Below are 144,179 nucleotides of genomic sequence, written 5' to 3' on the forward strand. Positions count from 1 at the left end.
CCATGTTTGACAGTGGGGATGGTGTGTTCAGGGTGATGAGCTGTGTTGCTTTTACGCCAAACATAACGTTTTGCATTGTTGCCAAAAGGTTCAATTTTGGTTTCATCTGACCAGAGCACCTTCTTCCACATGTTTGGTGTGTCTCACAGGTGGCTTGTGGCAAACTTTAAACGACACTTTTTATGGATATCTTTAAGAAATGGCTTTCTTCTTGCCACTCTTCCATAAAGGCCAGATTTGTGCAATATATGACTGATTGTTGTCCTGTGGACAGAGTCTCCCACCTCAGCTGTAGATCTCTGCAGTTCATCCAGAGTGATCATGGGCCTCTTGGCTGCATCTCTGATCAGTCTTCTCCTTGTATGAGCTGAAAGTTTAGAGGGACGGCCAGGTCTTGGTAGATTTGCAGTGGTCTGATACTCCTTCCATTTCAATATTATCGCTTGCACAGTGCTCCTTGGGATGTTTAAAGCTTGGGAAATCTTTTTGTATCCAAATCCGTCTTTAAACGTCTTCACAACAGTATCTCGGACCTGCCTGGTGTGTTCCTTGTTCTTCATGATGCTCTCTGCACTTTTAACGGACCTCTGAGACTATCACAGTGCAGGTGCATTTATACGGAGACTTGATTACACACAGGTGGATTGTATTTATCATCATTAGTCATTTAGGTCAACATTGGATCATTCAGAGATCCTCACTGAACTTCTGGAGAGAGTTTGCTGCACTGAAAGTAAAGGGGCTGAATAATTTTGCACGCCCAATTTTTCAGTTTTTGATTTGTTAAAAAAGTTTGAAATATCCAAGAAATGTCGTTCCACTTCATGATTGTGTCCCACTTGTTGTTGATTCTTCACAAAAAAATACAGTTTTATATCTTTATGTTTGAAGCCTGAAATGTGGCAAAAGGTCGCAAAGTTCAAGGGGGCCGAATACTTTCGCAAGGCACTGTATCTCACAATATCTGCTAAACTCTAATCAAATCGTGTATCTCATAAACAGAGAATCAAAGACGTTTTGCTAAGCATGTAAATGTCAACCCGCTCTCATCCAAAAGAGTGCCTTCAGTTATGCAATTAAGCGTGGCTACTGTGAGTTCCAATCGTCACAATACGTCCCGTTTTTAAGGTGAATTTCAGTGGGCAAACTGTCATTTCCTTTTTGTCCGTCGTGTTCCTGCGGAACCAGAATTAACCAGAATAAGCACTGTAGATGTTTTCTCTACAAAGAGGCAAGCGTGATTTGTTTTTGTTTGCCTCTGAATTGACATGTTTCTCTCTATCTCACACTGAATTTCTAAATCTTAACCTCCACTAGAGTTGTAGCTCCAGGACAAACCAATCTAAAATCAATCTCTTCTATTTCTCTGTTGTTCCTCAAGGACAGAATATCCTTAGAGAGTCATAAAAAGTCACCTCCCGAGCATGGCTTTGTTATACATGCTCTGAAAAGCCCCCAATGCCCCCACACATTCCAACGGTGCTTGATACATTTGCCTTATGCACCTCTCCAATGTACATGTGTTGAATAAAGCATTTTGTCATATATCTTGTGTATATATGCTGAACTAAGCTACTTGTGGAATTTGAGGTAGTTATCTTACTATATGAAATGTGAAGATTTCTGCCGTTAAAAGAAAAGTTGCATTGCTGTACTGTAGGTGCACTTGTTCTCCCTCTACATTCACACACAACACATAAGTGGGTGGAGCACTGGGCCAGTAACCAAAAGATTGCTTGTTAGAATCCCAGAGCGGACTAGATGAACATTCTGCTGATGTGGGTTGAGCAAGGCACTTAATAATTGCGCCTGTAATATGCTCTGGATAAGAGCATCTACTAAAATGTAAGCTTATGGTAGATACTGGATATGGTATGAGACTATGAGTGAAGTGTAATTATATAAATCTCATAATGCTCTTTTGTAATCTCTCTGTGGAGTGTCACAATAACTGAGTAGGCAGCAGAGTTTCACAAACATGCCGTGGCTCTTAAGTGACTGTAAAAAGTGTTCTCTCTCTCGTCTGCTGACAAAGTGGTTATGAACAATTACTGGACGATGTGTCCACTGACAATGAGTAATGGCTAAAGGCTCAGCGCTGACCTCCTTGTGAATTTGGCTGTAAATTGAATCTTTATGGGGTCCCTAAAAAGCAACTCTGAAAATAACTTGGCATTGCGTTGCTGTCGCCAGTAGTATTTCTCTTTAAGCTGCTCACAGTGAACTATGCTGATTTGGGCTTTGCATCACTGATGAACAGCTAAAAGGCCCTCCACCAATTTTGGATACATGCATTGTATATCTATATTTTCACTGTTGTGGAACTAAGTTGTAGTGTATGGTAAACTACAAGTTTTACTGAAAAACAATCGCTAATGTACCTCTAAAGGTGTGCATTGCCCGGGAGGAGCTACCCTGGCCTAAACACAGAGCTGGGAATGGGATGGAGAGTACATTGTGTAGGAATACCATGGAAGGGATGGATACAAACATAAGAAAGTCAGACAACTGACATTAATCTCCTTCTAGCCTAAATTAAATAGAGAATTGGCAACTTTGGTCATAACATTTTTATAAAAAATTCACATTTCCATGACGATTTTTAAGTAATTAAAGTTTATTGGGAAACAATAATGTGGTTATGAAGGTAGATCCTCTCTTGTGTATTAAGAACATGATGCCTTTTCCTTCCTTAGGCCTAGGCATGTGCGTGCGTTTCTGCCGCCCTGTCTGTGTGTGCATGCATGTGTACTGAACAAGTCAGTGTGTGTGCATGGTTGTGTGTCTTGGATGTGTGTATATCTCAGTGGTATTTTATTAGTTTCTTATTGATTTCCGCTTTGTCTGAAGTTCGCATGAAGGCGTCTCATCTCCCCTGATACTGCCCCTGCTGAGAGCTGCTACAGGTATTTATTCCAAACAGGTCAATATCTGGAGACCAAGGCTTCCATTGTGGCTTCCATTGTGGTTTTCACTGTCTTGCAGAGTCTATTTTATCTTAGGACTCTCATTGACAACCTTGATAAATTATTAACTCCAGAAATGAATTGTTTTTGGAAATACTCCTCCATATGAACTTAGTTAGAGGAAAAAACAGGCAAGTTCCATCTGTGACCTCTGCAAGTTTCGGTTGAAACCCCTAACTGGGTTGAAATTAGTAATCAAGTGTGTATTTTACTTATATTAATTGTGCCAATTATCCCTGACTAAACTGTGCTGACACTGTAGATTAATCAGAATGCTAACCATTTTCTCACACTGAATAGACTGATATTCATGCAGGAAGTAACATGCCACAAATCAATTAATAGCCATGAAAAGCAGTTTTCTACAAAAGGCCCAAAAGTGTGTGGCTAATGAATAACGCTACACCAGGAGAAAGTAAATTGTTAGACCTTAATAAGCTCTCAAAGTTAAGTCATTTGAAATGAAGCATGCTATTTACCAAATGTATCAGTTTCCGTTTAAATGGATCTTCCCATCATATTTGCAGCAAAAAGTGGTAGACAGAAATTTATTGGGGGCAAATTATGCATGGGAAATCAAGTACAATTTTATGGTTTCAAATAATAATTAGTGTGACATTAAGACTGCATAATTGGTAAAGATTTCAACTCTTTTCTCTAGTCGCACTAATGTTGAACCTTTACAGATAATTGTAACTGCCACCATGACTGTAAGCGTGAAAATTGCTGTCAAACCTATGTTTGTAAAACTTAGATAGAGCACAGATGAATCCTTTACTAACACTTTAGCTCGGCACTGCTGCAAATTCTTGCATCACAGGGTGAAAAACAACAGTTATCTTCTGTGTATCTGTGTGTCATACACAAATTATTTTTTCATGTTCTCACTCCACTTACTATGAGGCACAACTGGTGGGGGCTATGGTGGTCAGAGAAGAGTGCTCTGTAACATGCTTCTCTCCAGGACAGAGATGGTTTGATGAGAGATGCTTTGCCTTGGCACATCAGCCCTCTCAGCTCTCCCATCAGTCTGCCTGGCCGTGACAGTGGCACCATCCTCTCTCCCCCCACCCTCCTCTCCCATCTCTTCTGTCTTACAGTTTTTCTCAATTGCTAAAACACTAAAACCCATTGGCTGAACAAAGTTCTCAGTTGCCTGGACTCATTTAGCAGTCTGTTGTCAATACCTTAAACCATTTCACATGATAAAACACAATTTGCAGATCTCACTTAGACTTTTCAGCAAAACTCTAAACACATTCTGCACTCTAATGCACATGTCATCCATACTGGTAAACACAAGTGGCAACAATCAAAGACAAATAGAGAACATATGTCATTGATTGAACACAACCACTCAAAATTGATTTAACTTGTTTCAAATGATGCGACACAACCAATATAAGCCAGTTCAGAGAACAAACAGGTTGTTGAAGGTGGGAAGGAGAAAGTCTGAGAATGGATACTGTAGTACAGTGCATTGTAGGCTGTATACTGCACAATGGATGAATTGTATGGCCCTGAACATTGTGCTTTCCATTTATTACAGTTTTTCTCAGTCGCTTTGGTGCATTTCTTAGATCAAAAGTGCAATTCTTGATACTACTTGTACAAATTCCAAATCATCTAGTCACTTGTGCACATAATTAAAGCAATTTCTTATTCCTTTGAACAAATTGCAATTGATAATGTACAAGTGTCAGCTTTTTTCCACATTATCAATTGCTCATGTCATGTTGATCAAAATATAGTAGATGGTTCTCTGTTGAAAAGTCTTACCCCTCAAAACATCTAGGCATTAGTTCCTTGCATAAGCCATTACATGCAAAATTGTTGAACTATTTGTCATAAACTGTCAAGCGTAGTTTTACACATTTCTATTAGACCTTTTGTACAAAAACGTGAATTGATGAATCGTGCAGGTGAAATTGACCCTCACTCATGAAGGAATGTAAAGTGTTAGTTCAACCAACAATCAACCAGTTGTCTAAATTGCTCAAAGGTGCATCTCATGAAGAATCAACTGGCAAGCATATATAGACAGACCACAACACAGAGTTGCAATTTTCCAATAATGGATGGACCAGGAAACGAACAGGGTCAACAGCCAAGAAGAGGAAGAAGAGGAGCAAGGATACGTGGTGGAAGGCAAAATAGAGGAAGAGGCAGAAGAGGACATAGGCGCATATCTGATGACACTATTGTAGACCATGTTGTCAATCATGGCCTTACAATGGCTGAGGCGGGTCGAAGGGTGCAGCCGAGTATTGGGAGATCAACCGTGTTCTCAATAGTTCAAACGTTTTGAAGAGAGAACAGGTATGTCCACCAATGTAAAGTGCACTGTTACTGTATATACGCAGTATGCTGTATACTTCCTACAATGCTTCATATTACAGTAGTCCACTTGTATTTCACAGCATACAAAAATATACTCTATACAGATACATACTGCACCCACCTGTATGTTTTACAGTAAAATGTCACTATGTTTTGGTTGGTCAGGGTGTGATCTGAGTGGGCATTCCATGTTTCATGTCTAGTTTGTCTATTTCTATGTCTGGCCTGATATGGTTCTCAATCAGAGGCAGGTGTTAGTCATTGTCTCTGATTGGGAACCATATTTAGGTAGCCTGGGTTTCACTGTGTGAAAGGATGGATAAGGCATTCCAAAAGATTCTTTCCACCTTGCATTGGAAGGGAAAATATCCGGTGTGATGTGGATGAGAATAAGTGGGCCGACAGACAGGAACGTCTGGATGTGTAGAGACAGCACAACAGTGCTGCGGGCAAAGTTGTGCCTTAGGGGTGGTTTCCTGTGTTTCTTTCTAATTTCGTTTTTTTTCCTTTGTGCCCCTTGGGTTGTCCAGTCTCTTTCAATCAATAACCCGCATACAGTAATATGTAAATAGTACTGTTGAAATCGATATATGCCATAGAAGTGCAGCCTTGTGCATTTTCAATACAGTAACTGTCATCCAAACTGTAGCCTAAGTTTACATCAGGTAATACTATCAAAGTACACAGTTACATTGACAACATGCCTAAACATTTTGACGAACAATGACTCAGTGACTTATCATTCTGATGACACGGACATGATCATTGGCATGAATATTTACTTTTGAGAGATGTACTAAGGATTTTTAGCGACTGACTAGCTTTAGAAACATATCTATTGTATATTGCAGTTTGTACAAATTGTTCTGAGAAATGCACTTATTATTTTCCACGTTAGGGATGATGTAAAAAATGCACCAACGTGACTGAGAAAAACTGTAACAGTACTGACTGCTCAATAGATTTTGACTGGTTGCAGGTTCATATCAACAAAGAACAAGAATTACAGTATCACAGAGACAAAGGACAAGTTTGTGAGATGCAGGGTACAGTACTGTAAAAATAGGGGTACAAGGAGGAGGAAGAACAAAAAACGAAATTGCAAAGAGCAAAGCAGAGTAGTAATTTCTGATCAATTTTGAGCTACTATGATTGAACATATTTTCGTTCATCAAAGGACAATGAGTGAAAAATGTGAATATTTTTTTAAATAAAAAATGTACTTCTCCCTGAGAATTGTCTGTTTTGAACAATGTGTTTTCTATTTTTCGGTGTATTGTTTACTGACTGCTTGAGAGTGTATATCATTTTGATCACTTTGTTTATGATTTGAGAGCAGTGTTTGATTTTGAACACAGGTAGAATTGTTTTGAGGCGAATGTTTCATTTTGCAAGAGGAGTCAGAGGTTATGTAAATAGTGCTTGAAGATGAGGTTTTGTGTTTAATGTTTTCAGGAAATGGAGCAAGGTTTCAGAAATTGTGTTTTAGCATTTATACCCTGTGAAATGGATTCACTCAGTTGGTCCATCTCAGGATCCAGTGTGCTATCTGTTCATTTTGGTGGGATTTGCTTTACAGAGAAAGTGCTGAAGTGGTGTGTGTGTTTGTGTGCGTTTTTTGTTGTTTGGTCTGAATCTTCTCCCATGCCTTGGATGAACAGCTGCAGCTGCGTGGTTCAAGTGCCAAATAGTTTACCTGTTGAGTGCTTCTATGCATTATTGAGAGCAAGAGAGAGAGAGAGAGAGAGAGAGAGAGAGCTGTGTTATATGGATACACTCAAACAAAGAGCAGTGACTGAGAGAACACTCTTTGTTTTGTAATGTGTGCTTTCATAGTTAATTTCTTCCCACACATCCTGAATTTCTGACAATGTCACATTGTGACCAGGCTAATCACAGCTCTTGCCTGATATTTCCTCTATCACACAGTCCACTGAGGCTTTTTAGTGGAGATGGGAAGGCACTTAAACCTATTTCCCTCTGAAGCTCAAAGAGACCTGGGCACCTAATGGAATCCTCTTCTCCCTAACCCAGGGCATTATTCACAGGTGCTTATAGGCAAAATATGGACAAAATATGGACAATTGTTATCCCAATTTAAGTGCCAGCTTTCTGTAAGCCCGTGAGGTTCATCTCTAAATATGCTTCACATTCCAATGCCCTCTGTGAAGTAGTCTTTTTTTCTAGCGGTAAAAATTATTTAAGACAGTTTACTGCATATTGGTCTATTTAACATCCTCTAATTATTTTGATAGAATGGAATCAGCTTTGTTTTGCTTTCTTTGATTTTATCAATTCAATGGAATATATGGAGCGATTTCCTAGGTCTTGTACGTAGCCTAACATGCCGTAGTTGCTGTGTCTTCAGATTCTGTGACTCTCTGAGGCCAAGGTAGAAGTCCTATGAACAGCATTTGTGCATCTTAGTACTGACACCAGTACACACCATTCCACTCTTTGGCCTTACCAGTGTCCTAATGCATCAAAGATAAACACCAGCCAGGGCCAAGTGGACTCTAATGCTCTCTTTATACACCGAAGATTCAGGGCCGAAGCAAAAAAGAGAATCATTCCTTATCAAAGAAAGCCTGTGTCTTTGTCAGGCTGTAACGATAATGTCCTCCTCATCACCTGATAGGAAATGAATATTTAAGTGAAAGATGTGTTGTCCTCTTCTTCCTGGTTGTTTATTATGGGATATATGGGATTTTTACTGCGACTTAGACATTCAACATGTCTTCGGCCTCTTTTCCATTTTAACAGTCCTCAATGAATATTTATGAATACATTCATTTAGATTCAGGACCGTCTGTTCCTCCACTGTAGCAGTTCTTCACAATTGTGCATTTCTATTTCATTCCATTATCCATCGCATTATAAATATAATCATGACATGAAAATGTTTTGATTTGTGCAAGCAATCATGTAATCAGTAATGTTCTTGTTCCTTACAGACATGTCTAACCTGGCCACTGTGGTATTTATCACATTCTCCTTCCTACCATTGTCACATCCACCAGCAAAAAATGTCCTTTACAGTGAAAATGTCACATGAAATGAGAATCTATGTGGTCTGAGTTCTATCTGGGATGCTATTGTTTTGTGACTTGTGCTTCTTGAAACTCTGCTCATCATTTGTCTCCCCAAGGTGGCTGTGACATTTACTGTGGGGTCAAAGTTTAACAGGAGACCACAAATGACTTCCCAAATTGGGAAACCTTTCCTAATGGGCACAGTTGTACTGGCTAAGAACTAACACACACTACTGCTCCACCTCCAACTTCATCACATAGAGGAAAAACACATAGTGAGGGAAAACAGAACACAGATGTCCGTCCCCACTTAGACATGTAAAGAATGTCAAGTAGAGAGACGAACATCCCTTTATGTTTCCATAGGTGTGTGGAGAGGAGAGAGTGCTCTACTGGCTGGAGGTTGGAGAGGCTCCCTTTCGGTGCTAATTGGAAGGAGAATTGTATGTTTTCTGGACAGTTAATGGAGGTGCTTGGATAACCGTCGCTATGTCTGTCTGTAGCTCTCTCTCTCTTTGGCTTGTCCCCCCCCCCCACCCCATCCCCCACTCCCCCCCCGAGTACATTAAGAGTGGCAAGGTCCTGGGGCATGTGATCCCTGAGCTGCTTGGGACTGGTGTATGAAGAGCAAACAAGCTCTGTGAGTGGGAGTGGATGGAGTCTCATTTACAGCCAGCTCTCCTCTCTGAGGCTATCCTCCAACACCTTCCTCAACAAAGCTGTTAGCTTACCATGGCTTTGTCAGTGTCCCAGGAGCCTTTGTTGTATGTCTACACTCCTAATGGGCTGTTGCTTTTAAAGAGTCAGAGGGCAGCCTTTTGCTTAGAGTGAGAGTATTCCACTACTCACAGCTACATTCACAAACCTGATTTAGCAAGTGAAACAGAGAACACAGAACATACACAGTGAATATAGTAATGGTGTACTATACAATATGTACAGTCAGCACCAAAATAATTGACACCCTTAATAAAAATTAGCAATAATGACACTAACGATTCATCATTTTTCATGATTCACTTATGATTATCCGCAATCATGGTAGCATCCACATGAGTGTTTAGAACCTATGCTATTCTTATTTCCAATAAAAATGAATCCAAAAGGACACTCCATTATTTACCATTCATTTCTAAAATAATCACATAATAATATACTTTTGGACTACTTTATTTATAAGAATCTTTAGGGGCATCAATCATTTCAACCCCTACCTTTCTGAGAGAGAAAACATTTCTTAACATGAGCAAAAGTAAGAAACCTGCACACTTGCTATTATCACTGCTCTTTGTTCAACTTTACATATCGAGTTCCTTATTTTTTTCTCATCTTATTCAACTGTTACCATGAACCTGCAATAAAGAAAGCTCAGATGTGCTAGTGCCTTTTGAATTTTAAAAACTTGATTAAGAGAATCTCTTTCCCTTACTAGTTGTATTAGTATAAAATAATATCATGTCCCAATTTTTTTGGAGCATACAATATTTTTTTAATTGTTTATTTTTATAAAGTCATTACTGTATATCTTTATCAAGGCTGTCAATCATTTCAGACCACACTGTATGTGTTTTTTATTAAACAAAAGTTTGGATAGTTCTATATTTCCATGGATAGGGGAGGTTGTGCAGTCCCTGTCGGGTTCTTGTGTTTATCTGTCTAAAACTAATGATAGGCCCGAGGGGAAAACAGTGCAAATTACAGGGCTCTTTCTCATTCTGCCATCTGCCGCAATATAGTGCTTTAATCTCCTGCCTCTATTTCACATTTTCTAATGATATTTTTCTACTTCGTAAAGTAAAAACAGACCCTAGTCTACTGTGTCAGCACAATTAAAATTATAAACAGTATAACTACAATAAGCGCTTATATTGTTACTTACTGTAATATGAGTGAATTATCACACAACTAAACTTTTAGCAATGTACAAATCCCTTCAATGAATAAACATTCAACATTCAACAGCACAGAAAGAGAAAATCTATTGTGTTGAAAGGAAGTATGGTGTTGCTTACTGTCATTTGATTTCTTTGCAGGTAAGATTGTCAATGTGATGCTTCTCCTGTTCTCAGAAATATCCCACAACTACACACAGGTATTAAGGATGTGCATTCTTTTAGTGTGTGTGCACAGACACGCACATGCACACACATTTGATTTACAGTACTTTCTAGGTGAAATTCCACCTGACATAACTGTAGAGTTTAAACAATGAGATAATTGTGAACCTTGGCATAAATTGCACACCGATTGTGCAGCCATCAAAAATTAGAACAAGGACCAGGATGCCACTGCTGTGTAGGGCTGAAATGTCACTCTTCCATTGAGCTCATTGTGTTGTGATAGGGAGCCAGCAGTCTCCATTAGAGCTGTTTCCCCCTGCACAGCAGGTATCCCAGCTCAGAGACCCACAGAATAATACCCAGCTAGCAAATTTGGTTCCTTGGAAGATGCGGGAACGTACGTTTTTGGTTTCATATTGGTTCCTAAGTTTCCTTAACGTTCTGAGAACAGAAGTGAACATTTTTGCTGTTCTGGGAACATACATTTTTAAGTTGCAGTGAGGTTCTGAAAACATTTTACTATGGTTCCCTGAAGGTTTTCCTGGGAGGTTGTATTAACGTTCTGGCCCGGCCAACACACCTGAACACAATTAACAAGATAGAGGATAGAGAGAGCTTTGTTGTTGCTGAGAAAGGAATGTGTATGTTTTTAAATAACATTCTTAGAACGTTCTTAGAACGTTACTAAAGATTTCATGTGGTTTTGATGGAACATTTTCTTAACGTTTTCTTAACAATATGAGAACATGACTTTAACTTCTAGAAACATGTGGAAACCTGTAAGAAATGCTATGCTAAAGGACTGAAATTCTCACAAAAGAGAGTTGTTTCTTAATGTTCTCTGAACTATTTGATAACATTCCCAATGTCAATCCAGTTGGAGAACGTTCTTAGAACATACTTTTTTTTAAATGAACTGTAACCATGTATAAACTTTTAGGAAACATTCTGTTAAAGCAGGGGCACAACTTTCACTGGGGATCGGGGGGGACATGTTCCTCCCCACATTCTGAAATAGCATTTTTGTCCCCCCCAGTTTTATCATTGGAATGTGATACAAAACGAGGCAACGGTGTGCTTTAGGATCATGCGGACGCCTCTGAGGGGTTGGGTAGGCGGTTTGGAGTATTTATCCGACTGGATAAAAAATTTAAATAACAATAATAATTGTGTGTCCCCCACTTCTAACACCAAAGTTGCGCCATTGTGTTAAAGTAATGAAATACCAAGAAAATAATGTTTTTTTTTTTCAAGTTCCATAAATATGCTGAGAATTATCCTGCACCATTCCCAGAAAGTTGTTGGAAGGTTGTATACAAAATGACGTTATGTGCTAGCTGGATAGCCTATTATACTGGAGCTGGAGCAGGCAGCACTCTATCCACAGTGAGAGAAATCAAGTTGATTGCTTTGACTATCATGTGCTGACTGGCTCTTTCATTCATCTTTATTTATAGATCATGCAGTTCGGAAGAATCATTCTGGGAGGACTTGCCACATGCACAGTTCTGAAAATATTATGGTAAGTGTTTTTTCCCCATACAGTCTAATAGCTTGATCAGTGTACTGGTCAATTACCTCCAATATAGGTGTGTATGACATTTACATTGACATTTTAATCATTTCGCAGACACTCTAATTCATAAATGCATTTTTCATTCTGGTCCCCCATGGGAATCAAACCCACAACACTGGCATTGCAAGTGCCATGCTCTACCAACTGAGCAACTTGGGGCCTATGAGGCACCTGGTCCTAAACATTCACAGTGCCAATGTAGCACAATGTATTCAGGTGGATGATCGCATAACACCTCATGTCTTTGGTTGCCAAGGTGACATGGGATAGACTCTCACAACAAGTCAGTTGTCCCAGCCAGTGGTTGTTGTACTGTGTAAATCATATGGGCCTAGTACCAGCCCACCTCATGTCCCTGCTGGGTTGATGTCTGCTCTCCATGACAGATTGTACGAGTACAACCCAGTAGGTCCCAAAATGATTTTCTCCAGTAAGACTGGCACCACATCGGACCACAGAGAGGCCAAGGAAACTGAGTCACTCTCCTGGTTTATCCACAATGTAAATGTCTCCAACAGCAATATCAGAACAGACTAAGCAGGAAGGAGTGGGCTTTCAGACGGGCACTGGAGTGTGCCACTGAGGGCTCCCTGCCTGTTGTTTGTCTTTGATGTCTCTCTCACTAAAGTACTGCCAAAGTTTTTCAAAAGGTCCTCCGTTGTATCTAATCATCTGTAAAGAACCTATTGAGTTTGCAATCAGTGTGTTGTTACTCGAGAGAGTGAAAGCAATTATGGTGAAGCAGATGAAATGAAAGGAGTTTGATCCAGGATTTCATCTCCCATCAGCCACTGGAGCTGGAGCTGGAGCTGGGCTGCTTATTCCCTCATCATCCACCACCACAGCTCCTCTGTCTTCACCTCAGAAGACCACAGCTCATCCCAAACCACATTTAACATTCAACAACAAAACTAGTTTCTGACAACTTACAGTACCTCATAGATTTTTTATTTCTTCTGATATACACAGAGCAGAGAGAAAAAGAAGGATAAAGACAGAAAGTCTAGAAACCATAATGAGCATAAGTAACAAGGGTGGCATCCATCCTTTTAATAAAATAGGAAATAATAAAATAGCAAATAATAAGTACTATACTTTGTTCCAATTACTATCATTTGAAAGCCTCCTAAATGTATTTTATTGTTAGTAACTCATTTTACGGAACTGTATTTGTATTTGTTCTATTTTATAGTACACTGAAAAAGGAACTTCCGTTTCAGTGGTTGATTGCATTGGTTTTAATGAAGTTAGTTTTTTGTCCTGGCCCTCTTTTTGTTTTATGCCTGCACAGGCTATATATTTCACTTTGTATATTACTGTTTGGTTCAGCAATCTTATGCTCGGCAAGCAGTAGTTCTTGCCTACACAGAACTTTATTTGATTTGCTACATTTGTTCCATCCGTATTTGTTTATTTGGTGTTAGTGATGACCGTTTTATTTCAACTGCGCTCTGCTTGGCCCATTCATTCTCCGGCGGCGTCAGTCTCACACGGCACTCTGAGCAATCATTTCAGCCATGCCGTTTCCAATGGCTCCTTGTAACACAGCGCTGTTGCCACGGTGAAGTTAATCTCTCCTGTCGGCACCCATCACTTCTTTCAGCACGGTAACATGTTCTCTGTCTATTTAATTTGTATCCCACGAATTGGCAGCATCTGGTCGTTTGGTGACAAAGGAAACGTAATCAGAATAGCTCGAGCCACACTCTGTTGAATCTCCTCCCCCACACAACAACAACACCACCAACAACAACCACAACATCAACCAACAACAACATATCTCATCAGCAGACCCATTAGTTACTCATTATGTGGAGGGAAATGGTCTTTCCAAAGCTGTGACTGTGGTATTGTGATGTGTCATATGGCAGGACTATCTTAAATTACTATTCTAGGTTGCCCTTTACCCCACCCTCACTATTTACCACAGCCACAGAGACTCACATATATATTAATTGTTGTTGTCCTGATGTTTTTTGGTAATCCATCGATAAGTGCAATAGGTGGTTAATGGCTTTGAGCGATGTCTTATGTCTACACTGTTTAACTTCCATGTTAGGATGGGAGCTGAGTTGTTTGTGTCGCTAGGGGTTAATTTGTCTGTTTTTGGCAGAGGAGGATGATGTCTGTGATGTGAGTTTGTTGACTCTCTCCCAGCTAGTGTTGTAGTCTGGGCCTGGGATGTGCCATGCAGGCTGCAGGCCCTGTGTTGTGCTGGTTGTTTATGTCATCGCCCGGTTTGTATGTCTGTCTGCAGTGGGAACCCATGTCCTCTGGCTTCCCAAAACAGGCCAAGCTACCACAGGCTGGGCCCACTGCCAACCTTGCCCTGCACTGTGTTGTGTTCCTCACTGCCACTGCTGCCCCTGCCCCTGTCCCTGCACACCGTTTAATTACTGCACTTACTGCATGTGGGAAACACCAGCCACACTGCCACCACTTCCCTGACCATCACTTTCCTGTTTCGTTTTCTATTTTACAAACACCATCCTACTAGCCAAACCCATTAGTCCATATCTAACTGTGAAAATATCAAAGTAAATTAAACATTTGATGGTAATAGAGCAATTTGTTTTAAAGGGATTGATCAGCTACACCACAACAATCAACTGTTTTAAATTATACTTTATCTCATGTACCAATCTGTACCTTCCAGCTTACCCATCTTCGATTTACCTAGATCAGGTACTCCCAAATTGGGGTAGGCGTACCCCCAGGGGTACGCGCAATGCCATCGGGGGTATTCCAAAGAAAAATGTGATTCACTTTTTAAAATGTAGCCAAACGTAGCTGCTGCTCATTCCGTTCGCTTGGAAATGGATAAATGGTTAAAAGAAGTAAGGCCTGCGTCCAAAGAGACACATACCAGCTCGACTGGTAGTACTGCTACTACTAGCAAGTTAAGCAATTGTACAAATTCAACCACTACTGCTAGCAGTGCTACACCTGCACCTATCGACGACACAATTTGTTCTGCTTCCACAAGCACATCCAATGCTAGCATCAGTAATTCTACATGTTTTGTTAGCCCAGCTAGCATGGACACTGACAGTTGTGAATCTGATGCAGCCGAAGAGCTCCTGCCCTGCCCCTTACCCAGGAAAACACCGAACAACAGACAGGGACGTTGGACCATCGAAGAGGTGCAAATATGATGAGAACTACATTTGGGGTTGACTTATATTGGGAGTAGTGCCTGTCCTCATCCACAGTGTGTTATATGTGCAAAAGTACTATCTCACAACTCAATGAAACCTTCACTCTTGCGCAGATATTTAGAAACAAAACATGCCAATTTGAAAAATAAGCCACAGGAGTTTTTTGAGAGAGAATTAAGATGACTGTCGAGTAGTAAGACGTATAAAAGCAACAACATTAATAAGAAGGGGCTAGAAGCGTCTTAAATGGTGAGCTACTGAGTGGGTATGACAGGCAAGCCCCATAATATTGTGGAGAACTTAATTCTTCCTCCTACCACAGATATGGCTGGGACAACGCTGGGTGGAAAAGGCCAAAAAAAACTATACAGGCAATGCCCTCATCAAACAACACTGTTTCACAACTCATCAGTGACATGGCAGGAGATGTTTTGAAACAATTACTGCTTCGCATACAAGCTAGGGAATTCTATGCGTTACAGCTGGATGAGTCAACAGACGTGGCGGGTCTGGCACATGTCCATTATGTTTATGGGGGGTTAATTAAGGAAGGCTCTAATTAAGGCTCTTCTGGAAACCAGGACAGGAGAGGATAGTTTTTAAGTACTGGGCAGCTTTGTGGCATCAAATGGACTTTGGTGGTCAAGATGTCTTGGTATCTATGCTGATGGCGCAAAAGCCATGACAGGGAAACATAGTGAAGTGGTAACGTGTGTGCAAGCTGTTGCTCCCAACACCACTTGGGTACACTTCAGCATCCACCGAGAGGCTCTTTTTGCCAAGGGAATGCCTGACAGCTTGAAAGACGTTTTGAACACTACAGTGAAAATGGTTAACTTTGTTAAGTAAAGCAAGGCCCCTGAACTCTCATGTATTTTCTACACTATGCAATGATATGGGCAGTGACCATGTAAAACCTTTACAGCATACAGAAGTGCACAGGTTATCAAAAAATGTACATGCTTTTTTAAATTGAGAGACAAGCTTTAAGTTTACTTTACTGACCATAATTTTCACTTGTCTGCCGATAAGTTTCTCACACAACTGGCCTTTCTGGGTGAAGTTTTTTCTCACCTGAATGATCTGAATCTAGGATTACAGGGACTCTCCACAACAATATTCAATGAGTGGGACAAAATTGAGGCTATGATTAAGAAGTTAGAAGAAGCTCCTTCTCTGTCTACATTAACAAGGACAACACACAGGTCTTTCCATCGTTGTGTGATTTTTTTGTGTGCAAATGAACTCAAGCTTTCGGACAATGTCAAATGGGATATAGCGAAGCACCTGAGTGAGTTGGGTGTGCAATTACGTAGGTTCTTTAATTGCCTCCAGTCCACTTACTGATATCTGAACAAGAGAACCTCATCAAAATTGCAACAAACGGTTCTGTGAAAATTGAATTTAATCAGAAGCCACTGCCAGATTTCTGGATTGGGCTGCGCTCAGAGTATCCTGCCTTTGCAAATCGCGCTGTTAAGACACTGATGCCCTTTGCAACCAGGTACCTATGTGAGAGTGGATTATTGGCCCTCACTAGCATGAAAACTAAATACAGTCACACAGTGTGTGGAAAATGACTTAAGACTGAGACTCTCTCCAAAAGAACCCAACATTGCAGAGTTATGTGCATCCTTTCAAGCACGCCCTTCTCATTAACCTGTGGTGAGTTAATCACAATTTTCAATGACAAATAAGGTTTTATATGTAAGATGGTTAAATAAAGAGCAACATTATTGATTATTATTCTATTATTATTTGTGCCCTGGTCCTATAAGAGCTCTTTGTCACTTCCCACGAGCCGGGTTGTGACAAAAAGTCACACTCATTCTTATGTTTAACTTCTTATGGCTGGGGCAGTATTGAGTAGCTTGGATGAATAAGGTGCCCAGAGTAAACTGCCTGCTACTCAGGCCCAGTTGCTAATATATGCATATTATTGGTAGATTTGGAAAACTGTTTGAATGATGTCTGTGAGTCTAACAGAGCTCATATGGCAGGCAAAAACATGAGAAAAAAATCCAACCAGGAAGTGGGAAATTTGAGGTTTGTAGTTTTTCAAGTCATTGCCTATCAAATATACAGTGTCTATGGGGTCAAATTGCACTTCCTACGGCTTCCACTAGATGTCAACAGTCTTTAGAAACTTGTTTGAGTATTCTACTGTGAAGGAGGGGGGAATGAGAGCTGATTGAGTCAGGGGTCTGCCAGAGTGGCGCACTCACGTGAGAGCGACCTGCATTCCATTGCAATTCTAAAGACAAAGGAATTCTCCAGTTGGAACATTATTGAAGATTTATGTTAAAAACATCCTAAAGATTGATTCTATACATCGTTTGACATGTTTCTACGAACTGTAATATAACTTTTTGAACTTTCCGTCTGAACTTTCGCCTGGACTTGCCCGCACCTCGTGAGTTTGGATTTTTTAGTAAACACGCTAACAAAAGGAGGTATTTGGACATAAATGATAGACATTATCGAACAAAACAAACATTTATTGTGGAACTGGGATTCCTGGGAGTGCATTCTGATGAAGATCATCAAAGGTAAGTGAATATTTATAATGCTATTTCTGACTTCTGTTGACTCCACGACATGGCGGGTATCTTTTTGGTTTGTTTTGTTGTCTGAGCACTGTACTCAGATTATTGCATGGTGTGCTTTTTCCGTAAAGTTTTTTTGAAATCTGACACAACGGTTGCATTAACTTCTTATGGCTGTAGGGGCAGTATTGAGTAGCTTGGATGAAAGGTGCCCAGAGGTGCCCAAAGTAAACAGCCTGCTCCTCAGTCCCAGTTCTAATATATGCATATTATTAATAGTATTAATATGTGCATAGTATTAGTATTGGATAGAAACCACTCCGAAGTTTCTAAAACTGTTTGAATGATGTCTGTGAGTATAACAGAACTCATATGGCAGGCCAAAACCGGAGAAGAAATCCAAACAGGAAGTGAGAAATCTGAGGTTGGTCGATTTTCAACCCAGCCCCTATTGAATTCACAGTATGATATGTATGAAGTTGCACTTCCTAGGGATTCCACTAGATGTCAACCATCTTTAGAAACGTGAATGAGGCTTTTACTGTGTTCTGGGGCTGAATGGGAGCTGAATGAGCCAGGTGTCTGGCAGAGAGACAAGGGCTAGTCACGCGCAATTCACATGATAGCGATGGCTTCTCTACAGACAAAGGAATTCTCTGGTTGGAACTTTATTGAAGATTTATGATAACAACAACCTAAACATTGATTCTATACTTAGTTTGAGAAGTTTATTTGACCTGTAATATAACTTTTTGAAGTTTTTGTCCAACATTCGGACGGACCTGCACGAGCATTTGGATTTGTGTACTAAACGCGCTAACAAAAGTAGCTACTTGGACATAAATAATGGACATTATCGAACAAATCAAGTATTTATTGTGGAACTAGGATTCCTGGGAGTGCATTCAGATGAAGATCATCAAAGGTAAGGGAATATTTATAATGTGATTTCTGATTTCTGTTGACTCCAACATGGCGTATAATTTTATTTATTTTCTGAGCGCCGTCTCAGAATATTGCATGGTTGGCTTTTTCCGTAAAGTTTTTTTGAAATCTGACACAGCGGTTGCATTAAGGAGAGGTATATCTATAAATCCATGTGTATAACTTGTATTTTCATTTACATTTATGATGAGTATTTCTGTTGAATTGATGTGGCTATGCAAAATCACTGGATGTTTTTGGAACGAGTGAATGTAACATGCCAATGTAAACTCCGATTTTTTGATATAATTTTTTTATTTTTGATATTTTTTTTATTTCACCTTTATTTAACCAGGTAGGCTAGTTGAGAACATGTTCTCATTTGCAACTGCGACCTGGCCAAGATAAAGCATAGCAGTGTGAGCAGACAACAAAGAGTTACACATGGAGTAAACAATTAACAAGTCAATAACACAGTAGAAAACTGTGTTTGAACTTGATCAAACAAAACATACATGTATTGTGTAACATGAAGTCCTATGAGTGTCATCTGATGAAGATCATCAAAGGTTAGTGATTTATTTTATCTCTATTTCTGCTTTTTGTGACATCTCTCTTTGGCTGGAAAAATGGCCCGGTTTTTCTGTGAGTTGGTGGTCACCTAACATAATCGTTTGTGGTGCTTTCGCTGTAAAGCCTTTTCGAAATTGGACACTGGTGGGATTAACAACAAGATTACCTTTAAGACGGTATAAGATACATGTATGTTTGAGGAATTTTAATTATGAGATTTCTGTTGTTTCTATTTGGCGCCCTACACTTTCACTGGCTGTTGTTATATCATCCCTTTAACGGGATTGCAGCCCTAAGAAGTTTTAAGGAGAAGTGGATCTAAAATTCCATGCATAACAGTTGTATCTTTTATCAATGTTTATTATGAGTATTTCTGTAAATTAATGTGGCTCTCTGCAAAATCACCGGATGTTTTGTAACTACTGAACATAACGCGCCAATGTAAACTGAGATTTTTGGATATAAATATGAACTTTATCGAACAAAACATACATGTATTGTGTAACATGAAGTCCTATGCGTGTCATCTGATGAAGATCATCAAAGATTAGTGATTAATTGTATCTCTATTTCTGCTTTTTGTGACTCCTCTCTTTGGCTGTAAAAATGGCTGTGTTTTTCTGTGACTAGGCGGTGACCTAACATAATCGTTTGGTGTACTTTCGCTGTAAAGCCTTTTTGAAATCTGACACTGTGGTGGGATTAACAACAAGTGTATCTTTAAAATGGGGTGAAATACTTGTATGTTTGAGGATTTTTAATTATGAGATTTATGTTGTTTAAATTTGGTGCCCTGCACTTTCACTGGCTGTTGTCATATCGATCCCGTTAGCGGGATTTCAGCCATAAGAAGTTTTAATAAATGTATCGTATAGTGTGTGTGTGTGGCAGGCTTACTAAGATGGCAACAAAAAAAACATTTCAGAGTGCGCTGACCCTGGTGCAAAGAGGGGGTACGCAGCTGGAGGTTGAATGTTTGAAGGGGTACGGAACTATAAAAAGTTTGGGAACCACTGACCTAGATCAATAAGCAGTAAGATCTGTGTCCTGAGTCACCTTGTAGAACACACTATCATCGACTAACATTGTGCTCATTTGTCATGTCATAGGCAAAAATGTTTTATTTCAGACAAATGACGCAGTTAATGCGCCCTGATTTTGATTCAGTTTGCTTAAAGTAGACGTAGTACGTGGCAAATAATTGATTAATCAGCGCGCCAGCCGCAGTGTGAGCCAATGCTGGCGGCACTTCATTAATGAACACGGAAGCGAGTTTGGACTAAGCATTGATCAACCGGAGAACTCCTACTGCGACGACTGCCGCTGATAAGCTATTGAAGTCCACTCGCGTGATCTTTGAAATGTGTCACCTAAATGAGACCCCCAGTCCCCTTTGTCACCTACAGTACATATAGAGAGCATGGATCCCACAGCCAAGCAGTGATCCTCTGATAAACAGTCCCTAAGCATCAAAGAACCACAAATATCTATTGAACAAGTCTATAAATCTGGGGATGTTTGAAAAGTGGCACACTGATACATGTAAGAGGTCGTTTCAATGTCTATTCCACGTTTGTTCAACATAATTTCATTGAAATGATGTGGAAACAACGTTGGTTCAACCAGTGTGTGCCCAGTGGGACGGTACCACGACAATGCACTCCACAGTTAATAACACACCTGTGCGTCAATCGAATTAACATAATAAAAACATCTCCATCAAAATCCGTTAGTTTAAGCTAGAGATATGTTTTTTTTTGCATGGGCTGCGTCTCAATCCACTGCCTTCCGCATCTGTAGTGGAAGGTGGCCAAGCTACAGGGGTGATTGTCAGACCATGAGACATCCCGAAAATGTGTCTTCTCACAAAAATGTCTGTAGCCCCCACAAGTCCCACGAGACTTGCCTGACGTCAGTACCAGTTCTGTCTGTACCGTCCGAACCAGCTGGGCTACAAATTAATATGAACACTCTATGGAAAGATGGTGTTCTCCATTTTGCTCTACGACCTCCAAGTGTCACGCGACTCGTCTGAATGTAACCCTCCACCAGTAAAAAAATAAATGTGGAAGTATGGAGGTAGTTTTGTGGCCTCCAAAATCATAGATATAGGACACACACATCAACCTTATTCCTTGTGATTTATTTTTTGACTGTCTGTTTTTTTCATTTTTAAATGCGTTTCTATGGGCTCTAGTAAGCCATATTCAATATTTTATCTCAATTTTTTTTTAGACCTACAGGGGTCCTAAAATTCAAAATCAAATTGCTAATTGATCCATGGTATGACCATCTTAAAACAATTCCATATGTTAGCATTGTAGAACCCCCCCACCCCCACCCCACCCCCAGGGCTTAGATTTTTAGAGGTTTTTAAAGGGCCTATTAGGAGGGATGACTTGAGTCATTAGAATGAATTGGACATGTAATAATTTCTGACCATGGAAAGTTTAGCACTACGATCTTTCCCTTGTAGTTCAGATGGCATTGATCTGCAGTGTGTGTCAGGGAGCTCGCCTGACAGGGTTTAAAGTCTCAAACAGATACCTAAAGGCTACTTACACCATTTTGAAAGAGGAAGTGAAGCGGGGTTGTATGCATGTTTAGGGGAGCTGTGCTGTCACAAACCCAGATTTTAAACATGATTTCTTGTATTTAAAATGGTGTTTCCCCCTTCCCTTACTGACATGATTGAATTCAGTAAAATGTCTGTAATTTCTTTCCAGAGTTATGGCTACTCCAATCTCCTGTATAACGATTACCATCCATCCCCATAATAAGGTTTATCGTTTCTGTCAATGTTCAATCTATTGCCTTATTGATCTGGAGATCATTCTTTGTGCAGTATATAGGCATATTGTAAAGTATGTACTGTTATTTGCATACCTTGCTTAGATTTTTGTCTCCAGAGTAGTCCTCTCCAGTTGTGCTCCAATTCAAATCAAGGAATATACTTTATACAGTACTTCTGTGTCACTGTATTGATTCCTGTGCTGACCCTGTCCTTGAAACCTCCTCACTCACCCCTAGTTCAATAAACATGTTGGGATAATGGCTCCACAAAAGCATGTTGGCCTCCTCAACAGATACTATACGGGCTTGTCAACAGGGCTTGATATGCCCTCAATTTGGACTGACAATGCTACAACATTTGTCACTGAAGCTTTAGAGAGAGAGAGAGAGAGAGACTACTTTCGTACTTCGACTGTTTGCACGTTGTTACAACACATAGCCGATAATACCACTTTTGAAAAGTATCTATTCTTTTGAATTTTTTGTAAGTAATGTTTACTGTTTATTTCTGATATAGTTTATTTCAATTTTGTTTAATATCTATTCCACTTGCTTTGGCAATGTAAAAATATGTTTGATGCCAATAAACCCCTTTGAATTAGAGAGAGAGCGAGAGAGCGAAAGACACACTCAAGGTATAGATGCTGTGTTTATAGGAAATGTCGATTAGCTGTTCAGTTGCTTCTTGTCACTAGTGGAAGCAACGTTCTGTGAAAACTGTGGCGATAGATTAATACTGCATACTCTTGATGCTCATTCTCCTCTGGTTATTTGTGTGGTCTGGCCTGCTGTGGACCTGCCACCACTTCCAATAGAAGGAGCAGATGAAGCACCAGAACAGGGTTTGTGGCAGTCCACACCCAGACATGAATTAGGCAATGAATACAACTTAGGCAAAGATAGTGTGCAACATTTTCTTCCTCTTCCTCTCTTCATGGTTGAAGGCATAAGATGTGATGTGCCCAGTAGACATCTTCTAGTTCCTCAGGCTCGATGATTCAGGCAGCTCTCTGACACTCAAGCCTTTTTACAATTCATACAGGGTTGTATTTATTTATATTCATATGTCCTGGTTTCATCTATAAATGAGAGCATGTAGGCGGTTGGTTCGATGTATTATAAATCAGGTGAGATTTTAAGCTTAATTATTTAGTGTTGTTTGTGTAAAGCCGGGGAATAGCAGACCCCTGGGGTTGGTTGGGGACCAAGTGTCAGGGTCTGTCTTGGAGATAAAAGACAATGAGGAAATGTATTCCCCTCCAGTCCACTGACTTTGACTGCTTGCTCTTTGTCAATGCTCTGGTGCAAAGTCCCCTAACAACATGCCATTCAAAGTGGGGGAATTCTCCAGTCCATTGGTAATGAGAAGGGATTGAAATGTAGAACACTGCTCATTTTGTCAAGTTAATGTAAAGCAAAGTGTCTCAAGTGTATTGTTTGACGTCAAACATGTCATGGTATCGCTACTGTCAGTTTATGCATAGGTCTAACAACAAGAACATAGGGCCATTTATACCTAAACACTCACAAATATGTGGATAATATCAAATCAATTGTATTACTTAAATTCTACGTTTAAACAGGAACCCCCATCTGTATGATATTCTGCCATTTGGATCATGTTGACTTGCAAAGCAGTTCTTTTCAATATGATAACTTCACATTAATTTAATTGATTCATCTCTCAAATGTGTTGCTTATCATTCATCCATATAAAAAGTTCAGTTAAAATTTGTATTCAAAATGGCTCAAAATGCCAGTGACAGGTGTCTTATGCACTGTTGCTATGCTTCCAAAGACCAACAGTGCCCCCTGAAGGCCAGTGTTTAAACCAGGAGAGTTATTGAGCTCCATGATTACAGTAGGTTCAGCTGTTCTTACACCATGCAAAAAGTCTGCCAGCACATGGAGAATATATTATTACACCACTGGAGTCATTTCTGTATATATTCACCAAACAGTTACCCTTTCCTTGTCTGTCTATGTGTGGGTGGAGGCAGCCGTGATCCTCATTTTGCTTTGATTGTCCTTGAAATTTCAGTGACAGTGTTAAAGATCCAGCTGCTCGTCACAAATTAACAACAAATCACTTTATGGTGGGGGATGGATGTGTGTTTATGAGTGGCTGTAAAAGCACAAGTACGGTAGTAGTTAAAAGCCAGATCTGTTTGTTGTATTCGTGTTCTGTGTTTGCCCCTGACAGCTTGGCCAGTGTTTTGACAAGATTCCAACCCTTAGCCCTAAATCTGTCGTCCTCTCTCCTTACATTTCACCCCCTTCCTTTAGCCTCACAGCATCTTGCCTTTGGGATGGTAATAGAGGGAAAGTCATCCCCGATAGGGAAAGAATGTTTAGCAGGATTTACTTACCTTTGCAGAGGGATTTGAAAGGATTACATCCCCACATCTACACCCAAATTGTTTTTTTACTCCAAGGTCATGGAGTGATTATTGTACTCAGCCCCCTAAGTGCAGGACTGCAGTAGCTCATGAGGTTCGGGCTCAGCAGACACACATGGCTTTATGATAGTGTAGGCAGAACTAAAGATTCACTGTTTTCATACCCAGCCTGCTTATTCACAGGCCCGAACACTGATTGTTTCTGTCAGCAGAAGTATGCCTACATTTGGTTTAGCTTATACCACAAAAACCTTTACAAAGACTTGGGGGACAAAACCACGAGGGTATCGGGGCCCGGTTGAAAATGTGGGGCATTCAATTTCTCAGCAAAGCTGTGGAACATTTTAGAAATTGGAGGTCAGACACAGAACGTTTCACACAATCCGGGATGAGCGAGACAGAGACTCTAGAGACGTCATGAGAAAGAAATTATTAAAGCCGGAGAAATTCATTTGCAACGGAGTCGGGGGAAGTCATAGAGGATTTCATATTCTAAATATTACCTGTCTCGCTCACAATATCCCTAGTTGCATATTTTAAACATCTCACTGAGAACAATTTAGAATGTTCTCTTCAATTCAATCTAAAAGAGATACATGCTTTAGCTGACAGTGCTACTAAATGGGTGAAGGGATTATTTGTTTGACCGAGGCCTATTCAGAATGTATCTTTCAATAGACATTTCTAGTCCTCAACAACTAACGCTGGCCACATTAATTTCCTTTGGCACAGCAGCTAAGAAATGAGCTCAGGAGCAAAGGAAGACAAATGGACTAAAATTACAATGAAATAAAAGCACAGTAATTCCTTGTTTTACAACATATTGGGTTTCATTTTATATTTAGACCAATGTTATTTTTTTCCTCTACACAATCTCCACAATGATTTAAATGGCCTGCAACCAACTGTTAGAACTCTTCCTGCATACTGCAACTGCTCCAAATAAAGATTCATCCTTGAGAAATGTCTTACTGGCTACCAAGAACATCTATTTGAATTTTAAAGACACAATGGGGATAGCCAGAAGCGAAGCCTTCATGAAACTTAACATTGTATGAAAACACACAATCTCTATGGGCAGCTTGACACTTCCTGTGTCTGTGTGCAAAACTAGAAGTGAGATGTTGACCAGTTGTAACTACTACTCCATAAAAGGAGACACATTAGCCTGTATTCAATTGATGTTAAATTGTTGTACAAATCTGGCCTGCTACAAGTCATACAAACACTTTAATTAGATACTTCTAATGATGTTGGAGGGAATTAGTTCCCAGTTATTATCCTAATAAATGTAGTCCAGCCTGAAGTGTCTGTTTTTGTTTGTAACTAATTGAAATCCACAAAAATCACCAAAGCAATATGACGAAAGTATATCTAGGACATAACCTTCAGATGAGCTTTTGATGTTTTTAATCAACCAACTCGTTAGAAAGATGAATGCTTTGTGCCCATTTCTCCCAAAGGTGAACAACTAATCATTAGCTCTGCCACCTCAGATGCCTGGGAGTTTGTTTCAAGGGATGCAAATGTGTGCAGCAAACTGGGAGGAGGTATCAGCCTCCTCATCCTGGGAGCACAATTATGCAGGCACAATACTGGTTTCTGGTTACAATGCACAAATGACTTGTTTGCAGAGGAAGAGGGAGTAGAGCAGCACTGGTTACTGCTGTTTTACACCACACTCTTTAATGTCTTATTCTACCGTGCCAGCAATATATGAAGGCTGTAATACATCAACACCAACGCCGTGCTTTCCTGCAATTCTATTTATTGGGGATTTCTAAGAATTCTATTTCCTATCACTGCAGTCAATACACAGAAGGAAAAATAGGGATTAGTGAACTACTGTACCAATGGCACTTCCTCAGGGGTTTATATCATTGGAGTGGAGATACTGTGTTATTCATTACAGATGTCCCTTGTTTTTTATTTTTCTTACAGGTCATAGAAAGCAGGAGAGATTGCAACTGACAAAGGCAGGAGAGTTTACTCTCTCAGATTTACTGCATCTTCCCTGACAGAGCTGAGTGTAAGGTCATGGACTGAAACATTCAGCCTGCCATACATCATTATATGGTCTCCATAGATAGAGGTACAATATCTGAAGAACATACAAACATCCAGGTACTTCCCGCAGGTGCTGGAGTTGTAGGCAAACTCATGGAAAACAGAAAGAAAAACTCTGCACGCTGCTGCTCATGCTCCCATGTTATATTTATTTCCAACAACGTTCCGACCCTTAGGTCTTCATCCGGCATCCATATCCCAGATAGGGGTGGAAGGTTCTATATATATGGGCAGTACTCAGTGACATCACTTCCTGAAACAGGATGTAAAAAAATGTATAACATAGTTTCACAATATTAACATTCAATGTATCAAAATATATGATCATACACAAGGAATGTGGTCAATATTTACAGTAATATACTGTATGTGCACATACAATATTAAATTAGGATTGATAGAGGCACATTTTAAAGACTATGGTCTCTATCACATGTGTCAAACTAGTACAATTTCACAAACTGGTCATTGGTCGAATAATAATACAGGTACAGTGCATTCGGAAGGTATCCGGACCCATTCACTTTTTCCACATCATTATCCTGAAATTGATTAAATTGTTTTTTTCCTTCATCAATATACACACAATAACCCATAATGACAAAGCAAAAACAGAGTTTAGTTTTTTTGTGCAAGTTTATAAGAACAGAAATATTACATTTACATAAGTATTCAGACATTTTACTCAGTACTTTATTGAAGCACCTTTGGCAGTGATTACAGCTCCAAGTCTTCTTGGGTATGGCGTTACAAGTATTTGGAGAGTTTCTCCCATTCTTCTCTGCAGATCCTCTCAAGCTCTGTCAGGTTGGATGGGGAGTGTTGTTGTGCAGCTATTTTCAGGTCTCTCCAGAGATGTTAGATCGGTTTCAAGTCCGGGCTCTGGCTGGGCCACTCAAGGACATTCAGAGACTTGTCTCAAAGCCACTCCTGCGTTGTCTTGGCTGTGTGCTTAGGGTCTTTGTCCTGTTGGAAGGTGAACCTCATCCCCAGTGTGAGATCCTGAGCGCTCTGGAGTAGGTTTTCATCAAGGATGCACTTTGCTCTGTTCATCTTTCCCTCGATCCTGACAAGTCTCCCAGTGTGTAGACTGATGAGGAAAAAAATACATTTAATCCATTTTAGAATAAGGCTGTAACATAACAAAATGTGGAAAAAGGGAAGGGGTCTGAATACTTTCCAAATGCTCTGTATATGCAGTTGTTTCGATACTGTATATGAATGTGCAATCATGAAGGACTGCTGTGCTCTATAGCTTGAAGTGGACCCCCCTCAAGTTGTGTTTTTATGGCTGCCATTATCTCAAAGCAAAGAAAATATATATTTGTTCATAGCACCTCAGGTAACCACTCTGTTTTTCTCCCAAAACATCATTATCTATAATGAGGATACCCCGATGGTATAAGTGTGCCAAATCACATTGTAAACTGTGTGGGGGTAAAGAAGACGAATTGAAGGTACACTCATCAATCTTTTTAGGGGTCTATAGAAAGTGAAAAAGAAAAGTCTAATTATGGCAAGAGGCAAGCGGAGCAAAGCACCTGTATTTATCCCCCCTTACACTGGGTCTCTTGACAAAAAAACTACAACTTTTCCCCCTGTTTTGTACCTAGAAGAAATACAATCTGTTTGACTGGATATATAGATAAGCAGGCAGTAGAAACTGTAGTAAACTGTTAGTACATAGTGCTCCTGTTACAAACGTGTGTCAGTGAACAAATAGAATGGCAACCATGCAAAAAGGCTTTTGGAGAAATACACAATAGTATTGTAGCCCCAATTGTAATATATAAATGGCTTCATAGGTGTACTATCACAGTGCACCTGCAACATTTCAAGGGCAATATATTGTTAAAAAGGAGGAAGGAGGAGGGAGGGAGAGAAACAGAATGATTGTCTGTTAGCGCTTGGAATGAGATGAGTACACAAATAGCTTGGTAGTCTTCCACAGAGAACACATACACATGAGAGAGAGGTATAAACATTTTTTTAGTCTTTGCTGTGGCAGTTCAAGCGTGAAAAACATTTATTTTTCTATATCATCCCCGTGGCCTGTTTTTCGAAACATCCTCATAGAGGGAGGAGAGATGTGAATCACACATGAATAATGTATGCATCTTTCCAAATGTTGTCAAGCATACTGGAACCCTTTAATTTGCTTGAGCTTTAAGCACCACTGAAATGGACCCTACTATCTCCTATACAGCCAGTGAAAAGCTCAATGGGCTGGAGCATGTATTCCCTATAGGCCCTATTTGATGTAGCATTTATATCATTTATTCAGCTTGTGACTCAGGAGATATGGTAAGTAAAGCCGGTTACTTTGACTTTGAAGGTTATCATTGAAAAGCTCCGATCTCGCATACAAACATCGCCGTGATCAATTGTCTCTTTGTGTGTCATTTTGTGTTTTATGATCATATCAAATGTAAACCCGGCCATCATCCACATTATCTCCCCATGTCTGCAAACAACAGCAACACAAGAAGGAAAGTCAGAGAGACAACTTGTCTCCCAGATCTGGGCTTTGGGATAAAATATGATTTATTCATCATAGTTGTGCAGTCAAAGATTCTGTCGCATAACACTTAACATTCCTTTCCTGTCTGTTGAGAGAAACTTCCCTGCGCTGGTAAACAGAGGTTTTGATACAGTCACGTTGGGTTCATCAGTGTGAGGACCCTTTCCACTAGTTGTGTTGCTCTGTCATCTGACTCCACCTCTCATGGCCAGACTGCAGCCTGCAGCCAAATGATGATGTATTACACTGTGCCCCAGAGATGGGAGTCTCCTTTCACTCTCATAGATTAACCAGTGAAGCACTCCACTGCCTAATTTCATAACCTTCAACAATACAGAAGTTTAAATACCATCTGACTGGAGACTAATAGAATAGATTCTACTCAGGTTACCAATTGACACTGTAATGTCAGGAGACTTGTCTGAACCCTAAACATGGTAGTGGTGGTGGGGCAATACTGTATGATGACTTCATCATTAGCCTTCTTCTATCTCTTCCCAGTGGTCCTTTAAGTCCAAACTCTCTTGAAGGGATACTTCGGGATTTTGGCAATGAGGTCCCTTTATCTACTTCCCCAGAGTCCGATGAACTCGTGGATACCATTTTTATGTCTCTGCGTGCAGTTTGAAGGAAGTTGCTAACTAGCACTAGCGCATTTGCTAACCAGCATTAGCATAATGGCTGGATATCTATGGTATCTGCAAGCATGCTAGCAGATACACTTCCAGTCATTGCGCTAATGCTAGTTAGCATTGGATCGCAAAAAAATCTCTAACTTATTTCATACTAGACACAGAGACAAAAAAATTGTCTCTGGGGAAGGGCCTCATTGCCACAATCCCTAAGTATCCTTTTAAGGTACGGACAGACCAGAAAGAAGCGTCTGTCGGCCGAGAGTACTTAGCACCTCTGAACAGAGTGCCGGCCGCAATTAGCAACCGATTATACATGTAGAAACGGGTGAAAATGACGTCTGTCAGTCGCCCACCGGCAGTGGTCCATATAACACAACGCACAGTCAGCAAACAAACGAACAGCCCCCTACTGTACAGACCGACAATCAGTCTGAGTTTTCTCCTTTAGATTCTCCCTGTACAATTCTGGATAATACAACAGATCCATTGATATGTGTGAGTGTGTGTGTTGCTTGGACGTCACGTTGCTTGCTTAGTAAGTACCTCTTCCCCCTGATTCAGCTCATACCTGACTCGAACTCGGGATCTCTGCTTTGCTTGCTAACACACGTTTCCGCCATCTTTGGCAACGTTCCAACGGTTTTAGCCATCCAAAAGGTACAAATTGGATGGCTCCATCCGCAACATTTCAAGCTAGCAGTGGAGTGAGCTTATGGTACAGTCTTAACTCTGTTACACATGTGTGCGTACTGGTGTGTTTGTGCAATACATGTCCATGTTTGTATGTGAAACAGGGTTGGGGTCAATTCAGAATTCAACCCATTAATTGAAATTTGAATTTGAATTGGCCACAGCCCACAGGAAACAGACTGAATTGAATTTGAATTAAAGGAATTAGAATTGAATTCAAACCAATTCAATGAAATTCAACTGAGACTTGAAAGTCTCTAGCGGTTAAGAGTCCCCAAGCCGGCAAGGAGGAAGAATCTGCCCGGTATGCCCTTGAGGAAGACAGTTAACACCTGCTCCCCAGGCGCTGATGGACGTCGATTAAGGCAGCCCCCCCACCTCTCTATTTCAGAGGGTTAAATGTGAAAGGCACATTTCAGTTGAATGCATTCAGTTGTGCAACTGACTAGGTATCCCCTTTCCCTATTTTTTCTAAAGCATCTGCAACCTCTTACTGAAGAATACAGATACCATTTGAAATTAGATTGATTATTAGTTTGATGCTAAACATTATTTTGTTTGTATTTTTGCCATGATATGTTAGTTGTTCCCTTCCATTCTGAAATGTTTGATATAATGCATTCTAGGAAATGTATTTTCCCCTAATATTTAATAACATGTAAGTGAATTATGAATGGTTACAAACAGCGTACAAAATTATCTTACAGTTTTTCCAGACCACTGTAAATATTTAACACTTTAAAAAAAGGGAAATCCCGTTAACGGGATGATATGACAACAGCCAGTGAAAGTGCAGGGCGCCAAATTCAAAACATAAAAAATCTCATAATTAAAAGTCCTTAAACAGACATGTATCTTATACCGTTTTAAAGGTAGTCTTTTGTTAATCCCACCACAGTGTCCGATTTCAAATAGGCTTTACGGCGAAAGGACCATAAACGATTATGCTAGGTGACCACCAAACCACAATAAAAACAGCCATTTTCCCAGCCAAAGAGGAGTCACAAAAAGCACAAATAGAGATCAAATTAATCACTAACCTTTGATGATCTTCATCAGATGACACTCATAGGACTTAATGTTACACAATACATGTATGTTTTGTTTGATAATGTTCATATTTATCAAAATATGAGTTTACATTGGTGCGTTACATTCACTAGTTCCAAAAACATCCAGTGATTTTGCATAGCCACATCATTCAACAGAAATACTCATCATAAATGTAGATGATAATACAAGTTATACACATGGAATTATAGATATACCTCTCCTTAATGCAACCGCTGTGTCTGATTTCAAAAAAACTTTACGGGAATAAGCAAACCATGCAATCTGAGACGGCGCTCAAAAGAAATAGTCACAATTTCCGCCATGTTGGCGTCAACATAAACAAGAAATTACATGGTAAATATTCCCTTACCTTTGATGATCTTCATCAGAAAGCACTACAGGAATCCCAGGTCCACAATAAATGTTTGTTTTGTTCGATAATGTCCATTATTTATGTCCAAAAACCTCAGTTTGTTAGCGCGTTTGGTATATATATCCAAACGCTCATTCTGGTCAGCGTTACATCGGACAAAAACTTTTAAAAGTTATATTACAGGTCGAAGAAACATTTCAAACTAAGTACAGAATCGATCATTAGGATGTTTTTAACATATAGCTTCAATAAAGTTCCAACCGGAGTATTCCTTTGTGTCTCGATGAGCAATGGAATGCAAGTTGATACCATGAGGAATGAGCGTGATCAGAAAATGGCAGACTGCCAGTCACCTGATAGATTCTGCTCTCATTCAGTCCCACAACACAGTAGAAGTCTCGTTCAAATATCTATAGATGGTTGACATCTAGTGGAACCCCTAGGAAGTGCAACATGAAGTGTAACATGTGTAACATGAAGTCCTATGAGTGTCATCTGATGAAGATCATCAAAGGTTAGTGATTAATTCTATCTCTATTTCAGATTTTTGTGACTCCTCTCTTTTGCTGGAAAAAATGGCTGTGTTTTTCTGTGACTTGGCTCTGACCTAACATAATCCTTTGTGCTGTTTTCGCCGTAAAGCCTATTTGAAATCAGACACTGTGGTGGGATTAACAAGAAGTGTATCTTTAAAATGGTGTGAAATACTTGTATGTCTGAGGAATTATGAGATTTCTGTTGTTTTGAATTTAGCGCCCTGCATTTTCACTGGCTGTTGTCATATTGATCCCATTAGCGGGATCTCAGCCATAAGAAGTTTTAATTCCAATTCATTTCAAATTCTGCTTAGTATGGGCTGTGGCCAATTCAAATTCAAGAATTGAGTTGGAATTAAAGACCAACTCGCAACTCAATTCAGAATTGACCCCAACCCTGGTATGAACAGTGTCTGTGTGTGTTTCTTTGTGAGTGCATGTGTGGGTTACATTGCCAGCATATTCAACCCGCCACTGTACCCATGGGGATTATTAAATGGCAACTCACAATAGCAGAGAGCTGCATGAGTGACAGCTGTATCTCAGCCTCTCTGGAGAGACAGCAATACCGGGATCCAGCTCCTCAGAGCCCTGGTCCTTGCATCACAGTCTCGTTCCCTCGGCAGCACACAGGGCTTAGTGTTGCCTCACATTATTCACTGATACAGTAATCCTCATGCATTCCTCAAGTGGATATCAGGCTTTATTGAAATGATGGATAGTTTGTTTCAAACTGTTGCCACTGTGCGTATAGCTGTGTAAGTGAGAGTAGATCCACTGTACTGCGTGTTTTCATACAGCCACCTCTTGTTGACCCTGTCATCACAGAGTGGGGTAGGGCACATTTGTACAATATGACATGCTATTATCCACTTTAACAAATAGGCTGGGCTTGCTCCATCTGCAAAACAATTAGGGCAATTTAACTTCAGCAGTGTGTATGAGAATGGGACCTCATTAAGAGATTGTCTCTGGACCAGTGCAGTCCCTGTGCATGTTGTTTCCACTGATTCCCTTTCCACTCCCCCGTCAATGTCTCTGTAAGTGCAGTGAATCAGAACAGGGTGCGATAATAGGTTATGATGGCGATGTGCTGGTTTGATGTGATCAGGATAAGTTTTGAATCAATTACAGTGGAACTGCTCAGATATCCAGTAATGACTTCCTGGGGCTCTAATGGAAACATGCTGCAATTACTTCACCTAGGGTTTGGCTAATGTGCTAATTGGTACAATTGATGGATACTAAGTGTATAGCACAATTGCACTGACCTGGCTCACATAAACGGAGACAGTTAGCAGTCACTTCCACTGTGACTGTTTTGTAGATGATTTGTCAACAGCTTGTGATTGCTAACCCATATGCACCAGTCACTCTTGTCTAATTATCGAGGATGGGCTTGCTCCATCTTCATGTGATGGATCATGATGAAGCAAGTTCAGTGTTAGTTTGATTCATCTCTGACATGTTATGAATATTGATTGGTGTGAAAAAATGTATATGATGCCAAAGAAAATGTGAAACACCAGCGACTCGAGCAGACAGCTAACCCTATAAGGTCTCTTTAGAGGTTACTTGTAAGGCTTTCACAGTGGGATTCTGTCAATGAACAAGTGTCTGGCTTTTTGCTTAGATTATACATTTTGTGGAGGATTGTAGCAGACTCCCAGAAAGATGTTCTTTCCCCAAAGTTGTCTGTCCACTTCCTTGATCCTTGTAGAGCATGTTCCAGTTTTGTCATAGTAATTTGTTTCATTCTTTGAATTAAAACTGAACCATATTTGTATCAACTTGAGAGTTCCAGTTGTCAGTCAACTGTGCTGTACATAGCTTGTCCTAAGAACATGAGCAGTTTAGTAGTGGAACTAGGGCCCTGTCTGTCTTCATCAAGGCATTTTCCCCAAGCAGTCTATCAGAAAACATTTCCAATGAAGTCCTCACATTATCGAATCCATGACCGTTTCAGTGTTTTCTATCCCTCATCAGGACTGATTCTAAAGCAGAACATCTGCATTGGTAATCAAATCACGCTCTCTTCGCTTTCAAACTTGAAAGGGGGTGGGGGAGAACTTTGAAGTGCTCTCATGGGCCTGGATAAGTTGCCTGAACTTTGGTTCTCCCCCACTCACATAGATCAGCCATACATCAACTCCCCACCAGCCCCCCACAGTGCCTCTGCTGTTATCCACTGATCAGGCCAGGGTGACGCCAGCTCAGAGATCATCTATTCAGATCCAGCACCTGGACCCTCTCTGTTTGGGGGACAACACGCCACCCCACCTGCCAAATAAATCAAAGCCTAGTTCAACAAAGCTTTTGATTTAGGGGACAGTGAGGTAAGTTGAACCAAAGGGGTAAGTTGAGCCAACCTTGTTTCTGGGAAACCATAAACAACATTCATCATTTGACCAAATATTTAGGAAGAGGTCATTATTTCATGGAGTCTGTAAAGGAAGAAACAATATGGAAAAAGCTTTAAGCAAATTAGGTCAATTTTTTTTATTTATTGTATTAGATGTTTGATGATGCTTATATATAAACCAAAGTAGATCATTTTAAGATTGTTCTATAAATCAGTTGGGGTCTATATAAGCTTCAATATGAAGTCCTAAACCTAGCATGAAAGTGCATCCTTGTAGCTGTGTGGGTTAATATAGTCATAATGTTTGCCTTGGGGTAAGTTCAGCCAATGGCAAGTTGAGCAAATTGAATGCAAGGCATTATCGCTGGGATATGAGGTAACGACAGGGCCTTGCCTCTGTTTAAAGTGTTTGTTAGGTGTTAAACCTGTGTTGATGCTTAAAATGATGAAAATGATTAAAAGGCAAAAATGCGATTGTGATTGCGTTGAATTGTGTTTGGGAAGTAAAGATAGACGTTGTTTTAAAAGATAGTATTTAATTCAGTATAGAAGTTTGTAGGTGGTTTAACTGAACCTGTCCCGTGGCTCAACTTACCCCATACCCGGGCGTAACCTGTGCCAAGAGACCACTTTTTTGGGACAAGCTATGTTTTCAAAATGGTAGTGTTTACATGAATTCTGATTATGTTCAGGGATATAAAACCTCCATAAATATATGTAAATATCTGTGTTAGAAGGAATACTACATTTCCATTGATGGAGTTAGGCAGAATGTAAAAAAATGGCTCAACTTACCTTACTCTTCTCCACTGAAAGCACACAGTGGTGTTCAGCAACAATTCAAACGGGTGTAAAGAGCGGTGAAATATCCTACTCAAGTAGAAAAGCTGTTACTTTAATGAAAATCTACTCAAGTAGAAATACAATTACTGCTTTAAGAAAAGTAAAAAGTGACTTACTTTAAAAAAAATTACATTGATCTTGATAACTAGCTAATTTCGCTACGGTTACCTGACGTTTGCAATGCATTACATTTAAAAAGGAAGAGAGGAAATGAATGTACAGTAGGAACTAAGTTCATTTATTTTATGAGTTGCAACAAGGCACATCTGTATATAATAAACTAAGGATCTATCAAAAATATACTATCAACATTTAAAAATAAATTAAACATTCAACGTTCTGCCACTGAACAAGGCAGTTAACCCACTGTTCCTAGGCCATCATTGAAAATAAGAATTTGTTCATAACTAACTTGCCTAGTTAAATAAAAAAATATCAATAAAGATGTTTTTTTTTTAATAAAAGAAAAGTAAAAGCAATTAAAGGTATTGATAGATAAAAAAGCATGGGCATAAACAATAGTTACCACACTTCAATATACCAGACTCCAGAAATAAACATTTTAAATTCTTTCAAACATTCAATTTGTCATTCTCGTCCCTATGTCCGTGGAACCGGCTGACATTCACCCACTCACCCATTCACTCTTTCCCTCATCACTCACTCCCTCTTTCCCTCACTCACTCTTTTCCCTCACTCACAAACTCCCTCTTTTACTCACTCACCAGGGGAGGAAAGAGTACTGAAATATCCTACTCAAGTGGAAGTACTGTTACTTTAATTACATTTTCCTCAAGTAGAAGTCAAATGACTGACTTTGAAAAATACAAAAAAAGTAGTACTCAGAAAAGCTCCTCAATTGCAGTAACGAGAGAAGTTGTAATTAGTTACTTTAAATCTCTGAAAACAAGCCGTTGATTCAAGTCGCTGTGGTGTCAACCTTGATGTTTATGTAATTACGGATGATTGAGTGTCTGAAGACGCAAAATATGGGAAGGGATTATGCAAATGAGTGCATTGAATGTGTGTAAGAGAAGCCTAGTGAGATTTGCCAAAGTTGAAGGCAACAGCAGGAGGTATGATGGGATGACAGTTTTAGAGCGCTGGGACATCGGAAAGTCTGAGATGCAGATCTGTCATCATCTGTTATGACGTGGCCACAGGAAATGTTCCTGCTCAGGTTCAAGCAGGATGTTACCACCATCATCTGGGAGTGTAAACCACTCCACACATTTCTTGTTAACAAACTTTAGTTTTGGCAAGTCGGTTAGGACATCTACCTTGTGCATGACAAATAATTTTTCCAACAATTGTTTACAGACAGATTATTTCACTTATAATTCACTGTATCATAATTCCAGTGGGTCAGAAGTTTACATACACTAAGTTGACTGTGCCTTTAAACAGCTAGGAAAATTCCAGAAAATTGTCATGGCTTTAGAAGCTTCTGATAGGCTAATTGCAATAATTAGAGTCAATTGGAGGTGTACCTGTGGATGTATTTCAAGGCCTACCTTTAAACTCAGTGCCTCTTTGCTTGACAACATGGCAAAATCAAAAGAAATCAGCCAAGACCTCAGAAAAAAATTGTAGACCTCCACAGGTCTGGTTCATCCTTGTGAGCAATTTCCAAGTGCCTGAAGGTACCACGTTCATCTGTCCAAACAATAGCACGCAAGTATAAACACCATGGGACCACGCAGCCGTCAAACTGCTCAGGAAGGAGACACATTCTGTCTCCTAGAGATGGTACTTTAGTGCAAATCAATCCCAGAACAACAGCAAAGGATCTTGTGAAGATGCTGCAGGAAACAGGTTCAAATGTATCTATATCTACAGTAAAACGAGTCCTATATCAACATAACCTGAAAGGCCGCTCAGCAAGGAAGAAGCCACTGCTCCAAAACTGCCCAAAAAAACAGACTACGGTTTGCAACTGCACATGGGGACAAAGATCATACTTTTTGGAGAAATGTCAACTGGTCTGATGGAACAAAAAAATAACTGTTTAGCCATAATGACCATAGATATGTTTGGAGGAAAAAGGGGGAGGCTTGCAAGCCGAAGAACACCTTCCCAACCGTGAAGCACGTCCCACCTGGCCAACATCCAATGAGATTGCAGAGCGCCAAATTCAAATACAGAAATACTCATTATAATAATTCAGAAAAGATATAACTATTTTACATAGGTTTAAAGATGAATTTCTTGTGAATCCAACCACGGTGTCAGATTTAGAGATTTAGAGATAAAATGAATAATTTACCTTTGATGATCTTCATATGGTTGCACTCAGAATACATTAATTTATTCAATAAATGTTCCTTTTGTTCGATAAAGTCTCTTTATATCCAAAAACCTCCATTTTGTTTGCGCGTTTTCTTCAGTAATCCACAGGCTCAAACGTAGTCACAACAGGCAGACAAAAAATCTAAATAGTATCCGTAAAGTTCGTAGAATTTCAAACGATGTTCATAATCAATCGTCAGGTAGTTTTTATCCTAAATAATTGATAATATTTCAACCGGACAATAACGTTGTCAATATAAAAGGTAAACAAGAAAGGCACTCTCTCGGTCGCGTGTATGAAAAAGCTCTGTGACGTGGCACGGTCCACTCATTCAGACTGTTCTTACTTCCTAATTTTTCAGAATACAAGCCTGAAACAATTTCTAAAGACTGTTGACATCTAGTGGAAGACATAAGAACTGTAATTTGAGTCCTAAGTCAATGGATACTGTAATGGCATTGAATAGAAAACTACAACAACAACAACAAATCTCAGGTTTTTGCCTGCCAAATCAGTTCTGTTATACTCACAGACACTATACTAAACTTTAGAGTGTTTTCTATCCAAATCTACCAATTATATGCATATCCTATGTTCTAGGCCTTGGTTAAAACTTCTCTAGTGTCCGTAAGTTATTTACTCTGAAAAATAAGAACCTAACTAAATGTATTTGGCTAAGATGTATGTAAACATCCGACTTCAACTGTATATATTTTTTAATCCAGTCGAATAAACACTCCACACTGCTTACCCGACTGCTCGGAGGTGTCCTCATGGTCCTAAAGCACACCAATAGCCTGTTTTGGATCACATTCCAATGATAAAACTGGGGAGGACAAAAATGCCATTTCTGAATCTGGGGGGGGGACATGTCCCCTCTGTCCCCAGTGAAATTTGCGCCACTGGGTTAGGATATGATATACAACTGTAGGATTTTAGCTATTCAACTGCAATATTGTAGATATACAAATTGACAGCTGTCACTAGCCCCTTTCTCCGAAATGCTTCCGTTCATGATATATTTAAGCCCTAAACTGTAGCTTATTCATCAATACAGTATGTAAAAGAATGAGAAAAAAAACATACTTGACAGCTAGGAAAGTAAATTTGTCAATTGACAAGAGAACCAAAGTAAATCCCAATGAATGTTCACTGTGTATAAAGATTTTTTTTGTGGTTTTGACATTCCCTGAGCATCTATTATTTACAGCACCATGGTCCCTGGCTCTCGTCTATCTATGTGTTGATACATCATAGTTTCCCCGTAGCTTTTACCTTTCTTATTTATCTCACCTTAAAAGTGATCCGGTGTGCTGCTGATTGAAAACAGCTAGAGAGCCCAGCAAGTTGGTCCTTTGAGGCCTTTTTTCTATCTCATGCTGATCTTTTTTCGGTTCCCATGGAAACTATGCCGTATTAAATACTGTAGCACAATGTGCTTGATTTCTTGAAGCCCTGAGTCAGAAAATGTAAATGATTTTGATTGATGTCTTTATGAAATTACTTGTCATGAGTGTATATTGTGTATTTGGATTTAGGTTAGAACTGTTCAGCCCTTATTTGAAATATACAGGTAACTGCCAAAATAAAGGAAACACCAACGTAAAGTGTTTTAATAGGGTGTTGAGCCACCATGAACAGCTTTAATGCACCTTGGCATAGACTCTAAGTGTCTGGAACTCTTTTGGAGGGATGCGACACCATTCTTCCATGAGAAATTCCATAATTTGGTGTTTTGTTGATGGTGGTGGAAAACACTGTTTCAGGAGATGCTCCAGAATCTCCTACAAGTGTTCAATTGGGTTGACATCTGGTGACTGAAACGGCCATGGCATATGGTTTACATCATTTCATGCTCATCAAATCCTTCAGGGACCACTCATGCCCTGGGGCATTGTCATCCTGGAAGAGACCACTCCCATTGCTATAGAAATGATGATCACTTGGCTGTGTATTTATTGATGTTTGTCCTGCCCTCTAAGGGGTTTAGTGGACCTAAACCATGCCAGAAAAATGCACCCCACACCATAACAGAGCCGCAAAAACACTAATTTACTCAAGTGTTTCCTTTATTTTGGTAGTTACTTGTAAAATTACCTGAGTAATGGAGCAAAGTCCTCACAAAGTATTGCAGACGGAATTGAGCTCTTGACAAATTCTGGTACAACACATCTTTTCTGAAGTGTACTGAGACTTATGTTTTGTTTTACATTGTCCCTGTTCAAAGTAGGTGATATATGAAAGTAGCTTTTGATGTCGACAGCTAAATTGAAAGAAGATTCTCATCTGCAAGGCACCCAGTGTGTTATTTCTCATAAGGTCATTTAGTCTTGGTTTGGGAAATATATCTGATCTACACAGTCTTCAGGGCTTGTCTGAGGCAGGGAGAAGCAGACCCACTGTCTTTCCAAGCCAACTGGCTGGCATTTACACAGAGTTATGAAGAGGCCTGAGTGGAGGTACAACTTTGTCTTTATCTCTGACACTGGAGGCACTGCAGAAGTGGGTTATGTGGTATTTATGGTTTCAAGACCCTGAATTTCTTCTACATTGTCACCTCTGCCATATTCTGGCAACACCTCATGGGCTTTCAATCTTAAGAATTTGTCCTCAAGCAAATATCCCACTGATTAATCCTTGGGGGGACCATTCAACTTTTCGCCTCCCCGAGATCTATGTTATTTCGGGCCATTTTACTCTAGAACTATAGCCTACACATAGCAGAGCTATTCCTTATCTCCCTCTGAGCCGGGGTGCTCAACACTTTGACTTATATCACAGAGGAGTTATAGTAATGTAGACCACAAAGGCTGTCTGAGGCATTTAGATGTTTAGTCCATGAACAAATTTATGATTTGAGCTGGAACCCATCCAGACACTGAGACACATAGTCACCGGGAGAAATGGAAAAGTCCTTGCCCAGAGTAGCCTACCCCAAATTCATGGTCACGCGAGGAACTAAAGGGCATGGTTTACTCACTTCTAATCAAGTGAAGACATCATTTTATGTTCAGTCTTTGGCTACAGTCACATTTTGTAAATGTCACTTCATCACAAATAATCTTTAGGAAAGAAAAGTCAAGTGTTCTATTTTCCCACTCATTAAAGTTTTTTTTTAATGCTCTGGTGCCTATGTACAGTATACTATGTATACTTTCGTGGACGCTTTACACGCTTAGTCTGAGACAATGCGTGTTAAAATGACATTTCCAAATGTGATGCTTCTCAGATATAAATATAATTTACTCCTCTCGAGAGATCAGCAGTTATAAAGTGCCTGCGTAATAATTTTTTGGAAACATCCCAAGCGTTCACTTTTATAAAGTTATAACGTAATTTTATGTAGTTCAGAACTCTCAGTACGTTGACATAAATGATACATCCACAGTAAATCTGGTGTAATGGGCGATCCTGTTGGTCTTTTCATTGCCAGCGTGGCCTCTACACTAAAAGTTAAAAGTCACACTTCCCAGTTTAAAGTCGCCACCCCGACATTTACAGTCCTTGGTTGTCCTCAAACTTCTGGAAAGTCTGCTTATGCCCTTATTTTAACAATACCCTACATCATTGTGATTTATTTGACCATATGAATGTTACTGCAATGCATGCTCAATTAAATTGAGCACTAAAATTATCTGACATACCTGGTTAGGGTCTGTTTTTGACATAAAGTGTTTCGCCCCGATTATTTAGCTTCTTTGCTTATTTTAGAATTCCTGGGTGTAAGGAAGGGTTTGCCGTCTGGGCAAAAGAAAGCCTGGCCATTGAACAATAATCTGGCCAGCAGTGTACCTCGGGGGCATGCAGTGAGACACTGCCATGAGCAAGAAAATGTGTGTTCTAATTTAGGCCCAGTGAGGCGTTCAGTCTTCTCTCTGTGGACTGTTGGCACTCCACTCCATTCAGTTCACCTTTGTTTTGGAGAAAGCTGCTTTCACTGCTGTTCAAAATGCATTCTGTCCATGCCACCAGGGTCAAACCCAGCAGGAGATGCCATGCAACAGTTTATTCTGCTTCTCTCAAAGTCCCTGTCCCTGATGGTTTAATCCATGTTTGTAAGGCTGAGATTTTGTGAACTCATGCATCACTACATCAAAGAAAAGGCTAAGAGCAGGCCATGTTGTTCATGGTCTTCTTTGAACTTCTTGAGATGATGCGGTGTACTTTATTGTTCAGATGTCCTTGTATGGTTTTACGATGGGACATAAACCTACTACCTTGAGACATTTTGTATTCAACCCTCCGCAATGTCAGGAAGTTACCTCAAATATGGACAAGGCTTTATACCATGTCTTTATCACTCTTTCTGGGAGGATACTTTTTGATTGAATGGCAGGAATAAGTAGTGAATGTATGGGCACTGATGCTCTAAACGATTGAGGCCATATTGCCTTGCAGATCAACTAATCAAACATACTGACACTTTTACTGTACGCCTCAAAGCATACATCCTGTATACAAATGTACAGTGTGCACCATGGTGGGAGAGAGGAAGGAGGAAAACCTGCAGTACTATTAGTGGTTTAGATTTTTTTTGAAAAACCCAGAACCCTCCCACTGGGCACAAACTGGTTGAATTTGTTTCAACATAAATTGTCAAAGTACTGTGACGTGGTATGTATGTGGAAAATACATTGGATTTGCAAAAAAGTAATCAACGTAAACTCTTGTTTTGAGGGTGAAATTTCAACCACAGAATTATGTCATCATAGTTACCAATTTTCAACATAGATAAATCTTGTATAAAATATGTTGAATTTGTACCTTTGAAACAACGTCAGATCGTCAACGTTATTTCCACTATCAGAAAAAAAAACAATAGGCTGGGCAGCACCTCCTATTGGAGAGTTGATCTATCTACAACTATCCATTTGGTCTCTCATCCAGGGTTTTAACCAAGTCCAGCTTTGATATTTGTCACTGACTACTACCAATGTGCTATTGTGAGAATGATTATTAAGAGATCTCTAAATAACTAAATAGATTCACTGTTGCTACCAAAGTCATTCCAACGGTACGCTTAACAGAGCAAATGAAATGTAAGTCATATATCATCATTGATACTATTTTGACCTATTTAGAATTTGTGAAGTCATCAACAGCTATTGTTTCAATTCAACCCAGGGCTCAAATAAAATTACACAGTACATATACAGTAGGCCTAGAGTTTAAAGCTGTGGTTGATGTCAAATTGAATCTTCAAGTTAATAATTAATATGTTGGATTCACCTCTCCATTTCAACCAAAAATCTAAGTTAAAGAATAGGACTAAATCAAATCCAGCTTTATTTAAAGTGCATTTGAATGGAGAGGTGAATCCAACATATTCATTATACATTTGTAGACAAACTGGAATTAACGTCTGACTAAGGTGTTAACCAGTGATAGCAGACACTCTCATAGTGTCTCATGTTTTGGCGGTGTCTGAGGTGGAACTGTGTTGGAGGCCTCAAATCGGGGAGCAGCTGCTCTTGCAATCATTGTCACAAAGCCACATCCATCCCACTCACCTTAGCATTTCAAAGTGAAATAATTACGCTCAAATTAAATTAAATAATGACGATTTCTATCAGCCTAATCAAGGTGTAGATGACATATCACCTTCCAGTGTTCCAACTTGTAAACAAGGCTGCATGGGATTTCTGTTTTTATTGTGACTCCTTGCAGTCAACGGCAATGTCCCCTTTAGGTATAATGCCGGGAGCCTCTTGTAGTTTTGATAGCTCTAATGCAGTTCCACCTCTGACACTGTCAAAACAACCGCTATGCGGATTCCGGCTAAAGCGGATCTGATTGAATAGAGCCTTAAGTCAGTGGCATTTCAAATGTTCTCCTTCAAATGTTGATATTTGGTTGAGTTGAAAGCCAAACACAATTCTATATAGCGTTTGCTATACAATAAATAGCCTATTAACTTGTTAACAAATCATAAACCAAAATAAAAGTTAAAGAGTAGGATTAAGCCAGAGGCTCAGATGAAACTAGGGGTGGCAGGTAGCCTAGTATTTAAAGCGTTGGACTAGTAAACTAAAGGTTGTAAGATCAAATCCCCAAGCTGAATAGAACACACAAATGAGTTATATGAAAAGCACAAACATTCAAATTCCCATTACACTAATGTAACAGTTTTAATTCAACCTTAAAACCACATTTTGAGGATACTGTAACTATACAAGTCGTATTACGTAATCATAAAAAGAGTGCATGTGCAAGATAGCTTGCTAAGGTTGCAGGACTGTGGATATCTTCACAATACAAATATCTGTGCAGAATCTCAAACAGCACTGTTCACCTGCACCATGTACTTTTAATGTAATCTCAACTGTGATCAAGGTAATTTAGTTGTGCTATTAGATGAAGCACAGTGATAACACATTAAATACAAAATATCTGACATTGTATTCCCATTTGAACTTTGTTGTGCTTTTAACTGTGCGTTTAAATGGTTAAAAGTGCAGTGATAACTAAACCAAATGGTTAAAAGTGCAGTGATAACTAAACCAAAAATAAGACATTGTTTTTCTATTGGAATTTGGTTGTTCTTTTAAAGATGGTTGAAAGCATAGTGATAACACTTTGGGAATTCAACAAACTTCTGGCTGTCTTTTTGAGTGAGTGAATAAATGTTGAAATCTCATTGATCAACTTCTCAACCAAAAATTACCCACATTTCCACATTGAAATGACGTGGTATGCCCAGTGGGCTGTCTTTGAACTCAGTCTGCTCAGTGTCTGGAGGGCTGCTTCTAAAGATCAGTGCTGTTCCTCATTGCCCAAATACGCTTTGTGTTTAAGCATGTAATGGCATAACACAGTGTATCCCTGGAGCGAAGAGTGGCCTTTCAAATGCCACCTTCAAGTAGATATGACCCATGAGGAAGAGTAGCTCATCGTGGCCTGCAGCCCTCTGCTCTGGCCAGGAAGCATACTACCCTGCATCCCACTGCTGGCTTGCCTCTGAAGCTATGCAGGGTCAGTCCCTAGGAGACCAGATGCTGCTGGAAGTGGTGTTGGAGGGCCAATAGGGGGAACACTTCCTTCTGGTCTTAAGATTGAATCCCAGTGCCCCAGGGCAGTGAAGGGGACATTTCCCTGCGTATGGTGCCATCTTTTGAATAGGACGTTAAATGGGTGTCCTGACTCTCTGTGGTCAATCAAGATCCCATGGCACTTGTCGCAAGATTCCCAACCTGGCCCCTATTCCATCGTGGCCACCTAATCACCCCCCTCATTGCTAATTGGCTTATATCTCTACCCTGATAGCTGATGATCTAAAGCTGTGATGTGATGTAAAGCGGGGGTTTTACATTACAGGACTAGTGTGTCGCCAGTGATTATGTTAATGTGAGCTCTTGTGTTATTTTAGAGAACTGTGTTTCCATAAAAGCTAGACCTGACACTGTGAAGAGCACAATCAACAACCTCTGCATCATCAAGACAGGTTTTTGTGAGGTGTTAACCGTAGAAGGTGTTAACTCATGTTCACAGTTAGTTCACAGTTAGTCATCTAATTTCCAGCTGAAAAGTACAAGTGGCCAGGGCCTTGGCTCCAAGTCAGAGCAGTTCAATTGAGGCCATGGCCCAAAAAGACACTGGGGCCAGACCGTGGAGGTGAAAACACAAAAGTCTGACGCTTTTGAGTAAGAAACTGGGATAAGTCCTTAGTGGAAAGGCACTATATAAATCCAATTAATTATTTGTATTATTGGCTCTGCATTACCCAGGGCAGGGTGAAGGAAGAGCAGACTGGCTTCAAATATTAACCTGATTCTTACTCAAGTCCATGTACCTATTGCCATGTTAAAGATAGCAGTAAGAGCTGGGAGATGTGGAGACCATCAAGCCAGATCAGAGTATAGGACAGGTAGAGGTTGAGGCCTGCACTGTCAGGTTCTTATCATAGCTCCACTTTTCAGGGTTTTGGATTAGGGGAGTATTGTCTGTGGAATCAACCTGTGATTTTGGCAATAGTGTATTATATAGTAATAGTGTATAGTATTATTTTCAGATGTCATTTACATATCTACTCATACAGTGTGTACAGTATAACAGATTTCTTCATGAAGATCTGTAGTGTCATCTAGTGGCATTTGGTCCAAATTGCATGTTGTTTCTTTCAAGTATCTTCCACGTCACAAGACAATATGCATGAGAACAAATTATACTGGTATTATATAAAGTTTAATAAACAAGGTTGAGTAAACAGAATCCTTGCCTCATCCATCTCCCCCTATTAACTGTGCATAATGTATAGCTTGACTTATGCAATATGGAAATCAAATGGATTTGCAAGGGTTGGATTTCAGGAAGTAGAATTATACTCCAGAACCCTCTTGGTGTTAACAACATTTTGTGGATCATTGATCAATAAATCATTGAACAACAAATGTGTTCATCACCTGTCAGGTCTAAAAATTGACATTTATTATGTATTATTATGTATTTCTAGTCTTCCAAGTACATAATTCAAAGTCTGAACTAGACGACAAACTCCTATGATGTTGATACATTGTGTAATAATGACAGATCATAGTTTAATTTCCTTTTTATTCTCTTTGTGTCAATATCCATCATCCAGTAAATCTGTCTTTTAGAATGGGTGATTTACTGTAGATAGATGCCTATAGGTAACAGAACACTAACCACATGTCATGTTGTCACTCTACAGACAATCAGTTTGAAGCACCATCCCTTCTTGTGGGTTGCAAAGCTGATCCAAATGATTGCTGCCAGTATAACAGTGTCCTTTCTGGTGATGGGACCTGCTATGAAGCACACAAGTACAGTATGTTCCCTCTCAATAACTCCTGTTCTCTATGCATGGCAACATTCTCGGAAGAGGGGGAAATGTATTTTTGAAAGTATGGGTTAGAGACGTTGATGCAAACCTCTGGCCTAAGTTAATGGCTAACCTCACAAGATGTACAAACTCTGTTAGTCGGTTTTATTTGTTTAAAGAGGGTCATGCGTCCTGGTTATAAAACTATATTTATGCATATTCATGTTAATATATATGTATCTGTTTAGATGTTTGGAGGCCTGAAAATAAGCTGACAATTTCATCTTCAGAGAGGGGGGAGTAGATAGAAGAGATAAAATATAATTTTCCTAAATGTTAAGTTGCCTCAGGCTGAGAAACTAATTGAAATGCTTCAGCTTAGCATTTTATATATATATATATATGCAATAAATCATGTTTCACAGTAGCACAATGTTGCCTTTCATTGATGTGGCATCATTATCTCTCCTTTCTACAGTTAAGAGTTATCAAAATACCAGAATGATAAGAATCAAGAAAAATACCAATGGCATGTATTTACATTTACAAAAAACCCAGGGCTTTCCAAAACTGTAGATTTGTTAAATTGTAGATACTATATATTGACTGTGTTTGTTGTTTTGTTTCAGTTGATAGCCTTGTGAACTCACACTGGAACACCAAGTTGGAATGGATGTCTAAGGTCTGGGAGAGGACATTGCCACAGAGCTTCCACAGATGCAATTCAAGAAGGGTATAAAGGCCTACTTGTCCATCTGGTTTTGAATTCCTCCCATCACAAGATGATTTCACAGGCCATTTGCTTTCTCACTCTCTGACCATTACCACAACCATAAAAATAGAATTTTTCTCTGCCCCAGTAATAGAAAAGGTTCTGATGCGTTCAGGATGCTTACATTGACTAATTAAGTTGATTTCATGGTATTAACCAAACAATCCATTTTGTCTTTCCTCTTTGACAGCTTTGCCAATGGGCTCATGTCTCTGCTTGCATTTGGAATCATTTGTATTGTCTCGTCCTGTGATCCAAGGGTAAGTGCCTCATTATTCATCCTGCTACAGCAAAAATAAAATGAGTCACCCGGTCCGATCACTTCATTTCTAACTGTATATTGGCTATGAATTTGAGCTTGATTGCAGTTTCAAATTATTCGCATGAGCTATGTTAATCAAGGGCTCTATTCAATCCGTATCGCGGATGTTCAGCGTTACAGTGGGATTGAAATTTAAAGGCATAGTTCTCGCATTAAAGGAGACTGCTTTCAGGATAAACACTGCAAATCCCTTTACCTAGGGATTTGTGGTGATGTTGGACAAAGTGGTATCTTTCTCCTTGAACACTGAAGTTGGGTTGTAGTTCATCTTTGTGATGCTGCGAGCTTCCGGATCAGAGGGATTTCAGTAGCCTAATGTTTTATCAGTGATACAGATAACTAGTTCCTACAGGTTCTCATCTCTTCCTCTCCTCCCAGACACCTCACTGTGCCTCTGCCCGTGTGCCAGCGGGTTTTCCAACTCCACTGGATCCTGCCTATTTACTTCCTGTTTGCTGTGGCCTACGATGTCATTCAGAGCATCGTGGAGATAGCTGAGAACAATTTACAACACCCCTCCCAACCTCATGATAATACCTCATGATAAGCTGTAGACCATACTATTTACCAAGAGTTTACATCTATATTTTGCTGGCATTAAGAGCGCCCTCAACAAGCAGTATAGGGCCATAACAAACAAGAAAATGCTTATCCAGAGGCAGCGCTCCTAGTGACCAGTGATTTTAATGCAGGGAAACTGAAATCGTTCTTACCTAATTTATACCTGCATGTCACCAGTGCAACTAATTTATTTGTACCTTTATTTAACTAGGCAAGTCAGTTAAGAACAAATTCTTATTTTCATTGACAGCCTATGAACAGTTAACTGCCTTGTTCAGGAGCAGAATGAGAGATTTTACAATCTTTTGGTTACAAGTCCAACACTAACCACTAGGCCACCTGCCGCCCGTAACTACTAAAGGCGAAAGAACTCTAGTTCACCTTTACTCCACACACAGAAACACATACAAAACTCTCCCTCACCCTCTATTTGGCAAATCTGACCATAACTCTCTCTATCCTCCTGATTCCTGCTTACAAGCAAAAACTCAAACAGGAAGTACCAGTGATGTGCCCAATACGGAAGTGGTCCGATGAAGCAGATACTAACCTACAGGACTGTTTTGCTAGCACAGAATGGAATATGTTCTGGGATTCATCCGCAGTGTGGTGCCAAGACAACCTATCCCTAAATGTCAACAAGACAAAGGAGCTGATTGTGGATTATAGGAAACGGAGGAACGAGTGGGGGAACAATGATTCACATCGACGGGGGTATAGTGGAGCGGGTGGAGAGCTTCAAGTTCGTCAAGTTCCTCGGTGTCCATATCACTAAGGATCTATCATTGTTCACGCACACCAATACAGTCGTAAAGAGGGCACGACAACACCTCATCCCGGCCAGGGGGCAAAAACAATATTTGAGCGGGCGGCAGGTATCTTAGTGCTTAAGAGCGTTAGGCCAGAAACTGAAAGGTTGCTGGTTTGAATCCACGAGCAGACTAGGTGAAAAATCTGTCAATGTGGCCTTGAGCAAGACACTTAACCCTAATTGCTCCATTGAGAACACCTTGACTGGTTGCATCACTGCTTGGTATGGTATCTGACTACAAGGCGCTACAGAGGTTAGTGTGTACAACCCAGTACATCACTGTGGCCAAGCTCCCTGTCATCCAGGACCTCTATACCAGGCGGTGTCAAAGGAAGGTCCTACAAATTGTCAAGACCCACCCAAGTCATAGACTGTTCTCTCTGCTATTGCATGGCAATTGGCACCGATGCAAGTCTGGAACCAACAGGAACCTGAACAGCTTCTACCCCCAAGCCATAAGACTGCTAAATAGTTAGTTAAAGATTTAACCAAACAGCTAGCCAGTCTTTATGCATTGATTAACTTTTTTGGGACTCATCACATACATACTGCTGCTACTGTTAATCTATCCTTTTGCCTAGTCACTTTAATCCTAGTTATATGTACACATCTACCTCAATTACCCCCTAACCCTACACATTACCTCTGTACTGGTACCCTGTGTATACTGAAAAAAATATAAATGCAAGATTTTACTGAGTTGCAGTTCACACAAGGAAATTAGTCAATTGATATGAATTCATTAGTCCCTAATCTATGGATTTCACATGACTGGGCAGCGGCGCAGCCATGGGTGGTCCTGGGAGGGCATAGGCCCACCCACTTGGGAGCCAGGCCCAGCCAATCATAATGAGTTGTACCCCCCAAAAAGGCTTTATTGCAGACAGAAATACTCCTCAGTTTCATCAGCTCTCCAGGTGGCTGGTCTCAGATGATCCCACAGGTGAAGAAGCCGGATGTGGAGGTCCTGGGCTCTGCGGTTGTGAGGCCCGGTTGGACATACTGTCAAATTCTCTAAAACAACGTTGCAGGGGGCTTATGTTACAGAAATTAACATTCAATTCTCTGGCAACAGCTCTAATGGACATTCCTGCAGTCAGAATGCCAATTGCACGCTCCCTCAAAACTTGAAACAACTGTGGCATTGTGTTGTGTGATAAAACTGCACATTTTAGTGGCCTTTCATTGTCCCCAGCACCAGGTTCACCGGTGTAATGATCATGCTGTTTAATCAACTTCTGAATATGCCACATCTGTCAGGTGGATGGATTATCGTGGCAAAGGAGAAATGCTCACTGACAGGGATGTAACCAAATATGTGCACAAAATTGGAAAAATAAGCATATATATCTTCTTTTTGGGGGGTCTTTTATTTCAGCTCATGAAACATGGGACCAACCCTTTACATGTTGCATTTTTATTTTTGTTCAGTATATATAGCAAAGTTACCAATGGTCATTTTGTATTTATTACTACTTTGATTATAAAGTGTTATTACTTTTCCATTATTTCTCTAGTTCCTTTCTCTCTGCATTGTTGGGAAGGACCCGTAAGTAATAATTTCACTGTTAGTCTAAACCTGTCGTTTACAAAGCATGTGACAAATAAAATTGGCATCAGGGTTATTTCCTACGGTCAACCATTTCATGTACTGTTTGGTTTTCCTTTCATTGTTTTCCAAGGGCTTTATTGAATTAACAGTAGTCCTGCTGTTAGGGAGTCTTCACAACTATATATTTAAAGCTCAATATATGCATTGTTTAACAGCATAACCAGAGCAGATACAAATATTTTAGTCTATACATCAAATGTACAGACTGGTGCATCACCAAAATTGAAAATAACTGGTATGATGCCACAGCATGTCTGGGATCTCACTATGGAAAAGTTGCCTACGCCTTCTTTCCCTACTAAGAATGATTTCATATTTATGCATCTCACTAGCTTACACATTTGACTTTGGATTTATATAGAACTTTTAGAATAAACAGATAAACAACCACGGGAAAATTCAATAAAAAATAATATATATTAATATCAAAATATATTTTATTCTGGACTTTTTTCAGATCTGGTTAAAATTACAACAGATCAATGCAATGTAAGGAGAATCTGCAAAAACAAAACTTGAGAAACCAAGGGTGGGGTGTGGGCACTCATGATGCAATGTGGAACCCAAAAAATAATTAAACTGGAACACACAGTACTTGAGTATCCCCAATAATCATACATTTGACTCCTTTAGGCTACAAAGAAATATGAATTACAAAAGTTTTAAAAGAGTACAAAATGTCCAGGGGACATACACATCATAAAAATATGATTAGAATTCAGGTCGTGAAAATGAAGGGCAAAGCAGACACGAAGACAGCAGATTTATCATAAAATAAAACCTCAAATACCTTTCCACTGTCATGGACTGTATAATAAATAGTGTCCAGATGGTGCAATCTACTTAGAGTAGACGGTTTATACAGATTTAAAAGGTCTACACTTTGTATAAAATGCAACTTTATGGGACAATTGCAGACCCTGATTAAACCTACTCAAAGACTAAAACATCCTCAATGTTTCCATTGAAAGTGCTTTATAAGACCAGGAGTAGGCTTCATATGGGCCTATGCATCCGGCCCTATGTCTAGCGATATCCTTAAAAAATAAACTTAAGATATAAGGCTTAAACAAGGGGGACAAGGAATCCTGGCCATCGCAGTTGCTTCTGGATCCTCACAGTTCTATCAAGGCGAAACCTCACTCTGCAATCGTTAAAATTAGAATGGCTTGCTTTGTTTTAAAAACACTACATTTAACTGGATATCTAGAAAGTAATTGGTGAATATTCAGATTTGTCCCATTTCAAATGAAATTGTTAAAAAGTCCATCCAAAATGACTTACAGTGCCTTGCAAAAGTATTCATTCCCCTTGGCATTTTTCTTATTTGTTGCATTACAACCTGTCATTTAAATATATATTTATTTGGATTTCATGTAATGGACATACACAAATAGTCCAAATTGGTGAAGTGAAATGGAAAAAATATATATAAAAAAAACATAAAAGTGGTGCGTGCATATGCTTTCACCCCCTTTGCTATGAAGCCTATAAATAAGATCTGGTGCAACCAATTACCTTCAGAATTCTTTAAAGTCCACCTGTGTGCAATCTAAGTGTCACATGATCTGTCACATCATCTCAGTATATATACACCTGTTCTGAAAGGCCAAAGAGTCTGCAACACCACTAAGCAAGCGGCACTGTGAAGACCAAGGAGCTCTCCAAACAGGTCAGAGACAAAGTTGTGGAGAAGTACAGATCAGGGTTGGGTTATAAAAACATATCAGAAACTTTGAACATCCCACAGAGCACCATTAAATCCAATACTAAAAACTAGAAAGAATATGGCACCACAACAAACCTGCCAAGAGAGGGCCGCCCACCAAAACTCAAAGACCAGGCAAAGAGGGCATTAATCAGAGGCAACAAAGAGACCAAAGGAAACCCTGAAGGAGCTGCAAAGCTCCACAGCGGCAATTGAAGTATCTGTCCATAGGACCACTTTAAGCCGTACACTCCACAGAGCTAGGCTTTACAGAAGGGTGGCCAGAAAAAGAAGAGTGGCCATTGCTTAAAGAAAAAAAATAAGTGTTCGCCAAAAGGCATGTGCGAGACTCCCCAAACAAATGTAAGATGGTACTCTAGTCAGATGAGACTAAAATTGAGCTTTTTGGCCAAACCCAACACCTCTCATCACCCCGAGAACAATATCCCCACAGTGAAGCATAGTATCATGCTGTGTTTTTCCATCGGCAGAGACTTGGAAACTGGTCAGAATTGAATGATGGCGGTTATACAAATACAGGGAAATTCTTGAGGGAAACCCGTTTCAGTCTTAAAGATTTGAGACTGGGACAGAGGTTCCCCTTCCAGCAGGACAATGACCCTAAGCATACTGCTAAAGCAACACTCAAGTGGTTTAAGGGGAAACATTTAAATGTCTTGGAATGGCCTAGTCAAAGCCCAGGCCTCAATCCAATTGAGAATCTGCGGTATGACTTAAAGATTGCTGTACACCAGCGGAACCCATCCAAACTTGAAGGAGCTGGAGCAGTTTTGCCTTGAAGAAAAGGCAAAAATCCCCATGGCTAAATGTGCCAAGCTTATAGAGACATACCCCAAAATACTTGCAGCTGTAATTGCTCAAGTTAAGTTTTTTTTTTCTTGTTTGTTTCACAATAAAAAATATTTTGCATCTTCAAAGTGGTAGTAGGCATGTTGTGTAAATCAAATGATACAACCCCCCCCCCCCCCAAAAAAAATATATTTTAATTCCAAGTTGTAAGGTAACAAAATAGGGAAAATGCCAAGGGGGGGGGGGGGGTGAATACTTTCACAAGCCACTGTAACTGTCGATTGCTTACTGACCAGTTGGGGACTTCTCTGCTCACAATGATTTGAAAAGATACATTTACATGAATGTACAATTATACCACACAGTGTTGCATGACTGCTTCAAATTCAGTTAACATTTTAACTACTTAATGTAGTAATGTATATGGTGTATGTTACTCCATGTGATGTCTGATTCCTAGCCCAACACCCAGACTTGCTTTAAGATGAAATTTTTCTACTGAAAACAGCATTGCTTGTTTGTGATCCAAATAACCACTGTCAATATCTATTGTGGGAAATTATCTACAGGAATAAAAAAACCTTTGCCTTATAAAAATGTAAAGCATTTTGAGTAAAACCCTAATGGGCACAAATATGATAAATCAGCAATATGAAATGTACTTGAAAATAATCAGTAAGAGAAACACATTATCAGCTAAGTAGTCATTAGAAGAATACAAAACTTAAAGCAAGTCTTTATTTTTGCTATATGTTGTAAAGGGGGCCTCCGTTTCCCCAGTGGTAACACTGTTGTGAAAGGTCCAGTGGACATCACAGTTCCAATCCTTCACACTAGAGGGGGGGGGGGGGGGGGGTCATTAGGTACTGATTTGTCTGCTTCTCTTCTTTAACCGATCCAATACCTGATGTGTTTCCACATGATAGCTACAGCAGTACAGCTTTGTCCAGGAGGGAATCATGGAATGTTTCTCTAGCGCCATCGATTGTGCACAAACCAACCATAAACATGGCTTTAAAGCATCTAGATGTATAATGCCTCTTCTTTCATGTGCGCCCATGTTAATTTGTACTCATATTATGGTCAGGAGAAACAATGTATTCTTTAGAAAAAATAAATAAAAAAACTACTGCATTTAGATGTCAACAGTAAAAACTACAATTGAAAAAATGACATTTCTTCAAGTCCCGATATTGTTTTGAACCACAAAGCGTACACTACCAAATATGATTTTCTTCAAAGAACAGTTTTGTGAGTGTGTATAAAAAGATGACTCCTCCACTTGTGACCCCAAAAAATATAAACTTAAATATTGAAATAATATAAATGATTTTGTTAAAAACCTAACTGCCGGCCACTGGATTGGAAAGCCGATATATGTCAGCACACAGAGACTGAACTACCAATAAAGTTAAAACATATTTTTTTGTCTTGATGAGCATGGTTTAAAGATCAAAAAGCAAAATAGCTTCCAAATGTTGGTACATATACAGATCTGCTTTTTTTTTCTTCATTTACATTTTTTTGTCTGTGTCCCTTTAATGTCTCTGGTCCTAACGACTTGCTGCACAGAGCGTGTCCTTGCTCCTGAATCTGCTGTGTCGGGGGGCTTGTTTCTGGTCTGTAGTGGCCAGCCATGGTTTAAGCGGGACTAGCAGTACATGGCGCAGGGACAGTCATTTTGGCTATGTACACATTCATTGTCGGTCCATGGCTTCCAACAAGCAGTGTTATTTCCGCAGATCTAATACACAAACCTGAAAACAAGAAATTGTAGTTTTAGTATATTATGTTGAGATATATATCTCAGAGTGCTAAACTTTTATTTTGGCGATAACACAATAGAAAACATTTTAAAAAACAAAGTATATGAAAATGTTCAAAACATTAGTACGCACAGATCCATCTGATGCACTTGCTCCCACTTTGTCACCTGCTGCATTCCAGCAAACTTCAAAGATCCCCCCTGTCCCCCTGTAACTATGGACTAAAGCGCCAGTCTGTGGAAAGTGAAGAGAAGACATTAGATCAACAACCACAACGACAGGCACAACAGTTTTCAGCTGTGCTAACATAATTGCAAAAGTGTTTTCTAATGATCAATTAGCATTTTAAATGACAAACTTCGATTAGCTAACACAACGTGCCATTGGAACACAGGAATGATGGTTGCTCATAATGGGCCTCTGTACGCCTATGTAGATATTCCATTAAAAATCAGCCATAGCTTGCTTAGATTAAAATCCATTACCACCGACCTAAGTAACAAAATAGATAAATAGGTAATATCACTAACAGTTCCCCGCTCCATGCAAGCTGGACAGTGGGACAGTGTCAGGGGACGGATAGCCAGGGGATTGATGGTGTCAGACTGTACCTGCGTGTTCCAGATGTGAACACACTTGTCGAAGGAGCCGCTGGCCAGATGCCTGCCGTCTGGGCTGAAGGCCACACTGTAGACAGGCTCCTGGTGTTTGGTTAACGTGTGGATGCAGATGCCTCGGTCCACATCCCACAGCCGCACCGTCGAATCAAAGGACGCGCTGCAAGGAACACAGGAAAAACTGTCATCTATCTGCCTCCCCAGAAGCAAGTACTTGGCTCATAGTCATAGCTCACTTCAAACAAAGCCCCCAATACAGCAAGACACAAACTCCTGCAATTCAGAGTTTCAGTTCAGGGCACAAAGACTGTGACTGGCCCAAAAATAGTGTGGTGATCAGTCCATTTCCCTCGAACAGGGTCACACCGCTGTTATGTCAGTAATGCTGCTCGCAAATCAAAATAATGAATGCTGACACAGAGGGCGCAGCAGTGCTTCTGTTTCAGTACCTGGCAAGCATCAGATTGGCATTGGGGTTGTTGGTTCCAGGACCGGTGGGGCTCCATTTGATAGTGTAGATCTCTTTGCTGTGAGCTTGCAGATCATGAACGCATGTGTCCTGTTTCATACTCCAGATCTAGCATGGTAAAATGACAAAATGTTTTACGTGTGATGATCATGCAAAAAAGCTGAATGTTCAGAAAGATAAGAATGTTTGGTTGGTTTTATACTTGGTTTATTTTTCAGGTCGACAATTTGTCGAGTGGTATTCATCACAATTGAAACTAAGAAAAATGATAGAGTGATATAAACAACACATAAATTATTTGAATTTCTGGTACATAATCCAGAGCACAACATTACAAAGTGCACGTGTATTTATTTATATAATTTATTTAACAGGGACAGTAATCAAAAACTCTGACAATACTGGATGTAGCTATAGACATCTGGTTTTCATTCCTATCTTACCTTCAGCGTCATGTCATCTGAGCAAGAGGCTAGCAGGTTACCGGTTGGATCCCATTTGATTGCATTCACTTCATTCTGGAACGGAGGGGAACAGAGTTATCAGCGCAGACATAGAAAGGGCAAAGTCTCTGACACATAGAAAATGGTGCTTCTATAATGTCTGCAGGAGCAGTGCTACACTGTGGGGTGATGGGGGCGGACTCACTGTGTGTCCTTGGAATGTCTTGATAGGCCTGTCTTGGCCAAGCTTACACACGTGGATGCACATGTCTGTACTGCAGGAGGCAAACGTGTTGTTGCTCTGCCAGTCCACATCCAGAGCAGGTGCTGTTAAGTCACAACAAGAGGAAGAGCGGAAGAAAACGCAATGAATAAACAACATAGAACTCTACGTCTTTTGTCTGTGCTTGACAGAAACTAGGAATGATTCGGCACAAAAATACCCTTGCTGTTTATAGTCACGTAAGTATGTACGGATACATGTCTAATAAGGGTTAATTAAGAGGAAAGAAGCCAATGGATAATTCAGCGCACCTGAATGGAACGGGAACTGCTGCTTTGCTTCTCCTGTGTGAGCATCCCATATGATTGTAGTCTGCAGGGAGAAACACACACACACACACACAAAGAAAAACATTAAATTAGAACACGCCTAAGAATAACAAGGTTATTTTAGTCCTGACTACCAGAAGAGGTTAATGAGTCATGAAAGCATTTCAAGTCTTGAGCTCATAACAAAAATAAAAGCCTGTTTGGGTTCTTACCTTATCTACTCCGGCACTAAGAATAAAGTTTCCTTTTTTGTTCCATTTTAATGCAAAAATGGGACCTTTGTGTTGACCCAGGGTACTTGCAAGATCACCTAGGGTTCGAATCATTTATATTAGAGAGGCGAGTGTTTCGGAAACTGACAATATGGTGAGTTGAAAAAGCAGTAAAAAGTGGCACCTCACCATCCTTTGTCCATATCCTGGCAAATCCATCATATGAGCCGGTTGCTAGTAACGTACCCTCACTCTGTCAGGTGGAAAGAGATAAATTGTGTAAATAAAATAAAAAGGTTTTAAAGCAAATACATATTGTTAAGCACATCAGCATAGGAACATAATTCTGCTCATTGAAACTTTCCCTTGCAAGGATAAATAACATACAGAGAAAAACAGTAGCAAAGTCAAAGCTTTGAAACATTAAAACAGTTTCAAGTGACTCCTAACATTCAGAAAAGGAGAAGTGGAAATAAAGTTATGGAATTTGAGGGGTTGTGTTAAGTTATGATTGAGTGTGGATCCTTGACTCACGTTCCAGTCTAATGATGTGACGTCTTTGTTGCTGGGGACGTCCTGACCTCCCTCCCGTATGCAGTGTCTCAGTACAAGCTGTGTGGAGCTGCTGTCACTCAGGTTCCAGATCCGTGCCGTCGAGTCCCCAGACCTGCAGCGTGGAGGGACAGTCAGCACAGTACAATGAAACACAGCAACACAGAAAGCCCTAGGTCCTCGGTAAATCAGTCTTACAATCAATATATTGACGTAGGATTGCAAAATTCTGTTAACTTTCCCAAAATGCCCTGTTTTTTCCCCCAAATCCAGGTTGGAAGATTCTTGGAATAAGGAAGGAATACGCCAGAAATCCAGAATCCTACTGGGCCGTTTTCAAGAAAGAAAGAGAGAGAGAAAAGAGAGAAAGAGAGAGAGAGAAAGAGAGAGAGAAAGAGAGAGAAAGAGAGAGACAGCGAGAGAGAGATGAACCTGGAGATGAACCTAAACAAGCTGGTCCTGGGGTTCTGTTAACAAACACAAACAGACCCCTAGGACAGCAACACAATTAGACCAAACTAAATAATGAGAAAACAAAATGACAATTACTTGACACATTGGGGAAAAAATTGTTTTGTTTTTTAAACAGAGCAAACTAGAATGCTATTTGGCCCTAAACAGAGAGTACACAGTGGCAGAATACCTGACCAATGTGACTGACCCAAAATTAAGGAAATATTTGACTATGTACAGACTCAGTGAACATAGCCTTGCTATTGAGAAAGGCCACCAAAAGCAGACCTGGCTTTCAAGAAAAGACACTATTTGGAAATCATTACAAGAATATATATTTAACATGTATACAGTGGGGCAAAAAAGTATTTAGTCAGCCACCAATTGTGCAAGTTCTCCCACTTAAAAATATGAGAGAGGCCTGTAATTTTCGTCATAGGTACACTTCAAAATTCCAGAAAATCACATTGTAGGATTTTTAATGAATTTATTTGCAAATTATGGTGGAAAATAAGTATTTGGTCACCTACAAACAAGCAAGATTTCTGGCTCTCACAGACCTGTAACTTCTTCTTTAAGAGGCTCCTCTGTCCTCCACTCGTTACCTGTATTAATGGCACCTGTTTGAACTTGTTATCAGTATAAAAGACACCTGTTCACAACCTCAAACAGTCACACTCCAAACTCCACTATGGCCAAGACCAAAGAGCTGTCAAAGGACACCAGAAACTAAATTGTAGACCTGCACCAGGCTGAGAAGACTGAATCTGCAATAGGTAAGCAGCTTGGTTTAAAGAAATCAACTGTGGGAGCAATTATTAGGAAATGGAAGACATACAAGACGACTGTTAATCTTCCTCGATCTGGGGCTCCACACAAGATCTCACCCCGTGGGGTCAAAATGATCACAAGAACGGTGAGCAAAAATCCCAAAACTACACGGGGGCACCTAGTGAATGACCTGCAGAGAGCTGGGACCAAAGTAACAAAGCCTACCATCAGTAACACACTACGCCGCCAGGGACTCAAATTCTGCAGTGCCAGACGTGTCCCCTGCTTAAGCCAGTACATGTCCAGGCCCGTCTGAAGTTTGCTAGAGAGCATTTGGATGATCCAGAAGAAGATTGGGAGAATGTCATATGGTCAGATGAAACCAAAATAGAACATTTAGTAAAAACTCAACTCGTCGTGTTTGGAGGACAAAGAATGCTGAGTTGCATCCAAAGAACACCATACCTACTGTGAAGCATGGGGGTGGAAACATCATGCTTTGGGGCTGTTTTTCTGCAAAGGGACCAGGACGACTGATCCGTGTAAAGGAAAGAATGAATGGGGCCCTGTATCGTGAGATTTTGAGTGAAAACCTCCTTCCATCAGCAAGGGCATTGAAGATGAAACGTGGCTGGGTCTTTCAGCATGACAATGATCCCAAACACACCGCCCGGGCAACGAAGGAGTGGCTTCGTAAGAAGCATTTCAAGGTCCTGGAGTGGTCTAGCCAGTCTCCAGATCTCAACCCCATAGAAAATCTTTGGAGGGAGTTGAAAGTCTGTGTTGCCCAGCAACAGCCCCAAAACATCACTGCTCTAGAGGAGATCTGCATGGAGGAATGGGCCAAAAAACCAGCACCAGTGTGTGAAAACCTTGTGAAGACTTACAGAAAATGTTTGACCTCTGTCATTGCCAACAAAGGGTATATAACAAATTATTGAGATAAACTTTTGTTATTGACCAAATACTTATTTTCCACCATAATTTGCTAATAAATCCATTAAAAATCCTACAATGTGATTTTCTGGATTTTTTTTCTCATTTTGTCTGTCATGAAAATTACAGGCCTCTCATCTTTTTAAGTGGGAGAACTTGCACAATTGGTGGCTGACTAAATACTTTTTTGCCCCACTGTATATGCTTTGGCAATGGAACATCTGTTTCCCATGCCAATAAAGCCCCTTAAAGTGAAATTGAGAGAGTGAGAGACAGACACTGACCCGGAGGCAAGCAGGTCGGAGACAGGGTTCCAGGCGCAGATGAACACCTCTGACTCGTGACCTCGGAGCACCAAGGCTTTGTTCTGGGGAATCGCCACATTCCCATCCACCTCCATCATGTCGACGTGGTTGTCTGTATGGCACACAGAGAGCACCTCATCAGCATGTGCAAGATCTGAATAACAAAACATCCAGCATTGGGCATTGACTCAACAATGTTACAAATATTTGTATCCCTCCTTTCTCTTTGTGTTATAGGTAATAAACGCTAAAGCCAGGGCCGAGGACTCAGACTCACTAGCTAAGGTGTGAGCTCCGTTCTCCTCGCCGTTGGCCGTGTTCTCTCCGTTCTTGGCATTGGCCGTCAAGTTTGTGGTGGTGGCCGGGGGGGCCTGGGCTGCCTGCTGCTGGGCCAGCTTGTCTCGGTAGGCCTGCTGCCGTGTCTGCACCACATCCGGCATTACCGCATCGATGAGCGACAGGGACTCGATCGGCCGTCCGTCGAACAGCGTACCGTCCTGGGGACACCAGACAAGCTGGTTATACTCAAATGCAAACAGCTAAATAACTACTGTAGCTATAAGCAATGGTAGGCTAAAATCATCAGTTATAACTCAAATTAAAGAATAATAAATACATTCTCAAAAATAATCACTAGAGAACCATCTATTAAAAAATAATAATGCAATGCATTATAAAGCTACATTGGTTAATAACTGCATAATAACTGAAGAGCAGAAACCTAGCACCGCATACATATTCTTTCTGATTTGTGATCAAACCATTGCCAATTTCTGCATTTGATCACACTATACCAGGCTTGCGGTAATAAAGTCCACAGATTCCCTGATAGTCGGCTGAGATGAGATGCTGTGATAATGGGTTGTGTGAATGAGGAGGAGATGAGATCACCTCATTAATGCTGACTTCGGCCTCCACGTACTGCAGGCCCTTCTGTATGATGGAGATGAGGGCAGCAGGGGGCACCAGGGCTCCATTGATGTTGGACTGGCTGATGTGGCTCTCTATGCCAAACGTGAAGGCTGAGTGGGAAAATCCTGTCGGGGGCAAGCATGAGCAGCATGTCAGTAGGCAGAACATTATACTGAGCAGATCCTTCCCTTTGGTGACTCTGGAAATAGCACATTTCAAATAGCTCTGTGGTTGTTATCGTAGTGCACATTTTCTAGGCACCCTTTAATAGCACTAGAACATTACATGAGTAGGAGAATATACAGAACATTGTTTCAACAGCTGTCTGTTACCAGTGTTTACAGAATGTGAATGGACATGTGGTTTGAGTGTTGGAGCCTACCTGACTCCTGTAGGTATCTGTACACAAGAAAGTTGACCTCATCACTGCTTATGCTCATCTTTACACCTGGTTACACCATGAGGTCAGCAAACAGGACATAGGCCTGCAAGGAAAGAGAGGAGGTGCGACAGTTGTTTTTATCAGAACCCAACGCAGAACATTTTCACATTAGACAAATCACACAACAATGGGCAGCTAAGTAAAAACTGAAGCCAGGGCTAGAGTGGAGACTTCCTCCCAGGAGATGCACTAACACATTTTGTCTGTGTGCAAAAACCACTCCACCCTGCTGCACACACAAGTTCGCACCAGGGCAGGGCAGCAGGCGGGGTTCTCAGTCAGGGGTCAGGTTGTGCACAGAAACCTGCTGCTGGGGGCTAACTGTGGACAGGAGCAGCAGCACTGCTAGTGTGTCTCTCCAGTATGGCTAATAACAAGGTGCAGTGCCCATTCTCACCATCCCACTGCAGTGGTGCTGTTGCGTTAAACAGAATCTCAGCCGTTCTACTACTGACTGAATGTGTGTAATTGGGGATGGGAAGGGGATTCTCTTTCCAGCGCAGAGCTGAGCTGTTGCTCTGGGCTGTGCTGTGCTCCATCAATTACAGCAGCAGTGTTTTCCATAAGTGCATGGAGTATCCAGCCAGATAGAAATAATTGCCAGCCAGGGAGTTCTGGGCTGGGGGGCACCGGGGGGGCATGCCCCCGAGAAAATAAATTGCAGAACGAGCTCTATTTTGGTGGCTACTGGTACATTCTAACAGCCCTAGAATTCAGCCAAATCGCCCTCTATTGGCAAAAGTGGAAAATTATTATAATATTTTTTTTAGGCATACAAAGACAAAAGAAATGTGACAGTGTTTTGTGCTGAGCAATCCCAATTAAGGAGCCATCTCTGCCAGCCAGACATGAAGAACTGTACATTCACCCAAAGATACATCTGATCTGAAGAGGCATATTGCCATTAGATTACTGGAGCACATTCTCATTTCCATGTCAAAACATTGCATAACCATAACAGAACTCTACAGGGGAGGTGCAATCTTAGTAGTCCCAGCTACTGAAGATAATATTATTGAAGTTGTACTGCCTTGTCGACCATCATTAATTCTCTTCAGAGAAGTGTAGGCCTATTGGATAGATGCACATAATAATTGACAAAACTGTCATAGGATGTGGTTTGTTTGCAATTTGTCAGCTACTATTATACTTGAACACACCACTAGAGACGTAGTTCATTCCCTTTTCATCGCCGTATCTAAGTGATGAGGTTTTGGTCTATTTTGAGAGAGTGAGAGCGCACCGCTGTAGAGATGGAGCACTTCACATCTTTGCTCTCAGGAGTCACATTGTTTACAACTCACACACACAACCCAAAGTGATTGTAATAGGCATTTCATATGGTAGGTGTCCGTGGTCTTCTATAATTTTAACCATTGATATGAATATTGCTCAACACTGTTTCACACCCTCTCTCCTGCATGATGTTCGATTATGCCACCTTTACAGCCATTGGTCGAGAATAGAACACAACATGCACATTGCCTATGGAGCCGAGCTGACTCACTTTGTAGACACAACTAGGCCTTTTGTTCTAGCCAAGGTAGAACAAAACACAGTAATGTTTTTTTTTTAATCCATAATATCTTCCATATAAGAAATGGATAGTTGTTGAAAAATATTTTACTGCAAAATGTGTTAAATTTATATATATTGTGGCAAACCCCCTAAACTCCAAAAGTGAAACATAATACCTGGCTGGATGGGCCTCAAACTCATGTAACACAATATTGCAAGCTCTGATATTGCTACAATTTGGAATACAAGTAGTCAGCTGTCTTCCCTACATACACAGACAAACAGCATTAGGATATTGTAATGCATCTTGGGAATATAGACCTGTAAACACAGACAAACAATAGGCAGAAATGTCAACTATTAATATTTATGATGAATGTATGCTTTAATTTTAGATAGAAAGTTCTCTATTAATCATCTAAGTCAAATTTGCTCTCATTCAGTGCTGTATCGTCCTGCCTAACAAAAATACATTCAGTTACACATGTTTTTTGATGTTGTGGCTAGTGTAATCTGCTCTATGGAAAACAAATGAGCTCCGACATTGGAATTAGATTTTTTGGAGTCCAAGGTTCCTTGAAGGATTTTGTATCTTTAGCCCCTACTCTTGGAATTAAGTCAGAGGTCACCACAGAGCCAACATGGACTTTGCCTCAAATCCAATATGGCATCGAAAATCAAATACGGCTGCCATAATTCCATTTGATGTTTAGATCACATGTAAATATGCGTTTTGTAGATTAGGCATTTTTTCAGAATTGTGTACAACACTCATACCCTTAAAGACTGTTTTAGTGTAAATACATTTTATTCTGAATCCAACATGGCCAACATGATTTCACTCAAACACTTTTGCCTGCATATAAATTGCGATTGTTTATTATGTATTGAATGTGCTATTATGTTTTCAAAAGTGCTTCATAAGGCTCTAGGTATATTTAGAAAGATGAGTGGCAATGCCATGCCTCTTGCGTTTGAATACCTGAAGCCAAATAGCTTTACAATGAGTGTTCGCTTTTCATGTTTAAATCTCATTCACACACTTACAGCATATCAACAATGGGCAATTCCGCAAAATATAATAACAAGCCTTTCGACACAAGCACGCATTACACTGGCATAACACAGTGTCTCTGGTGCAGGTTGAGGGCCCGACTATTTTCCATACTGAGTATTGCCAACCCAGACAGTCTTTCCTAAGACCTACACTACATATACAAAAGTATTTGGACCCCCTTCAAATTAGTGGATTCAGTTACTTCAGACACACCTGTCACGGACAGGTGTAAAAAAAATATATATATAAAAAAAATAAAAAAAGAATCGATCACACAGCAATGCAATTTCCATAGACAAACATTGGCTGTAGAATGACCTTACTGAAAGAGCTCTGTGACTTTCGTTGCACCGTCATAAGATGCCACCTTTCCAACAAGTCAGTTCATAAAATGTCCGCCCTGCTAGAGCTGCCCTGGTCAACTGTAAGTGCTGTTATTGTGAAGTGGAAACGTCTAGGAGCAACAACAACTGCTCAGCCGCGAAGTGGTAGGCCACACAATCTCAAAGAATGGGACTTCCGAGTGCTCAAGCACGTAAAAAATGTCTGTCCACAGTTGCAACACTCATTACCGAAAAACTGCCACTGGAAGCAACGTCAGCACAAGAACTGTTCATCGGGAGCTTCTTGAAATGGGTTTCCATGGCCGAGCAGCCGCAGAGAAGCCTAAGTTCACCATGCTTAATGCCAAGTGTCGGCTGGAGTGGTGTAAAGTTCCCGCCATTGGACTCAATGGAGCAGTGGAAACACATTCTCTGGAGTGATGAATCATGCTTCAACATCAGGCAGTCCGACGGAAGAATCTGGGTTTCGTGGCTGCCAGGAGAACACTACCTGCCCCAATGCATAGTGCCAACTATAATGTTTTATGGAGGGGGATTACTGGTCTGGGGCTGTTTTTCATGGTTCGGGCTAGGCACCTGAAGGGAATTCCAGTAAAGGGAATTGTTAACGCTGCAGCATACAATGACATTCTAGACGATGTTGTGCTTCCAACGTTGTGGCAAAAGTTTGGGGAAGGCCCTTTCCTATTTCAGCATGACAATGCCGCTGTGTACAAAGCGAGGTCCATAAAGAATTGGTTTGTTGAGATCGGTGTGGAAGAACTTGACTGGCCTGCACAAAGCCCTGACCTCAACCCCATCTTACACATTTGGGATGAATTGGAACACCAACTGCGAGCCAGGCCTAATCGCCCAACATCAGTGCCCAACCTCACTAATGCTGAATGGAAGCAAGTCCCCGCAGCAATGTTCCAAAATCTAGTGGAAAGCCTTCCCAGAAGAGTGGAGGCTGTTATAGCAGCAAAGGGGGGGACCAACTCCACATTAATGGCCACAATTTTGGAATGAGATGTTCGAAGGGCAGGTGTCCACATACTTTTGGTCATGTAGCATACCAGAGATAAGGGATTGTTGATAATGCAATCAAACAACTCAAATGCCAGTTCACCAGTATGAACGAAATCACAAACAGCTTTTATTTGTCAAGTACTGTTTTCTGCTAAAGATGATGATCTGTTTTTATCTGCCAATTTATTGGCTGTCCAGTACCCAGATGACCTGTCCCCAGAGCTTCCTATACAGTTAATCTCTTTCCGTAACGTGTTAAGGCCAGCAATTAGAATGAAAGGCTCAATTAAAGATGTTGCAGAACTGATGTATTTGAAACAACTCCCTTCTGCCCAGTTTCCCTGATGTTGCTATGGCAATCAGCCTGTTTTTACCATCCCTGTAAATGTCGTTTCTGCCAAGACATAGTTTTCTTGACTAAAACTCAAAGAACTACATAAGAAGCATTAGGCTCTCGGGCTGATATGAGTTTTTGAACACCTGAGTAAGCTCTACTCATTGCACTGGCACTGCCATAGCCTTGACAACCGCATTTATTCACTGATATCCCCTCATACTTTCAATCAGTTTATTTTTTATTTTTCAGTCACATTTCTGAAGCCCAATAAACAAACACTTAGCTTCCTAGAATATATGGACAATAAAAAGGTTTATGAATGGCTTATTGGAGGATTAATGTAAAATTATTTATAAAAATTAATACAAATTGATAATTGATGACAGGCGCATGGGCCCCCAGAGCTCATGGGCGCCCCCAACTTGCGGGGGTTGCGGGAATGTCCGGTATGCCAGTGACATAGTAGCATAACCAAGTTACAGGAAAGCAATCTGTCAGCTCTAACCACTTCCCTATTTTCCCCACTGAAACAATGTGTGCAAGGTTGATTCAAAGTCTTTGAGGTGACCAGGACATGAGTGTATCCTAACAGGGTGGGGAGAGAAAGTAGCCCGTGGTGGATGTAGTTATGGAGCCTGACCAGATTGTACAGCTTAACGGATGTCCTGTATGACTGGCGGGGTATTGGGGCTGTGTGTTGATCCATTTCTAATTCTACAACAGTTGGGTTTGGTATTTATTAAGGTGCAGGCACTCAGTAGATACAGCTTGCATGCCAGCAAGACCCATTGACTCATTTGAATGTCATCTTAGCCTGAATGATGCTGGGGATACTTCAGTAATGTATTGGTTAAGCCTAGTTGTCTGCTTGTGAAGAAGAGTGTGAAAAGGCTGTCATAAACACCCCTGCCCTTAGATCTTTCCAACGCCTAATTGACTTATGTTTATGTTGAATGTGGCAAATATCCTGCAGGTCACGTCCTACATATTCATTCACATTCCTTTGGAAGTCGGCTAGGATAATTATCTGGCTGATATTAACTGTGGGGGGGTTGGCTGTGATTATGGTCTGGTGCAGGCCCAGCTGGAGATGAGGAGAGTGACAGAACCGGTAAGGGCGACCTCAGGTAAACTAGAGATTACTTACGAGTGTAGGTCATAGACGACTAAGAAGCGTTACGAGGAACGTAGCACAGCGCCACACTCATATTAGAGGTTGACCGATTAATCGGAACGGCCGATTTGAAGTTTTCATAACAATCAGAAACATAACATCTTTACTTAACTAGGCAAGTCAGTTAAGAACACATTCTTATTTTCAATGACGGCCTAGGAACAGTGGGTTAACTGCCTTGTTCAGGGGCAGAAGGACAGATTTTCACCTTGTCAGCTCGGGGGATTCAATCTTGCAACCTTACAGTTAACTAGTCCAACGCACTAACCACCTGCCTCTATTGCACTCCACGAGGAGACTGCCAGTTATGCGAATGCAGTAAGCCACGGTAAGTTGCTAGCTAGCATTAAACTTATCTTATAAAAAACAATCAATCAATCATAATCACTAGTTAAACTAGTAATATCATAAACCATGTGTAGTTATCTAGCGTGTCCTGCGTTGCATATAATCGATGCGGTGCATATCGTTGCTCCAATGTGTACCTAACCATGAACATCAATGCCTTTTTTAAAATCAATACACAGAAGTATATATTTTTTAAACCTGCATATTTAGCTAAAAGAAATTCAGGCTAGCAGGCAATATTAACCAGGTGAAATTGTGTCACTTCTTTTGCGTTCATTGCACGCAGAGTCAGTGTATATGCAACAGTTTGGGCCGCCTGGATCATTGCGAACTAATTTGCCAGAATTTTACGTAATTATAACATTGAAGGTTGTGCAATGTAACAGGAATATTTAGACTAATGGATGCCACCCCTTAGATAAAATACGGAATGGTTCCGTATTTCACTGAAAGAATAAACGTCTTGTTTTCGAGATGATAGTTTCCGGATTCGACCATATTAATGACCTAAGGCTCGTATTTCTGTGTGTTATTATGTTATAACTAAGTCTATGATTTGATAGAGCAGTCTCACTGAGCGGTGGTAGGCAGCAGCAGGCTCGTAAGCATTCATTCAAACAGCACTTTAGTGTGTTTTGCCAGCAGCTCCTCGTTGTGCGTCAAACATTGAACTGTTTATGACTTCAAGCCTATCAACTCCGGAGATTAGGCTGGTGTAACCAACGTGAAATGGCTAGCTACAGTGCGACAGTGCCTTGCGAAAGTATTCGGCCCCCTTGAACTTTGCGACCTTTTGTCACATTTCAGGCTTCAAACATAAAGAAATAAAACTGTATTTTTTTGTGAAGAATCAACAACAAGTGGGACACAATCATGAAGTGGAATGACATTTATTGGATATTTCAAACTTTTTTAACAAATCAAAAACTGAAAAATATTGGGCGCGCAAAATTATTCCGCCCCCTTAAGTTAATACTTTGTAGCGCCACCTTTTGCTGCGATTACAGCTGTAAGTCGCTTGGGGTATGTCTCTATCAGTTTTGCACATCGAGAGACAGAATTTTTTTCCCATTCCTCCTTGCAAAACAGCTCGAGCTCAGTGAGGTTGGATGGAGAGCATTTGTGAACAGCAGTTTTCAGTTCTTTCCACAGATTCTCGATTGGATTCAGGTCTGGTTGATTCTTCACAAAAAAATACAGTTTTAAATCTTTATGTTTGAAGCCTGAAATGTGGCAAAAGGTCGCAAAGTTCAAGGGGGCCGAATACTTTCGCAAGGCACTGTATATAGCGGGGTGCGCGCTAATAGCGTTTCAAACGTCACTGGGCTGCTTCGAGGGTGGCTGTTGTCGTTGTGGTCCTGGTCGAGCCCAGGGAGGAGCGAGGAGAGGGACGGAAGCTATACTGTTACACTGGCAATACTAAAGTGCCTATAAGAACACCCAATAGTCAAAGGTTAATGAAATACAAATGGTATAGAGAGAAATAGTCCTATAATCCCTATAATAACTACAACCTAAAACTTCTTACCTGGGAATATTGAAGACTCATGTTAAAAGGAACCACCAGCTTTCATATGTTCTCATGTTCTGAGCAAGGAACTTAAACGTTAGCTTTCTTACATGGCACATATTGCACTTTTACTTTCTTCTCCAACACTTTGTTTTTGCATTATTTAAACCAAATTGAACATGTTTCATTATTTATTTGAGGCTAAATTGATTTTATTGATGTATTATATTAAGTTAAAATAAGTGTTCATTCAGTATTGTTGTAATTGTCATATTTATTTATTTTTAATCGGCCGATTAATCGGCATCTGCCTTTTTTGGTCCTCCAATAAATCGGTATCGGTGTTGAAAAACCATAATCATAATCGGTCGACCTCTAACACATAAACATTTGAAGATGATCCCTGGGCTTTGATGGACAGTAAACATGTTGCAGAGCAGGTGGAGTTGGTCAAGCATGGTGCACAAAGGCCATTATCACACAGTCAATCCCCAGCCAACATACACAATGACATGCAGCATCTTCGTTGTTTAAGTTTGACCATCCTCAGGGTGCTTTTGTCTGCCATAGATGTGTCTGTGCCCACCATTTTCCCAAAGGGCAGATTGGATTACAATAGTCACAACATAAACATTTTAACTATGTATTTTGGGCAGGCTGGACCATACAGCACTGAATTTGTCTTAGAGAGTTGTCTATTTATCAGCTACCAGAAACATAAAAATGCATCATAAATATTCATAGTTGATATTCCCACCTATTGTAGCTCTGTGTTTACAGGTCTATATTTCCAAGTTGGATTGAGATATCCCAATGCTGTTAGTTTGTGGATGTAGGTGCAGACATCTGACTACTTGTATTCCACATTTTTGCAATATCAGAGCTTGAGATATTGGGTTACATGAGCTTATGTGGCCCATCCCCTCACCAGCCAGGCATATTCTGCACATTTGGAGTTTAGGGGGGGTCACAATATTAATTTACCGTAAAACTTTAATAGCCCGGGTGTTAATTTGTTAAATCACAACAGGCGCTTATTAGAGAAAGGCTTCTATTTGAGCCAGGTGTCTATTTCCTTAATGCACACAGCTTTTGCAAATTTGCATAGTTAATTGTTTAACTCATGCATTCACTTCCAGCATTTTAATACATTTCATTTCCTCCACTGTGTTATCAATAACACACTGTGTCATGTTTCTTTGTCTAAGTATCCCTCTATTTCAGAATTGGTTTACTTTTTCTTGACTGAATAACTATTCTTCTCTGACTGTGCATTTTCGACAGTTCTTACTCTTGGCACTAGAGGGCGATCAGACGATTTTGGGGGGTCTGTACTCCTTAAGTTGTTGACTGTTTTTTGCTTGCCAGTTAGCTAGCAGTTCTCAACTGTTAGAAACTGCTATAAAATTGGATGATTTTCAAGTCATTACTGTATTATTTAATGTAACAAATCAAACAAACCTTGTAAACAATTCATGGAGATCCTGTGTTTATTTGAAACAGGTGTTTATTTGCTGAAATGTGTGCCGTTGCCCTGCTATTAAAAGGGACAGACGGCTATTTGAGACTGTGTTTAATTAAAGTTTTATGGTAACCACTTTGCAGTCAAATATTTTTACACAACTATCCATTTCAGAAATGGGAGACATAAGAGATGTGAAAAAACATGTTTGTTTTTTGTTCTACCTCGGATAGGGGTATCTCAAAAAATGAAAGACCTTTTTGAGGGTTGGCCACTAGCCTATATCGTTTCCCCCACTGAGACAGACAGGCTTATCTCAGAATGCTTTAAAAGGAGCTAAAAAAGTACACATACAGCCACAAAGACAGACGCAGACACTCACAGACACACACAAACATGCACTTGGCTGGGAAAACAGATGAACTCTCGTCCTCTTGAGATGGCTGATAAGTCATGTCAAAGACTTGTTTGGCAATATTGCTAAGGCAAGGACTTTTCAGGAACCTCCCTAATTAACCATGAACTTCTCTCTGAAGTGACCCACTCAGTCCTAGTCTGCATGGTCAATACAGCAGATGCAACAAGATGTTGATGACAATGCTGCTTTCCATTTTGCTTCTTAATATAAATCCACAAGCATACTATAATTACACCATTTGTTTCATTTTTCTTATCTAACAAGTTGTGGCAAAAATAAATCATGTTAGCCGCTAATGCTAACAGCTAGCTAGCAAATAAAAGTACTGAGTCAGACATAGCTAGCTAATACAGCTAAGCTACATGAAGAGAAAATATTTAAATGTAGCCAAAGATTACAGAGTCCCCTTGGAAACACTGGCTATCACGTTGTTTCCTACTCCGACACAATAACTCCTCCCTGGCTTTTTAATTTATCCATGTCAAACACTGTATTCAAAGAGCCCACTATAATATTCTAACTGCAGAATTTGAATTGCATTTACATTTTCAAACAGTTCACCCAAGTGTTTATCTAAATTCCAAGTATTCGGTTAAAAATAAGACCAAGATTTTTTTGCCCATATCATGCAGCCCTATGTGCCAGTGGAAGTGATCTCAAATCAGTGCAGGAAATGCATACATTGATGAAAATGCTGAAAATTATTCCTGTTTGATTGAACAGTATAGAAAAATCTAAATGGAGAAAGCCGATTGAAATCCCTCAGAATGTATTTGTTGCCACCATAGGGTAATGCACTACTAAATTTAGAACTTTTATTATAAAAACAAAATACCATCAATACCGTGAAATATATTGTGATATGAAAATCTGGCCATATCATCCATCCCAAAGGGCACTATACGGTTAACATCCCCTAGATCAGGGAAACTGGAGGCCCGTGCCACCTGTTTGTAGGCCCGTGGAATCAAGTTCTAATTTCCAAACTGTTGAGAGTTAGAATAGTAGAATACACTAGGTGCAATTTCAACATTTGGTTGTGCATCAGCAATTTTTCTGTTATGTCAATCACTGAAAGTCACTCAATTACAATATGTCAGCTAACATTTTTTTGATTGGTAAAAAGCCAGCTATTTAAACTTGTAGTAATCATGGTTGAATTATTGATTTTGTCACTCACTCAGATACCATATTAAAAACAGCTAAAATGTCTCTCCACACTATGGCAACAGGTAGAATTGCAGAAAATTTGCTGTAAAACCGCACATTTTTCTTTCCGCCCCATGGAAAAATAAGTAGAATTACGTGAAATCTTCACTCCACAGGAAAATGTGTCGAATTTAGCGATGGGGGGGATATTATTTGACGTTATAAAATATATCGTTTTGACAATATCGCAATATTATTTTTGCGCTAGATGGCTGTACCTTCACCAAAATGCCAGCATGCATCACGCCCTGACCTGAGTATTCTTTGTTTTCTTTATACATTTTGGTTAGGTCAGTGTGTGACATGGGTGATGTATGTGTTTTTCACTGTCTAGGGGTTTTGTAGGTTTATGGGGTTGTTTACCATCTAGGTGTTTATGTATGTCTATGGTTGCCTAGATTGGTTCTCAATTAGAGGCAGCTGTTTATCGTTGTCTCTGATTGGGAACCATATTTAGGCAGCCATCATCTTTGGGTATTTCGTGGGTTATTGTCTATGTCTAGTTGCCTGTGTCTGCACTGTTTATATATAGCGTCACGTTCGGTTTGTTGTTTTGTATAGTTTGTTAAGTGTTCTTCGTTTTCATTAAAAAGTATGTATTCTAATCACTTTGGTCTCCTCCGTACAACGAACGTGACAGTATGTTTCCTTCATAGCGTATTCTCCATCTCTTTAAATAGAGAGGCAATTTGTTTTCAGCACTTTTATTTCCATGACTGATCAAAACAATTTTCTCATGTATCGGCACCTATAATATCAACTTGTGATAATATCATCGTGTGATCTCGTGAGGTCTCTGGCAATTCCCAGCCTTAGTAGAATTGCAACAAACTTTCTTTAAACTGCAACATTTTCTCTATGCCCAATGACAAAATGTGTAGAGGAGGGCCGCTAAACTGTTTTGTTCGCAAGGTGGGGTTGGGGGGGGTGTATGTATATGGGTACGCAGACCCGTGAGCCACTGCAGACCTGTGAGCCACTGCGGGCCCTCGTGATGAGTTTGGATTTTTGTTGCCCCCACCCCCATCAAAGTTGCCCATCCCTGCCCTAGATATTACAGTATGGCCATCTGACAATTCTAACAGCCTGAAGGAACTTCTGCCTGATCATTCCAGGAGGGCTACCAATGAGTTGTGATTATTAGGTGTACATGCCACATGCTAGCAGACAGTGTCACAGAAGATTAACCTTGGTTGACCTACTTTTATAGTTTAGTACACATCCCTCACAATGTTGTGAATAAGGGGAACATGTTAGTACAAATGGGTTTAAATTAACTTCCTCTGTTATTGATATATTATAAGAGTCCTCTAGCTATGTGTTTGTCAATGGCTAGCCTATAAAGTATATTGACAGAGCACACATCTGTTCGCACAGTAGGACCTGCATCATTTCCATTTTCCCCTAGACTCACTAAGTCAGAACCAAAGTCCCAGGCAACTTATATTTCAGGGTGTAATCAAAGTGATAATCTGACTAGTTAGACCTATTAAATATGTATTTTACGTAATAAAAACACAAAATATTTGCTGCACTGAATGTTGTGTCACATGAACGTGTCACTACGCTAAACCTCCTCCAATGTACAGACATCACAGGAAGCTGCTGAGGGGTGCATGGCTCATAATATTGGCCGGAACGGAGTGAATGGAATCAAATGCATAGAAACCGTGCGTTTGACGTATTTGATACCATTCCACTCATTGCTCCAGCCATTACCACGAGCCCATCCTCCCCAATTAAGGTGCCACCAACCTCCTGTGGCAGACATGCTATAAACAACCTTCACTGTCCTGTCTTCAAGTCTTGGCTGGACAATATTTTCAAGGAAATGTATGAACACAGCTTGAACCTGTATTGAAAATGACCTTGCAAGTGCACTATTAAGAGATAAATAGGGCCTACTACAGCAGGTTTGTATCAAAAAGTATTGAGGTAATGCCATCCCCAATCAATTTGGAGGGCATTCTAGTGCTCGTAGGTGACAGATGGTAGTGGCATGCCTGTCTGCTGCGTTTGTGGTTAACTTGGACATGGGTAAATGAGCAAAAGCAACATGAGCTGCTACAATCCCACTCTCTGGGTAGCTACTCATAACCTCAGTGTGAACTCATTTTTCACATGAACACTGCTGAAGCACCTTTGTCCATATTTTTCACACACACACTCACTGATTCATCACTGCTGCAGTGATTTATCATATAGTCTGTATAAATGCAAGGCTAAACAGACAAATACAATGACGTTGCTTAAGTCAGCAAACAAATAAGGCTAAATCAAACAAAGGCAGAAGTGTTGCCATGCTGACCTAAAAATAGACAGTGGTATAGCCTAGGACTTGCAAATAACAATGGCTTCAATGTAAAACCTAGTTGACACAACTCAACTGAAAGCGAGTTGGAAATGGATGCGCTATCGCATGTCTTGGCAAGGGCATTTCTACTAGTGTGGTGCGAGCACTGACTCAGACGCTGGCCTATTTTAATCTCTGGCACACAGATAGCATTGGGATCAAAGAAAATGCCGTCACAAGGCTTCTCCACAGAGCTTTGCTCTAAGGTCACAAAAATAGGGTCATCCTGGGACGTCCTCCTATGTGGAGGTGTGAAATGTCTGCATTCCTTGAGGGCCGAGTGGAGCGAATGCACATCGGAGTTTGACCTAGTTTTCTCAGACACATTCAGTATTGTGCAGCCTACCTCAGACATTCTATGCAAGCTCACGCAGCAATGATGTGCATTCCACACCAATAACCTAGCCTAAATAAGGTTTGATTCTATCAACATAACTTAGCATGCAGTCCACATGCTATAGTTTCACAGGAATGAAATCGTAGCACCCGTGTTCACAAAGGAACACATCCCCCCCTAAGAAATTACACATTTTAGAAAATGAAGGTGATTTGTTAAATGATTAGAAAGCGGAGTGTGGTGCCTCACCTTAACCACAGCAACCATTAAAACTGCAAGATAATCATTGCCAAGGCACTAAACCTCACTGAATGAGCTTAAAACCTATGCAAGTGGATTCTGGACCTGTATAGACTTGGTCACAGACTGGTCAGTATTATGTTGTTTTTCCATCTTACAGGTCCCATCTCTCCACCAGATTATTTTCCTGGATCAGCTGTCATGCCAACATTCATCTGATACTGCTGGACTCCCCAGACCATAGGTAGCCTAGTTTTCACACAAAGCAACCTCTGGAAATATGATCAAAAATCGATCCCCAATTTTGAACTTCTAAACAGCCAAATACAAATCCCCATGTTGAACCCAATATGACATGTAAACACGTTCTGTCAGCCGCCAGTCAACTGTGTAATGACGGTGCTGTATCCTGAATAGGTACACAAAGGTAGAAATATGTAATGTCCTCTTTCGGATGTTTGGGTATTATTCTACACACTGGTAATTATTTTAATGAGCTTCGCCCCCAAACAAGACCAAATTTGGTTTGTACAGACCAGACCAAATCTGTACCAATCACAGACGTCTATGCTTCACAAGTTTGGACATCACAGTACAGCACAGTAGAGCATAGTCTACTAGAGTACAGCACAGCAAAGTAGAGTTCAGTACAGTACAGAAAAGTAAAGTATAGTTCCTTACAATAAATAAAAGTAGAGTTCAGTACAACACAGCAGAGTAGGTACAGGTCAGTAAAGTAAAGAAAAGTACAGTACAGTTCACTACAGTACAGGACAGTAAAGTAAAGTACATTGCACTGTACTCTACTGGACTGTACTGTAGTGTTGTCACAATATCATACATTTTACTTCAATACCGATACCAGGTTTAGTTTCACAATACTTGATACCATATCGATTCTCAATACAAAAAAGATACCACGGCAAAAAAAAAGGCATATTAGTCAAAGCCACAGAATGTCTCCTGCTCTGTTCAATCGTTGGGCAACTTTTGAGTTCAATAACATTACATTTGAAATGTTTTATGTATGCATTAATGAATCAATTATACAATCATACAATCAATTTGACTCTAACTACATGAATGGTAAATCTCTATTGACAAACTGGGTAAATCAAGAAGTAACCTAGGCCTATTCATAATGCAGGTTAATGCATATTCAATAGGAGTGTGTGCATTCATTGAGTTATTGAACTTGCTTTGGATGATTTGATAGGGCTACAGATGTCAAACAATCTGCTTCCCTTTCATTTGGGACGTATAAGATTGTACTGATTAACAACATTAGCATAGAAGTAGTTAATTTTATAAAAGTGTGCGCTGTCTCTAATTCCACATGACCGCAGTCAAATTCCACATGACCGCAGTCAAATTCCACATGACCGCAGTCAAATTCCACATGACCGCAGTCAAATTCCACATGACCGCAGTCAAATTCCACATGACCGCAGTCAAATTCCACATGACCGCAGTCAAATTCCAAATGACTGTCAATTAGGCTTCTCCAAGCTGTGATGCTGCTGGTGGTCATTAGTAGCCTACCAAACTTGTTAACTGCCTGGTACTCAGCACTCTATTGCCCCACTAATCATCAATGCAGATGTCATCAAAAATCTAATCAAACACTTCATTAGAGCACCACATTTCTATAGGCTAAGCGATTGTGTAAGAAAACAGAGTTTTGATGTTCTCTATGGGATAGGGGGCAGCATTTTCACTTTTGGATGAATAGCGTGCCCAGAGTAAACTGCCTCCTACTCAGTTCCAGATGCTAATATATGCATATTACTATTAGTATTGAATAGAAAACACTCTGAAGTTTCTAAAACTGTTTGAATGATGTCTGTGAGTATAACTGAATTCATATGGCAGGCAAAAACCTGAGAAAAAATCCAAACAGGAAGTGGGAAATCTGAGGTTTGATGTTTTTGAACTCAGCCCCTATCGAATACACAGTGGGATATGGGTCATTTTGCACTTCCTACGGCTTCCACTAGATGTCAACCATCTTTAGAACGTTGTTTCAGGCTTCTACTGTGAAGGGGGGCCGGATGAGAGCTGTTTGACTAAGGGGTCTGGCAGCAGCCTCGTTCTCAGTCACGCGCATTTCACATGAGAGGTAGCTCTCGTTCCATTGCTTTTCTACAGACAATGGAATTCTCCAGTTGGAACATTATTGAACATTTATGATAAAAAAACATCCTTAAAGATTGATTATATACGTAGTTTGACAAGTTTCTACGACCTGTAAAATAACTTTTTGAACTTTTCGTCCGACTGGACCTGAACGCGCGTTTGGATTTGTTTACCAAACGCCCTAACAAAAGAAGCTATTTGGACATAATTGATGGACTTTATGGAACAAATCAAACATTTATTGTCGAACTGGGATTCCTGGGAGTGCATTCTGATGAAGATCATCAAAGGTAAGTGAATATTTATAATGCTATTTCTGACTAATGTTGACTGCGCAACATGGCGGATATTTATTTTGGCTATTTTGGGTTCTGAGCGCCGTACTCAGATTGTGCTTTTTCCGTAAAGTTTTTTTTAAATCTGAGTAGTTGCATTAAGGAGAAGTGTATCTATATTTCCATGTATAACACATGTATTTTCATCAACATTTATAATGAGTATTTCTGTAAATTCATGTGGCTCTCTGCAAAATCACTGCATGTATTGGAACTACTGAACGTAACACGCCAATGTAAAATGAGATTATTGGATATAAATATGAACTTTACCGAACAAAACATACATGTATTGTGTAACATGAAGTCCTATGAGTGTCATCTGATGAAGATCATCAAAGTTAGTGATTCATTTTATCTCTATTTGTGCTTTTTGTGACTCCTCTCTTTGGCTGGAAAATGGCTGGGTTTTTCTGTGACTTGGTGGAGACCTAACAAAATCGTTTGTGGAGCTTTTGCTGTAAAGCATTTTTGAAAATCAGACACAGTGGCTGGATTAACGAGAATTGTATCTTTAAAATGGTGGCTAATACTTGTGTGTTTGAGAAATGTGATTTATGAGATTTCTGTTGATTTGTATTTGGCGCACTGCAATTTCATTGGCTGTTGGCGAGGGGTTCCGCGTTCCAAGACAGGTTAAAAAGAGGTTCCCATCAGCTTTCTATAGGCTAGACCTACTATATTTATCTATCAGCTTTCCTAATATTAAGCACATTGCTTCACTTTACAACAGGAGTATAGCCTACCTGGCTGGCATGAAAATGAACTGCAGGAAAAGCGTCCTCCATTCGCTATTTTTCAATGCCCATGTTCTGAGACAGGTGCAAGATTATGGTTCATTCTAAATCAAAACTAATTTTAAACATATTATTTAGTATATGTAAAGACAACATCAAATTAAGAATAGTCTGATGGGTCACAATATTCAGCCATAATGTATATGATGTATCAAGTGTGAATGATGCCCACCTTGTGCAGTAAGGCAACAAACAGCGCATACCTTTTCCCCAAAACTTTTTCAAATCCTAGTCGAACACCTCATGTAGCCTAGCCCATAGCATCACATGTTTTGATAAGGTTTGTATCACAACTAAAGTGGCCAAATAACTTCTTCAAATTAAGCACATTAATCCGCTTTATAACCGGTGTAGAGTCTAACTGGCATACAAAGGCTGCGCATAAGTTTCAAGTTCGGGAAAGATCATTTAACCATAAAAATGCACCTTTATAATAAAGCATTACATGCATAATCGCATTTGCCATCACTTTTCAGAACAGTGCTTTTAAACTGGGGTTTTTGGATGTGAGTGGTTGTATTAATTTGGGATCTATCGCATCCCACAACTGTCCCAGAGTATGTTTGGAAAATGTATTTATCGCATAGAAGGACAAGTTGACCAATAAAATAGGTCAACTTTTATACTATGGGAGACATAGGCTATTGCTTTTGCTGTTCGTTAGGCCTACTCATCTTGTTGGCTGAATGTGAACAGTTCTAACATCTTCAATACGGAATTCGATAAGAGGGGCACGTGCTGTTACGTCGACGATGTGTTGGTCTTCATTCACTTGTGGCCTACTTCTTAGCCAAAATGCCTGTGAGAAGGACCCAATCACGTGACGGGCATTGGCTACATCTGAGAGAGCCATGTGAGTGAGAGGTGCTTCGGAGCACTGCAGCTGGGAGAAGGGAATTATAATTATTATATTCAGCCCAAGGGCACAATGGCCACTTATTTTGGCCGCAAAAGGCATTATTTTTTTAGGGGGTATTACGGCCACACAAGGGGGATGCCGCTGGGAAATTCAAGGTCTGGTGAGAAAATTATCAAGCGCTTGTCAAATTTTGAATGAGAGACTGATGGTGTGTGCAAGTTGCAACTTTTTTCAAATCATCAATAGAGTCCCATCATGCAGCCTTAGAATGTATTAAAAATCAAAACATATATCCCAATGTTTGTATCACAACTGAAGTTGCACAAATAACTCTAAATTAAGCATACCGAAGAACAGTTTCTTTGTAAACGGCTCAACACAGAATAGCGGCATGTGCACACTTTGTAATCGTTTTGAGAAAATATCCTTTCTATTTTATTAAGTTCAATTGTATTCTTCATATTATAAAATAATACAAAATAATAGCCATATCAGGGCCTAACATAAGGACAACTCCTAACATAAGGACAAGAGTATGCTATTTTGTTCTTCTGAAATAGACTACATTTTCTTCATATCATGTTTCTTTAGACCTGTCTAAAGTGTCGGTTATATTAAAATGGATTTATTAGACTTTTTAAAACGTAGATGTTCCAAAAGGTCTGCATCAGTGGCTTTCATTCTATGCGTGGAAGCCATGAGATGCAAAACGTGTTAATGTTAATTAGCAGTCAAGTACCATGAGACCGCCTCCCGGGTGGTGCAGTGGTTAAGGGCGCTGTACTGCAGTGCCAGCTGTGCCATCAGAGTCCCTGGGTTCGCGCCCAGGCTCTGTCGTAACCGGCCGCGACCGGGAGGTCCGTGGGGCGACGCACAATTGGCCTAGCGTCGTCCGGGTTAGGGAGGGCTTGGTCGGTAGGGATGTCCTTGTCTCATCGCGCACCAGCGACTCCTGTGGCGGGCCGGGCGCAGTGCGCGCTAACCAAGGTTGCCAGGTGCACGGTGTACCCTCCGACACATTGGTGCGGCTGGCTTCCAGGTTGGATGCGCGCTGTGTTAAGAAGCAGTACGGCTGGTTGGGTTGTGTATCGGAGGACGCATTACTTTCAACCTTCGTCTCTCCCGAGCCCGTACGGGAGTTGTAGCGATGAGACAAGATAGTAGCTACTACAACAATTGGATACCACGAAATTGGGGAGAAAAAGGGGTAAAATGTATTTTATTTAAAATAAAAAATTAAAATAATTAAAAAGTACCATGAGACCGGGAGTCATTTGCTTGACAATCACCGGCTGACAAAATGTAATGACCGCCACAGCCCTAGTACCGAACCCTTTTTCATACCGAAGTATTGGTATACCGTGCAACACTACTGTACTGAACTATACTCTATTTTTCTTTACTGTACTAAGGTTGGGCGGTACCAAGATTTTCATATCTTCATACCATTACTGTACCATATGGTATTACCAGCAGTGCACACAAGGGGCACTATTTCTTTCCAAATGCTATTTATTTTTTGCACAAAACAAATGTAGGCAGCAGGGACCTTGTTCCAGGAGGGGATTGATTGTCTCTGCTGTAACCAAGAAGCTTTATCTTGCTAGCTAAGTGGCAAGTGAGCAAACCAAATGCATAGCTAGACCCTTGATATGGCGATAATTTATTTTGGCACATCTTAGAAAGTTAAGCAGTGTCACATCCTCAGACCCCCTCCCCAAATGTGTATTTTATTATAATATAATGTTTTACAGTTTTGAAAACCAAACCATTCATATTTCAAAATACCCCAGTATACGGTTTAATTGGTACACCGCCAAAGACTATTCTGTATTCTAATGTGCTACTGATTTTTCACTCGCTGTTACCGATTTGATAACAAATTGCCAAGTTTTAATCAATTAATAATTCAAACAAAATTGTAATCAGTAAAAACACTAACTAATTGGTAGGTCTACCTTTATTTGTTACTTCTTTGAACTTCCCTAATCCTCCCTTCTCATGAGGGAGAGAAATGGCAATATTTATTAAAGAAGGCAAATTCCTGCTAAACTAAATATAAATGTTGATATTGGATGGCAGGTGCCTTTAATTCAACATTGTGTTTTGATGTATTTCTAATACCTTACGACTTTCTGTATTAGATGTTTTTAAAGACCCTTTTTCCCCATCTGTGTGACCAGAAATAAAAGCCTTTGCTTATTCCTTATTTTTAGTATGGAAATCGGTTGAACAATGTATCTATGCCTTAATATGCCAAAAATATTGAGACTCTTACCTTTCATTTGTAGCCAAATTTGATATGTTCCTATAAACTTCACATGTTGCTCATGGGTAATTTTACATGGAAATTACGTTATTCACTCCAACGTGCCATGCAAATGTTATTTTCATCTTCTCCTCACTAATCACTTTATCTTAGCGCTCTGCAAAGTTTAATGAATACACACTTCCTGTTACATCAGGAAACAGTGGTTATTATCCATATAAATGTTCATACATGTGTAGCCTACAGGCTACTTCCTCATAAATGCATACTGATAAATGGATACTAATAAATGGAGCCTGTAGCACTTTGTTCACAGCAGATATAGGACTGGGGAGTGAATCAACAGGCCTAACAAACTATAATAAACCCAATCACAAAATTCTACACCTTTTGATCCAGAGCTTATTCATCAACTACAGCGATTCATCTTGCTTCCAATTGTAAAGTCAACAATTGTAGACCAACAATATACTGCCCTACCAAGCAAAAAGGCAGTAAGTGCTCATTTGGTCAAAACTGAGTTCATTAATCATGTGGACGTATCCAAGGTAAATAAAAGCCATTTTTCTCAGTTCCATGCTATGAGCAGTTACTGCCTTTTTGCTTGGTAGGGCAGTATACTAGTATAAATCACAATGTCAGGAGCACTTGCAAGGTCCATTTAGTAAAGGCAAAGAAGTCGTCACTACCACAACATACAAATAGCCAGTGTAGACCTGTGAGATCTTTTATTCAATCTATAATGTTCTCAAAATAGAGAATATTCTTCATTCAATGCTACCAAGCTATTAGGCTTATCACAAGACTGTTCTGCAGAGGATCCCTGCCACTTCAGTGCAGAGAGGTCTGAGGTCTGAAACCTGATCTGCCTGAGTGAGTTATGCAAGAGTCACCAAGGCTCTACACTGACCTTTTTTTCAAGGAGCACATGTGCACTCTTGTTGAAAAATGTATAGTGCCTTCAAAAACTGGAATGTGCCCATTATATAACATTTGCCCATTATATTAAAACAATTATTCAAGCTCTGTCAAATTGGTTGTTGATCATTCCTAGACAACCATTTTCAGGTCTTGCCATAAGATTTTCCAGTAGATTTAAGTCAAAACTGTAAGTCGGTCACTCAGGAACATTCACTGTCTTCTTGGTAAGCAACTCCAGTGTAGATTTAGCCTTGTGTTTTAGGTTATTGTCCTGCTGAAAGGTGAATTAATCTCCCAGTGTCTGGTGAAAAGCAGACAACAAGCATTTCCTCTAGGATTCTGCCTATGCTTAGCTCCATTCCATTTATTTTATACTGAAAAACTCCCCAGTCCTAAACAATTACAAGGATACCCATAACATGATGCAGTCACCACTATTCAGGGCTTGACATTCACTTTTTTAGTAAGTCAGATTTGTATTGACCGAATGCTCCAGACACTTGTCCCAACAACAACAAAAAGGTCTGTAACTCCATGGGCCAAAAAGGTGACTGAAAAGCATGTTGTATGATGGTCAGGAACCACTTCACAAGGCTGCTGGTCTCTGATCCCATGTATTATATCTCCCGCCGTTGTGGCCTTGAGCAAGGCACTTAACCCCCAACAAAGTAAAATACTGCACTGATAGGCTACTGTACAAAATATCTGGAGAGCTAGTGGGTATGCAGGCTTCTTATCGAACCCCACTCAAACACACCAGAGTCAGCTTATCAAAGTCCTGTTGAGCAGCTGATTTTTTTTTCTACAATGTGCTTATGTTCAAGCAGGGCTAGAGCAAAAGCCTGCACACCCAGTAGCTCTCCGAATCTATTTCACATGACTGGGCAAAGGCACAGCCATTGGTTGGACCTGGGAGGGGCATAGGCCCACCCTCTTGGAAGCCAGGCCCACCCACTGGGGAGCTAGGCCCAACCAATCAGAATGAGTTTTCTCCCCACAAAAAAGGTTTATTAAAGACAGAAATATACCTCAGCACTCCCTCAGACTATTTTGCAGGTGAAGAAGCCGGATGTGGAGATCCTGGGCTGGTGTGATTATAATTGGTCTGCGGTTGTTTGGCCGGTTGGATATACTGCCAAATTCCAAAACAACGTTTGAGGCGGCTTATGAACAATTCTCTGGCAACAGCTCTGGTGGACATTCGTGCAGTCAGCATGCCAATAGCAAGCTCCCCCAAAACACAATACCACATATGTCTCAAGTTATGTGACAAAATGTGGTATGTGTGCACATTTTAAAGTGGCCTTCTATTGTTCCCAGCACAAAGTGCACATGTGTAATGATCATGCTGTTTAATCAGCTTCTTGATATTCTACACCTGTCAAGTGGATGGATTATCTTGGCAAAGATGATATGCTTACCTACAGGGATGTAAACAAATTTGTGCCAAGAAGTTGAGAGAAATTCATTTTTTGTGTGTGTCTGGAACATTTCTGGGATTGTTTACTTCAAACATGGGACCAACACTTTACACATTCGGTTGAAACTTTTTGTTCACTATGTATGTAAAGGTTAAGATATATTCAGTGTTCAGGGGAGACCTTGACAGCACAGGAGTTACTTGTCAATTAGGTTATACAATTTTTGTTATTTTTATTTTGTCAGAATTACATGGACAGTAAAAAATTAAGAAGAACTTAGACAATTTTGAGCGCTTGAGAGGCGGTTTTACAACCGGAGTATGTTTTCATCAAGTGCGCACCCTGGTTATACACGAGTGCCTGTGGAAAGTTATTTTAGGCCATCGGACATGACAATGACTTTAATCCATGCTAATAACTAAATAGTCAACTAGGGAGATAGCCAATTCAAAACATATTGTGTAGATTGTCTAGTTATCTTGTTAGTCTGTATATAATTATTTAACCTGCTGCGCAAGTCTCTCTCTCGCCCTCTCTCCTCTGGCAACAGCCCACACATAGCTGATGCACACACCATGACGTTTCCAGAATTTTCATTGCTGACCAAAAAATTGCTATAACTGGGCAAATAACTCATTAGCAATTATTATCAACAAATGTGCAAACACAGCGAGACTCGCTTTGATCGCAAAAACGCATCTCGCTACTGCATGATTGAAAGACCACTCATGCCTGTCAATGCATGCCTACAATAATTACACTCCGATACACTCTGCAGAGATTGGGAGGACAGTGAGCTAAACATTGCATCCAGATGACACTTCAATCCAATTATGATCCAATTATGATCAGAGTAGCCTAATTGTTTGATATTGTGATTTTTGCTGGAATTTTTATTACTTGTCTATTCGGACAACTTAAATCTATAATGGGCTCCCGAGTGGCACAGCGGTCTAAGGCACAGCATCTCAGTGCTAGAGGCGTCACTACAGACCCCGGTTCGATTCCAGGCTGTATTATAACCGGCCGTATTACCTCCCTTATCTCACCTCATTTGCTCACATCGTATATAGACTTGTTTCTACTGTATTATTGACTGTATGTTTTGTTTTACTCCATGTGTATGTAACGGATGTGAAACGGCTAGCTTAGTTAGCGGTGGTGCGCGCTAAATAGCGTTTCAATTGGTGATGTCACTTGGTGATGTCACTTGGGATGTCACTTGGGTGACTGTTGTTGATGTGTGCAGAGGGTCCCTGGTTCACGCCCGGGTATGGGCGAGGGGACGGTCTAAAGTTATACTGTTACATGTAACTCTGTGTTGTTGTATGTGTCGAACTGCTTTGCTTTATCTTAGCCAGGTCGCAATTGTAAATGAGAACTTGTTCTCAACTTGCCTACCTGGTTAAATAAAGGTTAAATAAAAAATGTAAAATTAAATTTTTTTTGAGGCAAATCTAATACAATACATTGATTCAGGAAAATAAGTGAATAGCTTTGCACATTTTTTGTTGTTGCAATATTACTTCAGTGCCTTGTTGCAAACAGGATACATGTTTTGGAATATTTATATTCTGTACAGGCTTCATTCTTTTCTCTCTGTCAACTAGGTTAGTATTGTGGAGTAACTACAATGTTGTTGATCCATCCTCAGTGTTCTCCTATCACAGACAATCTAACTGTTTTGAAGTCACCATTGGCCTCGTGGTGAAATCCCTGAGCGGTTTCCTTCCTCTTTGGCAACTGAGTTAGGAAGGATGCCTGTATTTTATAGTGACTGGGTGTATTGATACACCACCCAAAGTGTAATGAATAACTTCACCATGCTCAAAGGGATATTCACTGTCTGCTTTTTATATTTCTACCCTTTAACCAACAGGTGCCCTTCTTTGCGAGGCATTGGAAAACTTCCCTGGTCTTTGTGGTTGAATATGTGTTTGAAATTCACTGCTCAACTGAGGGACCTTACAGATAATTGTATGTGTTGTGTACAGAAATGAGGTTGTCATTCAAAAATCATGTTAAACATCATTATTGCACACAGAGTGAGTCCATGCACCTTATTTGACTACTTATTTTTATGCCTGAACTTATTTAGGCTTGCCATAACAAAAGGGGTTGAATACAGCTTTTAATTTTTAATTTAAAAAAATCTACATTTAATACATTTTAAATTCAGGCTGTAACACAACAAAATGTGGGAAAAGTCAAGGGGTGTGAATACTTTCTGAGGGTACACACAAAGAAATGTAGGTATTATTTGGGATAATATAGACGCACTGGTGCTCCTAAATTAAAATGTCAGGTCACACAGCAGAATACTTAGGCGCATATGCAAGTAAAATGGTTCCACTCTACCCTGGTGACCTTACAGCACTTTCTATCTTCACTGTGCCTACTATCCACTCACTACAGTACATCAGAGCCATAGCGGAACAGGACTGCCTGCTGCCTTGAGAGCTTTTCCTCCCCCAGTAACTAGGCTATACTACAATAACGATTGTCACATTATGCTCACAGAGCTGAGAATTAGAGACATCCAATAAAAATAATAAATTAATTACACAGCATTTAGCCAAAAACACAATAGATAAACTAATATGTAGGACCCTACTTACCACAGTAGTAAGTCTGTTTTCACAACAAATATGTTTTGAAAGTGTACAGTCCACCAGTCTCAGCACCTGCAAGACAAGCAGGAGGGTTAAAACTAAGCCGTTTTTAGGAAACTGATACTGCAGCACTACAAAATGCCTCTTTTGTATGTGAAAGGGTTATGAGACATGCTCCCAGGTCTGTCTGGCGTACACTTGCCGATCTTCACTATATTTACAGTAGAGTATCGTTAGACCTGTTTAGCAAGCAGAATGCTTGATGCATTCATTACAGGCCCAAGATTGTAAGTAAACAATGGTAACAACGCAATAACATAGATGGTAATGAGTTCCCCTTTAATCAAAGCTTCAAAAAGATCATCCCAACATAACATTCAGCCCATCCCTTTGTAATTTAGCCCATATTCAATCCACCTCTCATTGATGCCCCTAAAGTAAGAGACAACGGCAGCAGTAAGCAAATGTCATTGTGTCGTCTAACTTGGTCGATAGTAATCTACACATAAGCCTAGCAGCAACATTGTCATAAAAAAATGCATTATTTTGGGTATGAACTCACACACACACACACTTCCCCTTGACTGTACTTATATCAACGTACATCTGACTTCAGGTTGACATTTAGAAACCACTGAAGAGTGGTAGACAATCCTTTTCCCCTGTAGTGTGAAAGCATGAGAGGTATGTAGCCTAAAGCTTTCTGTTCAATGCTACATGATAAAACCTTCTGTAGTTCAAAGACAATGTTCGAGAAAGCACTTCTGATATTGTAAGACCAGAGTTTTTTCTGGATCAAAATGGGGCTTAGGTGGTGGGTGTGGCAGGGGCTTTGGAAATGGGCACGGCTGCCCCGTTGGCGCAGCTGAATTTCTGAGAAAAATGTTGAGCCCCCACATCTTGGCGGTATAGAGCAATTGTTACATTTTAAGCTCATTTGCTGCAATTCTAGAAATTTCTCCATGTTGCAGTTTTAAACCTAATTCTATGCATTTTGCCATGAATGATGCAAGGTCATTTTCTCAAACATAATGAGAATTAACACTGCTAGATTCATTTTTTTATTATTATTATCCCTTCCTCCCTTTATTTTGGTGAATGATAGTTTTCAAAGATTATAAAAATATATATAGGCCCATTATCTTTTATTCATACCATATATCTGGTTTTAGTTTATATATTTTTATCCCATCCAGAAAATTATTTTTTATTTTTTATTGAAAAAGTCCAGGCATCCTGATGATTTCAACTAGAGGTCGACCGATTAATCGGAATGGCAGATTAATTAAGGCCGATTTCAAGGTTTCATAACAATCAGAAATCGGTATTTTTGGGTGCCGATTTGCCGAAAACATTTATATATATATATTTTTTACCTTTATTTAACTAGGCAAGTCAGTTAAGAACACATTCTTATTTTCAATGACGGCCTAGGAACGGTGGGTTAACTGCCTTGTTCAGGGGCAGAATGACAGATTTTCACCTTGTCAGCTCGGGGATCTAATCTTGCAACCTTACAGGTAACTAGTCCAACGCAATAACGATCTGCCTCTCTCTCGTTGCACTCCACAAGGAGACGCGAATGCAGTAAGCCAAGGTAAGTTGCTAGCTAGCATTAAACTTATCTTATAAAAAACAATCAATCATAATCACTAGTTAACTACACATGGTTGATGATATTACTAGATATTATCTAGCGTGTCCTGCGTTGCATATAATCTGACTGAGCATACAAGCATACAAGTATCTGACTGAGTGGTGGTAGGCCGAAGCAGGCAGGTAAACATTCATTCAAACGTTGTGCGTCAAGCATTGCGCTGTTTATGACTTCAAGCCTATCAACTCCCGTGATGAGGCTGGTGTAACCGAAGTGAAATGGTTAGCTAGTTAGTGCTATCCACAGTAGCAAAAAAGTAATAATTCTATACTTGGAGTCAAATATCGATATATTATTGTCCCAAAATAATATTGCGATATGCAACTTTAGATTTTTCCCCAAATACTACTTGATGGCTATGACAAAAAGCCAGTAATAGGATAGCAGCCTATCACTTTCTAAACTAAACTCCTGATAGTGTGGTTCCAATCTAGTAGATTATATATTTTACAAGCAGCACTGCTTTAAAGGGAAAATCCACAAAAAATATATATTGGGTATTTTTTTTTATTAGTTGCATCATCAAGATGATGTAACCGGTGACACTTTCCTTCTTTAAAGTTCAATATCTTGAAAACTTGACTGCTGGCATGCAAAATGTTGTATCAACAGTGGACTAATGGAATAAATACCAAAGGATAGTGTTTGAGTGGAGTTTCCCTTTAATCTACAGCATTTAGAGGCACGTTTTTCAAGCAGCACATTTTGCTCACTAATGACCTAAAGTTACAGTGATCATTGTGTGGGTGCAACAAGTCTGCCTTTCGCTATGAGGCACGAGGTTCATCACCAATAGCCCCCTTCATTCCTCACTCATAATAAAACAACCTGCAACAGCTTTGATAGTACAAGCAGGCATTTATGAAAATGTTTGTTAACGCAAAGACTCAACATTAGAGATTTACCTCAGACATCAGCTAGTTTATAGAGGGAGGTTAGTGTGCTTACCATGTGCCCGAGTGTCATTCAGATAACTGACAGTAATCCCTTTTCAGTCTGAGGACAAAGAAGAAAAGAGATGCTGATTAAAATCTATGAATACACATTAGAAAACAAATGCGATGGATCATTGGCACAGTGGTGGAAAAAGTACCCAATTCATACTTGAGTAAAAGTACAGATACCTTAATAGAAAGTTACTCAAGTAAAAGTGAAAGTCACCCAGTAAACTACTTGAGTAAAAGTCAAAGTATTTGGTATCTAAATATACTTAAGTACCAAAAGGAAAAGTATGAATCATTTCAAATTCCTTATATTAAGCAAAGTGGACGTTACCATTTTCTTGTTATTAAAATGTACAGATAGCCAGGGGTACACTCCAACACTCAGACATCATTTACATTTGTGTTTAGTGAGTCTGCCAGATCAGAGGCAGTAGGGATGACCATGGCTGAATTCCAAACCTAAATACACACCCTGTCCCCTCAGCCCTCAAATTAAGTGGACACTTCTTATGACGTCTGATGAGTATACACTTGCAGGGCATGGGATTGCATGTCTACTTATATTAACTATATAATTATTAATATACAGCTACTATTAATTAGCTAACTAAAGTTAGCCTGCCTAGCTACTTCTGAAGAAGGAAAATGTTTTATTTCTACAATTTCCAAAAGCTAACCAAACAAAAACATAATTACTTTTATAAGATGTGTTTGTGCATTAGTAGCACAATTTCTAACTTATTTACATTCGTTTTTACTTACACTTGTATGTTGACTCCATATTGACATTTAGGTTTTAAGTTTTGGCGGACATTTCTTAGCAGATGTACAATCTTCGCAAATTGAATTATGGGGTGTTTCAGGCCCCAAAGTGAACATAATTGTACACTCGCAAACTCCATTAAAAAACGAGGGCTGAGGGACCTACGTTGCAAACTTCCCTTGCTATGCTAATCACTTGGACCGACAACAAATATGGCCGCGGAGATTCCCCAAGGGCATAGGGCTGAGGGTTTAGGGACGAGGGCTGTCTACTTTGAGTATGAAACGCAGCCCATATGTTCTCTTGATAAGTACGTGAATTGGACCATTTTCCTGTCCTGCTAAGTACTCAACATGTAACGACTACTTTTGGATGTCAGGGAAAATCTATGTAAAAAGTACATTATTTTCTTTAGTAATGTAGTGAGATAAAAGTCAAAGTTGTCACAAATATAAATAGTAAAGTACAGATACCACAAAAAACTACTTAGGTAAAAATACTGTAAAGTATTACTTAAGTACTTTACACCACTGCATTGGCATCATACGCAGCCTTTAGTGTAAGGCTAGCCTAACCCACAAACAGTGGGACAATCAATTATAATCTTCAAGTCTGCTTCTCCATACTACTTCTGCAGACAACATCATAGCAAAACATTTGTTTTGCTAAATTACAGCCATCAGATTTGTCTTTAATTATTAAGCCGTAGCAGGATGGTCCTTGATACCCAAATCAGCAAATAGCCTAGCCAAAGTAACACAGTTTCAGATTGAAAGGTGCTAAGAGAGGAGAGCCTCTTGCCCATTTGATGAGAGTCAACACAGTAGCCTATACACCAGGGATCACTTTTCATTAAAGATTTAAGAGAAGTCGTAAGTCAACGGTTGTCAAACTTTTTGACCCGCGACCCCCAAAAAACAGTGGTTCGAAGCTTGCGACCCCCACGCACGTACATGCACGCACAATCGTTGCGCAAATGTAGCCTGTCATTACAGACAAAAACGCAATGCATACAGAACTAAACTTTTACACCTGCATTTTTAGCTGAAAGTCATTCATGTTAGTAGCCAACATAAACTAGGGATATCATGTCACTTCTCTGGAGTCCAGAGCAAGCAGAATCATATGGCCTACCTGTATGCAGCAGTGGTTGCAGGATCGGAGGGAAAGCATGGTCTGTCTGCACTGCACACTATCACTTTGAAGGGCTGCCTGCCCACATAATGCTTGTTGCCAAGTGGGTAGCCCTTTTCTTCCTCACAAATACAATAATTAATTCACCAGAATGTTACATGTTCATCCCATAATATTGAAGGCAGCAATGTTGCAGCTATCTTTAGACGTACAGCCAGTAGCCACCCATACTAGGCCTATCTGACATATGAACATCATCAATGAAATTGGGGCATAGCTTTTTACTGTTCTGGCAAATATGCCTCCGTATTAGATTTTTTACAAGTATTTTATATGGATAATATAAACGTAGACCTACTCTGTTTTTGTGAGGCAAAACCACAGAATCTTAAGCGAGTCCTTTCAGTTCACTAATCTGATATATGTGCCCACCTTCGAGCACCTATGCTGATGACTGGTCATTAGTCAAAAGTTTTTTTATAATTTTTTTAAACAATTTTGTGCAATACTCTAGGCCAGGGGTAGGCAACTAGATTTAGCCGCTGTACTTGGGGACAGATTTCCTAAATTAGCCCCCCAAAAGTTTTTGCTGAATTCCTGTTGATTAACAATTATATTAGAAACCAGATTAAATAGGCAAAGGTATATAACATGCAAATGGCAGGCTACATGTAGACTATTAAAATATGGATGAAAATTATATACTTTTCCTATTCAGTTTCACACTCGCGATGCCCCAAAACCACGACCCTCTTTGACAACCACTGTTGTAAGCGATGGCCTATATGAGAAAGACCTAAGAGCAGAGGAACTCCTCATCCTTTCCTTCCCCCCCTGTTATTGCAGCACATATCACATTCCATAGTAGAGTTTCTAAGATGGGGAAAGATAGGCTAGGATTACACTGGGAGTACAGATCCTGGAAATGCTTAGCCAGGCTACTTGGCTCAGCGCTGGAAGAACGAGATCCCACAGACCCAGCATGTCATTAAATGGCAGTTTAACATGTTTGCTAGCTTGCTGTATTTTCAAATGTTTTATTGTAGCCTACATTCTGCAATGAAGGCAATGTACAATATGTGGGAATTAGCCTAATTCCCTCATTCTAGAATCTAGACCTTTGCTCATCATTCACACTGTTTCTATCGCATTGTACATTGTACATTCAACAATCATTAGGCTATTTAATGCAAAAACTACATTTAGTAGTACTAACAATGGACATGAACAATTCATTAGGTCACTGTTAAACTTGTGCAGCACATCTTTGATACACATGGGCCAACAATCTAGTCACTGTAAAAGGATTGGTCAATAACCACCCTCCACTTCCCTCCCAAGTCCCAACTCCCTTTCACAGTCTTCCTTGTGACCAAGGGTGAGACAGAGCTGTTTTCACAGGCCCAGCGAAAACTGCAGTGAACAGTTTAATTAGGCCATCCAAAACCAGAGAATGGTCCATGCCAAATCCCTGATAACTTTAGTTAGATGTAATAGATAGCCGTGCATGGAAAGCGAGTCATTGTGCTCAGGTTTAGGCCTAAATCAAACAAATAAAGGTTATAAGGAGCTTCCTTATTCCATTCCACTAGCACTTCATTAGCCAACCTTATATTAATATTGTGAAAAAGAAAACCCAGTTAATATAGGCCTACTCCTAATTTATAACAGTCCTAAACTCAGTAACACACAAATCGGTTTCACATGTTTTCTCATATTAGATCAGACGTCTCATGAAGTTATGTACACCATCTAAAAGACCAGCCAATGTAAACACAGCCTTTATCCCCAAGCAGGTCACTCTTAGCTTACTGCTACTTAAAAAGAGTAAATCTGCCTTTATCCTATTTGGCTGCAAACAAATGTTTTGAACATTGGCCTACATTTTATGTGCTCCCAAAAAAAGCTGCCTCCTCCTCCATTGATCGCTCTGCTTGACCAACACAATCATTCTTCCCAGCGTGTTTAACTATTCCAGTGAAAATCTTTAGAACCCATTAAGGGAAATGTGAGTGGAGTATTCACGTGACAGATGTATTTGGAATGTTACTCTTCCCTTAGCCAACACCCTAGTAATAGGCTTACCCATTTGCACTGTTCAAACCTGTCTCAGTGATTCATGTATTGGCTAAATCCCTGCTTTGTGTGACTCTTCAAACGTAGTGCACTGTAATGTAGGCCTAGTCATGAATCTCAAATGTATGTTATACAAATAGTTTAGGCTAGTTTGGGCAAACGGAGTGAAATATCAGTTGTGTCTCCAATATTTTCTGACACAACCAATTAATAAATTAACTTTCAAATATCTAGACCACTTATATGGCACCAGGCCAATTCATAACAAATCAAGTTTGGGCGTTTCTTAGTGTAAAAATCATACTTAACATCTGGAAGTATAAATATATATTTTTCACAAAATTGTTTAATTAAAACCTGTAAATAATGTAAAGAAAATGTATTATGCATGTGTAGGTTGTAAACTGTGTCACAAAACGTCTTACTTACAGCACAGGAAAGATATGCCTTGGGACAAAAGGCATCCGCATGCTTCTCAGCCAAAACAGTTCTTAAGAGTTTGTGCATATATTATGACAAGAATTTTATGCCGTTTTTGTCCATTTTGGACTTCAGTGAGGGTTTTTCGGCTGTTCGGACACACAAACATTTTTCTAGGAGCAAACTGATGTCCGGAGCCGAAATCCACGCCCCTTCGCCAGAGATTGGTCAACAGTAGGGATTCTTCAATAAAGTCTGTTGTCATTCAACGAGAGACGACTCATTTTCATGCACATTTTTCATTGCGAAATACTGCACCAAACATCTTAGTTAGATATAAAATTAATAACAGATTTCTTGAGTTATGTTAGATAAATTCTGACTATTTTGAGGAAGTGTATACTGGCGTCTCAAAAAAATTGATAAACGGCACTTTTTTGCAGCTTTTTCCTCATTTTTCAAGCAAATGTCTTTTAGGGAGTATGTGAGCACACTCGTTCGGTTCGTCTTGCCGACTTTGGCAAGCCGCCAGCCGAACTGAAGCATGCTGATGCCTTTAGAGGCACTACTCTAAAAGTGGTTGGGTGCTCTAGGCTCCGGGGCATTCAGAATGTTGAACTTGACTCTGGGGTCACAATACACACCATGTGACTAGTGATGTGACTAGTGTCAACAGGGAGAGGAGAGGGGCTGCTGTTTGTATCATTGGGCTCCCCAGAGGAAAAACAAAGAGAAATGGAAAGGTCGATAACATAGAGCCTGGCACTGATTTATATTAGCCAGGGAAGAGTTAACTTCACATCTCTCTGTGTGTACACATTAGACCTTTTTGATTTATCCTAACCCCCAACAAGGCTTAATCATTCCTTCCAAGCTGAATCCCCTTCAGATTATTGTGGAGAGGTCAGCATTATTACTATTAGGCCTAGACTAAGCCTCACTCCCTCAAATATGTCACTTGATTTCCCTCAATGGCTCAATACATTATTTTGGCTAAATAAGGCCAACCAACTGTCAGATAGCCTATTGGTGTAATCTTATGTTCAAGTACTCCTTGCAAGAAGAAACTTATAAAACTGTCTAGCCTAACTGTAAAACGTAGGGCAAAACATTCCAGGTTTCCCACAAGTTTTTCCAACTTGGAAGCTCACATGAATTGTTTTGGACATTGTAAATGCGTAGTTATGATGATTCCAGGAGCTTGGCGTATCAGGGAGTTTCATCAGTAGTCCCAAGTTTCCAATAGCACATGAACACACAATAAGACCTAGCCTGAAGATCATAATTCTGACTGTATTTCAATTTGTAAATGACTATCTCTGACAATATGTGCCATTTAAATTAAATATGGGTTGGTATGGGAACTAATAAAAGATGATTTAATATTGATGTCTTGTTCTGTCATTGTCCTGGCAATCTAGCTATGAAACAAAGAACTGCTGCTGTAGAACTGAAATCCACTCATCCTTCCCATCCCCCACATGTTCCTTCAGTCTACTGTCAAGCACCAGTTACATAACTGTGCTACTCCACCACTAGCTACATAAGAGTGAGGGTGAGACATTGTTTAAGCGAAACGTTTCCATAGCAAATACAATAAACTTCATGTCTATATGAAATATGAATATAAACAGGTGTGTAAATCAGATAATTAACTGGACTAGTATTGGGTTATAAACTTTGTTCTATTGTAATTATCATAGATACTTTCACTTATTGAATATTCCCATAATATAATACAGCAGTGGTCAGACTGCACTATTCAGGTCAATATATTTTTAAACAAGAGCTAGGCTTAACCTACAAAATGTCAATTAAAGACTAATTCTTAGGTTAAGCAATACAGCAGGAAAATCATATGTGTAGCCTATGTAGTTGGCTAGATAACTACATAACCTTACTAATGATTTCCTGGATTTCAACTAGGCTATACTGTAAGGAAGTTGAGCTAGAGTCGTCTGGCTTTGACTCTGGGTTCCCCTCCCCCACACTCATGGGTTGAATTGTCAATAAGCTCTGATTTTGTTCCTTTATTACATAGAAGTTAACATATGGCTAAATACATCATTCCACATCCCTTTTATGTACTTAGCAACAGTTAATGGTTGTTAACGTTAGCATGTTTATGTGTGTCTAGCTATGTATCACAACAAACCTTGCACATCACACCTAGATTTGTGGCCACAAATCTGCGTTTACAACCGCTCAGATGGTCAAAGTGTTCTAATGGTTTATCTAAAATATTTGGCAGTGATTATCATACAGTTAAAAACTGGCTTGTAAACAAGCAACTTTACAAACCCTGTGAAGTTGTAGGTAGGAACAGGAAGCAAGCTGCTAGTCACCACACGCGCGCACACACACACATACACACATTCTTTCGCGCGCACACACGCTTACGCTGCCCATCCCCCACCCTGTTGAAATTACCAAAATAAACATTGGTGACAGTGAAATAATTGACCATAACGACCAACAAACAATAGTGTACAATGAATGCGTCTCGTAGTATATTTTATATTACATCTAATCACGAGAAAAGCCAAGAAAACACTTACTTAAACTGTCCAGATCACACAACGGGTGCCTTCTCTGCTGTGCTCCTTATATGGAATCTCTTCCTCCACCTCTATTTTCTAAAATATAGTCACAATAAAGAGTTATAAATCTACTCCGAGATGGCGGCTTGATAGTTAAAATCCCAAATGAGCGATGTGTTTTGATTACATAAGTGTAGCATTTGATAAATCCTTAAAAAAATTAGATTGAAAAGCAATTGGGATACATTGTAAGGTTGCTTGCTTGTGGAGAAAGAGCCAAACGGTTCAGAACCAGCCAACGGCTTCAGATACAGAAACACTGAGGAGGTGACTCTCCAGGCAAAAATGAGGCAGGCCTAGGCAATTCTCTGCAGTTATGTAGAAACTGTATGAAGGACACAAAAATATTGAAATGGGTGTCGCAGTATAAAATAGTGTTTCATGTACCTATATAACCTAGCTAGTGTTGTTGAAATAGCATTTGTATAAAATACACATGTAGAGCAGTACACACATTTTTATTCTGGAGAAGTCTCAAGATGCAAAAATCTAAATAAAAAAGATGCAAATATCTCAATCATAACTTATCACATAATAATACTAGCCTGAAGTGGGTGATGTTACACATATGGAATGTTCAAACTTCTGGGGTGAGTTCAGTTTGATTCAACGTTGCGTGACAGTTTGTAATGAATGATACGTTTCCTCAAAACGGTGTGCGCTGTTCTTCAACAGCCTTTCGGGTACTTTTTCGCCTGTTTGGTGGGTGTGGAGAGGTGTGGCCTGACCAATATGGGTGTGACATTTGAAATCGCAAAACTTGTGCAGCACACCATATGGCAATCTCCCACCTGGGCCACCATAATCACAATGTTTATCAACTGGTCATTCAGTACTGTACTGTTTCCGTTGAATTCAACGTTGCGCACCGCTCTGTTGTACTGAACATAACCCAACTGTTTTGTCAAGCTATACAGCTAGATGGTTAAGCTAGCTACTAAGTTTTCACATGTCAAAATAAACATTTGGATCGTGTTGTTCACTTGTAGCATGGTTCCTACGACTGGGAACACAACTATTTTTGGAAATTAAAGTTGGCAGATTTCCCCAAAAAGCAGCCAAGCAAAAGGCATTGCCTGCATGAGTAGGCCTAAACTGCAGTAAAATGAGGTGGCATGTGACTGCCAGGATGATGTAGCACACCGGTAAACTGTTTAGTTAGCTAGCTATCACGTTAACCATCTATTCTAGGCAGCTAGATGGCTGTCTACCATATTCCCATCTATCTACAATGGGTTGTTTATGAGTTTGACCTGTTAGAAACAAGATGTTCCAGCCCTAGCCCCACAGAGAAAAACACAATAGTAATGAAATATCCAATGTTGAGAATAATGAAGCCTGTCCTTGTCTAATTAATCTGGTTGTAATAACGTATAAATAACAATCAATAGTCCTAACCATTGGTCATAGTAATGCTGTGAGAGCAGGATTTCTGTTAGATTGTGACATTGGTGGGTCCATCCTTGCGAACATTCTATTTTTGTTTTACTTAATCTGATGCTCCGCCACTTCCCAGAATGGTGCTTGTATAATAAAGCAAGGTCACTTAATGATTCATTAGTTTTCTATATAGGCCTAACACACTGAATATAATAGTATATTATAAGGATACTTACTGTTAGACCAATAACACCGCTTCATGTATTATGTAGTCTACACTTACAGTACATGTACAATGTTTTATATGCATTATTATAATCATCCAGTGGGCATGCTCATTTTGCACACCCGGAGGATACAGGTCTACATGGTGTTGCAGAGTTTTCTGTTGTTTGTACTGTAAAGCCCAGAAGCAGCGAATGCTGTCACCAACTAAAACATGACAGGTAAGGAAAAATGACAGACCAATAAAAATATCAATTGTTTCTCTAACAAATAACAGGCAACACCATGACACTGTTCAATTTGCCTCTGATGCAAATGGCTGTTGAATCAAACAACAAACGGGTGACCGTTGCTATACCAATTTGCCCAGAAGCCCAGAATTGCCCAGGATCCCATCCCTAGTCGGGATAGTGAAAAGATTATTGTACAAATAAAAAATAAAGGATACTCTGTTAAACCTGTACAAACAACAGTGTCTTCCTGTTTCACAATTGGCTCTCATAATTCTCATTGGTTGAAAAAATGAATAATATTACACTACTTCACATCCCTGCCACCAATGTGTTTGTTTTGTATTATAATACTGCAAGGTAAGAGAGTAGGCCTAATACTAAGCATGAGGAAAATCAACATTTTTAAATGATTAGTCCATTTAAGCTAAATTGTCATTATTTCGCCACTATAGCTTATTTATTGCCTTACCTTAACCTTACTACATTTGCACACACTGTATATAGATTTTTCTGTTGTGTTATTGACTGTACGTTTGTTTATCCCAAAATCAAAATCAAATCAAATCAAATGTATTTGTCACATACACATGGTTAGGAGATGTTAATGCGAGTGTAGCTAAATGCTTATGCTTCTAATTCCGACAATGCAATAATAACCAACGAGTAATCTAACCTTACAATTCCAAAACTACTACCTTATACACACAAGTGTAAAGGGATAAAGAATATGTACATAAAGATATATGAATGAGTGATGGTACAGAACGACATCGGCAAGATGCAGTAGATGGTATCGAGTACAGTATATACATACATATGAGATGAGTAATGTAGGGTATGTCAACAAAGTGGCATAGTTTAAAGTGGCTAGTGATACATGTATTACATAAAGATGCAGTAGATGATATCATGTACAGTATATACATATACATATGAGATTAGTAATGTAGGGTATGTAAACATTATATTAAGTAGCATTGTTTAAAGTGGCTAGTGATATATTTTACATCAATTTCCATGTGTAACTCTGTGTTGTTTGTGTCACACAGCTTTGCTTTGCCTTGGCCAGGTCGCAGTTGAAAATGAGAACTTGTTCTCAACTAGCCTACCTGGTTAAATAAAGGTGTTCTCAACTAGCCTACCTGGTTAAATAAAGGTGAAATAAAAATAAAAAATATATAAAAAATATAGCTTTCATGTCACACATGAAACCCAACAGGTTTAGGTAAGGGGGATATTCAAATGTATTTTTTGCTTTGTAGGTTGGAATTACAAAGACACATTCTATTATTGGGTGAACAGGCCAGTAAAGGAGAGGATAACTGAGGGTAGAGAGTAGAGACAGGATAAGAGAGTCTCTGGAATCAAAGCGGGGGAGTGATGAGAGGCAGAGTAGAGTCTGAAGCTCCTCTGGGCAGAGGGCTGCCACTGTAATGGCCATTACTGAATACACCAGGGAAAAACAAGTGAAGAGTGGAGGGGGGAAGAGGGCCAGGAGGAAGGCTGTTATTTTCAGGTATCTTACCCCTCGCTGCGATCTCAGGAGAAGACTATAGCAATAGTCTTCAGGAATCCCATGGCCATATCGTGATGTGTGAAATACTGTATGATAGTACCTGTTATGTTGCATAAAGTATAATAAACAAAGACACAATTTATAGTCCAATACTGACACCTGTTTGGGGAAGGGGGGATTGATGGGCAAGTGTTTCAATTGTGCAGTATTTAGCAATCATACTAAGAGGTCTGGTAGCAGCCGTTGTTGTGATCTGTGTAGCATGAATGGATTTGCATGTGTGTGTGTGTGTGTGTGTGTGTGTGTGTGTGTGTGTGTGTGTGTGTGTGTGTGTGTGTGTGTGTGTGTGTGTGTGTGTGTGTGTGTGTGTGTGTGTGTGTGTGTGTGTGTGTGTGTGTGTGAGAGAGAGAGAGAGAGAGAGAGAAAGAGAGAACAACGTAATGTGTCAGTGAGAGGGAGAGAGAGAGAGAAAGACTTCCACTTTCCTTTATCTACTAATGAGGTTTCAGTGTCCCAGCTCAATAGATGTAGCCCCTAGGAGGTCTCCACACCATTGCGTGACACTGGCCATCTGAACAGCATAGCTAGTAGAGATACCCATTGCTGTTAAACCCTGACAATGCCAGCCATTGATGACATTGCAACCTCAAGCCTCCTCCCCCACTGCCAGGGAGATATTGCTTCCTTTTCAAATTAGGTTATCTCTGCCTATCAATTCTGTGTGATGGTACAGAATTTGACTTTGAAATGTCCGTGGTGTCTAGATCTGTCTGTACACAGCGGAAGGAAATTATCTTTATAGGGCAAGGACATTTCATTTTCTGCATCAGAAATAGGGATGTGAGCATATCCTGGGTTCTAGCAAATACATTTGTTTTGTCATATTTCTTTATAAAGGCTCAGTAATGAAGATACTGCAATATGGTATAATTTGAGTGTAAGCTAAATCATTAAATATTGAAACTCCTGCTGTAGGTAAGTAAATAAATTATTCAGGAGCACAACCAAGTACTGCTTGAGATGGTATACTTTGCTTCCAGTCAATATGTGTGGAACCTGGGCCGTTCTGGTTCTGAATCGATTCAAACCTCTGCTCATTAACATTTACAAATTACAAATCTAACTCGGACAATTAACTGTCCTCCAGAGAGAAGACACAATAAACAACATGTTAGTGTAGAAGGGAGAAGCTGCCCTTTATTTGAAACCAAAATATTACAAGTTGGTAATAATTTATACAATTTGCATGTAAACCGTCCTGTGAGATCCATATTTATCTATAGGCATTTATGTTCATTATACATGAACAAATGGGTTGTGTTTTTAAAGATAAACCATTTTTTTGTTTGCAGGTTGTTAAATGCTTTGTAGGTATGTTGTTTTAGTAGTTTAATACAGTTTTAACATACAACTCACCATCAGTGTAAGGGAGTTAGAAATATCTCAATATTTAAACTTTGTGTTGATGTACATCTCATTTAGACTATGAATACAATCCCAAATCAGATAAGGGATTTAAAAAGGCACCACAACCATGTAAATCAAATATTGTACACAGAATATTTTTTCCTGTGTTCTGAGGGGTGGTGGGAGAGAGAAGTGTGTGTGATCGTCCAACCCCTCCCTCGCTTTTACTCACCCATGCAGTCTGTCTCAGGAGTCAGAACTGTGGTTTTGGCAGCAATGGAGAGGCATTTATTTTAGAACATGTTACATAATGTGTAATTTAGTATTTTCCCCATTTCAATACATCTGCACCTATGCATTCACCTATGCATTCAAATTTTTGTGAATTCTACCCTCTGTTCTACTAGAGGTTGTAATGTGGTATCCATTTCAGCATTACTCTCAATTATCTTTGTCATGATGTTCCACTTTGTCCATAATGGCTGCCTCTGCTCCTAGCTATTCTAATTTAGTTCTCATCAGAATACAGGGAAGAGATTATTGTAAACTATTGAAAAGCTGTGCAGTTACTGGGAGATTATGTCTGCGGAAAGGAGACTGCAGGATCCCACCCATCCCCCACATTCGCTTGTAAACCCACTTTTGCCTGGCTGGTCACTGACTGCAAAAGATAGATTCCACTCCACCCCCTATCCTTTGCTCAGTCATTCAGACTTGGAGAGTCAATAACAAGCTGACATCATCATTGGTTTGTATATTACACTGCTACTGTCATTCTACCCACAATATCCTAAGATAGGAGCATTAAGGTTTGAGATTTATGCCAAATAAGAGGATGTTATGGAAAATGGTGGAACTAGATCAGAAAGGCACTGTTGGGGGTAGGGTAATGTTCCATTGGGCCTCAGCCTTCTGTGACATTGAGCTAACTATATGTGGAATTATTACATAGTACCGTACAGAGAGTGTCTCTAGGATGGATGGTATTTTTGGGGCAAGAGTGTTTCACACATGAAAGCAAGCCTTGGCAATCAATACTGATATCTAGAAAAATAAGAATATGCTTGGAACATAATTGGACATAGTGAATAGCGCCAGTCCTTGAGGCAGAACAGTTTATCATACAAAAAGGCTGTTCTTGACTTGAGCAGGAGCTCACTGGAGCTGAGTACCGGCACTAAAATGTTCTACTACTTGAGCTCCTGTTCCTCTTATAGAATAATTAGCATAAAACTATTATGGAGCTCCTGCTCCAATATAAACAGTACCCAAAATGAGTACCGGTACCTATTTCAGTCCAAGTCAAGCACTGCAAAAAGGTGACTATGCCACACACCGCTACATTTTAGTTTGAAGATGCCCTATTTTAAGTATTTCAATCCACTGTCACTTAACAGGGCTGAGAGCCATCCACTCTCATAGAATGTGGTGCATGTTAAACCCCCAATGCAGTGCAAGGTAGAGGAGACACGTGTTCAACAGAATTCAAATCAATTAGCCACAGTGGGGCTCTGCATTCCATCCCTCCCCATATTTATTTTTTTATCCAACTGCACAAAGAGGAATCTCATCCCTTTGGCTCTAGTGGAGCTGGAAAAGCTATATAAAGGGGCCCCAGCAAAGACTCTCTAGAACACCTGTTTAAGGGTATGCTTAATCCCTGTCTATTGGAGGCAGTAGAGGGATTATTATTCTCTCAAAATGGAACCATTAAATTGGACATACTGTGGTCTTCCACATCTTTTTGGTTTCTCTTTATAAATGCTCTTTGGCAAATATTGTGCATAAATACAGTTGAAGTCGGAAGTTTGCATACACCTTAGCCAAATACATTTAAAATCTGTTTTTCACAATTCCTGACATCTAATCGTAGTAAATATTCCCTATTTTAGGCCAGTTAGGATCACCACTTCATTTAAGAGCATTATCATATAACCTTGTCTTGATATAATCTGAAACTGTGTGCCATGGCTTTTTCACAGCACTGCCCAGGCTACCTACATCGAGCATTATTGTTTTAATCTGCAACAGTGAGCAGATTAATTTCAGATTACTATTATTTTGTTCTTATCAATCAATTTAAATGTTCTTGACCAAACATCATGTCCCGCCTGCTCCTGCTCTTCCCCCCTGGCGCTCGAGGATGTCAGGCTCCCTAGCATTACGCACTCCTGCCACCATCATTACGCACCCCTGCTTCCCTCGTCACGTGCATCAGCGATAATTTGTACTCACCTGGACTCAGTCACCTGTTATTTCCTTCCCTATTTCTGTCTGTCCCTCAGCTCTGTTCCCCGCTTCCGCATTAACGTTTGTATGTTGTTTTGTTCCCGTGTGCTGACGCTGTTTCTGTCTTGTTCTTTGTCTGTTCCTCATTAAATGTTTGACTCCCCGTACCTGCTTCTCGACTCCAGCATCGGTCCTTACACATGAGGGCATTGTCCCTCGTAACGAGGGGAACTGTATGGTGGAAAATTGTCCTACTGAATACATCTTGATTCATACAGTAATAAGCAAAACACTAAGATTGTGCTCATGGAAGGCTGACTCCAGGAAAACAATACACATGTGAGTGTGTATAGAAATGCTACTTCTCCTGGGATCAATGTAGTGCCTATGTTTACACTTTAGTACCACCGGCTTCAGTATCATCATAATTGCCTTGACAAAGACGTAAGATGCAGTCTTCGGATAGGTACAGTAAATCATGCCATATATGACAATCAAATAATAAGCATTCCGTGTATAGTTTGTTGATGTGAAGGGAAATAATTATTTTTCTGACAGTAGCCTAATCAGTGCCACTATTAGAATGAACCATATATAAATATGTTACCCCAGATTATGCATCACAGCCTCTATCATGACCATCTCAGGCTGTGTCTAAAACTGACATTACTAAAGGGTTTCCCAAACTCGGTCCTCGGGACTCCAAGGGGTGCACATTTCGTTTTTTGCCCTTGCACTACACAGCTGATTCAAATAATCAACTCATCATTGAGCTTTGATCATTTGAATCAGCTGTGTGGTGTTAGGGCAAAAACCAAAATGTGCGCCCATTTGGGAAACGCTTCATTACTATAATGCATAAACAGGAACTGTCATTGTGTGCCAAGTAAGTAATTTAAGGGGGTGTCTTGCAATAAGACAAGGGGAAGATAAACAACAAAACAAGCATCAAGGACATTCGGTATAAGGGTTTCCGTAAGCCGGTAATAGCTGTCTTTTGGCCGCAAAAACATTGAAAAGCCGATAAATAAAATTGGCACCAGCCAATTGTCCGGGAGAAGAAAATACATTCCATTGCGAAATAATGATTTTTAGCCTATTTATTGATGGAAATACCATTCGATTTAAATATATTTGACCGGTCATGCTTTCACATAATTTATTGGAATTAAATTTGCACATGTGTATATTCGTTATGTACTGTATCTTATTTATCACATGCCACAGCATACAGATACAAATCAGTTCTTCGAACAGCTCTTTCGTTGCTGCTTGAGTGAAACGTGCTTTTATAATCCCAATCATTGTGCAACAATTTTAAATGCAATCGCGTGTTAAAAACAGTTTTGACGGCCACAATCAAGTACAAAATAAACAATTTTTATTTCTAATTGAAGCACCATTCCCGTTTGCATAGGCAACGCCATTGAAACCAGGAGCCTATTTCTCTCATGTTCTATTGGTTTTCAAATCAACTTAATATCATTGTAATGTAGCCAAAGGCACAATCATAGGCATATTAGCAACCCATGCTAGTTGTTGCATCTTTATATGTTTCCTCTCTTAACATTTCTAACAGATATTTTCATCTCTGTCACATGAAACCGCTTGAATGTGTGGTGCGCTTTTGACAATAGTGTTGTCCCGCTAATTACATGTAGCCTACTGACTTGTGCTCATTGCTGCAATTATAATGTGAGGAAATAATAATTGATAAATATATTGAGCTAAACGTTTTTGATCTATTGCATCAGCCTCATTGCAAATTTTTTTTTTAATGTATCGTAGTGTTTGTATGAATTTGGGATCTATGATGCCACAACTGTCCCAGAGTCTGTTTGGAATAAGCTATTTCTTTCTTGACAAGCTTACCAATGGAATAGGTAAACTTTTCTACTCTGGGAGATAGTAGATTGACATAAGCTAGTGTTTTTGCTGTTCATTACTCATCTAGTTGGCTGAAGAAAAGTATATGTGGACAGTTGTTCTAACATCTTCAAAGTGCGCATCAGAATTTGTTAAGAAGGTCGCAAGTCAATGCATCCAGGACTTGCATGTTCTGTTAAGATGAATTGCCATAATCTAAAAGTAATTTCTGTCATTCTCAGCACAATCGGTGGACGCCCTAATCAGGTCATGCACCCAATGCATATGGGTCCGGTAAATTTCTGAAATGTCCAGTAAATTAAAATGCTGCAGGTCAAATGTCCAGCGCCACATTTTCCTAACGGAAACCCTGGTATGCATGCATGCATGCATGTATGTATGTATGTATGTATGTATGTATGTATGTATGTATGTATGTATGTATGTATGTATGTATGTATGTATGTATGTATGTATGTATGTATGTATGTATGTATGTATGTATGTATGTATGTATGTATCTGAGTGTGAGAGTATTGACTTGGATGGTAAAGGTCAGGGATTTCTTACCTCACCTTTGTTTTTCCATGCATAACATCAGTCCCATGTAGGTCAGAGGTTCATTTCCCTGCCATGGCTCTGGATTGGGATTGGATAATGATGACTGCAAGACTGTGTGGTTGGCTGAGGATAGATAATGAGAATTCAGAGGAAGAGAGTGGTTGGCTCAACATTCTGCCAGACAAGTGAGTAATGAGGTGAACCAGCCTCTGGACTGGAGAAAAACTTACAAACAAACACAAGTAAACACTCAAACAATACACAAGTGGGATAAACAAGAGTATCTAATACACAGCGGTAGAGTAATAAACCCTACAGAAAAAAAACACTGCCAAACTCATAGAAACACACGTAACACAAATACAGAATTTAGAAAATTACAAATTCAGCCCTGAGTTCTTTATTTGACAGCCATTTATATGGTGTTGAGCGTGCTGAGTGAGCAAAATTAAGGTAATTTCATGGTTGGCCAATAGAGACAAATTGCTGTTTGCATTCTTTAGTATGGTAGCAGGAGAAACACCCTTTGATAAATAGAAGCTGCTATGTGTTTAAGAGAAAAATTAAGCAGAGAGAGTAGAAATGATATTCACACTGTAGAGCAAAAACTTCGGCGACTGAGAAAAACACCAACTAAAAGGTTCCGGGCAACACACTTTAGCATCAACACGTTACAGCAAATACCCTGTGAGACCGATGATAACTCAGTTACATGAAGATTGTTCTAGACATCAGTGCTTGAGTGCAATCAGCAGTGGCTCAGTTTATCAAACTAAGTCTACCCAGATGGTATATTTGCATTGGCCTAGTTCAACATTGCTGAAAGCATTTAAGCTCCATTTGGCATCACAATTTAATATTGTGATGTGGATGTTTTTATTCCTAGAATAAAGAGATGACTGTTATGTGCCTGTGATTAAGAAACATGGCAACTAGAGGAGAAGGGCTAGAGAGAGAGGGTGGAAGAGAGAGAGGGTGGAAGATAGAGAGGGTGGGAGAGAGAGAGGGTGGAAGAGAGAGAAAGACTTATTACTCACAAATGACTTATGAAAGGCCCAGTTCAGTCAAAGTCATTTTCCAGTGTTATATAGAAATTATTTCCAAACTATGAGGTTGGAATAATACTGAGAAATTGTGAAAATTATGATAATGGGCTTTTAATTTAAGTGCTGTTTGAAAGGAGTGCCTGAAATGTCTGTCTGTTTTGGTGTGTTGGAGTTTTGGCATCACCAGGTGGTAAATTAATAGACCAAAAAGAAAGAGAGTTCCAAACTTTTCTGCCAATAACAGATCGTTTTCCATTTTCCACTCCCCACTCTGAGACACCCCTAGCAACATTTTTGCTTGAGAAATAGCTTTTTGCTAAGAAGCTATATATGTTTCTTGTTGACCATTTTAAATTAAAACAATCACAGTAAGGTAATTCATAGTTACCCAGAAATGATTTTATATTGAGATAAAAAAGGCTGCATTGGACCTTTAAACTGTCACTAAGAACAGATATAGCCCTTGGTTCGCTCCAAACCTAACTGCCCTTGACCAGCACAAAAACATCCTGTGGCGGACTGCCATACATTGAATATTCCCCACGATATGCAACTGTTCAGGAACGTCAGGAACCAATACACGCAGTCAGTCAGGAAAGCAAAGGCTAGCTTTTTCAAGCAGAAATTCACATCCTGTAGCTCTAACTCCAAAAGGTTTTGGGACACTGTAAAGTCCATGGAGAACAAGAGCACCTCCTCCCAGCTGCCCACAGCACTGAGGCTAGGTAACACGGTCACCACTGATAAATCAATGATAATCGAACATCTCAAAAAGAGAAAGAGCTGCAAAACATGGACCAGTACAAATCAGCTGGGCTAGACAATCGGGACCCTCTCTTTCTAAAACTATCCACCCCTCTTCAAAGGGGGTGACACCCTAGACCCAAACTGTTACAGACCTACTGTATATCCATCCTGCCCTGCCTATCTAAAGTCTTCGAAAGTCAAGTTAATAAACAGATCACTGACCATTTCGAATCCCACCGTACCTTCTCCGCTGTGCAATCCGGCTTCCAAGCCGGTCACGGGTGCACCTCAGCCACGCTCAAGGTACTAAACGATATCATAACCGCCATCGATAAAAGACAGTACTGTGCAGCCGTCTTCATCGACCTTGTCAAGGCTTTCGACTCTGTCAATCACCATATTCTTATCGGCAGACTCAATAGCCTTGGTTTTTCTGATGACTGCCTCGCCTGGTTCACCAACTACTTTGCAGACAGAGGTCAGTGTGTCAAATCGGAGGGCATGTTGTCCGGACCTCTGGCAGTCTCTATGGGGGTACCACAGGGTTCAATTCTCGGGCCGACTCTTTTCTCTGTATATATCAATGATGTCGCTCTTGCTGTGGGCAATTCCCTGTTCCACCTCTATGCAGACAACACCATTCTGTATACTTCTGGCCCTTCCTTGGACACTGTGCTAACCAACCTCCAAACAAGCTTCAATGCCATACAACAGTCCTTCCGTGGCCTCCAACTGCTCTTAAACGCTAGTAAAACCAAATGCATGCTTTTCAACCGTTCGCTGCCAGCACCCGCACACTCGACCAGCATTACCACCCTGGACGGTTCCGACCTAGAACATGTGGACAACTATAAATACCTAGGTGTCTGGCTAGACTGTAAACTCTCCTTCCAGACTCATATTAAACATCTCCAATCCAAAATCAAATCTATAATCTTCTTTCTATTTCGCAACAAAGCTTCCTTCACTCACGCCACCAAACTTACCCTAGTAAAACTGACTATCCTACCGATCCTCGACTTCGGCGATGTCATCTACAAAATAGCTTCCAACACTCTACTCAGCAAACTGGATGCAGTCTATCACAGTTCCATCCGTTTTGTTACCAAATCACCTTATTCCACCCACCACTGCGAGTCGGCTGGCCCTCGCTACATATTTGTAGCCAGACCCACTGGCTCTAGGTCATCTATAAGTCTATGCTAGGTAAAGCTCCGCCTTATCTCAGTTCACTGGTCACGATAACAACACCCACCTGTAGCACACGTTCCAGCAGGTATATCTCACAGATCATCCCCAAAGCCAATACCCCATTTGGCCGCCTTCCCTTCCAGTTCTCTGCTGCCAGTGACTGGAACGAATGGCAAAAATTGCTGAAGTTGGAGACTTTTATTTCCCTCACCAACTTTAAACATCAACTATCTGAGCAGCTAACCGATCACTGCAGCTGTACATAGTCCATCTGTAAATAGCCCACCCAATCTACCTACCTCATCCCCATACTGTTTTTATTTGATTTACTTTTCTGCTCTTTTGCACACCAATATCTCTACTTGCACATCATCATCTGCTCATTTATCACTCCAGTGTTAATCTGCTATATTGTAATTATTCGCTCCTATGGCCTATTTATTGCCTACCTCCTCATGCCTTTTGCACATACTGTATATAGACTTTTTTTCTCTACTGTGTCATTGACTTGTTTGTGTTATTGATTTGTTTATTGTTTACTCCATGTGTAACTCTGTGTTGTTGTCTGTGTCACACTGCTTTGCTTTATCTTGGCCAGGTCGCAGTTGCAAATGAGAACTTGTTCTCAACTAGCCTACATGGTTAAATAAAGGTAAAATTAAAAATTAAAAAATAAATGTGTGCTCCCTCTCCAGCCTCTAGGTCACCAGGTTGCTCTTTATGGCGCACATCTGTCAACATCGTTACGAGCACCTGCGCGTCATCAGACTCACCTGGACTCCATCACCTCCCTGATTACCTTCCCTATATATGTCACTCACTTTCCCTAGGGGCTATTGTTTCTGTTCCTAGGTCATATCTGTGCATTGTTTGTGTCACATTTTGGTTTCATTTATTTATTAAAACACTCACTCCCTGAACTTGCTTCCCAACTCTCAGCACACATTGTAACATAAACATGCATTTTGTGGTCTAAGGGCTGGGATTCCCATCAATAACACTGTCTCAGAGCATAAGGGATAGCTGAAAACAATTCCAGAAGATAAACATGCATACAGGCTGAGGAAGAACTGTAGCTCTAAACCACTTGGAACATTTCAGAGAGCAACACTTCATAAACATCTTCAAGGAAGGCAACATCCGACTCTTAAATTCTTTATTTACTGATGTCATTTCATTAGTCAGCATTACTGTATGTTTAAACAAAGAAGCATGGACTTTCTGCTTTATAACAGGCAGAGATAGAACTGGCAGGATGGTCTGTGTTGAGGCAGACACCATAATTTGGGCTGTGGCATTTACATGTCTCTTCCACTGCACGTGTCCCACTGTGACACATCACCCACTGCAATGATCACCATTGTCATGACGTGGCCCTTTCTGGGTATAGATCGTGGCATCCCTCTCACTCTCTCTCCAACACCCAAGTTCTGTTATCTCAGGTTGTAAATTCCTGGAGGAGACTCTCTCCTGGAAGCCCGACCACAGCTACGACCCAGACCGTTTTGTTTCATGTTTGTGACCTCATGAAAGACAATACAGCCACATTACCATAACTATGTTTATACAGGTGCCTTTGTTATAAGGTTTGCATCTAATTATTGTATAAAATGAATGAGTAAAGATGAAACTATTTGTGAATTGATGTAATCCTATGTTAAACCGTTAATGTGAGAGAATTGTATTCCCTTTAAAGTTGAACTAAGTCATTGGCCTGCCCCCATGAGCACAGACATGATCTGGCCCAAGGGATAGCCCTTTTCTACTGTTACGAATAAAACCCCCACCTGAAGAAATCCTCTTCAGACCATGCGTACCTCGGTCAGCTGAGGGGGCACAGGTTGAGTTTAGACCCCAAAAACCTCAGTATAAGCTAAGGTTGTAATGTTGAACTCCTAACCATACCACGTGGAGCATTGGCTACACAGTGTAATGGCATTCCTCCTCCTCTTCTGAGGAGGCTCAGGACAGACGGGAGACTCTGGCGGCTCAGGACAGACGGGAGACTCTGGCGGCGCTGGGCAGGAGGAAGGCTCTGGCAGCGCTGGACAGGCGGGAGCACATGTAGGGAGAAGACGGAGAGACAGCCTGGTGCGGGGGGCTGCCACCGGAAGGCTGGTGCATGGAGGTGGCACTGGGTAGACCGGACCATGCAGGCGCACTGGAGCTCTTGAGCACAGAGCCTGCCCAACCTTACCTGGTTGAATGCTCCCCGTAGCCAGGCCAGTGTGGCGAGGTGGAATAGCCCGCACTGGGCTGTGCTGGCGAACCGGCTGGTGCCATGTACGCCGGCCCGAAGAGATGCACTGGAGAACAGATGCGTAGAGCCGGCTTCATGGCACCTGGCTCGATGCCCACTCTAGCCCGGCCGAATATGAGGAGCTGGAATGTTCCGCAACGGGCTATGCACACGCACTGGGGAAACTGTGTGCTCCACCGCATAACACGGTGCCTGCCTGGTCGGGCTTCCAGCCGTGCTGCCGTGCTGCCTCCTCATACCAACGCCTCTGCCGTCGCTGCCTCCAGCTCTGCTTTGGGGCGGCGATATTCCCCTGGCTGTGCCCAGGGTACTTTGCCGTCCAGAATCTCCTCCCATGTCCAGGAGTCCTGTGTTCTTTGCCGCTGCTGCTGCCCTTTACCACACTGCTTGGTATTTCTGTAACGGCATTCCTCCTCCTCTTCTGAGTAGGAGAAGTGAGAAGGATCATGGTAAGTGTCCATAACGTTTATTTAAAGACATAAACTGAACACTACAAAACAATAAACGTGAAACGAACGAAACCGAAACAGTACCGTGTGGCAACAAACACACACACGGAAAACAAACACCCACAAACCAAAAGTGAAACCCAGGCTACCTAAGTATGATTCTCAATCAGAGACAACTAACGACACCTGCCTCTGATTGAGAACCATACTAGGGTGAACTCAAAACCCCAACATAGAAAAACACACATAGACTGCCCACCCCAACTCACGCCCTGACCATACTAAATAAAGACAAAACAAAGGAAATAAAGTTCAGAACGTGACACACAGCTAGAAATGGTTCAACTCTGAGACTATCGATCCCTAGAGAATAAGAGCAAATCTTAGATAGTAATTACTAGTCTGCAGCTAGAAATTATGTCAACTTGAGATGCGAAGACCGACAAATACCGAAACATCTATTCTATCAGCACATTTCTGAATGGTACCCTGAAGTATACATTCTAACCACGAAATAATTCAGGGAAGCAGAGAAACACTCGGATGAACTTTCCAACAGAAGGACTGACGATTCCAACAGAGATCACGACGACATACTGGGCGGAAATATATATTGACTGCAATTATTCCCAAATGAGTGAGCGTTCATGTGCAAAGGATTAGCATTTCAATTCATAGAATTATCAACTGTGTAGTGACTCTTTTTGTCTTTCCCGCCCTTCTCAGTCCACACCCACTTCCCTTTGTCCACCAAGCCGTCATATCAGCTTAGCCCACTAGGGAACCTCCCCTATCATTTCCTTGTTGCCATATCTACTGTTTGTTTGTTTATGCATTTCTGTGATTATTTAGTTAGTTAGTAAATAAATTATTAAGACAATTGATCTATGGATGATTCATAGTAAAGGCATAGTGCAGATAACCAACAACTGACGACATTTGGAATGAGACTAATGTGAGATTAAGACTAATGAATTAATTAGAAGACTAATTGATCAGATTTTAAAATATCTGAAGAGTTATATTAGGAAAATTATAACTTTGTAATCTGAAGATTTTCTTTGGTGCACCAACTTCTTAGTTAATTACATTTACATGATTAGTTTAATCACGTAATAATAATAATTACAGAGAATTGATTTGATAAAATAACAGTCTTCAATTTAATGATGCCAAAGACACGACACCATCTTGGATCCTCTGTTGGCAGAAACGGGACACCTTGGCTTTTCACTCTGTATTCAAGGTGGATAAATATTCCACCAACATGTCAACACAGTCCCCCCCAGTCCCCTCCCCCCTCCTGATCTAAGCAAAGTGCCTGCCACAGCAAGCTCCCTCAGAGGTTTGCCTTCTGTTGATATGCTGGTCTGAAAGGAAACTGGGCGTTGCTTATCTTCATGGTGCGGTAGAGATGAAAGTGTTACGATAGAAAAATCCCTTGCAGAGGTGTAAGACTGAAGCGTCAAACAGGAAGTGACAGTATCTCACATGTCAGCAGTCTCTTCCAGGCTGCAACACAGGCACAAGGCAACAGAGCAGTAGACACAGACAAACAATTCATGCAGCAAACATGAAATAAAAAATGTTGAAGGCTGACTGGGGAAACAATGGTAAGGGCACATTTTTAACAACATGTATGGTATTATTGGGTATGGGAGGGAATACCTCTGCTCTGTACAGTAGTGCATGCTTATTTTAACCAAAGGTACATTAAGTAATTTATGACATGGCATTGTCTTTTATTCCACCATTGCATCAATTATGGATGTGGTATTAGTATGGCTGCATCCAATGTAAGACACAATGAGCTACAAAATAGACTGTGTGTCATGTTTCATGAGAGGACTAAAGCTTAGGGCAATACTCATAGGAATGTCTGCTTCTCAATTTGTCATACAACTAAGCCGACAGTGTTTTAAGCCAGCTCTTCCCAACTGCAACACTCAATGTTGGATTTGAAGAGCTATGGAGAGACAACGATTTCAACAGCTAGGGAGAGAGACAAATGCTATAGCTGCAGACATAAAACCATAAGCAAAGGAGAGAGAAATATTCACCAGGGTCTTCAATATGGTCCTGTGAATTGCGTTATCCCTCCATTTCTTTGGATCAATGCACTTCCACATAGCTAGAGGGAGAGAGAGTATTGAATATTGATATACAGTACCAAAAGGTAACCAGTAACCAAAAGGTTGCTGATTCGAATCCCAGAGCCGACTAGATGAAAAATCTATCTATGTGCCCTTGAGCAAAGCACTTAACCCTAATTGCTCCTGTAAGTCACTCTGGATAAGTTAGAGTCTGCTAAATGACTAAAATGTAAAATGATCAGTGGTGTAAAATACTTAAGTAAAAATACTTTACAATTTTTTATTTTTAACTACTTTTGTATTTACTTCACTACATTCCTATAGAAAATTATGTATTTTTTACTCCATACATTTTCCCTGACACCTAAAAGTACTCGTTACATTTTAAACGCTTAGTAGGACAGGAAATGGTCCAATTCACACACTTATCAAGAGAACATCCCTGGTTGGTCATCCTCTGCCTCTGATCTGGCAGACTCACTAAATACAAATGCTTCATTTGTAAATGATGTGTTGGAATGTGTCCCTGGCTATCCGTCAATTTTAAAAACAACCAAATGGTGACGTCTGGTTTGCTTAAAAATAAAAGGAATTAAAAATGATTTATACATTTTATCAATTACATTTACTTTTGATACTTAAGTATATTTAAAACCAAATACTTTTAGACTTTTACTCAAGTAGTATTTTACTGGGTGACTTTCACTTTTAACTTGAGTCATTTTCTATTAACATATCTTTACTTTTACACAAGTATGACAATTAGGTACTTTTTCCACCACAAAAAATTATAATTATACCCCATTGCCACATGAAGCTGTGCACATTATTTCAATGTCCACCTTTTCTCAACACCAAGGAGTGAACACTGTAAAAAGATGCACTGTTCCTCGTAAAGTGGACAGGTATTTTTTTATATGAAACCACAAAGTGAAATGTGCAAGAGAAACACCTGAAGCTGTGTTATTTTCAACCACTGAGTACACTAACTTGGTTCTCCTGCCTTTGTTTTTCCTGATTGAATTTAATCATGTGTTACGTGTCTGGGTCGTGTAGTAGTCACACAATGCAAAGGTTTATGTTAGTCATTGCACAGCACAACAGGAGATATCTTCTGTGAGAAAGTACAGTAATGTTATTTTTATATATTTTTTTTACAACAGCTCAATATTTGTGTTCATTATGGGGAATGGGTGTAACTGATTGAGATGTACAAAGCTTCCTGTGGCCTGACGCAAGATGTAACAAGAAAACATATTTCTTCAGGCCACGTTTTCTCAGAGAACACTCGAGCTCATCTAAGAGTTAAAGCCTTCAGAAATGTGTGGTTTGTTTAATGTGGGACTGATACTTCCAGTTATACACAAGACACCCTGCTACTAACACCCTTACCTATTATTATTCTCAATAAAAATGTGTTTCTAAAGTACTTCTACCCGTATCCTTAAATTGTCTCCCAGTTCTGTCTTGAATATTGATATACTGTACATGACTCCTTACAAGATGAGTCTTGGATGGGATTCTGTCTGTGTGGAAACAAGGACAACACAATCACATCAATCTTCCCTTGAGTTTACCACAGGATGTAAACCGGCGTAGTAGCGTCCATGTAGTTGAACAATTCAGAATCCCCCCCCCCCCATAGATCATAGATCTAGGTAAAGACACAGAATCAAAGAGAATAGGTCATCTGTGAGTTTATTGTCGTCGTTCAGTCCTCTAAGTCAGCAAGTCTGTCTTGACAAAGGTTTCATAATCCCACTGCATATTGCAGAGTTTGTCTCCTGTGGTGTACCTCACAGAATGGGTCCCTATTGCCTCACTCCCTCATCCAGTTTCAAAGCTTTCTCACAGTCACACTGTACAGTACGGTGAGAGTGCCAGAAATGGTTTTACAACACTGTATTAAATTACTGCAGTATGGGCAGAGAGAGGGAGAGGGAGGAATAGAGAGAACGAGAGGGGGAGAGAGAGAGAGAGAGAGAGAGAGAGAGGGAGAGAGAGAGAGAGAGAGAGAGAGAGAGAGAGAGAGAGAGAGAGAGAGAGAGAGCACATCATCTGCTCTTCTTTAGTTGGTTGAAATGTCATCCTGATGAACATCAGCTTTGTACCAAAGAGGAACAAAATTGACTACAATCATGATATGTGGAGTAATGTGTTTTGTTCTTGCTGTTATCTGAAACGAAAAATTATTTATTGTGGTTTTTAGACACTGTATCTTACACATTGTTACACCAACTAATTTTAAGTTTTATTTTTGCGCAGACGGCACAGTGGTTAATTCAATTTTACAGTCATGTCTCTTCCTGCTTGGTGAATGGCACTATGGCTCTACATTGTTGTGCTGATAATATTACTGTAAATGGCTAGTCTTATATTACACTATTATACATTTTATATAATGTATGGTCAACACACTTTTGTCAAACCCTCGTCAAATGAGGACCCTGATACAGTTTAATAGCAGCCACTGGCAAGACTACACAGCACAATCGCCTTAGCTGACCCTACCTCCTGTCACCATGTCAGGGCCATGGTGACTTACACCTGCTCAAACCAGTTTGCATCCTGTTTGTGGCTCTGTAGGAAAGCAAACAAATTCATATTGGCTGGTTAATTCCAAAAGGCTTATAACAATTTCCATATATCTGATTCTGCCACTCACATAACAGTCACCTGCCTCTCTGCCTTGTACAGGGTCCTGTGGGATCATTTCTGGATCCGTTTCTATTGTGACATTTGTTTTTTACGTCAGAAAATAGATAATCCTGGCATTATACTAAACTGCTTTGGTTCTTTCTGTCTGCCTTCTTCTAAGAGAACTTGAGGTCATGGTGATGATGACGGTTTATTCCTAATGAAATGGACCATAGACCTTTGCAATTCCTGAGGCCAGCTCCCCCTTAATACTGTTTGACATGTTTGACATCATAAACCGCTAAAGTAATGGGTAGTAAGGGGAATAACGGAATAGCTGAGTAGCTGTGTGCGTCTGCCCGAGACAAAGAGCTTAGAAGCAGGAAATATGTCTCTCTCTTCTCTTCTCTGCCTGCGAGAGAAAATAGTGTAGGTTTAACAGGGACAATCATTAAGCACATATCCCAAATGACATCAGCTTTGTCAGGCTTTTAAAATGAAACATTAGTGTCTGCAGAGAACTGATTTGAAATAGGTTGAGAAGACTAAAAGGCCGTCTCAAATAGATCTAGTTCAATTAACCACACATGTCCTAGAATAAAAAACAAACTATCTTTAGGACACGGTGTGTTATTGATAATGATCAAGGAATTATGATTTTCTTGAAATGTGCCAATTCTTTCTCTTGAATAACCAATGCAGGTCTTCCAAAATGTGCAGTTTTGTCACACAACACAATGCTACAGATGTTTCAAGTGTTGAGGGAGCGTGCATTTGGCATGCTGACTGCAGGAATGTCCACCAGAGCTGTTGCCAGATAAAATCATGTTAATTTCTCCACCTTAAGCCACCTCCAACATTGTTTTACAGAATTTGGTAGTGTGTTCAACTGGCCTCACAACCTGCAGACCACATGTATTGCGTCAGAATGGGTGAGCGGTTTTCTGATGTCAACGTTGTGAACAGAGTGCCCCATGGTGGCGGTGGGGTTATGGTATGGGCAGACATAAGCTATGGACAACGAACACAATTGCATTTTATTGATGGCAATTTGAATGCACAGAGTACCGTGACGACATCCTGAGGCCCATTGTAGTCCATTCATCCACCGCGTTTGCCTCATGTTTCAGCATGATAATGCACAGCTCCATGTCACAAGGATCTGTACACATTTCCTGGAAGCTGAAAATGTCCCAGTTCTTCCATGGCCTACATACTCACCAGACATGTCACCCATTGAGCATGTTAAGGATGCTCTGGATTGACGTGTATGACAGCGTGTTCCAGTTCCTGCCAATATCCAGCAACTTCACACGGCCATTGAAGAGGAGTGAAACAACAATTCGCAGGCCACAATCAGCAGAATGATCAGCTCTATGCGAAGGAGATGTGTCACGCTACATGAGGCAAATGGTGGTCACACCAGAGACTGCCTGGTAACTCAGTAAAATCTTTGAAATTATTGCATGTTGCACTTAAATTTGTGTTCAGTATAGTTGCTGCCATAGATCAACATAATGTAGGTACCTGTTACAATACATTAAGTATCAATATTGCACAAGTAGAGCCTATTTGATGGGAAATATTTGCCACCATATATATGGTGATTAGTCAAGAATAAGTAAGCCTTGTTCCTTTTCTGAACCTTTCGATAAATAAATTACATTTTAAAAGAGAAGGGTCAAAGGTATCAGGTCATCCAACCAACCCTGTTTTAATATACATACCATAGTCATAAACTCAGAAAAAAAGTCCTCTCACTGTCAACTGTTTTTTTTTCAGCAAACGTGTAAATATTTGTATGAACATAACAAGATTCAACAACTGAGACATAAACTGAACAAGTTCCACAGACACGTGACTAACAGAAATTGAATAACGTGTCCCTGAACAAAGGTGGGGTCAAAATCAAAAGTAACAGCCAATATGAGCTGCATTAAGTACTGCAGTGCATATCCTCCTCATGGACTGCACCAGATTTGCCCGTCCTTGCTGTGAGATGTTACCCCACTCTTCCACCAAGGCACCTGCAAGTTCCTGGACATTTCTGGGGGGAATGGCCCTAGTCCTCACCCTCCGATCCAACAGGTCCCAGACGTGCTCAATGGGATTGAGATCCGGGCTCTTCGCTGGCCATGGAAGAACACTGAAATTCCTGTCTTACAGGAAATCACGCACAGAATGAGCAGTATGGCTGGTGGCATTGTCATGCTGGAGGGTCATGTAAGGATGAGCCTGCAGGAATGGTACCACATGAGGGATGAGGATGTCTTCCCTGTAACGCAAAGTGTTGAGATTGCCTCCACCTCCAATCGATACCGCTCCAGAGTACAGGCCTCGGTGTAACGCTCATTCCTTCGACGATAAATGTGATTTCAGTGTTTTTCAGAGTCAGTAGAAAGGCTCTTTAGTGTCCTAAGTTGTCATAACTCTGACCTTAATTGCCTACCGTCTGTAAGCTTTTCATTAATTTTCATTAATTGTTTATGGTTCATTGAACAAGCATGGGAAACAGTGTTTGAACCCTTTACAATGAAGATCTGTGAAGTTATTTTGATGTTTACGAATTACCTTTGAAAGACAGGGTCCTGAAAAAGGGATGTTTCTTTTGTTGCTGAGTTTACTTAGTGGAGTGATTTTGATTTGTTTGAATGTAGACAGGGTTTTGAAAAATATATTTGTATCTGTGCTCACATCTACAGCATTCTACTTGGACACTGTACAATGCAAACCAGCGGTACACTTCATATAAGCACTTGCACTTGGATGTACTAATGTACAAAATAGTTATGTTTTATCTTGCTATTACAATATCAAATATGGCCAGGTCTAAAATAAAATAAACATTGACTTAAACCCAGGAACCTGTTCAAATTAATTAAGTACTTTTACTCCCCAAAGCTTCAAACAAGAGATTCACCCCCTGGTAACTATCCTTGGCACTGCCATTTATAGCCCAGATCCACACGCTTGAGTGTGCTTTAACGCCATGCCATTTCTGAGATAAATCCAGTGAGAGGCTTTGAGCTTCTCAAGCTGCCATGAACCCTTTGATCTTCCCTCTCAATTATCTGTGCCTTCATCTGGGGCTCTCGCTCAAGCCTAATGAACAAATCCATTTGACTTGCCATTTAGATTTCATATGAGCAGGACGCCTTTTTCCCTTCAACTCGCTGCGGGTGAACATGGGACTATAGGGGTAGAAGCTAATGGACAGTCTCCATCAAATGCACCTCACAAAGCTGCTCAATCCCTTTGAACATGACGGTGTGTTGTTTTCCAAAATAATCTTTACCTTGTTAAGGGAGGTCACAGAGGAAAAATCGTATTCAGAGAAAAAGCTGTTTTAGCTGCCCAAGACACTGAAAACAACAACATGACTTATACATCATTGAGCCCCAAACACTCATAGACATGTTCCATACAAACCACATCTTACAACCTGAAAAGTTTGTGTAATCTTTCCAATCATGCCAATACATTAGAATTTGTGTGTTTTTTGTTTTGGTGAAAATAACTGCAGACCTGCTTTATATAAAAGCCATTTGTAGTGTTTAATTTCATATGGCTTAGCTGATTAAAATACAGCTCTAGCTATCTTGCTATCATCAAAGACCATGTTTGATGGGAGTCTTCCTTCAGCAGAGCTTGGTCCCCATGGAGCCTATGGTGAAATGACTGCACTGCCAAAGGGCAAACACACTGCTTAGTAGGCGTGAGGGGAAAGGGAGAAGAGAGAGTCTAACAAAGGATTGTGAGCTTCTCTCTCTTTCCCTCTTTCTCTCTTTGTCAGCAATCATGCAGAGCTTCAGAAATGTCAATCATCGCATTTGTTTGCTATTTTATTATACAGATACAGAAATATCAGTTTAATAAATCTTCCATCCACACATAGTCAAATATATGAAATGGCAGTGCAGGATTGAAAATCTGAATCTTTTACATAGAGGACCAGTCAAACTAGTCCAAGTGCAACCACACACACTTTCATTTGGGGAGGAAAACAACCCCAAATGAAAGCAAAAAAACAAAACTGTGCCAACACACAAACCCGCATACAAGTATCTGCACACACCCACATCCAACCGCTCATGCACACACAGACACAGGGGTTATGATGGTGAATTGGTCATACCTTTCAGTTATGTCAAACGAGATGCATGAAGGCATTAGCCACCTCTAAACCAACAGCAAACCAGATGGGAAAATAAGTCATTCTTGTGCTTTCAGACCTACAGTACCAAAGAAAACCAGACCGGTTCATATTGACATTTTGTATTTTGTATTTTTATTACGGATCCCCATTAGCTGCTGCCAAGTCATCAGCTACTCTTCTTGAGGTCCAAAGAAGTGTGTTTGGAGATAGAATAGAATTTTACTGCATTAATCACACAATATTATTATTTTTTAATTTCACCTTTATTTAACCAGGTAGGCCAGTTGAGAACAAGTTCTCATTTACAACTGCGACCTGGCCAAGATAAAGCAAAGCAGTGCAACAAAAACAACAACACAGAGTTACACATGGGATAAACAAACGTACAGTCAATAACACAATAGCAAATCTATATAGAGTGTGTGCAAATGAAGTAAGGAGGTAAGGCAATAAATAGGCCAATAGTGGCAAAGTAATTACAATTGATCAATTAACACTGGAGTGATGTGCAGATGAGGATGTAGAAATACTGGTGTGCAAAAGAGCAGAAAAACAAAAACAAATATGGGGATGAGGTAGGTAGTTGTTTGGATGGCAAGTCAATTTCCAGATGGGCTGTGTACAGCTGCAGCGATCGGTAAGCTGCTCTGACAGCTGACGCTTAAAGTTAGTGAGGGAGATATAAGTCTCCAACTTCAGTGATTTCACGGAAAAATTTATAGGGAGTCTACAGTAGATATACACTATACAGTATATACAGAAGTATGTGAACATCCCTTCAAATTAGTGGATTCAGCTATTTCAGTCACTCCCGTTGCTGACAGGTGTATAAAATCGAGCACACCGCCATGCAACCTCCATAGGAAAACATTGGCCGTAGAATGGCCTTACTGAAGAGCTCAGTAACTTTCAATGTGGCACCGTCATAGGATGCCACCTTTCCAACAAGACAGTTCGTCATATGTCTGCCCTGCTAGAGCTGCTATTGTGAAGTGGAAACATCTAGGAGCAACAACGGCTCAGCCGTGAACTGGTAGGTCACACAAGCTCACAGAACACGACCACCGAGTGCTGAAGTGCATAGTGCGTGAAAATTGTCTGTCCTTGGGTTGCAACTCTCACTACCGAGTTCCAAACTTCTTCTGGAAGCAACGGCAGCACAAGAACTGCTCGTCGGGAGCTTAATGAAATGGGTTTCCATTGCCGAGCAGCCACACACAAGCCTAAGATCACTATGCGCAACGCCAAGCATCAGCTTGAGTAGTGTAAAGCTCACCACCATTGGGCTCTGGAGCAGTGGAAACACATTCTTTGGAGTGATGAATCATGCTTCACCATCTAGCAGTTTGATGGACGAATCTATGTTTGGTGGATGCCAGTAGAACACTAATTACCCCAATGCCTAGTGCCAACTCTAAAGTTTGGTGGAGGAGGAATAATGGTCTGGGGCTGTCTTACCATGGTTAGTTCCAGTGAAGGGAAATCTTAGCACTACAGCATACAATGGAATTCAAGATGGTTCTGTTCCTAAAACATTGTGTCAACAGTTTGGGGGAAGGCCCTTTCCCGTGTCAGCATGACAACGTCCCTGTGCACAAAGCAAGGTCCATATGAAAATGGTTTGCCGATATCGGTGTGGAAGAACTTGACTGGCCTGCACACAACCCTGACCTCTACCCCATCGAACATCTTTGGGATGAATTGGAAACCCGACTGCGAGCCAGGCCTAATCGCCCAACATCAATAGTGGTTAGAGCGTTGGGCCAGTAACCGAAAGGTTGCTGGATCGACTCCCCGAACTGACAAGGTAAAAATATGTTGTTCTGCCCCTGAGTAAGGCAGTTAACCCACTGTTCCCCGGGCCCCCGAAGATGAGGATGTCGATTATGGCAGCCCCCCACACCTTTCTGATTCAGAGGGGTTGGGTTAAATGCGGAAGACACATTTCAGTTCAATGCATGCAATTGTACAACTGACTAGGTATCCCCCTTTCCTTTTCCAATGCTCGACCTCACTAATGCTCTTGTGGCTGAATGGAAGCAAGTCCCCGCAGCAATATTCCAGCACCTAGTGGGAAGCCTTCCCAGAATAGTGGAGGTTGTTATAGGAGCAAAGGGGGACCAACTCCATATTAATGCCCATGATTTTGGAATGAGATATTTGACGGGTAAGTGTCACATACTTTTGGTCATGTAGTGTAGTTTGCAGTTGGCATGAGCCCCAGACAACAGTAGCAGTATACTTGTCTTCCCTCTCTGTTCTACTCTGTAACACTACCTTTCACACTTTCTCCAGGCTGTACTCTCTCTAGTCTTTGAAGCCCCATACAACTATACTGTGGCTTCAGTGGGAGTGAGTGCAAAGAGGTCTAGAGAGGGAGAGGGGAGAGGATTCTTCACTTCCTCCACTCCACCTCTCACTCATCCTGCCCCCTCCCTACTCCTCCTCACTCACTGGCACTACCGCCCTCTCTCTCACTCACTCGCTGGCAGCTGAACAGCAGTAATACATCATCTATATTTTAAACCTACTCGTTGAGCGGAGAGAGAGAAGGAAGAGGTGGAATCTCAATCTTAAGATATAGCTGTCTCTGTGACCCCATTTATTTTGATAGTTAAGAGAAAAAATACGTGGCCATTCTGTCTGTTGTGAGAACACATATGATCGGAGAGTTTTGCAGCCTCATGGTGTTGGTCCACGTAGGAATAGCCTTTGCCTTTACCATATCTACCCCATTGGCTTTTGTTCTAAAATCTATAGAAGGATGAACGAAGGATGAGCTATATGCCTGGGCTTTGTAATCTCCCCGTTGAGTGCTTTTCCTTTGGCAATACAAGCACTGCAGGCTGGTCTGTCGGTTTACCCCGTTAACCTTTTTGACACAATGCTTTTAGCGTTACAGTTTTATATTTTTCTCTCTCTCTGGTAAATTCAATGTACCACTGCCTGCGGTACGAAACATATACACAACATATTCTGCACCATCTTTGTGTTTAATCCAATCAAACCACATCCGAGCCAGCTCTCTCCTACTGTCACCATATTTCATCTAATTTTTCAAAGGACTGTAGGGGCTTGGTTTTCAATAGTTCCATATCCTCTGCCAAATCTACCTTCTGGCATTCTAAACGTTGGCTCGCACATACAGCTGTGTCTAACTGAAATGCTGGATTAAAATATTATTGTGTCCTTTTCCCAACAGAGATGAATTTCCCATGCAGGTTGTTGAGATGGAATACTTCAGGTAATTAACTTCAAAATATGGCCCTGGTGGAAACAGTGAGGGACATGTTGAGGGACAAAGAACAGAAGCATCTACTGTGAGAGCAGAGGGAGGTTGCAGTACATGCCCTGGTGCTGGAGGTCAGGGTTGATCTACTGGCCAATGTGGAATGTTCTAGCTATCCCCACATCCCAACATCCTCATTCCTTCTGGTGGAGTCACTGAGTGGCAGGGAGGCCCAGACCTGAGCAGAGCAGACAAGCCAGGGATCTTCCTCCCTGTGGACTGTCTACTCTACTGCATGACCTCATTACAGTTATGAGAAATCCTTTCATATCTCTAGAGTTCTCTACACACTAAACACGGGCCAGGGTCACTAAACTAGGGCTCACGTCTTACGGGTCCAACTGGGAGGCAGATCTTTTAAAACATTTTTTACACACACTGAAGGCAAAAGCGTTGTTAGATGATTTCTAGCATTTCTCAATGGGTGGTATGTGCTGCTTTTCCAAGTATCTGTTGATATTCAAGCAACGTATTCACCTGTTTAGCATGCTTCTCATGTGGGGGTGATTATTTTGCTCTCCTCTATATGGATGCCAAAAGCAATCTGTTCAGTCTACTTTCATTGTCTTTGATTTCAAATCTGGAATTGACTTGATATTTATATATTATTTTTATTTTTTATTTAACTAGACAAATCAGTTGAAGAAATCCAATCAAATCAAATCAAATTTTATTTGTCACATACACATGGTTAGCAGATGTTAGTGCGAGTGTAGCGAAATGCTTGTGCTTCTAGTTCCGACAATGCAGTAATAACCAACAAGTAATCTAGCTAACAATTCCAAAACTACTACCTTATAGACACAAGTGTAAGGGGATAAAGAATATGTACATAAAGATATATGAATGAGTGATGGTACAGAGCGGCATAGGCAAGATACAGTAGATGGTATTGAGTGCAGTATATACATATGAGATGAGTATGTAAACAAAGTGGCATAGTTAAAGTGGCTAGTGATACATGTATTACATAAGGATGCAGTAGATGATATAGAGTACAGTATATACGTATACATATGAGATGAATAATGTAGGGTATGTAAACATTATATTAGGTAGCATTGTTTAAAGTGGCTAGTGATATATTTTACATCAATTCCCATCAATTCCCATTATTAAAGTGGCTGGAGTTGAGTCAGTGTGTTGGCAGCAGCCACTCAATGTTAGTGGTGGCTGTTTAACAGTCTGATGGCCTTGAGATAGAAGCTGTTTTTCAGTCTCTCGGTCCCAGCTTTGATGCACCTGTACTGACCTCGCCTTCTGGGTGATAGCGGGGTGAACAGGCAGTGGCTCGGGTGGTTGCTGTCCTTGATGATCTTTATGGCCTTCCTGTGACATCGGGTGGTGTAGGTGTCCTGGAGGGCAGGTAGTTTGCCCCCGGTGATGCGTTGTGCAGACCTCACTACCCTCTGGAGAGCCTTACGGTTGTGGGCGGAGCAGATGCCGTACCAGGCGGTGATACGGCCCGACAGGATGCTCTCGATTGTGCATCTGTAGAAGTTTGTGAGTGCTTTTGGTGACAAGCCGAATTTCTTCAGCCTCCTGAGGTTGAAGAGGCGCTGCTGCGCCTTCTTCACCATGCTGTCTGTGTGGGTGGACCAATTCAGTTTGTCTGTGATGTATACGCCGAGGAACTTAAAACTTACTACCCTCTCCACTACTGTTCCATTGATGTGGATAGGGGGTTGTTCCCTCTGCTGTTTCCTGAAGTCCACAATCATCTCCTTAGTTTTGTTGACGTTGAGTGTGAGGTTATTTTCCTGACACCACACTCCAAGGGCCCTCACCTCCTCCCTGTAGGCCGTCTCGTTGTTGTTGGTAATCAAGCCTACCACTGTTGTGTCGTCCGCAAACTTGATGATTGAGTTGGAGGCGTGCGTGGCCACGCAGTCGTGGGTGAACAGGGAGTACAGGAGAGGGCTCAGAACGCACCCTTGTGGGGCCCCAGTGTTGAGGATCAGCGGGGTGGAGATGTTGTTGCCTACCCTCACCACCTGGGGGCGGCCCGTCAGGAAGTCCAGTACCCAGTTGCACAGGGCGGGGTCGAGACCCAGGGTCTCGAGCTTGATGACGAGCTTGGAGGGCACTATGGTGTTAAATGCCGAGCTGTAGTCGATGAACAGCATTCTCACATTAGGTATTCCTCTTGTCCAGATGGGTTAGGGCAGTGTGCAGTGTGGTTGAGATTGCATCGTCTGTGGCCCTATTTGGGCGGTAAGCAAATTGGAGTGGGTCTAGGGTGTCAGGTAGGGTGGAGGTGATATGGTCCTTGACTAATCTCTCAAAGCACTTCATGATGACGGAAGTGAGTACTACGGGGCGGTAGTCGTTTAGCTCAGTTACCTTAGCTTTCTTGGGAACAGGAACAATGGTGGCCCTCTTGAAGCATGTGGGAACAACAGACTGGGATAGGGATTGATTGAAGATGTCCGTAAACACACCAGCCAGCTGGTCTGCGCATGCTCTGATGGCGCGGCTGGGGATGCCTTCTGGGCCTGCAGCCTTGCGAGGGTTGACACGTTTAAATGTTTTCCTCACGTCGGCTGCAGTGAAGGAGAGTCCGCATGTTTTAGTTGTGGGCAGTGTCAGTGGCACTGTATTGTCCTCAAAGCGGGCAAAAAAATTATTTAGTCTGCCTGGGAGCAAGACATCCTGGTCCGTGACAGTGCTGGTTTTCTTTTTGTAATCCGTGATTGACTGTAGACCCTGCCACATACCTCTTGTGTCTGAGCCGTTGAATTCAGATTCTACTTTGTCTCTATACTGACGCTTAGCTTGTTTGATTGCCTTGCGGAGGGAATAGTTACACTGTTTGTATTCGGTCATGTTTCCAGTCACCTTGCCCTGATTAAAAGCAGTGGTTCGCGCTTTCAGTTTCACGCGAATGCTGCCATCAATCCACGGTTTCTGGTTTGGGAATGTTTTAATCGTTGCTATGGGAACGACATCTTCAACGCACGTTCTAATGAACTCGCACACCGAATCAGCGTATTCGTCAATGTTGTCGTTTGACGCAATACGGAACATATCCCAGTCCACGTGATGGAAGCAGTCTTGGAGTGTGGAATCAGATTGGTCAGACCAGCGTTGAACAGACCTCAGCGCGGGAACAACTTCTTATTTACAATGACAGCCTACCAAAAGGCAAAAGGCCTCCTGCAGGGACGGGGGCTGTGATTAAAAATAAAATTAAAATATAGGACAAAACACACTTCACGACAAGAGAGACACCACAACACTACATGAAAAGAGACCTAAGACAACAACATAGCACGGCAGCAACACATGAAAACACAGCATGGTAGCAACACAACATGACAACATAGTAGTAACACAACATGGCAGCAGCACAAAACATGGTACGAACATTATTGGACACAGACAACAGCACAAAGGGCATGAAGGTAGAGACAACAATACATCACGCGAATCAGCCACAACTGTCAGTAAAAGTGTCCATGATTGAGTCTTTGAATGAAGAGATGGCGATAAAACTGTTAGGTTTGAGTTTTTTTTGTTGCAGCTTGTTAGCTAGCTAGCTGCAATGAACTAGGGAGCAAAGTAGGGATGTGTATTCTTTGGGGACCTTTAACACAATGCGACTGGCAGAACAAGTGTTGTATGTTTATTTATTTTACCAGGTAAGTTGACTGAGAACACATTCTCATTTACAGCAACAACCTGGGGAACAGTTTCAGGGGAGAGGGATGAATGAGCCAATTATAAGCTGAGGATGATTAGGTGACTGTTGAGAATTTAGCCAGGACACCAGGGTTAACACTCCTACTCTTACAATAAGTGCCATAGGATCTTTGGTGACCACAGAGAGTCAGGACACCCATTTAACGTCCCAGCCAAAAGACAGCACCCTACACAGGGCAGTGTCCCCAATCACTGCCCTGGGGAATTGGGATATATTTTTTGAACTGCGGAAAGAGTGCCTCCTGCTGGCCCTCCAACACCACTTCCATCAGCATCTGGTGTCTCATCTAGAGACTGACCAGTACCGACCCTGCTTAGCTTCAAAAGCAACCCAGCAGTGGGATGCAGGGTGGTATGCTGCTGGTTATGTGGACAGTCAGGGCTGCAGTATGGTATCTCAGATAGCGGGGAAGTGAGGCCTGCGAGGGTTTTATAAATAAGCATCAACCAGTGGGTCTTGTGACAGGTATATAGAGATGACCAGTTTACAGAGTAGTATAGAGTGCAGTGATGTGTTCTATAAGGAGCATTGGTGGCAAATCTGATGGCTGAATGGTAAAGAACATCTAGCCGCTCGAGAGCACCCTTACCTGCCGATCTATAAATGATGTCTTCGTAGTCTAGCATGGGTAGGATGGTCATCTGAATCAGGGTTAGTTTGGCAGCTGGGGTGAAAGAGGAGCAAATACGATAGAGGAAACCAAGTCTAGATTTAACCTTAGCCTGCAGCTTTGATATGTACTGAGAGAAGGACAGTGTACCATCTAGCCATACTCCCAAGTACTTCTATGAGGTCACTACATCAAGCTCTAAACCCTCAGAGGTAGTAATCACACTACATGACCTTTGTTTTGGAGGTGTTCAGAACAAGGTTAAGGGCAGGGAGAGCTTGTTGGAAACTAAGAAAACTTTGTTGTAGAGCGTTTATTACACTCCACATCTCTAGGCATGGGCAAAGTATGGCACTTATGACCACCATTGACAGGGACGCAGGTAGCTCTAACAGACATGAAATAGAGCAGGTATTGCTCTTTTTACAAGATAGTATATTCTATATGAGTAGTACGCTTGCTTGTATAATCCCACAGTGTATAAAGGTGTTAGAGTACAGTAAGAATAATTAATAAATTTCCATTCTTATGCTATTGAGTTTCTTCCCCGTCTCTCTTGCAGTAAAAAAATGGAAACTCGATGAGCTGACCTTAGAGCGGATGGTGGCAGGTAGCCAGGAAAGCTTGTGTTCACCATAAAAGCACTGATTGAAATAGAGGAAGGAGGCAAGCAGGCGGTTCCTTCTCTGTAGAGTGGGGGAAGGGCTGAGGAGTGAGAGGGGGGAAGATAGAGGGAGAGACTGGGGGAGGGGAAGACGGAAATGCCTTTTTGTTCTACCCCAGACTAGTCTGTCTGGTTTCCCTATACACACTAGAAAATGGGGAACACCCATGGTTGTCATCTCTCTCTACAGAGGACTATACAACTAAATTAGATTTCAGACAGATAGCTAATCTACAGATGTAGGATCTTAACTTCATCACTCTTTGTTGCTGAGAATTTTTTTGCACAGCAGGAAATGCAAAACAGTAGTGAATTTGTAATGACATTTCCACTTTAAAATGTCAGACTTAATTTGCCCTAACCGAAATGTACATGCATTATTATCGACATAATAAATCACATCTCTCAAATCACTGTTGCTGAAGGATTATTTTCCTGCTGTAGCAAACTGGCTCAAATTAAGATCCTACATCTGTAGAAAAGAAGTCAACCCTATTATTGTATGATCAGGTTTCCAGCATACTATCATACTATAGAATATCCAAGATTACAACCTCATCCCCGGCCACTTTCCCTTGGCAACACTGTCTTCTGCTTTCACAGTGAGTTGTTTTTCGTTGAAATCCCTGAATGGGCTTATTGTCGAAAAATAAAACTCACTAATCAGCATCTATGGCTCTGTACTCGGTGCATAAAAGCTGGAAGCCTCAAGTGAAACTGCCCTAAATGAACTTAATTGCTCTTTGGCAACTAAAGCACCCTGAAAAACAAGACTCTAATATCTAAGCATTCCTCCAGCCACTGTTAATGTGAGGGGGCTTCTAATTTGGGGTGGTAAGTAACCTAGTGGTTAGAGCATTTGGGCAGTAACCAGAAGATTGCTGGATCTAATTCACGTTCATCTGTACTTAACAATAGTACGCAAGTACAAACACCACGGGACCATGCAGCCATCATACCGCTCAGGAAGGAGACGCGTTCTGTCTCCTAGAGGAAAACGTACTTTGGTGCGAAAATTGCAAATCAATCCCAGAACAACAGCAAAGGACCTTGCGAAGATGCTGCAGGAAACAGGTACAAAAGTATCTATATCCACAGTAAAACGAGTCCTATATGCTTCTCCACCTGCATTGCTTGCTGTTTGGGGTTTTAGGCTGGGTTTCTGTACAGCACTTTGAGATATCAGCTGATGTACGAAGGGCTATATAAATAAATTTGATTTGATTTGATTTGATTTGATATCAACATAACCTGAAAGGCCGCTCAACAAGGAAGAAGCCACTGCTCCAAAACCGCCAGTAAAAAGACAGGCTACATACTTTTTGGAGAAATGTCCTCTGGTCTGATGAAACAAAAATAGAACTGTTTGGCCATAATGACCATAGTTATGTTTGGAGGAAAAAGGGGGAGGCTTGCAAGCCGAAGAACACCATCCCAACCCGTGAAGCACGGGGGTGGCAGCATCATGTTGTGGGGTGCTTTGCTGCAGGAGGGACTGGTGCACTTCACAAAATAGATGGCATCATGAGGCATGAACATTATGTGGATATATTGAAGCAACATCTCAAGACATCAGTTAAAGCTTGGTCGCAAATGGGTCTTCCAAATGGACAATGACCCCAAGCATATTTCCAAAGTTGTGGCAAAATGGCTTAAAGACAACAAGGTCAAGGTATTGGAGTGGCCATCACAAAGCTCTGACCTCCATTTCATAGAAAATGTGTGGTCAGAACTGGTAAAAAGCATGTGCGAGCAAGGAGGCTTACAAACCTGACTCAGTTACACCAGCTCTGTCAGGAGGAATGGGCCAAAATTCACCCAACTTATTGTGGGAAGCTTGTGGAAGGCTACCCAAAATGTTTGACCCATGTTCAACAATTTAAAGGCAATGCTACCAAATACTAAATGAGTGTATGTAAACTTCTGACCCACTGGGAATGTGATGAAAGACATAAAAGCTGAAATAAATCATTCTCTCTACTATTATTCTGACATTTCACATTCTTAAAATAAAGTGGCGATCCTAACCGACCTAAGACAGTGAATTTTTATTCGGATTAAATGTCAGGAATTGTGAAAAACTGAGTTTAAATGTAGTTGGCTAAGGTGTATGGTAACTTCTGACTTCGACTGTACATTTCTATTGACATACTGTCCATGCAGTAATAATTGCACTGTTGGAGCTAGAAACACAAGCATTTCTCTGCACCAGCAATAACATCTGTAAATATGTGTATGTGACCAGTAAACTTTGATTTGATTGAAGGTGTGTGTGGAGAGTGCTAATCCTACTGCCTCATTTACAGTGTGAACACTGAAATGTGTGGTGTTGAGGAGATACTATTAATTGTATGTAACTCACTGAAAAATCTTGACAATCAGTGGGTAAATGGTGAGATCCAAACCTACTTGTTCATTATGACACATAATCATAAGTAACAACTTGCCTCAAGAGTTATTTTTGCTAATGGTAATCTTACAGATATTGTTCATAAATTCAATGTAGAGACTGTTGTCAGGCTGTTATGTCAGGCTATTACTCTTACATTATTGTCCAATTAAAATCAATGCTGAATCAAACACGGTGGCAGGGTGAGGGGAGTGGACTTTGCTACACAACCTAGTCTGTACATTGCTGCAGGATCCCTTATCTTTCATCCATGGAGTAGTAGGTCTGAATATACAACTTCAACATGACACCCTGCTCTCCATTTATTCTGATTGATTATCTACAGTATAATATGTCTACGGTACAGAGTCCCTAGGGGAAATACTTATATTAGATTATATTGGTATATTTAAGTGTACAAATGCTTTACTCATGGTTTACTATTCACCATGATGCAGTAAGTTACGCAAAGGCTTGTGCCAGCAATGTGCAAATAAGGTAATTTAACAAAAATGTATGTTAGTTTATCTCTGAACATTGAAACATTAGAGTGAACATTTCTGTGTGCAATCTCAGATCTGTCCTCCAATGCATCCTGTGATGGGGAGAATACTGGGCTGAGAAGGTGCATGTCAAACTCTACAAAGCTCCACATGGTAGCCAAATGGCTTGAGTCTTGGATGCTTGTAGAGTAACTGATGCTCATTGGATGATATGTAAAAATCTAAATTGTGTGTGTGTGTGTGTGTGTGTGTGTGCCCGTGTGTGTGCGCAGCCTGCTTTCGGGTTGAGCCTGGTAGGGGCTTTCTGGGGAATGGCAGAGGGATGTGCAGGTATCGTCTAACTGCCTGGATACAGCTAAGCCAATAAAAGCCATTGCCGTTTCCTTAGCAACAGTATGTAAGTATTCACTCTAAATTAAGCAATGTATGCTCTGAAAATCAGAAAGGGAAAATCCTTGAAGATTAATTCACCTGTTCATACATTGTAGGCTGTTCATACTGTTCATACATTGTATCTTAAAATGCATATGAACTAAACATGAATCTTATAACAAATACCTAGCGGACACCCAAAGACAGAGAAAGATAAAAGGGAAAGTCTGTGTGGTTGAGCAGGTTTTATATCAGTCAGGGTCATTCCACAAAGACATGGTAATGATAAGGGTTTGGAGAGGAATGGGATGGGATAGGGTGAAGGAGACACTGCATGCCTGTGCCAACCTACAGGATCCCATGTGTTCCTGCATGCCCAGCAGTTACTAATGAACATCTGCATTCATATGAGCTCATTCATCCTTAGAGACACAATAACACAACACTAGGTTTGAGGACATTCTGCACTGCTCAGTATTATGTGGTGTTATGCCAATATGCTTCATTGAAACTCCTGTTTCTCGATTGGATCCATCTCTATATGTGTCAGATATACATATGTGAATTCGGCACCGACAGAGATGGCCGCCTATGCAGTGTTTTTTTTTTACATGTTATTTCTTACATTGGTACCCCAGGTAATCTTAGGTTTTATTACATACAGTCGGGAGGAGCTATTGGATATAAGAGCAACGTCAACTCACCATCATTACAACCAGGAATACGACTTTCCCGAAGCGGATCCTCTGTTTTGCCCACCACCCAGGACAATAGATCAGATCCCATCCGGCGAACCAAAACAACAACTCCGTAAAAGAGGCAGACGAAGTGGTCTTCTGGTCAGGCTGCGGAGACGGGCACATCGCGCACCGCTCCCGAGCATACTACTCGCCAATGTTCAGTCTCTTGACAACAAGGTAGATGAAATCCGAGCAAGGATAGCATTCCAGAGAGACAGAAGAGACTGTAACGTTCTATGCTTCACGGAAACATGGCTCACTCGAGACACGCTATCGGAGTCGGTACAGCCAACTGGTTTCTTCACGCATCGCGCCAACAGAAACAAGCATCTTCCTGGTAAGAAGAAGGAAGGGGGGGTATGCCTTAGGATTAACGAGACGTGGTGTGAGCATAACAACATACAGGAACTCAAGTCCTTCTGTTCACCTGACTTAGAATTCCTCACAATCAAATGTCGACCGCATTATCTACCAAGAGAATTCTCTTCGATTATAATCACAGCCGCATATATTCCCCCCCAAGCAGACACATCGATGGCCCTGAACGAACTTCATTTGACTCTATGTAAACTGGAAACCACATATCCTGAGACTGCATTCAATGTAGCTGGGGATTTTAACAAGGCCAATCTGAAAACAAGGCTCCCTAAATTCTATCAGCATATCGATTGTGCAACCGGGGCTGGTAAAACCCTGGATCATTGTTATTCTAACTTCCGCGACGCATATAAGGCCCTACCCCGCCCTCCCTTCGGAAAAGCTGACCACGACTCCATTTTGTTGCTTCCAGCCTATAGACAGAGACTAAAACAGGAAGCTCCCGTGCTCAGGTCTGTTCAACGCTGGTCGGACCAATCTGATTCCACGCTTCAAGAGTGCTTCGATCACGTGGACTGGGATATGTTGCGTCAAGCAACAACATTGATGAATACGCTGGTTCGGTGAGCGAGTTTATTAGCAAGTGCATCGTACCCACAGCAACTATTAAAACATTCCCAAACCAGAGACCGTGGATTGATGGCAGCATTTGCCAAATCACTGCTTTCAATCAGGGCAAGGTGACCGGAAACATGACCGAATACAAACAGTGTAGCTATTCCCTCCGCAAGGCAATCAAACAAGCTAAGCGTCAGTATAGAGACAAAGTAGAGTCACATTTCAACGGCTCAGACACAAGAGGTATGTGGCAGGGTCTACAGTCAATCACAGATTACAAAAATAAATCCAGTCCCGTCGCGGACCAGGATGTCTTGCTCCCAGACAGACTAAACAACTTCTTTGCCCGCTTTGAGGACAATACAGGGCCACTGACACAGCCCGCTACCAAAATCTGAGGACTCTCCTTCACTGCAGTCGACGTGAGTAAAACATTTAATCGTGTTAACCCTCGCAAGGCTGCAGGCCCAGACGGCATCCCCAGCCGCGTCCTCAGAGCATGCGCAGACCAGCTGGCTGGTATGTTTACGGATATATTCAATCAATCCTTATCCCAGTCTGCTGTCCCCACATGCTTGAAGAGGGACACCATTGTTCCTGTTCCCAAGAAAGCTAAGGTAACTGAGCTAAATGACTACCGCCCCGTAGCACTCAATTCCGTTATCATGAAATGCTTTGAGAGACTAGTCAAGGACCATACCACCTCCACCCTACCTGACACCCTCCACCCTACCCACTCCAATTTTCTTACCGCCCCAATAGGTCCACAGACAACGCAATCGCAACCGCACTGCACACTGCCCTAACCCATCTGGACAAGAGGAATACCTAAGTGAGACTGCTGTTCATCGACTACAGCTCAGCATTTAACACCATAATACCCTCCAAACTCGTCATCAAGCTCGAAACCTATGGTCTCGACCCCGCCCTGTGCAACTGGGTACTGGACTTCCTGACGGGCCGCCCCCAGGTGGTGAGGGTAGGTAAGAACATCTCCACTCCGCTGATCCTCAACACTGGGGCCCCACAAGGGTGCGTTCTGAGCCCTCTCCTGTACTCGCTGTTCACCCACAACTGCGTGGCCATGTACGCCTCCAACTCAATCATCAAGTTTGCAGATGACACTACAGTGGTAGGCTTGATTACCAACAACAACGAGACGGCCTACAGGGAGAAGGTGAGGGCCCTCTGAGTGTTGTGTCAGGAAAATAACCTCACAGTCAACAAAACAAAGGAGATGATCGTGGACTTCAGGAAACAGCAGAGGGAGCACCCCCCTATCCACATCGACGGGACAGTAGTGGAGAGGGTTTTAAGTTCCTCTGCGTACACATCACGGACAAACTGAATTGGTCCACCCTCACAGACAGCGTGGTGAAGAAGGCGCAGCAGTGCCTCTTCAACCTCAGGAGACTGAAGAAATGTGGCTTGTCACCAAAAGCACTCACAAACTTTTACAGATGCACAATCGAGAGCATCCTGTCGGGCTGTATCACCGCCGGGTACGGCAACTGCTCCGCCCACAACTGTAAGGCTCTCCAGAGCGTAGTGAGGTCTGCACAACGCATCACCGGGGCAAACTACCTGTCCTCCAGGACACATACACCACATGATGTGACAGGATGCCGATAAAGATCATCAAGGACAACAACCACCCGAGCCACTGCCTGTTCACCCCACTATCATCCAGAAGGCGAGGTAAGTACAGGTGCATCAATGCAGGGACCGAGAGACAGAAAAATAGCTTCTATCTCAATTGAGTGGCTGCTGCCAACATACTGATTCAACTCAAACCACTTTAAACAATGCCACTTCATATAATGTTTACATACCCTACATTACTCATCTCATATGTATATACTGTACTCTATACCATCTACTGCATCTTGCCATCTTGATGTAATACATGTATCACTAGCCACTTTAAACAATGCCACTTTTATATGTTTACATACCCTACATTACTCATTTCATATGTGTATACTGTACTCGATACCATCTACTGCATCTTGCCTATGCCGTTGTCGTGTCTTTGGCTATGCCGGATTAAGTGATATGACATGCTATTCTATAAAATAATTTCTCAGTAATTAATATTACCTGAGCTAATCATGTAATTGTAATTAACTAGAGAGTCAGGAACCACAAAATAATATTTAGAGCTGTTATCTTCCGAATAAACTCTTAAAAGTTCTAGCAATATTTTACATCAATAGTAATCAATATTAATCGTCATCTTAATTCAGTCTCATCTGAAATTAATTCTTGGTTATCTGCACGAACCCTGACTAACAAGTTGAATCAGCAATACAAAATTGGGTTTAATTATTTATTTACTAAATACCTAACTAATCACACAGAATTACACATGTCCCTTCACAGGGGCGGGCCACTGATTGATTGGCGGGCAGAGCCCTATCTTATGAAATCCCAAATCTCACATTTTAGAAACTAAATCACATTTCATCCCATCACGAATAATTTAATATTCAAACATTTAAATTGAACAACAAATCCATGTGAATACGATAACTCTGATGTGTAGACTTTCCACTGTAGAGTTTATGTCATCTTATCATTGATGAGAATGCCTCAGATGACAACCGAACTGACATCATATTCATTTAGTACCACAATATGTTCAATTGGTCGGATTACCAGAATATTGTTCATTTCCCCCCACCTTGATGTTCCCAGAATCTCTATGTTAACCAAGGGTTTTGCAAATGTAACATCAGTAGGGTAGAGAGAGGAAAAAGGCGGAAGTGGTATTTAGGACATAAACCTATCCCCCTGGCCAATGGCATGACACCATTCTGTACTATCACTCATTCATATATTTTATGTACATATTCTTCATTCCTTCACACTTGTGTGTATAAGGTAGTTGTTGTGAAATTGATAGGTTAGATTACTCGTTGGTTATTACTGCATTGTCGGAACTAGAAGCACAAGCATTTCGCTACACTCACATTAACATCTGCTAACCATGTGTATGTGAGAAATAAAATTTGATTTGGTTTGATTTGATATACACTACTGTTCAAAAGCTGGGGGTCACTTAGAACTGTCCTTGTTTTTGAAAGGAAAGCATATTTTTTGTCCATTAAAATAACATAACATTTATCAGAAATACTGTATAGACATTGTTAATGTTGTAAATGACTATTGTAGCTGGAAATGACTGTTTAAAAAAAAAATGAATATCTACATAGGCGTACAGAGGCCCATTATCAGTAACCATCACTTCTGTGTTCCAATGGCACATTGTGTTAGCTAATCCAAGTTTATAATTTTAAAAGGCTAATTGATCATTAGAAAACCCTTTTATAACTTTGTTAGCACAGCTGAAAAATGATGTTCTGATTAAAGTAGCAATTAAACTGGCCTTCTTTAGACTAGTTGAGTATCTGGAGCATCAGCATTTGTGGGTTCGATTACAGGCTCAAAATGGCCAGAAACAATTAACTTTCTTCTGAAATTCAGTCTGTTCTTGTTCTGGGAAATTAAGGTTATTCCACGTGTGAAATTGCTGTGTACTACTCCCTTCACAGAACAGCGCAAACTGGCTCTAACCAGAATAGAAAGAAGAGTGGTAGGCCCCGGTGCACAACTGAGCAAGAGGACAAGTAGATTAGAGTGTCTAGTTTGAGAAACAGACGCCTCACAAGTCTTCAACTGGCAGTTTAATGAAATAGTACCCGCAAAACACCATTCTCAACGTCAACAGTGAAGAGGTGACTCCGGGATGCTGGCCTTCTAGGTAGAGTTGCAAAGAAAAAGCCATATAATAGCCCATCCAACTACCTCATCCCCATATTGTATTTCTTTATTTATTTTGCTCCTTTGCACCCCAGTATCTCTACTTGCACATTCATCTTCTGCACATCTATCACTCCACTGTTTAATTGCTATATCGTAATTACCTCGCCACTATGGCCTATTTTATTGCCTTACCTCCCTTATCTTACCTCATTTGCACACACTGTATATAGACTTTTTCTACTGTATTACTGACTGTATGTTTATTTAATCCATGTGTAACTCTGTGTTGTTGTATGTGTCAAACTGCTTTGTTTTATCTTGACCAGGTCGCAGTTGTAAATGAGAACTTGTTAAATAAAGGTGAAATAAAAAACATAAAAAATAAATATCTCAGACTGGCCAATAAAAATAAAATATTAAGATGGGAACACAAACACTGGACAGAGGAACTCTGCCTTGAAGGCCAGCATCACGGAGTCGCCTATTCACTGTTGACGTTGAGACTGGTATTTTGCAAAAGAGTTTTCTAATGATCAATTAGCCTTTCAAAATGATAAACTTGGATTAGCTAACACACCGTGCCATTGGAACACGAGTGATGGTTGCTGATAATGGGCCTCTGTATGTCTATGTAGATATTCCATAAAATATCTGCAGTTTCCAGATGCAATAGTCATTAACAACATGTGCAATATCTACACTGTATTTCTGATCAATTTTATGTTATTTTAATGGACAAAAAAACATTTTTTCTTTAAAAATCAAGGACATTTCCAAGTGACCCCAAACTTTGGAATGGTAGTGTATCTCCAGACATCATAGTGGATGGTTATTGGTGTTATCATGATGGAAATATGGGCATATGCTTTTGATGAGGGACTTGGCGGCTTATGCAGTATATGTATATCATATGCATGCGTCAATATGATTCCACTTAGCGCTCTGATTCTCATGTCTGGGATTCCCCAAATGCATGCATGCATAAGGGGTCATGCATCACAGCACATTTAGAGAAGTAACACACAAACACACACACACAAACATGAACATACACATGTCAAAGTGCCTTCTAGTGTAAACTGGATATGATTCCAGTCTCCCTCCCTCATTGCTCAACAGTGACTGCCTGCCTCCAATTCCCCATCTCTCCCTGGGGGTGAGATTTTACAGGAACTCAGCCCTGCTCTGTGAAAGAAGCCCTTTCACCTACATTTCAAAAGGGGCTGGGCCTGCCTGGGCTTGTCATGCAGAATGCAGCACTGCACCACAAGACAAGAGTGCTCCCTACAGTGAGAGCTGTTCAGCCATCTGCTATGAAGTACATTCATACAGCAGACATACAGATAAAGAGACAAGCATGATATCCTATTTAAAAAGTGGAGGAGGATGATTCTTATTCAGAAATAACTCTTTCTTAAGATCCCGTGTAGGCTGTTACTTTTGTTACATATTCACAATATCACTCCCACGCGCTGCCATCCAGTCACTCCTCTACATATACAGTACCAGTCAAAAGTTTGGACACACCTACTCATTCAAGGGTTCTTCTTTATTTTGACTATTTTCTACATTGTAGAATAATAGTGAAGACATTAAAACTATGAAATAACGCATAAGAAATATTGTAGTAACCAACAAAGTGTTAAACAAATCAAAATATATTTTATATTTGAGATTCTTCAAAGTAGCCACCCTTTGCCTTGATAACAGCTTTGCACACTCTTTGCATTCTCTCAACCAGCTTCACCTGGAATGCTTTTCCAAAAGTCTTGAAGGAGTTCCCACATATGCTGAGCACTTGTTGGCTGCTTTTCCTTCACCCTGCGGTCCAACTCATCCCAAACCATCTCATTTGGGTTGAGGTTGGATGATTGAGGAGGCCAGGTCATCTGATGGTGCACTCCACCACTCTCCTTGGTCAAATAACCTCTACACAGCCTGGAGGTGTGTTGGGTCATTGTCCAGTTGAAAAACAAATGATAGTCCCACTAAGCGCAAACCAGATGGGATGGCGTATCGTTGAAGAATGCTGTGGTAGCCATGCTGGTTAAACGTCATCATGGGGCATAATAAACTGGCCATAATAAAACACGTTTTTTTTTATCTGTCTTTTTAAGATAGAGATTTTCATGTATGAATCTGTTATTCAATGCGTTCAACATCTATAAATCTCTCCTACCCATGATGCACTGACAAGGGTGGACTTAGTGATTTGGAGACCCCAGGCAGAGGCAAATGTTTAATAAAAATAAAAAAAGATTTCTACACAAAATACCCCATAATGTGAACAAAATGTTTTTAGAAATGTTTGCAAATTTATTGCAAAAATATATATTTTATCCGATAAGATAGTTTCAGCCAATTGCAAATTGAAAGAAAGTTGGTGGGTGCACAGCCACCGTTCAGGCATGGAATTATTTTGGATGAACATGCAAAGGTAACCTACTTTCTGAAGTGACTGGTTGTGTTCATGGCACATTAAAAGCTAATACATTTTTACAGTTAAATGATGTCTTTACTATAAAACTCTTAATAAAACACACAGGTTGGGCAGGGGAGGGGGGCTCCAAATCGCTAAGTCTGCGCCTGTTAGTGCATCATGGGTAGGGGAGATTGATAGATGTTGATATCACAGAATCACAACAGTGAATACCGCTGTGTGACTCAGCACTTATCATTCCCCTCGAGCCAGACTGTAGATTGTTTACTCTCAGACCCTGATGCAGCATCGGCCAACTTGCAGCAAACAATCTAGACATGGGCATCAGTTGAAACTGGAGATGCAGTGATATTAAGAGCACAGAACACTCATTAGTTTTGGCCTTCTGAAGAGATTAGATTTTTATTGAAACAAAAGCCCTGAATATATGGCCTTCTTTTTGTGGAATATAAAAACATTCAAATCAATACCCGCCCAAGTAATCATTATTGGCAATTACTTAATGTCAAAAAAAGTATCACCTACTGATTGAAAAACAAAACACTTTTAACCCAAGGCAGGTGTTCGCCACTCACAGTGAGAACATTCTGAGGCTTCTATCTGTCTCCCCATACAGCCACAAAGGCTTCTACATTTCCACATCACACAACTGTTCTTTTCCTGGAATTATGGTGGACTTACATGAGTAAAATATGTGTAGTAAGATCTATATCTCAACATCAAATGTTCAACATTTCTGTTTACACTATCCTTACTTTAGCCTTGAATGTGGTGCGACCAAGGACACATTCCTGCTTCATGTGTGTGTGCATCTACTAGCATACCGTAAATACCACATTATTTAGACAAACAAAATAAGGATATAGTATACAGGATCTTCTCATCTTAACCATATTGCACATAATGTTGCGTACTTGATTAATAGAATGATTGACAAATGTGTGGATATTTTAAAAGCCTTTAATTTTCTATTTGGCTAACAGAGCAAAAATGCTGTCTACTGGTATTAAGGCAATGAAGGTAATTATTGCAGGGGAAACCATTGTCTTTACACTATACCACTCAGAGGGGGGGTTGAGGTTTAGAGGCTTTTGTACTTGGTTGAGTTTAATGATTAATTGCTCGTGAAGAGGGGGTTGGTGGTGACACGGTTATCCTAGGCCACTTTGTCTTACAGGATTTATACTGAACAAAAATATAAATGCAACATGTAAAGTGTTGGTCCCAGGTGTCATGAGCTGAAATAAACATCCCAGAAATGTTCCATATGCACAAAAAGTTAATTTCTCTCAAATATTGTGTACAAATTAGTTTTCTCATTTTCCAAGATAATCCATCCATCTGACATGTGTGGCATATTCTGTTTTAGAGTATTTTTCAGTATGTCCAACCAGCCTCACGTATAATAAGACCTCCACATCTGGCTTCTTCACTTGAGGGTTCGTATGAGTATGTTGTGGAGTATTTCTGTCTGTAATAAAGCCCTTTTGTGAGGAAAAACTCATTCTGATTGGCTGGGCCTGGCTTCCCAATGGCTGAGCCTGAGAAATCCATAGATTAGGGCCTAATTTATTTATTTCAAATGGCTGATTTCCTTATTTGAACTGTAACTCAGTAAAATCTTTGATATTGTTTCCTGTTGCGTTTATATTTTTTGTTCTGTAAACTCAGTCAGTAATTCCTTGAGGTTGTTACATACATAAGTAAAATGGTGCAGTATATTCCCATGGTGTAGATGTCTCCCACACTACCTCTTGAGGTAATGTGGGCGACATCTCCCAGCGATTTGAATCTAGATCCGTCTCTTTACATTAAAAAAGTATCTTCCCTGGGACTAGTATGTGTTGTCCAAGTAGTGTAGTGTAAAGAAGCCCTTACTTTCTCTATCCACCTTCTGCAGGATTTCACACTCTCACTTTCACTCTCACATGTTTCATTATATGTGCTACTTTAACTCCTTTCGTCTGAGGTGTCTAGACTGGAATAGCTTTTTTTTATGATATCCACTTTTATCTTGGAGATAACAGACCATTGTCAAACATAGCTTAATATTAATCTCTAATCAGTTACATATTGTATTTAATTGTGAGCCATGATTTAATCTGTTGTTTATATGAACAAACGCCTTGTTAACAATACTGTACCTTACATAACACACATGACATTACACAGAACTGAAACACCAATGTACTTTAGGATATGGTTATTTCTCACGAGGGAAAGATCATTTGCAACAACTGCACAACAAGACAGCTATAGCAATATAACAAGATAAGAATTCTGCAGTCTGTGTGCGTTCCAGAATGAGTGTCTTTTTGATCCATGTGGTTATAGATGCTTTCTTCCTGCACTCACAGGGCTGACAGGCGGAGAGGGGGATAGACAATCAAAAATCGCAGGGGGAGGGAAGCAGGCTGAAATTCTAAATGAGGTTTTTGTGCTTGGTTATGTTTATAATCAATTGCTCGGTTGGTGGTTCCCAGGGGTGGATAAAGCACTCAATTGTCATACTTGAGTAAAAGTAAAGATACCTTAAAAGAAAATGACTCAAGTAAAAGTGAAAGTCACCAAGTAAAATCCTACTTGAGTAAAAGTGTAAACGTATTTGGTTTCTAGGCATACTTAAGTATCAAAATAAATTGTAATTGATAAAATATACTTAAGTTCAAGTTAAAGTATAAATAATTTCAAATTCCTTATATTAAGCAAACCAGATGTTACCATTTTCTTGTTTTTTTATCCAGGGGCACGCTCCAACACTCAGACATCATTTACAAACGAAGCATGTGTTTAGTGAGAATGCCAGATCAGTGGCAGCAGGGATGTTCTCTTGATAAGTGTATGAATTTCCTATCCTGCTTAGCATTCAAAATGAGACAGGAGGGGTCAGGAGACACTGTGGCCCCACCGATGTACCCCCAGGAAGGATATAACCCCATCCACTTTGCCAAAGCACAGCCCCCACACCACTAGAGGGATATCTTCAACCACCAACTTACCATCCTGAGACAAGGCCGAGTATAGCCCACAAAGATCTCCGCCACGGCACAACCCAAGGGGGGGGGGGGGTCGCCAACCCAGACAGGAAGATCACATTGGGCTCTGTAAACCCAGCCAGTAGTTTAAATAAATAAATAAATAGGTGCAGTGTATTACCATTCCATTTCTAATTATGAGTGAAGCATGTGTAGGGTTGCAGAATCTATTAACTTTCTAAAAGTTCCCAGGTTTTCCAGAAATCCTTACGATTCTGGGAATCTTCCAAACATGATTTTAATTTAAGGAAAATAACAGGAATTTTAAAACCCTAAGCAAGTGTGAAACACAGCATCACTTTAGAGTGGTCAAGATTTAATACACAGTATAGAGAACCAATAAATCGTAGGGAGAAAATCCTACAGTTGAATTCCATAGCCTGACAAGAGTGTGCCTTCTGTCTGTGCTGCTATGTTCTATCAAGCATTTTTAGAAGGTACTGTACATTTATAGTATGTCATTTTCACACATACTGTATCACAACAAATGTTTTACATGCAATTAAATCGTTTTTCTTCTCATGCAAATTACACATTTGCCATACTTTTTATTTTTCTAATGTAAAGATATCATTTTTAACTGTTATGAATATGGCTAAGGTTAGGAGTAATCTAACTATAAATACTCTATAACTAATACCTTGAAAACCAAGCAGAAAAAGAGCCAAAAAGCAAGAGTAGCATGAAATGTAAAATGTGCAATGTGAAATATACATATTTGTCACAGAACACGGATGATTGTCAGTCTACATTCATGTTAATTGTTTTCAATTTTCAAAACTAAGAAACTAAGTTAAATCTCCAAGTAAATTCTCCATGCCTACTTTCTATTATTTAAAAGTTTTAGGATTTATATGGTACACAAATTTAATTAAATGCTTTGAGAATCTACTAAACAGCATCTAAACATTGTGAGAATACCAGGGGAAAAGGCCCAGAAACACTTATAAATCCAGCTCATTTGATCAAGCTTGATGCCAGGCACACAGAGTTTCTTCCAAGTCTTTTTGGAAGTCATTCCAGTCATGGATAAAATTAATGAAGGCTTGGTTCTAGTTAATGTGGAAAGGAATGAGAATCAGCCCATTTTATGTCTCCCAGTAAGCCCTCTCTCATAGTTTCTCTGCAGTAAAATCATCACAGTGGGATGGAGCATTTCCAAACACTTTTACATTAAACATCTGTCAGGATAGTCACTTCTGTTGGAAAGAATTGGGATGTAACTGATAAATAAAACTTGTCTGTTGTGTGGACGTGACACCAACAACAATTTAGCAGAAAGAAACATTCTCTTCAGATTTCCTATGTGCTTAACCTCTCTACATTGTCCTCAGATGTGCTACTCTAAACGTTCCATTTGTCAAGGACATTTAGCCTTGATGAATTTAACCATCTTGACAATTACCCCCTAGCTATATATTGTTTTGCATCCACTCCGATGTCTTGGGGTTAGAGACTGATTATATTACTATAAGCTGTCCAACCTTTCTACCTGCACACATTACCACAGTATTCTGACATAATAAGCATTTGGGTCCTAAGTCTTCTTGAGTTCAGAGAGCCAGGACCTTTCAGCAGGCAGTCCTATCACTCAAGCTAATATTTCAACAACCCAGGGCACAGGGTTGAGAATGCATTAGTAACGGGATAATTGGAGAAAGATAAATGACAGATGCTTAATTAGAAATGCTGCAGAATTAGCAGAGGTGATTAACCTTTAGAGGCTTCATATCAATCTCTGCCCTCCACATTCGCCAGGATATCCACAACATCTCAATTTAAGCCAACTAGAAAGTTTGTGCCCTCAGGCCTGGAGGGAAGCAAAAGTTATTCCTCTACCTAAGAATAGTAAAGCCCCCTTTACAAGCTTAAATAACCAACCAATCTGCCTGTTACCAACCCATAGTAAACTTTTGGAAAAAAGAGATACAATGCT

At 40.5% G+C, this 144,179-nt stretch overlaps 1 protein-coding gene and 1 long non-coding RNA gene across 4 annotated transcripts; one reads left to right on the top strand and one right to left on the bottom strand.

The window, feature by feature from the left end:
* Nucleotides 1-51,011: 51,011 nt before the first annotated feature.
* On the bottom strand, nt 51,012-96,058 carry LOC109897960 (F-box-like/WD repeat-containing protein TBL1XR1). Of its 3 annotated transcripts, none has more exons than XM_020492662.2 (17): nt 95,760-96,058; nt 88,813-88,860; nt 86,214-86,279; nt 61,483-61,585; nt 61,080-61,225; nt 60,466-60,685; nt 60,168-60,300; nt 57,706-57,838; nt 57,361-57,424; nt 57,172-57,269; nt 56,942-57,002; nt 56,613-56,734; nt 56,408-56,482; nt 55,945-56,072; nt 55,490-55,655; nt 55,011-55,112; nt 51,012-54,869 (listed from the first exon to the last, which is right to left on the bottom strand). In XM_020492662.2, the coding sequence occupies exons 4-17, from the start codon at nt 61,538-61,540 to the stop codon at nt 54,843-54,845; spliced, it is 1,533 nt and encodes a 510-aa protein (XP_020348251.1). In that variant the 5' UTR covers nt 61,541-61,585; nt 86,214-86,279; nt 88,813-88,860; nt 95,760-96,058; the 3' UTR covers nt 51,012-54,842. The 3 variants fall into 3 exon arrangements, with proteins under 3 accessions (XP_020348251.1, XP_020348248.1, XP_020348250.1); XM_020492659.2 differs by having other exon boundaries at nt 60,168-60,342; nt 95,760-96,027; XM_020492661.2 differs by lacking the exon at nt 86,214-86,279 and having other exon boundaries at nt 60,168-60,342; nt 95,760-96,027.
* Nucleotides 96,059-101,269: 5,211 nt separating this feature from the next.
* LOC109897550 (uncharacterized) lies at nt 101,270-109,764 on the top strand. Its single transcript, XR_002256222.2, has 3 exons — nt 101,270-101,310; nt 105,259-105,403; nt 108,898-109,764. It is a non-coding gene; the product is annotated as an uncharacterized LOC109897550 (long non-coding RNA).
* Nucleotides 109,765-144,179: the final 34,415 nt, after the last annotated feature.

Source organism: Oncorhynchus kisutch, linkage group LG10 (assembly GCF_002021735.2).
Source record: "Oncorhynchus kisutch isolate 150728-3 linkage group LG10, Okis_V2, whole genome shotgun sequence".
NCBI classification, from domain to species: domain Eukaryota; kingdom Metazoa; phylum Chordata; class Actinopteri; order Salmoniformes; family Salmonidae; genus Oncorhynchus; species Oncorhynchus kisutch.

Bases quoted from the DNA above. Each gene is read 5' to 3' on its own strand.
- LOC109897960 (XM_020492661.2), bottom strand. From the start codon at position 61,540: ATGAGCATAAGCAGTGATGAGGTCAACTTTCTTGTGTACAGATACCTA. The intron at 57,425-57,705 runs GTGAGTCAAGGA...TCCACCTGACAG, and splicing joins TCACATCATTAGACTGGAAC to AGTGAGGGTACGTTACTAGC. The intron at 56,073-56,407 runs GTAAGATAGGAA...TTACCATGCTAG, and splicing joins CAGATGACATGACGCTGAAG to ATCTGGAGTATGAAACAGGA.